This window comes from Pleurodeles waltl, chromosome 1_1 (assembly GCF_031143425.1).
Source record: "Pleurodeles waltl isolate 20211129_DDA chromosome 1_1, aPleWal1.hap1.20221129, whole genome shotgun sequence".
In the NCBI taxonomy this organism is placed as follows: Eukaryota; Metazoa; Chordata; class Amphibia; order Caudata; family Salamandridae; genus Pleurodeles; species Pleurodeles waltl.
In genome coordinates, this window is record NC_090436.1 from 989352761 (window position 1) to 989496939 (window position 144179).

The following is a 144179-nucleotide window of genomic DNA, read 5'->3' on the forward strand; positions in this document are numbered from 1 at the left end:
ATAGCAGTCAAAGGGTTGCTGATCCTGTAGAAGGGGTAGTTGACATTCTGGCAAAGAATAAAGATAAAATGTTTGTTACAGCATCAAAATAGAGATGTTGTCTGAAATCTCCACTTTTTATATATACAGCCTCAGAGTATATATTGGTAAGGACTCCAATATAAAGTCTGCACCACTTTGCCCTTTCATGCTAGGCATTAGTAATGAGATATCATAGCAGCTTGGACCATCACTCAGGAGTGACGCTGTTACACAGGGTGTACAAACTTGGCAGTGTGGCTTATGCTGCAATTCAAAATGAGTGCAAAAGATTTACTCAGGACCTTGTTGTAAGATGCTCCAAAAAGACCAAAGCAGTGGTTTGAATTATAACAAACTGCTTGTTGTCAAATTTTCTAATATGAAGGAAGTACCTGTGCTCAATACACTTTATGAAGAGAACACTCCTCTGATCACAGTCTGGGATCATTTGTCAGTAGTCCACAAGCCCAACTGTATACTTGATTACAACAAATACCAGTATGGAGTGGATAGAAATGACCAGTTACTTCATCTATATAATACAAGTCACAAAACTCATACGCAGTATAAGATGTTGACTGCACACTAGCTCTAATTATAACACACAATGTAAGTGTTGTGTATCGGCAGACCGCCATAGGAAGACTCATCCTTCTTTGACTTTCAGTTGGTCATTATTGAAAATCCTACTGCTCTAGAAGCAATGCTCTCCATTTCATCGGTTCTAGAGGACTTTGCAAGACTAAAGCATCAGCACTTTGCCAAGAGCTGATGCAGAGTTTATGCTTGACAAGGAATGAGAGGGGGAGTCAACAATTCTTTTCCCAGTGCTCATCAAATTCTGGCTTGTGTTTTACTACTGGCTTCATTTTGTTCTACATAAAAGTAAAATTCTGGGAAACTCACTGAAGTGGGATATTGTATATACCCCCTTTGACTGATAAGCAGTCTTTCAAACTGCTACATCTAATTCGTAGCATCTTTCCATTAGTTCTCAACCACAGAGGTACCTCAATCCAAGATTGATTTTCTTGCTAAATTAGATTTGAGCCACTGTGCCTTTACTGACTCTAGTAAACAGAAATAATTTGGTCTTGCTTGTGGCCTGTTTGCTACCTTAATCCAAATGTGGCATAAATTCTTTCAACAATACTTCAAGTGCATTTGAGTCAATGTACTTCACATTACGTGGATGGGCCATCTGTCACTGTTTGACAGTGTAACCTGTCTGCTAAACCCTAAGTCCCCTACTCTTTCTAGAAGTGCTCTTTAGGGATCTTAGGAGATTCTAACCCCGCATGTGTACACCATTTTTTAAATGTAAAAATGTTCATACTGCCCAAGGAATGGGCAACAGGGTATCCTCAAACACCTGTCAACTGACTACTCTGCAGTAAAGTTAGCTGGAAGAAGCTAGGTGAGTCCCTTGAAGGTGCATCAAAAACAAGTCTTCCTGAGTCTAAGTAGACTGTCACAGGAAGGTGTTAGCTATGGGGCACCTGGAACCCACATAATATTAGTCAGGAATCCAAGAAAGATGGATATGAACAGAAAGTCACAGCTTACCATAGATATGTTTTCTTAGAGATCTTGTGTAGGGAGAAGGAATATGGTCAAGGTAGGAGTGACGCAGATCACTACACCCACCATGGTTCACATAGGCTGGCAGAATATATGGCAGCTGGCTGGCAGAATGTGTGTCTGTTGGCTGGTGGTATGTGTGTAATGGTTTGCAGGAGGTGTGTTTGTTTGTAAGTTGGCTAATGACTGTGTGTGTGGTGTTTTGATTGTTTTTTCAGTCCTGTGGGCATATGAATATGATAGGTCCTTGAATGGTGGCATGTTAATGTGAGTTTTGTGATGTATTGGTCCCGTAGCTGGCAGTGTGAACAGCTTTGTATGTGCACATAAAAGATCTGTGAATGAACATCAGAATGGTTAGTGTCTTGATGTGGCTTTAATGCTCACAAGCAGTAAGGTATGAGTTCAGTATTCAAATATTACAATTATCCTAGTAACAGAAAATTTTAATTTCTTCACTGAAATTCATACATCTTTCTAATAAGCCTGTTACATGTTTTCTCATATACTTGTGAATTCCAAATGTAATACCCATGAGATCTTAAAGTTACTTAAAATCTTGGTCAGCCGCCTCACACATTACTAAGGTCCAGGAAGCAGCACCTCTGGCAGCCCATCTACTGTGGAAAACACAGCAGAAATGTCCCTGATGCCTTTGTTTTATTTTCTGACGTCTACTGATAGTTTTTACATTATCGTCTAGGACAGGAAAAATAAAAGTAAGAGGGCATTTACGAGGTTTCTACGTTGATACCATGCCAGTATTAAATGCAAATGTTTTACAACAGGTATTTTCTCAACACCTGAGATGGATATGGCTCCAATTAAATGAAATTCAGTATCTCCTAGACTGCCTGCAAATGTCCATCTTTGTGATGAGTAAGGTGTTTTGGACCAGCTTCAGTCAGCTAAGAGGAAACAGTAATAATCCCTGACAATTTTGAAAACTGAACACCCAGGGAATCCAGGTGGTGTGACTTGCATGGATCCTACTACTTTTTCTTGCAAACCTCAAACTTTCAGACGTTTTCTTACGTTTCTGTGAGAACATGTTCTAGAAGTTGTTGGTTTCCACAAAATTCCTACCAACCAGTGTTTCCACACTTCTCCTGATAGAAACTTTACCTCACTTGTGTGGCTGCAGATGAAAACTGTGACTATATGAAGTCAATGTACATCAATGAGGTCTTTGAGTGGCCGCTGGTATGATCCACTGTTGTCTGAGGTACTATACCCAGCCACATAAGTGAAGTACATTTTTTTAACAGGGTGTCTGCGGGGTTCCAAAGAAATACTCTTGTTACACGTAAGAACAATATAAATGATTGATGGTGATTTAATCATTACCGAGTTAGATATAAGTATTTTCAATATTTATGGTCCTAACAATGAGGACTTATTTTGAATTTGGTGAACAGTGTGCTCCGTCACAAGTGGTCTACCAAACTCCTAGTTTGCTTCCTCTATTTAGATTCAGACTTAGGCAGACATCATGTTTTAGCTGCTGGATTATCCACCGGCTTTGCAAGTGGAAACCTTTGACTGATGTTTTGGCTAAAGTTGGACCACCGGCTAAAATACCTGAGACTATTCACCTACATTAGGTGAAAGTTTCAGACTTTTTGCCTGACTAGGACTGCCAGGAAAAGCCTAGCAGTCTCAAAAAAGGAAAACAAATAAATGACCCCCATAAATTAAAGCAATCTTTCGCCACTTTGGGAGTTTTTTTTTTTATAGCAGAAAACTCATCCTGGGAGGAATTTTAATAATGCTGGAGTAACCAAAGCAATTTTACTAACTACGCATTACTCTTGTGATGTTAAATTACCAAAGTTAAGTGATAAAGCCAGTTTCATTAATTAAGAGTAGTTTTGGGGAAACCTCCTACCACAGAAGTAAAGAAACAAGGAACTATGGGCCAGATGTATGAAGCAGTTGGTAACATGTTACCGTCTGGCAAAATAGGGATTGGGAGTCGCTATTAGAAGGTCTCCTAGGAACCCCTTGCGAATGGGGGTTCAAACACTTTTGAAGAGAAGGCAGATAGTCCCACAAACTTTTCAGTTATCTTTTTGTGATGCATCCCATTTTCCCTTAAGGAAAACGAGATGCATTAAAAAAAAAAATAAACACTGCTTTATTTAAAAACAATCAAAGACATGGTGGTCTTTTGCCCCCAGCAGGCCACCATCCATGTGACTGTGGTCATTCCCAAATAGGTTGCAAATTGCAACCTGACTCATGAATATTAATGAGGCAGGTTTTTTGTGACCCATTTGGGAATCACAAACAGTGTCAAACACACTGTACTAAATCCCAGTTCACGAATTCCTAATAGCGAATTGCAAAGATTTGTTAATAGGGAATTGCAAACTAACTTTTACATACATCTGTCCCTAACAGACAGTGACTGGCTTCTGGCCACTGCTGTTTGTTTATATTCTGTAGCATTTAGTGCTATTTTCTTGGGCTCGTTTTAGACACAACAGTGTATTTTGCGCTAAGAAAACTAGTGTTAAATGCTACATTACACTTCTCATACTGGTACACAAAATTTACAATAATTTTACTCAAATTATGAGTAATTACGCTACAGAGAATTATGCTCACCCTAACAAAAAATGTTGCTGTGCAAGAGTGTTTAATCTTGTGTGCACACAAAGACGTTTTAGTACCTTTGAAGGAGCTTTGGTTGCAATGGTGCCTCCAAAGGCACATAGATGTCCACCAGGAAGGTAGAGATCTCTAAATATGGCAGGCACATTAGGGAGCACATCCCTCTGCTGCCCTGGTGGAATTGAGTACAGCCATGCAAACTTAACATTGCCCCTTAATTTCTTGTTTGTGTAAAAGATAGCTTAACATTTGTTTGAGAATGTAAACAAATTTGAAATGCTTCGCAACAGGAAATGTAAAGTTAAATTTGTTCCAAATACAATCCAGAAGTTTTTCAAAGGGATCTTGTCTTACCAAGCAGTGAAAGATACATTGAGACTAAGTAATCCTGATGCTCAACTATTTCTTTTTTCATGCCCAAAGACATATTGCATCTTTTCTAGTAAATATTTACTAGCTAATTTATTATATTCTGATATTGACTCTGTTCTAATTTTGAACATGCTCAATTTATTTCTGATTTCACTTAGTCTCCAGCTAGTAACAGCTATTTAGATATTTTGTAATTATCTTCTACAAGATGTTCAATTTATTTCTGAATTCAATTCCTTCACAGCTGAATTATTTAGCTTGAAAATGTTCATTCACAATACATGGGATGCCTACAAGGTTATTTCTAGGGACTTTATTTTTTATTACACTTCTAAGAAAAAGAAGACTTCAACAGAAAAAAATGAAGTTTTTTTTAGATAGCATTCAACCTCTGGAGCAAGAATACTATTCTTTCCGAACCTCTCTAGAATCTTTTTAAAGCAAATACGAACTTTTATAAATTTGAAATTGAGAAAGCTAGCAAGTTCAATTTCTCTAGAAAGGTAAAATACCAGAGGAGCAGACATAGTATTGGTAAATTCTTAGCAAATTATATTAAACTTCAAAAAAGAAAAGTTTTTTATTAATTCAAATATTGACGGAGATGATACTATTAAAGTTGCTCTATTAGACATTGCTCTTTGTTGAACTCTTTATGAGAATTTCTATCCCTCTTAGCTTTTTCCCTCTGCTTAGGTTCTTGGGAATATTGTATTACTATATTTAGAAATATGTTAGCTTCCTTCAATTTACTAGGTTTGGAGCATGGTTTGTCTTTGAAGAGATATCTAGAGTTATACCTGCTTGGAAAACAGGCAGTGCTCCTAGACCAGACAGGTTTTAGTCAGATTCATATGCACCATTCTCTTACACTTTGGGGCCCAAATGAATAAGGGTCTTATTATGATGTTGGTGGTTCAACTGTCGGACTGCCAATACAAAGGTCCCCACTGCTGTATTATGATGTTTCCCCCAGGCTGGCTGGCGGGAACACTGCAGCAGCATTGGCCTTGGCTCTCAGAAAGAGCCAAGGCCAATGCCATCATAAAGACGGTGCCCCCAGCACCCTCAGAATGTGCACTGTGTACCATGGCAGACAGTGCAGATTCTGAGGGTGCTGACAGGGGGGCCCATGCCATGTGCAGTGCAGGGGCTCCCCTGCAGCACATCCCTGCCTTTCTGCCGGCCTTTCTTTGGCGAGGTCCCAGCCATGGAAAGGCCGGCAGAAAGGCAAGTCATAATCAGCATGGTAGTGACGAACTTGGCACCGCCGTGGCTGACCACAACTTGCACCATTGCCAACCCATCAAGATCTCTGATCCTGGCTGTGGCAGCTGTTTGCTGGTGGTCCAACCACCAACATCATAATGTTGAGGTCGGACCACCAAGGTTTCGGCTGTCTGACCGCCACCATGGATACGGCAGTTCATGGACCACCGTATTCAGAATAAAACCCTAAATTTATGAACTATTTTTGAGATTCTGCACATGATTTAATCCTTGATGGCATAATATGTCTTAATTATAAAAAAGGAAAACCTCCACATAAATAAAAAATATATAGTCTATCCATCTTATAACTAATGATTGTAAAAGTGTTTCCAAAAATCTTGCTATGTTCCTTTATTCCATTTTGGTAAAATTAATTAAAAAAACAACAATTGTGTGATTAAAGGAAGATTATTATCTGATACTTCAAGAAAAGTTTGGATATCACTAGTAGAGTGCTCATATTAATTCACTTTTTCAAACTGTCTAGCTAGATACTGTACAAGCTTTCAATCACCTTGAGAGAGTTTTTATGTTAGGGGCCTTAGTATGGCATGGTTGTGTTCCCATTTTAGGAAATTACGCCATCAATGGATTGTTTTCCCAGAGTTCATATGTGTTTTTAGTAATGTTCAGTACCTCTTGCCTATTAAATAAAGAGTCAGACAAAGTTGCCTATTATCTAGTCTTGTTTCTGTTTTATGACTAAACCCATTTTTGTCTAGGTTTCATCAAAACACCCATATTAAGGGTTTCAGTTTTAGAAATGATGGGGTAAGTTTTTCTGCTTATGCAGATGATATTCCTGTGTATATTGTTTACCTGAAAATACACTGCCATTCTTCTTACTTTGTACTTAGATCATTTATATGTTGCCTTATGATATAAACTGAATACTAATAAATCAAAAATATTCCCTCTAAACAAATATGTTTTAAAGGATAAGTGTAAGGAGTATGTATAACTGAGCTTAGTTTGAAATAAAAATGAAATAATTGGGAATTTGATTTGCTAACTTTGTGAGGCCTACAGTTAATTGCAACTTAGAATATGTTTCACAAGAATTGGAATCTCGTATAAATAATTGGTCTCATCAATATATTTTCAAGTTTTTTCAATTGAAATGTTTTAAAATGATGATTTTGAGTATTTGCTTATACTTTTTTATCAATGTTATGTATTAACTTTCCTAAAAGATATTTTGTTCTTTAAATAAAATAATGTTCGAGAGGGTTGGAATATTATTTTCTAAACTACAACTCTATCAATTACAGGACAACATTAAATGTCCAGATTTTATTACACATCTTGCTGCCCTTTCTTTGAGACAGGCATGACAGTAGTTAAATAGCTCTGATGAGGCACATGCACCATATTAAGTAAAAGTAGAGAGTACCTTTGTGTCATCATTTACTTCTAGAGAATTTGGGCTATTGCTACTGATGCCCTGGATTTATTCTGTTTCTACTTTATCATGTATGCGTAGGATCCTCAATAAAGTATTAATACTTTATCTGAAACATAGATTACTTTACTTATCTTATTTGGTACAGCAAAGGTATCATTATTACTAAAAGAGTTGTTTTCTGGAGACCTTGGTGCGACACTAGCTTACCCTTATTGATAGCTGGTTCTTGTTTCAAGAGAGACAAGAAAAATACCTAGCTCCCAATTGACTGTACAAACAATATGGCACAGTTTTCATAGCATTTTAAATATTTTTATAACCCCACCAAGAGCTTCTCCTATTTATTATATATTCAATCAGTAAACAGAAATAGAGGTAACTGTACGGTTAGGAAAACACCAAAATTAAATTTCTAATCAGTATATGGTGAAATATTTGGATACAAATTGCTCGACTTTCTAATGCAGATAATATTTCACTTTACTTTTTATGTAAAATATTATTGATTGCACCTGAGTCACTACATAAAATGAATATTTCTGTCTTTGATTTATGCTAGCCTTGCTCTTCTCAAATTGTAAATCTAGAACACATGATTTTATACTAGGCGTTGACCCAGGAATTGTGGGATTTGGGTTGGGATAAATCAATCTTATTTTGGTTCCGTCTTTCAGTAATCTGATATTGTGCCGGTGGTCTGCTTGGTCATTGATCAGGCTTCTCTTGGTGCAAATGTTACTTCATGGCTTAACTAATGTTTTTCTGAGATGTGGCGCTTTACACTGAAAACAAGAATTAGCGTGTTAAAAACTCCGCTTCACCACAATGTTGACAGTAGAAAAAGATATTGTATTTGCTTCTTTTTTTGCTTTGGATGTCTTTGTAATGCAACACACCTTACAATGTAGTGTCTTTAAATCGGCTACCTGTGTAATGTTGTTCTGCCTTTGATAGGACGTATATACATGTGTACTGTATGCCCCACAACATCTTCTGAAGTCATCGCCCAAAGGCATGGTGGCACTACATAAAATACAACATAGTACACTTTTTTGTATTGGTTATGCAAAGACTAGAATACTGCATGTTTGATGTCTTGACGTGATCGGGTCTTGAAGAATAGATAGAATGGATAACGTCAGATGCAGTGCCTTAGCAAGGGTGCTTAGGGCCCTAAAGCAAGCAAATAATATGGGGCCCAACACTGTGTTTGGTAGTAAAAAACATTTAACACTGGGATGCTTCCGGCACCTCAGGTTCCCGGTTCCGGTGCCACTAAAGCTGCTGCACTATTGATACTTATGCCCCAGTCAGATGATGAGAGACGGTCACCAAAGTAGCATAGTTACTGTCATGTTGTGGGAGTAGACTATGAATATGTTTGAATATGGTTACATTGACTGGTGTGGGGCCACTATGGAAACACGGGCAGGGCTTAATTTGAGCCAGTAGTTTCCCGTGCGGGGCACCAGCACTTTATTTTTGCGTGCCGGCACTTATTTTGCCACATTAGGCATTTAGGGGCATATTTATACTCTGTTTGCACTGAATTAGCATCATTTTTTTTTACTCTAATTCGGTGCAAAACTAACTCCATATTTATACTTTGCTGCTAGACCCGTCTAGCACCAAGGCCCTGATTTGACACAAAAGTGACGCAAACGTACAAAATATTGCCCCTTATTTATACTTTTTGCTGCAAAACTGCACTAACTCAGTTTTGCACCAAAAGGTTTAGCACCGGCTTGCACCATTTCTGTGCACCAGCCGGGCACCATATTTATGGAATGGTGCAAGCAGGTGCAAAGGGTAGGCTAGAGTAAAAAAAATATGACTTTAGTCTGGTGGGGCTGGAGGTATAGAAGAACAGGGTTTAGCACCAAAAAATGACTTAAGGCAGGTTAAAGTAAAAAAAAAAAAGACTCTAACCAGATTAGCGTCATTTTATGGTGCAAAAACCTACCATGCCACATGACTCCTACCTTAGAAAACGCAGGAGTCATGCCCACCATCCCAATGGCCAGCACAGAGGACAAGGGTCCCCAGGGCGTGGCCATTGCACCCTGTGTCATGTATGGGGGCCCATTTCAGGGCCCCCTGTGGCACTTTCAAAAATAAAATAAAATCTTACCTGTACTTACCTGGGATGAGGTCCTCCATCCTCCACAGTCCCTCTGGTGTGGTTGGGGGTGCCCCTGGAGCCTGGGGAGGGCACCTGTGGGCTAATTCCATGGTGTTCCACCATGGAAATAGGCCCACAGGTCCCCTAATGCCTGCCCTGACCCAGGCTTTAAAAATGGGGCAAAGCAAGCTTTGCACAATTTTTTGACCCGTCCTCCCTCCCTTGCACCATTTTTGCACGGAAGTATAAATATGGCGTTAAGGCAACAGAGTCATTTTGTGCACGGGAACACCTACCTTGCATCTCATTAAGGCAAGGTAGGTTTCCACTTCCAAAAATTGACTTTAACTCCATAAATTTGGCGCTAGACGGATCTAGCACCAAAGTATAAATATGGAGTTAGTTTTGCACCAAATTAGAGTGAAAAGAAAAGACGCTAATTCAGTGCAAACAGAGTATAAATATGCCCCTTAGCATAAAAAATTACGCTAATCTGGTTAGAGTCATTTATTTTACCTCTATCCTGCATAACGTCCCTTTTTTGCGCTAGCCTACCCTTTGCACCGGCTTGCACCATTCCATAAATATGGTGCCCAGCTGGTGCTAAAAAAATGGTGCAAGCCGGTGCAAAACGTTTTGGTGCAAAACTGCGTTAGTGCAGTGTATCACCAAAAAGTATAAATAAGGCCCTTACTGCGAGCAAAAGACACATATGGGAGAAGTGGGGGGAAGAGAAAAATGAAAAAGCGTCAGAAAGGGGGAAAGCAGAAAGCAGCAGAAGTGCCCTGAAGGGGTAGGGAGTGACTGTGAATGGATTAAAGAGGCCTAAAATGGTTCGCACATTTAAATGCAGCAGCCGCTTGTTTCAAAAGAGAGCTTTTGGCACTGGCACATTTTTATTTACAAATGAAGTACTGCAAGTTAGGTATGGAATGAACATGAAAACATCACTGTCTCTATCAATAATTGTCACTTTGGCCTCTTTAGCAACTTTCGTACCAATTGTTTCACAGGTGACACAAATGCAGGACGAGTTCTTCTAGTCCACCACTTATTTTAATCTAATGCCTGCTATCCTCGTTATCCACATACACAAGGCCCTCTGAAAGTAAGCCTAACCCTCGGATTGTCAAATACTTTCGTTGGGTGTCACCGCGTCTTTGTTAGCCAAACGAACCGTCCTGGTTGGCTCCTTTTACATTGGCCTCGGAAAAGTGTTGTCTGTTCGCAGAGGAAGTCGTACTGGGCACCCTCCTGCGGATAGATGTGTATGTCTTTCTGGAATTCACTAAAGTTTTCCAGACTGCACCTTAGAAGTTCCGCCATTCACAAAATGTGGGACATAGAAGTAGAAAGGTTTTGTGAATTCATGTCTATCCTTCCGTGAAAATATTTGAATTACTTGCAAGCATTGTTCAATTAAGCATGGAGAAAAACGTGCACCTTTGTGCAATGGCATTATTTATTTATTCCACGGGAAAAATATTTTCGCCAAACAGAAGCCCTTTTACTGGAACAGATTTCTGACCTTTTCCAGGGTGGGAGAAGATTAAAATTGCTTTGAGAATCCTCCACAAATCTCTCATTTGTGTGTGTTTACACTTTTGACCCTTTGAGTCGGATTTATGCATCGCCAAATTACGCAATTAAAAGGTAATAGTTTAGACGAGTGAAAGGTTTTATAGCTGCAAACTCTCTTTTTGTGAATACTATTCAGTTGTGCATTTTGTCTTTTGCACAAATGCCTTTATAAATTGGGCCGACTGAGTCCTGTTATGGGCCAAGAAAAAAGAAAACCTCACGTCAGCTGAGTTTGGTTGCAACAATAGTACATTTTAATGTTACAAGGGTCAGGAATTTTCGATGCAAAATATCATATCAAAACGTAAATTAAAATACATAAATTTTCATCTGGGGGGGTGTAACTGAAATTGCTAACACGAAGTGTCACGTAAGATAATGCTCATGAGGAAACAGATGTTTCTTACCAAACTACAACTAGTTGATCATTTGTAAATTGAGATCAACAACATATTTTCATATCCCATATTTTGTATTTGAAACGCATAGATAGAAACTTAAAATGTGGTGCTTGACTCACAGTTAACGTTTAAACCATATCCGGAATGGCTGTAGTAGAAAACTACAGCTATTTACAGCACATAATGATCATAAGGTCCATCCATTCGGCGTTTTTTGTTAATTTTTTACCAGATTAAAACTCAACCACAAATACCCCTTCAACATATTGAAGTTTCCAAAACTGAGGCCCTCTACATACACTGTACACAGATACAATGGATTGTGAGTAATAAATGCGTTTTTATTACTTAAATATTATTTTTTTCATATATAAAATGGTACAGTAAACCACACATTTGACTACCTCTGGAGACCAATGGGTTCTGTCTGCTGACCTGAAGTCTGTAACTGGTGCACGTAATGAACCTTCACATTAACTCTGTTTCCATTCCCCTGCCCTTGTGCTCCGCCTAATCAGCTTCTCAAGAAGTTAACTAGGCAGACCTAATACCGACCTGCTATGAGTGTTATTAAAATTAAATAGGGTTATTTAAGATCCAGCTTCTCATGCTTCATTATAGTATTCTTGGACCGCATACTCATCATACCCATGGTAACCTTTATAGTTATATTCGTCTTCATATGGGTGATATGGTGCATAATTGTCCCCGCGGGTGATCACGTGATCGTACTCATTTCCGTGCTCATAGTCAGGAGTTGAACTGTCCGTCTCATGCTCACCCTGATTTCCATGGACTGTGTTTCCTTCAGTTTCTGTTTGGCTGGGAGTGGTATTGATGACGTCTACATTGACGTTTTCAGCAGTGACTGGGGCTTCAGTAGCCATATTCTCAGGACCCTCGCTCCCCCCTGCGGTGGTGGCCTCTGGTTGTAAAACTATATTCACCTCGCTCGGAGTGGTGGCCTCTTCTACCCCAATATTCCCATTGTTCGCATCACTGGTAGGAGTGGTATATTGCTCTCCAATGGTTTCATTATTCCCCTCACTTGCAGGAGTGGTTTGAGCCGCGCCAATAAGTCCTTGATCAGTCTCGTCACTGGTGGAGTTGGCATGTGCTTCCACTCCTTCTATTTCGTTGGTGCTGTTTGTGCCAGTCTCAGTACCATTCAGGCTCTCTTCCTCATTTTCAATTTCCCCATTGGTGTCTGTTGCATTCTGGTTCTCACCATTTTCCTCAACCTCCTCTGTTTCTTCTCCTTCTTCACCTTCTTCTTCTTCTCCTTCATCCTCATCTTCCTCTTCTTCGGTGACTTCATTTTCTTTGACCTGTGTCAAGATTAGTAAGAATTGACATTTGTAAAATAATTAGATGAGATCGTGATATTTAAAAACAATTTTCGATTTTGTTTATTGACATAATGCTCTTTCATGATGTGTACTTCATCCCTGATGGTTGGCCTCTGTATTTCAAAGAAATGTGAACATTCCTGTAACTCCTGGATTCCAGCCAATGAGAAGCCTGGAAAGATAATTACATTCTGATTTCCTTCTTTCCAGTCAAGTTGTCTCTAAGAAGGAAATCTGTATAACTAAACGTTAACACAATATTCACTACATTCTCTTTCTTCATTATGGCCTGAATATAAGAAAAGTGGCGCTGTGTCCAATGCCACTTTTCTTGCACCCCGACTGCCACCATTTGTGCGCCGTATTCAATATACGGCACACCATGGCCCAGGTAGAGGGAATAGCGTCAACATTTTTGACGCCATTTATGTACTGTGCAGGATTAGCGCCAACATTTTGGTGCTAATCCTCGAGAGTACATGGGGGCCCATTGAAAACAATGGTATGCCCTCTTTTAAAGCTTGCTCTGTCCAGATATTAAAAATAGCCACTAAAAATGGTGCAGTGGAATGTTAGATTACACCACGCCATTGTTGCGGTCAGGGGAATGCCTCTCTTGCATACATTGGGCCTGGTGTAGGCATAACGTGGCGCAAGGGGTTACAAAGTAGCGCAGTGCAGGCATTGTGCCACTTTGTAAATATGGCGCTGCAAATTTGTCCTCGTTAGGCCACATTAAGGTCATAAAAGAGATGCTAATGTGGCACAAGGAGGCGCTAGGCCTTCTTCAATCTGGGCCTATATGTTTTATTTCGACTTCATTGAGTTTGAAATCATCACTCTCTTTCAGGCAATCAGAGATGGCTTTTAGAATGCTTTTAATAGAGAGCTCTGCCTTTAAGGGTCTCTGGAGAATAAGTTGAGCAGAAAATGCTAGAGCCACCTTTAACATAAACTGATGTTCAGGTTATCTATTAAGTGGAGGAATATATGCTTGGATTCATGAATTGTGCCCAAGCAACTACAAAATAGCATGTGCAGTGGGACATTTCAGGCAGATCCTCCAGGAGTGGGCGGATTGGGGAAATGGGGATTGTTCCCATATACCGTGGTTGTGAGGTTCACGAGGTCTTTGTCACAAAGCATGTTAGCATTGCTGTCACTCTGGAGGTGTGTTCTATGAAAGGAAGAGTGGAAGAGTGGGGCGATTTGGTGGCTTGCCTCGAACGTCTATACTGAGTGTATACCCAAGGCATGATAATTTAGGCATCATTGTTATCTCTGAGAGGAATCTTGTGTCTGTAATATTTTATTTTTATTTTTTGCAAAACTACCATAGAAATACAAGTTCTAAAAAATATATATCCTTCAGGAGGAGGTGGCGCTTAACGATATATGCCTGATAATGTAATAGCAATGGCCAGCAAAGGGCACACTCAGTTCTCATCCATTCACCATTCCATTTACCTTGACCGTTTCATCACTGCAGCCAGAATCTCGTACAGACTCCTTGTCATTTTTCTCTCAATGCAATCATTTAGCGAGACCAGAGAAGATCATCTCATGCTTTGTGGGCGTGGACTATGGGATCTCTGGGGTAGTCTTCCTTACACCTCAGCTCTTTCATTATTACTGGAAACCCTTTGTCCCATCTATTTACACCTGTGGCTGAACTCGTGCATCTCTTAATAGGCAAATATTTCATCTACAAAGGTCATCCAAATGATTTCGAGCTTGAAGAGAAACATAATATGATGCTTTATAATATGTAATTTTAACTTACTTTTGGTACTTCCTTTTTGTTGTTTGTTGTCTCCTGTTTCACAACGTGCCTTATTGGTGCTTGTTCACCACCAGTGTTGGTGTTTGTTGTTTCCTGTTTCACACCTTGCCTTATTGGTGCCTGTCCACCACCATTTCCTTGAGAGCCTCCAAAGTCAGGGGAAACAGCAGGCTAAAAAAACATATTACAAAAACACAAGTCAATGTGTGTAGCCTTTTAGCAGCATCTAATTTCTTAATGTAGCCTCATGGTTTAATGCAGGTCTTAAGCTGCTGAAACACAAAGTAAGAGAATATAAGCTATGTGGAGGAAACATAAACAACCAGAAAAAGTCCGAGTATACGAGCTATAAAAATGGGACCTTTACAGCTAAAAGGATTTTTGGAACCAGAGAAATTGCTAGTAATTCAAAGTAGGCAAGGATCTTGTTCTGTTTGATAGACTATAGCTTCTGCATCTTAGTGCTACATACGCATGGTGCACACTGCAGAACCTTTCAATCTTTACCTTAACGGTAAAATGCAAAAGAATATTTTCAGAGTTTGAGGTTACTAACTTGTTCTTTTAAGCCACTGATCAGTCAACGACTCCTTCTTTTGCTGGTTATCACTCCCAATGTCCCTAAGTCTGTGATAGAGATGATACTTAGCTCATTTAAACGAACTAACATCCCTGAGGTCCGTCTCATGAATGGAATTTGATAAACTTTGCCCTAGATGTATCCCCTTGGACTAAGGTCATACTCTGCGACCAACTCTAAACACTGCACTGTGTTGGTGTATGCTTTTAAATAGGCTGGATGCAGTATATCGGCAGAAATACACTGGAAATTGACTGTAAAAACCTACAGTTGATTAAGATAGGGTATTACTCCTCACATGATTAAAAGAAAACCTTTGAAATTCACTTAAAAATATAGGTAAATGTACACCAAATGTAACGCAATGACGTTGTCCTTGAAGTAATAGATGCACTTATCAGTACCACAGAAAATCTCACAGACTAGATTCCATGTTACATTAATAAACAATATGAATGAGGTGACTATACATTTAGCAATATTTATTGATTAGAGTATTTTCTATTATTTAATTATTTTGTGATTTTTAGCGTTGTTACTTATATGGTATATTAGTATGAATACTTTAAGCTCATAAGCATTACTTTTGATTTGCGACTTATGGGTTGTATGGCTGTTTTTTGAACCATAACTGGTAAATCTCAATATTTTTAGGTTTGTTTTTAAAGCAAAACTTCAAAATATATATATATAGTGTGTATAAATATATGTGTGTGTGTGTGTGTCTGCTCGCTCTGAAGACCGTAAATTGTGGTGCCTACTCCAGTGTGGGGACCTGAAACATTAAAGCAGCAACTTCTTCCATTTTCAGCAAGAAAGTTATGTGCACTTTCATCAAATGATGAAAATTATGAAGTTTATTGGCAATGTAGTCAACACGTTTCGACATGCAGGGTGTCTTGATCATGAGTCATGACTTGTGAACAAGACACTCTGAGTTGAGTGTATTGCCAATAAAGTTCATTATTTTCACGATCTGCTGAAAGTGTATATATATATATCTATATATATATATATATATATATATATATATATATATATATATATAGCACTGCAAATCCATGGAATGGTGCTGGGCACCTGAACAAGATGAATGCAGACCAAAAGGAGCTCTGTCATGCCCATGCAAACACTTTTAACATCCAATCAGCAATGACCAACAAGCATTTGCAATGCAACGGGTCTCACATTTCTCAGAGTTAGAGCTATTAACAGTTGTAAACTCCCAACCAGACTTCTCTTGCCTCATTAAATGGAAAAAAAGAAGGTGATCACGCTGCTACAGTTCACTTGTAGAGAAATCTATGGGCAAAAGTGCAATTATCTACGCAACCGGCAAAAGTGCAATTAACTATGTAACAGAGTCGATGTCATGAAAAGCGGTCGACTTCTGCCAAGCATGCGCCACCGTCAACATTTTACTTAACCACAAACTGCTCAAAGACCAGTGCTTAATTTGTAAATAAAAACGTGCCGGTGCTCAAAGCCCTCCTCTGAAAGACATGGCTGCTGCAATTAAATGTGGGGACACGGACTATTGAGGAAGCGTAATCCTGGAGCCACCTCGGGCCTCTTCAATCGATTTAAATCCACCCCTGCCGCTTCAGCTCACTTTTGCAGCTTTCTGCTTTCTCCATTGTGACGCTTTTTTGTTTTTCTCTTCCTCCGTCTTTCCCATGTGTGCCTTTTTCTCGCAGCAAATGCTTGGGGCAGAAGCATAAGCGTTGGCCCTCAAAAAGAAGTGTCGGTGCTCGGCACCGGAAACAGCAAGCACAAATGAAGCACTGTCACAGACAGGTTGAAAATTATACATGTAGAACAAATCAGGTGATGAATTATTTCTTTAAAAAATGTGTGTTGGGTTTTAGCGTTTCTTATCTAGTTGGTTTCATACATCTCGAAGCCTTTCTTTATTTTCAGGAATTATCAGGAGACAAAACATCCATGACAATATCCGTATTACCACAACACACATTGAAATTATAGCAGGAGTTGTCTGCTGAATGTAATCCATCAATCTATCCGTGCTTGGGCAAAGTAACATTAAAGTATAAAGCTATTTGTTAAAATATAATTGGACTTTTCCCCTCCGTTTCTTTTTCTGGTCTCTGTTTTGCACGCGACACGGTTTGCTATGCTGATGGCTTTGCAAAGAAAAAAAACACGGAATCATGCTGAACTGTAACCTGCAATACTAGTTTGTGTTCCAAGATGCCTGCAGAAACGTGACTCAGCAATTTCATGAGAAAATCAGTCACCTGTGTTAGTGACTTCGAGCGCAACACGAGTGGCGTTGCCTCATTTCTGTCATGTTTTTATTAGATCTGGCATCAAGATAGCTCTAGCCATCTCACCAACCTCCTGTAACCAAAAAAACAACAAAGACTAAACAAGCGAGATAGCGCTTCAAAAATAGATAAAAAGTAGTCCACAAACCAGGCGAGCCACACATGTTTACAGTACTTGGTCGCTGCGCTTGAGGAGGGCTAACCACTGGAAAAGGCATGACGTATGCGTGCCTTCCACTAATGAAAGCAAGCTGATTTTAACAGGCAAGCCCACGAACCAATGAAAGACACTAACGTGACGTGGACGGGGCTCCGAGCCCTTTTCTAACCCCTACAGCATCTCGCTAGCGATACGCATGCGCAACCGCATGCGACGCAGGCTCAACCCTAAAAAAGAGGACAGGTCACACGTACATGAACAATACCTTATGTTCAATCATTTATTTTGCCGCAAAAAAAACCCTACATGTTGTTGTTTTTGTTAAGAGGCCATCACTATTACAGTGTCTTCAAACACCATGTAATGTGTCTTACTCCAGCATGATAAAGATTACAAAATAATATTTACATTTATTTTCTTTTGCTATTGGTCTACATACTTTTATGTAAAATTATGGATATAGTATTGGTGTAAGTCATGTGAGATGGTGTTTGAAGACATTGTAATAATAATAATGGCCTCTTACTGTGAACAAGGCACTCCGAACACTGAGGTTAAAAACATCTGAGAAATTCACTTTTTACCCATTCTATACTTTTTTGACATTTATGGCCCACAAACTCATCTTCCCCTGTCTTCAGCTACTGAAGGGGAAGAGGGATAATGAGGGAACCAGACTGTTCCATGTCCAAAATGAAAAACAAATAGCCTCCTGCCACCCACCCTCGCCTCTTACCATACTCTCTCAATAGCTGTATTCCCTGTTTCCAGGAGGCTCTGACAGCTCTTTGCGAACCTAGCCATAGCAGATCGGAATTCCTTTATTATATAGCAACAGTAGGTAACAGCTTTTGTTAACCACTGTTTCTATGTCATAGCAGTGAGTTACTGAATTTGAATCCAGTTAATTATTCTACTTGAGCTTTAAAAGAGCCATACATAACACATGTATATTACACAGCGAAGCAGGATCCAAGAAAAAGAGGAGTCCCAAAATGTTGATTTCCCATGTTAATTGCCATATGAACATTTAGGAAGCAATACTGAAAAAGTGGCTGAACAGAATGACACAACTCAGAGATCAGCTATATACGCTGGGCAATAAAGATGAGGAAAAAGTAGACTTTGTCATAACCAGTTCTTAAGGCATTTGTTGTTTTTAAAATTCAGCATGTGGTGGAGCCACTACCTTCTCCTTGTAGCAACACAGGCCCTTTTTGAGGTTCTTTAGTTGTTAGGTAATGTTGAGGGAGCCGCCCGGACTTTACTGTGCCTGTGTTGCGATGTTTCGTGTACCCAACCGTGCAATACTATTTATTATAGAAAGACTACTTAGATGTGATGTTTTTTATTCTTGTACCATGTAGATGTTTTTATACATATTTATAATTGTATGCTGTCATTTGTCATGTGCTTTTATGGTCAACTTTACTCGGAAAGCAGTTCTGGAGAAATTTATGTTTAAAGAGATGCTCAGGCGGCGGTAATGAAAGGGTTTAAAACATCATTTATCTGTACTGTTGGATTTCAAATATAATGAGATTGGCCACTTTACATGGGGTCCATCAATCCTGATTGGCTGGCCACAACATGAACATTATGTTGGAACAGCCATTACACGACTCATGCACATGGTCCCTGCATCCTCAAAATTAATTAAAAAAAATATATAAAACATGCCATGGTGAACAGACCCTCATCCCAAGGGGCATGTTGGGGGCCCGGAGGGCCCCTTATTTGGCTGGCCATAACATGTTGTGGCAGTCATTTCAAGATCCAGGGACATAGTCCCTATTAACTTGCAGATAGTGAAAGCCTATTTAAGTGGGTGGAAAAAAAGAGCAAATATAAAAGATGACAACAGATTTTTAATCAGAAATGATTTGCTAGTGTTTCCATGCTAATTTTAGGAATTGGGATGTGTTCCAATGTAATTTTGCAGTGATACATCGAGTATTTTGATTTGAGGGACCATATTTGAGAGAAAACTGCTTGCTGTATCAGTTTGGACAACACTGTCCATTGTGGGTCAAGGTCAAAACTTTCCAGATACTTGGTCCATGATTTACATGAGAATTTTTTTCAAGGCTCAACTCGTGCTCAAGCTCTTAGATGCGGAACTGACCACTGGCTCACCTCGGCTCTCCATGTTAATTTATTGACTCATTTAATTATAAATCACATTTCACAAAGGGTATGATTCTATTTTCCACAAAGATTGTAGAAAATCTAAATTTGAAGGTAGCATGGAAAATCTTATCTATTTAAAACTATATAGTTTCTAGAGAGTGAGCCCACAATTTCTAATTAATTAAAAAAAAACAGGTATGGGTGCAAATACTTTATTTTAAATGCTATTCTGGGCAGCATTCCATAGCACTTAATGTGCTCACGGTTTTACTGCAGACATGGACCAAGCCTCCACAAACAAGTTTTGCCTTTGTCCCAACATACATGTTTCCACAGTGTCTGCAGAATATCTCCAGCAAGCAAGCTGCATACATAGCTCTTTGTTTGTGGTAAAAACCTATTTTGTTCTGAATAGACACTACAATCTATTGTGTTTCAAATCAAGGGTTTGTAATGGCCACTGCGGTGAGGAAGAACCACTTCTGAAAGAAAAGTTGATGAGTCTTAAAACCACTCTAAATATAGCACAGGACATGACATGTTACACTTTTACCACACAACCAGTGAAATAGACGAGTACATCTGTCTGGGAAGTCAGGAGTCCAGACATCCTCTTCTGTCCAATATTTTTAAAGCTGGTCTGGATTACCTCCAGAGACATTAAAATGCCAAGCTTTTGTTTCTTAGAATGCTAATTATAACTTGTTTTTATCATATTTCAAATACCTCCATGAGATACAAGTGTTGGCCTTTATTCATCCGACCTGAACAAAAAAGCAGATTGCATTACTAGCATCCTGCACACAAGGGCCTCATTACAAATGCTGCATATAATTATAAAATGTGCAACTTCAGTCATCCCACAAGTCGAAGTTATGAGTTATGTGGATTGTACCACACCTGGTAAACACTATGGGTTAATATTTACTAAGGGCCTCATTACGAGTCTGGCGGTCTGAGGATCGCCAGACTATTGGTGACGGTTGGACCGTCTCACTCCAGATGGTTCGACTGCCACATTACAACCCTGGGGACCGCTGTCACTGCCAGGAACATGGTTCCTGACGGGTAGATGGCGGTCTGAGTTGTGCTCAGTTATGGAAGCGCTGAACTCAACACTGCCATGCTGATTAAAACTCAACTTTTTGCCAGCCTTTCCATGGCAATCACCTCGCCTGCCAAAGCTGCAGTGAGGGAGGCAGCCATCATAACAGCTTCCTCCCCCTCCCTCGTCGTATTGCGAAGTTCCCACAAGGCTGGCCAATGGGAACATTGTATTGCAATGTTTTACGATGTTCCTGTTGGTCAGACTGCTGGAACAATGTTAAAGTATTGGTCTTGGCTCCCTTAATGTGGTGGTTGGACTGACCTGGAGTGCAGTAGTCCGACCATCACCACTGGGCTGGTGGTCTCAAGACCGTCAGCCTCGTAATGAGAACCCAAGTTTGGAGTGCATCAAAATTCCTACTCCTCTTTAACTTTAACCCAGACATAGTAACCTACTCAGTGGCTTTGTAACAGGAATCTGACCATTTGAGGTCACTTTATACATTGAAATATGTCTGTATTTCACATACCCTGTACTAGTACTGGATATACACATGTGACAATCATGTTGTAGGACCCCTTGACTAACCTGGGACCATGGCACCTACGATATCATCTTCCACTGCAGCAAAACTATGTGACGTTGTGTACTGCCTGTAGGGGACAGATCAGGATTGTCACTTTTCCATGAAATGGATTACCACATCTAGGCCAGCGTACTCCAAAGGACAGCAAGTAAGTACACACATAAGGTAGGTAATACATGTTTTGCCACTTAACATTACAGCATATGCTTGCATTTACTCACATCACACTGTAACTCACTATGGGCCAGATGTATGCATTTTTGCAGACCTAAAAGGCCAGATTGGGCTGTCTGCGACTGCAAAAATGCATTTTGGTATGTATGAATTCCAATTTGCCATTTGGCAACCCGTTACCGAATCGCAATTTAGAACTGCGACTACAAACAGATTCGGTATTAGCAAGGGGCATGTCAAAGGCGTCCCTATCTAATACCGAATCGCAGTGGTATGCAGGAATGTTTTGTGACCGAAATGCGGTCATAAAATATTCACATTTTACCACCTACTTCGAGTAGGTGGTAACCCTTTCGCAAACAGAAAGGGATTCCCAAGGGACCCCTTTCAGAATGAATGTGAAAATGTTTTTTAAGAGCAGTCAGTGGTCCCATGGGCCACTGCCTACTCTTAAAAAATGAAAAGAAGACTTTTCAATTTTTTTTAAACACAGTTAAAAAAAAGATTGCTTTATTTAAAAGCAATCACAGACATCCCTGTGATTTTGACATTTCCTAATGGGTTGCAAATTGCGACCTACCTCATAAATATGAATGAAGTAGGTTGATTTGCGAGCCATTGGGAAATAATAAATGAATCTCCTGGCGTTTCATACTTTCAGATAGCTATTATCTAATTGCGATTCATGGAAAATTGCAATTAAGGAATCACTGTTCAAAACAAATGATGCATCTGGCCCTATGTCACAGATACTCAGGTCTCTACATACAATGAATAGACTATGCCTACTGTAATGTTACACATAGCCGTACTGCATACGTTACATCCAGGACCAATGTAAGAGTGTACAAGGTACTATTCCTCCATTTTACAGTCTTTTACATTGTTCCCCACACAACAGCCTATTTGCGTCAGTCAGAACTGACACATCGCCTCTGATTATTGACACATTGCTGAAGTTGCGTTGGTTGTAAGGCCAACTTCAGCAATGCAGAAAAACAATGTGAGGCAGTCCAACAATTTTAAAGTCAAAGCATATATTATATTTCACTATAACGGCGTAGATATATGCTTTGACTTTCAAATTGTTGGAGTGCCTCACATTGTTTTTCAACAATTTGTGGTTTTCTTTGTGAAACTTTTAAGGGATGGGTGTTTTCTCTTGTGAGGGCACCTCATTGGTTTATTTTGGCTGGTTCTTGTCCTGAGTGCCTTTTTCGCCCCTTAGTAATACACCCCATTAGTGATCAACTTCAGCAATGCACCACTTTTGGGTCTGATGCATTGCAGCAGAGTTCCCTAGGATGCCTCGGAATTTCTGTTGCAATCTTGAGATCTTACGCCATGGTGCCTCGTATTGTAAGTACAACACATCCATGGTGTCATTACCTGTCTTGCCACAGCACAGGAATTTTTGACATATCCTTTCTACAACATAATAATATGTTAATCCTTGTAAATGAGTCCTGTAGTTTGTTGACATGTTTATTTAAATGTCTGAAATAAATAGTACTAATATTACTTAAGTGTAATAAATATGACCTCTACTCCATTGTATGAACTCACATTAATTTTTGTTGGCTTAGTGTTTGAAGAGTACATTTTGCCCCCTTTTCTAATTTATACCATTTCCCCAATGTTTATCGGATTGGAGTTAGAATATTCAGGCGCATATTTATGAAAAATGGGGCACAACTGCAGTTGTGCGTCATTTTACTTAACGCCGTCTAACGCTATTCCCTAACGCGATCCATGCGTCATATTTATAAAATGCCGCATGAGGGAGCTGAGGAATGGCTAGCGGCTAAAAAAAAGAAAGATGCTAGGCAGTGAGGGATGGCACTAGGGGAAATGGTGATAGTGAGTCAGAAATGATGTTAGGCTGGTTAGCGGCAAAATATCTGCTGCTAGTCAGCCTAGCATTATTTTTGGACGCATAAGCAGCCAAAAAAGACTCCTGCCTAAGTTTAGACAGGTGTCATTACCCCTACCCCAATGCCCACCACAGGGGACCAGTGTCCCCTAGGCAAGACCAAAATACCCAGTGCCAGCCAGGGGGCCCTATGTAAGGGCCCCCCAATGGCACACCACACACATACATAAACACCTACCTGACACTTACCTGAGATGGGCTCCCTCCTCCTGTAATGTCCCTGTGGTGTGGGAGGTGGTGTTGCTGGGGGTTGGGGTGGGCATCTTTGTGCCCATTCCATAGTGTTTATCTATGGAAATTGGTCTTCCTGCACTTTAATGCCTGGTCTGAGAGGCATTAAATAATGACGCTGAATAGGCTTAGCGTAGCGTCATAATTTAGGTCCACCTCCTACTTGCATGTCGTTTTTGAGTCAGGAGTTAAATATGACGCTGGGGGCTAGCGTAATTTTTAGGAAGGGAACGCCTACCTTGCATCTCATTGATGAAAGGTGAGTTGGCACATCCTAAAAATGGCGCTAACTCCAATATTTTGACACTAGACTGGTCTAGCAGCAAAATATAAATATGGAGTTAAGTTAGCGTCGCTTTAGCGCCAAAATAAATGGTGCTAAGGTGACGCTAAGTCCGACACTGCCAACATATGTGCTTCCCCCAAAGTTAGTTGGGCTGAAGTTCGACCAATTAATTTCTCCCATTAAAGACAACTGTATCCCAATGTTTGTTGGGCTGGAGATTGCAAAGAATGGAGCCTAGTCGCAAATTGCTTTTAGTAGTATGTTTAGTGGTACCACTATAGTACTACTAAGGTACTACCAGATGCTATTCACAAACCTATGTGTGAATGTACTGTATCTGCCTCTTTGTTGGTCTCTGACTTTCCTATCATTTATGTAAAGAGATCTCTGCTCCGGCTGTGGAGCTGCCCACACACATAGATGTATGATTTTGAAGTAAATGTATGAAGGACAAAGCACAGTGGCTGTAAAAAGAGGGATAGTTGCTACTAGGAGTATTAGGTTAAATAAAAAGGGGCTAAATGAAGGTTGGGGAAAGGAGTTTAGTAAGGGACCTGCACCCACCTGCAAATATGTAAGACTCTTCTTTTTTCCAAACTTCACCACTAAAGTTATTGCAGCCAGAAGGGACCCAAAACTTTTCTAAATGTGCTCCAGCTCACAGCCAAACTAAGTTCAGCACCACCAATGGCCACTCACAGGTACTGCAACACCCTCTCATAGAAAATAATGCAAGTATGGACTTACTTTAAAATGCCATGGGGAATAATGGTACAATAAATAAACATATTAAAACTTTTTAAAACTATAAATACATTTATTTTAATGTAACAAAAATCCAAAGTAAATAAAGTAATTAATATATTTTTCAAATTCAATATGCTTATCAATTTAAGAGTAAATATATTTAAAATCAAATACATTCAATTAATTAAAACAATTATATACATCATTTGTAGTTACTTTTATTTCATCTTGAATAAATATAGACGTATTAACATTTAGAAAATAGTGCTGTAGCATTTTTAAAAAAAATATTCTACATTTAAAAAACATATACGTACAATGTGAATGGTAAATAGCTAAAAGTACTAAAACTACTTGATATTGTAAGAGCAAACTTACAGATTTAGATGTACACATAAGGAAGTTTTCTTTTGTGAATAGTCCACGTAATCTGAGATAACAGGATATTCACAGAGATAACTAACTCATGAGTAAATCTACACATATTAAATTACTTTTACACTTTAAAGTAACTTTACTATTGGATTTTCACAATTTACGAATGTAAAGTTATTAGACGTGTAAACGTACATGCCCCTACCCATGAAATATTTGGTGAAGTCACTCAACACACCAAAAAGGACCATAGAGTTAATGCTTGTAGTGACTTTACAACACTATTTGACATTCTGTACACTTGACAGAAACCTCCACAATCGGCGTGGAGATCTCCTATGGTAAGGTATAGGAAAATTAATAAACATTGACTAAAGTTTTCAAAAATGCCTGCATGTTAACTTTTAATGTTAAATCATTATATATATATAAAACAAAAGTAGAATATTTAAAATGTCCCTTCACTATTAAGTACATTTTGAATTGAATTTCTTGGAAAAACTGAAGTATAATAAATTAAAAGAAAATGTAATTGTTTAAGATTAAAAAAAATAAACCTGCCCAAAATAAAAAGTTATATGTATATATTATGCTTTAACAGTTATTAAAACTTATGTATGAAATATATTTAAATCAATTATTGTTTAATAAAATAAGTTATATTTGGGTATTATAAATAACATTAAGATTAATAATTTACATTTAATGTGATTGGGTATAATTAAAATAATGTTATACATATTTTTTAATAACTAATAATAGTTAAGTTATTTTACCATTGGGGTTCTATTTTAAATCCATACTGCCATTAAGTTTATGGCAGGGTGTTGCAGTACCAGTTAATGGCCATGGGTGGTGCAGGACTCACTCCAGCTATGAGCTAGAGTATATTAAGGACTGTTTTGGGTCCTTAAATGTATTAACTTTAGAAGTGCAGCTTGAGAATAGGAAAGGGTGTTCTCTTTTGTGGATGAGTACATGCCCATTGCTAGACCCCCAGCCCTCCCTTAACTCCTCCTTACTCTTCCTAGCATCGTTCTTGTTTAGTTATCAATATCCCCCATTTTCCAGGCACTCCACACTTGCTCCCACATTGACTTGTAAGAAATATACCTATGTGTGCAGAGATCTCTGCAGCTGGGGGAGAAATCTCCTCATATGAAAGATAGGAGAGGCAAAGGCGTTGACCTCTGCATGTAGGTTATTGAAAGCATTTTGATATATATTAATAGGGCTACTGTAGTATGGCTAAAGTACTACAAAATGCAGTTTGTGATTAGGTCCCAATGTATGCACTTTCCCCATGTGTGTTGGACTAGATTTAGACCGTTCCTCTTACTAAATCTGTTTACATGTTTTATATATATATATATCAACAACATTCATGAAATACTTCACAAACGACCGCACTTCGGGATCTCTTATTTCACCAAATTCATTTATTCAGGCTCTGTTAACTTCGTTTACAGCTCAACAATCACCCGCCCAACGCGTTTCGGTCTGAGAGACCTTGATCACGGGCATTTCCGGTAGGGGGTTTCTGTTTCCACATTTATATCTACAGATAACAACTCATTAAGACTCAACATATTTCTAAATGCACTTTGAAACTACTTCTCTCTGCTTGTTAAGTTTAATAACTGCAGTCTGCACAACTAAAACTCACCCATAATTTCCAAATAAGTTAAATTATTAACTAGTGCACTATAAACTTATAATGCTGCATTATGGGAGTTGTAGTTACCGCAAAATAAAACCAATTTAACCAATATGTTGATACACCTCATAAATGTGCGTACGTGACATACTGTCCGTGTCTCCTCCCATAATAAAAAAACTTAAATATTAACCAAACTGAATATTAGCTGCAAGTGCTACATAATAGAAAATAGAAAAAACGTGTTTTATGATTATTTGCAATGGCTGCCATGTAAAATTATAAATGTACAAATAACTCCTCATCCTGATTCATCCCCAGAGGGGTCAAGGTTCGAATCTCCAAGATGTGCTTGGACTCCAATTGTCGTAGTCTCTTTTCTCATATATATATATGTAACTTTTTTAAATATTCATTTAACATTTATGTTACATTTCACTAATATTAATTACAACTAAATATATATACTTGCCAATATAATGTAGATATTTTTGAGTATTCAATATCTATGTGTTGTCCAAAAAGCACTGCACACACACAAACTCTAATTTTTCTAACAAGTTGAATCTTCACAGGAAAAATGAAATGTACAAGATAGCCAATAGAAATACTTAGTAAATAAAAACACTTTGAAAGCTGATCCATAAGGTGCACACTGCTGCCAGGATGGATGAAATTCAGAATGGCGGGGCCTCTGTGCACAATATTATGAGGGAATCCTTAAAAATTCCTATATCTCACAGATATCCCATGAATTTGGAATCAATGTAGGCCCCCTGAGGGTTTGATGACCCCCACCCTGACGGTATGGGGGCCCTTCTGCTCTGCAGCCACTTTAGGGATCTTTGTAATGACCTGTGTTCCACCACCCTATACTTATTGTCTTTTCATCTCATTCTTGCAGGTTCTTTTTCAACTCTGCTCACTACCTTTGTCATGATTTTCTCATCCTCTTCCTCCTTCTTTCTCCATTTTCTGTCTTCCTTTACTTTCTCTCTTTTGCTCCGGATAAAAGTCTGATGATGATAAGTAAGCCCTAGTCCCCAACAATAAGTGCCAGACCCATCAACTGTGACTGCCGGCTCAAATTAAGCTTTGCAGCTGCCCCATCATGCATCAAAACTACTCAACATTTGCAAACACTTAGAAAAATAGAAAATATCTTTCCGATCGAACAGGCATTAGGGCACCACAACACAAAAAACAAATTAGTGCCCCTCAAATTGAGGCTTCTTGTCCGACGGTTGTAAGATGCACTTTGAGCCGCTATGATTTGCCCAAATCGAGATGACCAGCTAATGGAGTGAATGGTGAAACTTGCTCTCTGTTTTTTTATGTTTGTGGACTCTTTCAGAGCACATCTCTATTTAGTGACAGTTTTAGACAAAACCAGCTGAAAATGTAATATGTTTTATTGTACAAACCTGGCCAAAGGTCATTCGAGTATTGTACAAAGCAAATACTATACTAAAAAATGTTTGGCAAAGGGAGATTAAGGGCCTCATTATGAGTTTGGCAGGCCGACAGTTAGCCAGCCAGACACGTGGGGAGGTAACTGCAACATAGCTGGAGGTCCTTCCTGGGCCCAATTACAATGTTTTCACCTGGCTGACCGGCGCAAACCTCTGAAGTAGGAGGTTTTCACTGGTCAGCCCGATGGAAACAGTTTGGTGGCGTTCGCCTCAGCTCCTCAGGGTGCCCCACCACCTTTGGAATACATACTGTCTGCCATAGCAGTGCGCATTCCAAGGGTGTTGGGTAGGGGAGCACCCAGCATTGCCTTTTTGCCAGCCTTTTCATGGCAGGAACTCTGCCATGAATAGGCTGGAGGAAAAGGAAGTTGTGATTGGCACAGCAGTGCTGAACTCAGCACCACCGTGGCTGACCACAACCTCAACTGCTACCAACCCGTCGGGATCTGTGATCCTGGTGGTGGTGGTGGCGGTCTCCTGGCAGTCCGACCTCCAAGGTTTGGATTGGATTGCGGCGGTCCAACTATCACCGCGTGTCTCGCAGTGTCATGACTGCCAAACCCGTAATGAGGCCCTAGGTTTTTTGCCCATGTTCACAGTTTGCTGGACCGAGTCCAGGATTTGAACCCTGACTCCCAAAACCCAAGGTAAACAGCTCTGGCCACTAAATTACATCTCCTGCATTCCTTACATCAACAAATGTCTGGTTAACTGATTCTTTTCAGTTGAAAGTAGGTAACTGTTGGCAATTTACTGACAGCCATATTACACATCCACAATTAAAAGGCCATTTCGAACTATACCTGAGTAGACCGAAACACCAAAGCTCCTCAAAAGGCACTCTTGCTTATACGAGTGCTGGCTGTGGTATCCAAAATGTATTGTGTATTACTTCCCAGAAGCTTCTTTGTAATTGTACCTTCTACTTCCATTCTAAGGACAATGAATGCCTGTCAGTCACACAGGCGGTGATTGCTAATGGAGGAATCTACCTGGACAAACTGTTCCTCTGTTGCCTATTCATATTATAATTTTTGGGTCATGGGGTGCTGGGATTCCCATGCTCCATCCAAAGGATGTCCAGACCCTATTCTTCAGCAGAGGTGGAGATATGCAGACTGGTATTTATGAACAGAAGGACTTCTGTTTTTTTAAATGAAGATCACTGCTTCAGTTCATTATAAAACCGTGGGGCAGATTTATGGAAAGTGGCGCTGCACTAAGTGCAGCGCCACTTTCCCTGCACCCCTTAGCTCCCCCCTACCGCCACCATCTGTGAGCCATACTTAAAATACGGCACACCATGGTGCAGGGTAGGGGGCAATAGCGTAATTGTTCATGACGTTATTGATGTACTCTGCAAGAGTAGAGCCAAAATATTGGAAGCCCCCTTTTAAAGCCTGCTCTGAGCAGGCGTTAAAAGTGCCGCACAAAATTATGCATTTTTTTGGACCCCCTAACAGGGGAAGTCCCCCTTTGCAAACATTATGCCTGGCGCACGCATTACACCTTTTTGTAAATATGGCGCTAGGATTTTGGCTTCATTGGACCACATTAGCATCAAAGTAAATGTCACTAATGTGGCGCATGGTGGCGCTAGTGGCTTATAAATATGCCCCCTTGTGTGTAGGGGGAGGTCCTAGGACTCAAAGAATGACAATACATTAAACGTGACAATACAGGGGAATTTACAAGAATGCACGCATAAATTGTTCAGCTATTTTCAGGGCTCCAGGCAAAATAGAATTTTGCCTCTGGAAACACTCTAAATACAATAAAATAGTCAGGGCCCAATTCACAAAGAAAAACATTTACCTGAAGTCCAAGTTTAGATCTGAAGCCTATGGGCCCAATTAACAAACTATAAACAGAGATCTAAGGTAAACTTAGATCTGCGTTTACCTTTGTGAATTGGGCCCTTAGACTTCAGGTCTAAACTTAGACTTCAGGTATAAGTTTACTTTTATACATTGGTCCCTCATTATTCAGGCCTATTGTAGTAAAAGAGTGCCACCAGTAGGGGGTCCCAAAGGCCTTACCACAACTTAGGAAAGTGTGAAGATGTAAAATGGAGACCATTTTTATCTTTTAATGCTTTCTTTATTTAAATATGAAGTATGAAGCTTTAGTAGAACTACTCAAGATGATGCTGAGAACACCATAGATATCACCAAGAAGAGCTGAAGCATTGTACCACAGATAGGGGTGATGAACAAACTGTATAGATACACATTCTAGAGAGACCCCTACACACCTCACTACTGAATAACTTATATCCAGTCGTGTAACACACAATACATCTGAACGGTTGACTCCGAACTGTCCTTCACACATGCTCTACTAACCCAAACATACAGTATAGTGTAACAAAATTTGTATTTTTAACATTTTGTGGGCATGAAAGTCCATATTGGCTGACATGTAGCCCATTGGCACTTACCTAAATTGAGAAAAATATAAATAAGAAAGTTGTGTATTGAAATTAACCAACAGTCAGAAATGTTCAAAAAACTGTGATGTGTGTCAGTGAGAAGCTACCTACCTCCTCAGAGCTATCCTCATTTTCTTCTGAAGAGTCAGGTCTGGCCTAAACAAAATATAACAAAATATGAAATGATTATGTTTGCTGAGTAAGCATCTGTAAACGAACAAAGACAATGTGAAAAACATGAGACCTGGATGTTAGTGAAAAAGAACAACTTTGAAGGAAGAGTCAGGTGTACAAACATGGAAGGGCATCAGATGCATGTTAAGATAAAAAATAGCAAGCACCACTTTTAATTACACTCTGTTGAATGCCATGATTGCTAGTCAATCTCGGTTTGCTTCTTCATGCTCTATCATTCTGATGTTGTTAGTGTGCTGTGAGAACTGCTCATATCATTAAATGAGAAAAAAGGGCAATCATTGATACAGGACATTCACAAAAGGGACTATCAGGTAGGGTGGACAATTTCTAATTCTGACCCCTCCCCCAACACATATACTGCCACTCAAACACCTTGCACAATATGTGTTGTGATCAGCAGCAGGTTAGTATAAAATCCGCACACAGCTTGGACAGAAACCTTGTTTGTGTTAGAATCTGGGTATAGGACCAACCTAAGAATGAAAGGATTTGGGGTGGAAATCATGGAAAGCAGCATTCAATGTAAAGGAAGCTCTACTTTTGCCATCAGATCATCACCTATTTGTCTTTCGAGTTCTGGAACAATAGATTACTGCTCTGTCTTTGTGGAGTTGGGGATGTCAAAGACAGGCAGAAATCACATTCACCATGGTGAGAAGCCACAGAGAGCAACTTCAGAGGCGAAACGAAGGCAATTTCATCTGCACCTGTCTATGCACTGGCTGAGTTTAAGACACAGCACTTTGCTCCTGAATAAATAGGTAAGCCTACTCATCTACAATTATCCAAACAACTGTTCTTTCTCTCTCAATTCACCCTCCACTGGAAACCTTAATTCTGATACTATACATCACCTTTTCACACATATATTTTCCACACAAAACTGAGGGTATCTTTAGACTGCTCCAATGCACATTATCAGAAACAATGGATCTCACTGGCATCATATTATTTCTGAATTAGCAAAATATCAAACGCAACAATAGCTGTATTACTATGTTTAAATAATTAATCCCGGAAGCAGCAATAGCGCTAACAAATTTCCGAATTAGTACTAGTAATAATATGGCCATCACTCAAAGTCATTAGTTTTGTGATTTTGTATAGCATATTACCACAGTATACATGACTACACAAAGGAAAATATTAAGTGCACTTTGGCCCATGTAAAGAAGGAACAACTAAATCGAAGTAGTTGCAGTTTACACGTTTGCAACAAAGAAGAAAGTTAGGAAAAATATGTCCCATAGACAACAACCATCTGTGCTAATTAATTCCAAGGATTAAGGTAAATCAGTGCTTATTCCTGAATTAGGCATTTGGTAGGTTTGTTTGCATATTTCATGTCGGCAACCAATTAATAGAGGGCCAACGTAGAAGGGTGGAGCATATGCCTTACTTTAAAATGGATGTGCATGGCCATAGTACGTAATGTCATCGTACCTTGCTACGTAGTCTTCGCTATAGGACAAATACTCAAAAAACATACCCATGAACACCACCAAAAAATGTGATAAAAAATAAAAATCTCACTAAGGGCCCCAATGAGTATTTCTTAAGAATAAACAAAAAACTATAGGAACCGATTACCTCACTAAGGGCCAGATGTATCAAGGTTTTTTGCATTCGCAAACGGTGCGAATGCCCGTTTGCGAATGCAAAAAGCCAGTTCAGAATGTATGAAAGACATTCTGAACGCAATTTTAAGGAATCGCTAAAATAGCGATTCCTTAAAATTGCGACCCTGTTTAGAGAGTCGCAAATTGCGACTCTCTAAATAAGAAATCGCAAATAAGGATTCCTTATTTGTGATTTCTTAGCACATGTATGAAGCCATTCCTAAATGTGATTTGGGCATTTAGGAATCGCTATTTACCACCAGGTAGAACCTAGTGGTAACCACGTGCAAAATGTAAAAAATAATTTTAAATGCATTTTTAAAATGTACATGTAAAGCACACATGCCCTTTTGGCATATGTGCACCTTACATGTCCCAAAAAATAATTTTGGGATGCAGCAGAGGGGGCCTTAGGCCCCCAGCACCCTGGGGTTTTGCATTTCTGGTTGCAATTGGGGCCGGTATCGCAATTTGCGATTCGGTAATATCATTTGCGATTTTTAAGAAATCGCTATTACCGATTCGCAAATGTGATACATGCCATTTTGCGACTCAGAAATAGCGATTTCTTAAAAATCGCTATTTCCGAATCGCAAAAGGCCTCCATGATACATCTGGCCTAAATCACAAGTGCAAATATACTAATTGATTCTTTAGTCAAATAACTCATCCCTGAGTAAACATGGAAGTCGGAGAGCCGTCAATAGGTTAAAAATGATGCAAAGGCCCGAGGACTGGTGTTTTTCAACATCACTGGATATTCATAATAGTATCCTGGCGGCTGGAATCACAATAGATGCTTCATTGAAGCAGCTGCTAGCAGGAGCAGCGCGAATCAGCCAATATTTCGGCACCTCCACCAGTGTCCCAATGAGGACTCGGAAGCAAGCTTCCTCCCGACACTGACTGGGGTCAAAATGAGGCTTAGAACGTGTGCGTTCCACAGGGGAAAAGAAAAAGATAGTCCACAGATTTCCCATTTATGAATAAACTTAGCTGAAGGATCACCTGGGTTCTTACCGTGACATTGCATTCTCCATGCATTTTAATATCCTCAGGTGTGACTGACCTGGTCGTAGGTAGGGCACTGCTTGTCATATTAAATGAAATGTTTCTTTTAATCTTTTTGGACCCACCCATAATTGCTAGTGTAAAATCACTTGTCTTTGAGCTAACATCTGCTATAGGTACCACTTATAAATCTCTGTTTCCATAGTGTATTCCTAATCGCAATCTCTGGTTCCTATGTTCTATTACATATACTATATTTATCAGAAGCCATCAACTGTTATATTGTTTGAGGTGACTTTAATCTACATGCAGACAATCCATCTGAAAATTTTTGGATTTTTCTCTTGAATAACTGCACAGCCCTTAATCCTAAACAATTTGTTGCACTATGCTTGCGAAAGGCCATACTCTAGAGTTTATCTATGACCTTTGTCTACTTATTCCAGATTGTATTACATGCCAACTGACTTGGGCAGATCATGCCACCATCTTTTTTCACTATCAAATTATCATAAAAACCTTGGCTACACACAGAGGTCACTACTAAGCACAGGAGGCCTGCGTCCATAATGGATCTGATCAAGATTGCAGACTTGTGACATAACCAAAGCTCTGTCACTTTACTATTTCAGAATTTAAGGTATCAGTCACTTCCTTGAATAACTATCTTGTAACATCCTTATATCTCCATTATAATTCAACAGTTCACCAGTAACAATGTCTCAGACACTGTTTCTATCTCCCAGAACTGGTTGTTCAGGCCCTATCCAAAAGAACAGAATTAATATTATGTGCCAAAAACAAAAGGAAAAAACGAGTGCAAACCTGGCCCAATGACCTAAATCTGCACAGATTGAAAACTCAACTTCCAACCAATCCCAGGATATTCAAATTTACCCTAGACACCAAATTCACCCACAAGAACACATCACCAAGAAAACCAGGATCTCACTACTAAAGAAAGTGAAACAATTCCTCCCATAATTTGACTTTAGAAATGCTGTTAAAGCCCTGACACTCTTGCATTTGAATTGTGGCTACATCCACCTCCGTGGTCTTCCAGGCTCCAATCAAACCACTATGAAGGGTATCCTCCACATCTAATCAAGGGCCTGAAGAAAAATTGCAACATTACCATTACCCTGATCGAATTCCACTGGCTTCCGTTGCCAGCTCACACCTACTTCAAAACCAGGTGTATCATCGTCAACTCAACCACAACCAGCACTGGTCCGTATCTGCTGGAAGCTTCCCACCTTTAGTGGCTCTTCATACATTCACAGCTGAGATAACTTAATACTCTAGAAATAGCAGTGGACAAAGAAAACAAAAACAAGACAACAGGCCTTATTCATTTATGCACCCAAAGTCTCAAACAAGATTCTTGCATCCGTCAGGACTGCCCCAACCCTTCTCTAATTTTGGAAAGAGTTGCAGACACTACTTAATGAAGAACACTTTATCACGAGGAAGTAACAGACCTTCTCCACTTTCAGAGCCCAACAGGTCTTCAAAAAATGTACCAAGTACAGTTTTTCCTTTACATTATATTGCACCACATAGCTTACATTTACTTGGGTATCATCAATGTAAATAAGTAGACTGTTCCGAAAATGTGAATAAACTATGTAGATGCAATCAATAAATAAGTTAAACAGCAATGGGAAACACCACAAAAACATGGTCTGAAGTAGGATGCAAAAGTTGGGAGGGAGATCTGAAATGATGGGTGAGATAGAAAGCCAGAGAGCCATGCCAGGGTGATTTGTTTTATCCCTATATAGGACTACTTGATCAGTAGACTGAAGTGGCTCATGATGTCAAAAGAGGCAGAGCTCTTAAGGCCCCCCTGCAAAGTACCTATAGGGGGCCCCTTCCCACATGGACCCAGTCAGAGGCCTGCTACCTGTTAACTGTGTACTGTGCTGAGGGGGGCCCCTGGAGCTCGGGCCCCCCTGCACCACAGGGGATGTGGGGGCCTTTGTTACACCACTGCCACAGAGAGGTCTAATAGAATAACAGCAGTTGGAATGGGAGCATCTTCATAACAACTCAGGTCATCAAGAAGCTGTTTGTTGTAATGTTGGCATGTTCCAAAGTGTGCCTTATTTATTAATTGTTAGAAATGAGGTCTTTGGTTGGCAGTCAGGTTACCCCCTGCCCAAGCAAGGACCCTCACTCTAGTCTGGGTAATGGAGAATCACACTCAGTTAACCCCCACTCACTCCCTGGTTAGCTTGGCATGAGCAGGCAGGCTTAACTTCAGAAGCAATGTGTGAAGTATTTGTACCAACACACACAGTATTACAGTGAAAGTACCACAAAATTGACACCATACCAGTTTAGAGAAATAGGTCATATTTATCTAAATCAAGCAAGACCAAAACGACAAAAATCCAACGTACACAAGTCAAGATATGATTTTTTTTTTCTTAGGGGTCATTTTAACCCTGGCGGTCGGAGACCGCCAGGGCTAAAGTGGCGTCCATACCACCAACAGGCTGGCGGTACGGAAACCCCCATTTCGCACCGCCGGGGCTGGCGGATTCCCGCCGTTTTAGCCCCGGCGGTGATAATCCACCAGGGCAGCGCTGCAAGCAGCGTTGCCCTGGGGATTATGACTCCCCTACCGCCAGCCTGTTTCTGGTGGTTTGCACCACCAGGAAGAGGATGGCGGTAAGGGGAGTCCTGGGGCCCCCTAACAGGGCCCCGAGCAGCTTTTCACTGTCTGCATAGCAGACGGTGAAAAGCGCGACGGGTGCTACTGCACCCGTCGCACGGCCGCAACACCGCCGGCTCCATTGGGAGCCGGCTCCTATGTTGCGGCCGCATCCCCGCTGGGCCGGCGGGCGTAAACTAGGTTTGCGCCCGCCGGCCCAGCGGGGATGTTGTAATGGGGACCGCAGGAGTGTGGCCGAATTGGTGGCCGCACGGCGGTTACACCGCCTCCCGCCAAGCTTGTAATGACCCCCTTAATCCTTAGAAAACAGTGAGAATGCTGTTGTGTACCTGTTTAGCATAAAATATAAAGCCACACGGGCGAGCGTGCACCAGAAAAATGGTTGCAATGTGTCAATCCCTGTAGGAGGCTGGACTGGCTTGTAGTGAGTACCAAGGGGTACTTGCACCTTGCACCAGGCCCAGTTATCCCTTATTAGTGTATAGGGTGTCTAGCAGCTTAGGCTGATAGATAATGGTAGCTTAGCAGAGCAGCTTAGGCTGAACTAGGAGACGTGTGAAGCTACTACAGTACCACTTAGTGTCATCTGCACAATATCATAAGAAAACACAATACACAGTTATACTAAAAATAAAGGTACTTTATTTTTATGAAAATATGCCAAAGTATCTTAGAGTGTACCCTCAGTGAGAGGATAGGAAATATACACAAGATATATATACACAATAGCAAAAATATGCAGTATAGTCTTAGAAAACAGTGCAAACAATGTATAGTTACAATAGGATGCAATGGGGAAACATTGTAGAGGGTCGCTGGGACTATTAGAAAATAGTGAGAGTTAGCAAAATAACCCTCCCCAAGACCCTGAAAAGTGAGTGCAAAGTGCACCAAAGTTCCCCTAAGGACAAAATAGTCGTGTTAGAGGGAAAATGCAAGGAAAACACAAATCAGCAATGCAACAACGATGGATTCCTGTCTGAGGGTACCTGTGGAACAAGGGGACCAAGTCCAAAAGTCACAAGCAGCTCGGAGATGGGCAGATGCCCAAGAAATGCCAGCGGTTGGTGCAAAGCAGCTCTTACTAAGCTGAAGAACTGTGAATACTGCAGGAACGACAAGGGCTAGAGACTTCTCCTTTGGAGGATGGATCCCCCACGCCTTGGAGAGTCGTGCAGAAGTGTTCTGCCGCCGGATGGACGCCAACAAGCCTTGCTACACGCAAATCATGCGTTTGGCGTTTTTGGACGCTGCTGGGGCCCAGGAGGGACCAGGAGGTCGCAAATTGGACCTGCAGAGAGAGGAGACGTCGAGCAAGACAAGGAGCCCTCACTGAAGCAGGTAGCACCCGGAAAAGTGCCAGAAACAGGCACTACGAGGATGCGTGAAACGGTGCTCGCCGAAGTTGCACAAAGGAGTCCCACGTCGCCGGAGACCAACTTAGAAAGTCGTGCAATGCAGGTTAGAGTGCCGTGGACCCAGGCTTGGCTGTGCACGAAGGATTTCCGCCGGAAGTGCACAGGGGCCGGAGTAGCTTGCAAAGTCGGGGTTCCCAGCAATGCAGCCCAGCGAGGTGAGGCAAGGACTTACCTCCACCAAACTTGGGCTGAAGAGTCACTGGACTGTGGGGGTCACTTGGACGGTGTCGCTGGATTCGAGGGACCTCGCTCGTCGTGCTGAGAGGAGACCCAAGGGACCGGTAATGCAGCTTTTTGGTGCCTGCGGTTGCAGGGGGAAGATTCCGTCGACCCACGGGAGATTTCTTCGGAGCTTCTGGTGCAGAGAGGAGGCAGACTACCCCCACAGCATGCACAAGCAGGAAAACAGTCGAGAAGGCGGCAGGATCAGCGTTACAGAGTTGCAGTAGTCGTCTTTGCTACTATGTTGCAGGTTTGCAGGCTTCCAGCGCGGTCAGCGGTCGATTCCTTATCAGAAGGTGAAGAGGGAGATGCAGAGGAACTCGGCTGAGCTCATGCATTCGTTATCTAAAGTTTCCCCAGAGACAGAGACCCTAAATAGCCAGAAAAGAGGGTTTGGCTACCTAGGAGAGAGGAAAGGCTACTAACACCTGAAGGAGCCTATCACAAGGAGTCTCTGACGTCACCTGGTGGCACTGGCCACTCAGAGCAGTCCAGTGTGCCAGCAGCACCTCTGTTTCCAAGATGGCAGAGGTCTGGAGCACACTGGAGGAGCTCTGGACACCTCCCAGGGGAGGTGCAGGTCAGGGGAGTGGTCACTCCCCTTTCCTTTGTCCAGTTTCGCGCCAGAGCAGGGGCTAAGGGGTCCCTGAACCGGTGTAGACTGGCTTATGCAGAATTGGGCACATCTGTGCCCAACAAAGCATTTCCAGAGGCTGGGGGAGGCTACTCCTCCCCTGCCTTCACACCATTTTCCAAAGGGAGAGGGTGTCACACCCTCTCTCAGAGGAAGTTCTTTGTTCTGCCATCCTGGGCCAGGCCTGGCTGGACCCCAGGAGGGCAGCTGCCTGTCTGAGGGGTTGGCAGCAGCAGCAGCTGCAGAGAAACCCCAGGAAGGGCAGTCTGGCAGTACCAGGGTCTGTGCTACAGACCACTGGGATCATGGAATTGTACCAACAATGCCAGGATGGCATAGAGGGGGCAATTCCATGATCGTAGACATGTTACATGGCCATATTCGGAGTTACCATGGTGAAGCTACATATAGGTAGTGACCTATATGTAGTGCACGCGTGTAATGGTGTCCCCGCACTCACAAAGTTCAGTGAATTGGCTCTGAACAATGTGGGGGCACCTTGGCTAGTGCCAGGGTGCCCTCACACTAAGTAACTTTGCACCTAACCTTTACCAGGTAAAGGTTAGACATATAGGTGACTTATAAGTTACTTAAGTGCAGTGTAAAATGGCTGTGAAATAACGTGGACGTTATTTCACTCAGGCTGCAGTGGCAGGCCTGTGTAAGAATTGTCAGAGCTCCCTATGGGTGGCAAAAGAAATGCTGCAGCCCATAGGGATCTCCTGGAACCCCAATACCCTGGGTACCTCAGTACCATATACTAGGGAATTATAAGGGTGTTCCAGTAAGCCAATGTAAATTGGTAAAAATGGTCACTAGCCTGTCAGTGACAATTTGGAAAGAAATGAGAGAGCATAACCACTGAGGTTCTGATTAGCAGAGCCTCAGTGAGACAGTTAGTCACTACACAGGTAACACATTCAGGCACACTTATGAGCACTGGGGCCCTGGGTTACCAGGGTCCCAGTGACACATACAACTAAAACAACATATATACAGTGAAAGATGGGGGTAACATGCCAGGCAAGATGGTACTTTCCTACACAACCCCCCCCCAAACGAAGGACAATAAGACTAGCCATTACCTGATGAGTCTTCATTGTCTAAGTGGAAATATCTGGAGAGTCCATCTGCATTGGAGTGGCTACTCCCAGGTCTATGTTCCACTGTATAGTCCATTCCCTGTAGGGATATGGACCACCTCAACAATTTAGGATTTTCACCTTTCATTTGTTTTAGCCAAAGTAGAGGTTTGTGGTCTGTCTGAACAATGAAGTGAGTGCCAAACAGGTATGGCCTCAACTTCTTCAGAGCCCAGACCACAGCAAAGGCCTCCCTCTCAATGGCAGACCAACGCTTTTCTCTAGGGGTCAACCTTCTACTAATAAAAGCAACAGGTTGATCCTGGCCCTCAGAATTAAGTTGTGATAGGACTGCCCCTACTCCTAATTCAGATGCATCAGTTTGGACATAGAATTTTTTAGAGTAACAAGGGCTTTTCAGGACAGGTGCAGAGCACATGGCCTGCTTCAGCTCCTCAAAAGCTTTCTGACAGTTTGCTGTCCATAATACCTTTTTAGGCATTTTCTTGGATGTGAGGTCATTAAGAGGGGCTGCAATGGAGCCATAGTTCTAAATGAACCTCCTGTAATACCCAGTGAGGCCTAGGAAGGCTCTCACCTGAGTCTGAGTGGTAGGGGGAACCCAATCAATAATAGTTTGGATTTTCCCCTGAAGTAGTGCAATCTGTTCCCCACCAACAAGGTGTCCCAGATAAACCACCTTACCCTGCCCTATCTGGCACTTTGAAGCCTTGATAGTGAGGCCTGCCTTTTGCAGAGCCTCCAAAACTTTCCAAAGGTGGACCAGGTGATCATCCCAGCTGGAGCTAAAGACAGCTATATCATCCAAATATGCTGCACTGAAAGCTTCCAGCCCTTGCAGGACTGTGTTCACCAACCTCTGAAAAGTGGCAGGTGCATTTTTCAAACCAAAAGGCATTACAGTAAACTGGTAATGTCCTCCAATGGTAGAAAATGCAGTCTTAGGTTTAGCATCTTCTGACAATTTGATCTGCCAATACCCTGCAGTCAAATCAAAAGTGCTTAGATACTTGGCAGATGCCAGTGTATCTATTAGCTCATCTGCCCTGGGTATAGGGTGAGCATCAGTTTTGGTTACCAAGTTGAGACCTCTATAGTCTACACAAAACCTCATTTCCTTCTTTCCATCTTTAGAATTGGGTTTTGGTACCAGTACCACAGGAGAAGCCCATGGACTGTCAGAGTGCTCAACCACTCCTAGTTCCAACATTTTCTGAACTTCTTGCTTTATGCAGTCCCTGACATGGTCAGGCTGCCTATAGATCTTACTTTTGACAGGTAAACTGTCTCCAGTATCTATAGTGTGCTCACACCAAGAAGTGGTGCCTGGCACAATGGAGAAGAGTTCTGAAAATTGTCCTAGGAGATTTATGCAATTATCTTTCTGCTCAGCAGTAAGACAATCAGCCAAAACTACACCTTCCACAAGAGCATCTTGTTCTGTGGAAGAGAAGAGATCAGGTAGAGGATCACTGTCTTCTTCCTGTCCCTCATCTGTTGCCATGAGCAGGGTGAGATCAGCCCTGTCATAGTAGGGTTTCAGGCGGTTGACATGGAGCACCCTAAGGGGACTCCTGGCAGTGCCTAAGTCAACCAAGTAGGTGACTTCACCCTTCTTTTCAACAATTGTGTGGGGTCCAATCCATTTATTTTGGAGTGCTCTTGGGGCCACAGGCTCCAAGACCCACACTTTCTGCCCTGGTTGGTACTGAACCAAAACAGCCTTCTGATCATGCCATTGCTTCTGGAGCTCTTGGCTGGCCTGAAGGTTTTTACTGGCCTTTTTCATGTACTCAGCCATCCTTGATCTGAGGCCAAGTACATAATCCACAATATCCTGCTTAGGAGCTTTTAAAGGTTGTTCCCAACCCTCCTTTACAAGTGTGAGTGGACCCCTAACAGGGTGTCCAAAAAGAAGTTCAAAGGGGCTGAAGCCCACTCCTTTCTGGGGTACCTCCCTGTAGGCAAAAAGGAGGCATGGTAGAAGGATATCCCATCTCCTGCGGAGTTTTTCAGGGAGTCCCATAATCATGCCTTTGAGAGTTTTATTAAATCTCTCCACCAGTCCATTTGTTTGTGGATGATAGGGTGTTGTGAACTTGTACGTTACACCACACTCCTTCCACATGGCCTTTAAATATGCAGACATGAAATTGCTTCCTCTGTCTGATACTACTTCCTTTGGGAAGCCCACCCTGGAAAATATTCCCAGGAGGGCCTTTGCCACTGCAGGAGCTGTAGTGGTCCTTAAAGGAATAGCTTCAGGATATCTTGTGGCATGGTCCACTACCACCAAGATAAACCTATTGCCTGAAGCAGTAGGAGGGTCAAGGGGGCCAACTATGTCAACCCCTACCCTTTCAAAGGGAACCCCAACCACAGGCAGTGGGATAAGGGGTGCCTTTGGAGTGCCACCTGTCTTGCCACTGGCTTGACAGGTTTCACAGGACTTACAAAATTCTTTTGTGTCCTCAGACATCCTAGGCCAATGAAACAATGGTACCAATCTGTCCCAAGTTTTCATTTGACCCAGGTGCCCAGCTAAGGGAATGTCATGTGCCAGTGTTAGGAGGAACTTTCTGTACTCCTGAGGAATCACTAATCTCCTGGCAGCTCCAGGTTTAGGATCCCTATGCTCAGTGTACAAGAGGTTGTCCTCCCAGTAAACTCTGTGAGAGTCACTGACATCCCCATTAGCCTGTTTGACAGCTTGCTGTCTGAGACCCTCTAATGTGGGACAGGTTTGCTGTGCCACACTCAGCTCCTCCCTGGCAGGCCCCCCTTCACCCAAAAGCTCAGCAGTGTCTGCTTCCAGCTCCTCTGGTGTAGGTTCTGCACAGGGAGGGAATTCTTCTTCCTCAGAAGTTGAATCCACTGTAGAGGGAGGGATAGTAGGAAGTGGTTTGCTTCTACTAGCCCTAGCTTTAGGGAGCACTTGGTCCATTGTTCCAGGATCCAAGCTTCCCTGTCCTTTTTGCTTTTTGGCCTGAGCCCTTGTCAAAGCAAAAATATGCCCTGGAATGCCCAGCATTGCTGCATGGGCCTCCAACTCCACATCTGACCAAGCTGATGTCTCCAAATCATTCCCTAATAGACAGTCTACAGGTAAATCTGAAGCTACCACAACTTTCTTTGGACCAGTTACCCCCCCCCCATTTGAGATTTACAACAGCCATGGGGTGGCTTTGTGTTATGTTGTGAGCATCGGTTACTTGGTACTAGTGTCCAAGTATGTGTTGTTCAGGGTGCACCAGTTTCTCAATCACCATTGTGACACTGGCACCTGTGTCCCTGTAGGCCTGGACCTCAACACCATTTATTAGGGTTAGTTGCTTGTACTTCTCCAAGTTATGGGGGCAAGCAACCAAAGTGGCTAAGTCAATAGCCCCTTCAGAGACTAAAGTAGCCTCTGTGGTCTCCCTAATCAGACCAACCCCAACTAAATTACCAAAAGTGAGCCCAGCTACTCCCTTGGATTGGCTATTAGTAGGTTTGCTCCCACCACCACTGCTATTAGTAGGGACACTAGGTGTAGCATTAGGGGTTGTAGTGGTAGGAGCTGTGCTGCCTTTCTTTGGACAACTGGGATCTGTTGTCCAATGGCCTTTTATTTTACATAAATAGCACCATGGTTTCTTTTCCTTGTTCTGATTAAAGGAGGATTTGGACCCACCACCCCCACCAGAGTGTTTTTGTGGGCCTGATGAAGACTCATTTTTAGATTTGTCCCCACCCTTGTCAGAAGACTTACCATCCTTCTTTTTGTTGCCATCTTTGTCACCCCCTGTATGAACTTTTCTGTTCACTCTTGTTCTGACCCATTTGTCTGCCTTCTTTCCCAATTCTTGGGGAGAGGTCAGATCAGAGTCCACCAAGTACTGGTGCAACAAATCAGACACACAATTATTAAGAATATGCTCTCTCAGGATCAAGTTATACAGGCTGTCATAATCAGTAACTTTACTGCCATGTAACCACCCCTCCAAGGCCTTCACTGCCTGGTCAATGAAATCAACCCAGTCTTGTGAAGACTCCTTTTTGGTATCTCTGAACTTTATCCTGTACTGTTCAGTGGTTAAGCCATAACCATCCAGGAGTGCATTCTTAAGAACTTGGAAATTGTTAGCATCATTTTCTTTTACAGTAAGGAGCCTATCCCTACCTTTTCCAGTAAATGATAGCCATAGGATAGCAGCCCACTGCTTTTGAGGGACATCCTGTACAGCACAGGCCCTCTCAAGTGCAGCAAACCACTTGTTAATGTCATCCCCCTCCTTATAAGGGGGAACTATCTTGTGCAGATTCCTGGAATCATGCTCTTTTGCAGGATGACTATGGGGAATACTGCTGCTGCCACCATGGGTATCTAAACCCATCTTCTGTCTTTCCCTCTCTATTTCTAAAGACTGTCTATCCAAATCCAGCTGTTGCTTCTTGAGCTTCAGTCTGGTTTGCTCCACTCTCAATCTATTGAGCTCCCTTTCTAACAATCTGTCATCAGGGTGGGTGGGAGGGACATTTCTAGATACAGAGGTATGATGGGAATGAACAGAAGGAGACCTGTCCCTTACAAAGGGCACCCTAACAGCTTGGCTACCAGCATAATGTGAGAGCACATCATCAGTATGATGTGATTCAACCTCTGTACCAACTATGCTAGACTGTCTAGTAATGGGCAGGCTGAGAAGTTTCTTTCCTGAACCTTTTCCTGGGGGAGTCCCTGGATCAGATTGAGAACCATTAGCTACTTTTTCTACAGATTGGGCACTTATGGCCTTATCCTGTACTCTAAGCATATTAATTAACAGTTCTAAGGAAGGATTCTTCCCTACACTCAAACCTCTCTCTATGCAGAGACTCCTTGCTCCTTTCCAGCTAAGGTGATCATATGCAAGTTTGGACAGTTCAAATTTTTTTCCTGTGCCAGACATTTTTTAGAGAGAGTTAAAGTGATAGAAAAAGAGAAAAAAGTTTTCAGAACTTTTTGGAAAGACAGAAAAAAACTTTTTAAACTTTTAAGAACTTTTTGAAAGTTTAGGAGTACTTTTCAGCACTTAGAAAAGAGTGAAAAGAGGAAATGCAAAACTTTTTGGCTATGTGTATATACACTGACCTTGTTTTGTATATTTTTCTCTTATGAAAAGTACAATGACAAGAGTGGTAAGTAGTCTCAAGCACTTATCCCACCGCTGCACAACCAATGTAGGAGGCTGGACTGGCTTGTAGTGAGTACCAAGGGGTACTTGCACCTTGCACCAGGCCCAGTTATCCCTTATTAGTGTATAGGGTGTCTAGCAGCTTAGGCTGATAGATAATGGTAGCTTAGCAGAGCAGCTTAGGCTGAACTAGGAGACGTGTGAAGCTACTACAGTACCACTTAGTGTCATCTGCACAATATCATAAGAAAACACAATACACAGTTATACTAAAAATAAAGGTACTTTATTTTTATGACAATATGCCAAAGTATCTTAGAGTGTACCCTCAGTGAGAGGATAGGAAATATACACAAGATATATATACACAATAGCAAAAATATGCAGTATAGTCTTAGAAAACAGTGCAAACAATGTATAGTTACAATAGGATGCAATGGGGAAACATAGGGATAGGGGCAACACAAACCATATACTCCAGAAGTGGAATGCGAACCACGAATGGACCCCAAACCTATGTGACCTTGTAGAGGGTCGCTGGGACTATTAGAAAATAGTGAGAGTTAGCAAAATAACCCTCCCTAAGACCCTTAAAAGTGAGTGCAAAGTGCACCAAAGTTCCCCTAAGGACAAAATAGTCGTGTTAGAGGGAAAATGCAAGGAAAACACAAATCAGCAATGCAACAACAATGGATTCCTGTCTGAGGGTACCTGTGGAACAAGGGGACCAAGTCCAAAAGTCACAAGCAGCTCGGAGATGGGCAGATGCCCAAGAAATGCCAGCGGTTGGTGCAAAGAAGCTCTTACTAAGCTGAAGAACTGTGAATACTGCAGGAACAACAAGGGCTAGAGACTTCCCCTTTGGAGGATAGATCCCCCACGCCTTGGAGAGTCGTGCAGAAGTGTTTTCCCGCCGGATGGACGCCAACAAGCCTTGCTACACGCAAATCGTGCGTTTGGCGTTTTTGGACGCTGCTGGGGCCCAGGAGGGACCAGGAGGTCGCAAATTGGACCTGCAGAGAGAGGGGACGTCGAGCAAGACAAGGAGCCCTCACTGAAGTAGGTAGCACCCGGAAAAGTGCCAGAAACAGGCACTACGAGGATGCGTGAAACGGTGCTCGCCGAAGTTGCACAAAGGAGTCCCACGTCGCCGGAGACCAACTTAGAAAGTCGTGCAATGCAGGTTAGAGTGCCGTGGACCCAGGGTTGGCTGTGCACGAAGGATTTCCGCCGGAAGTGCACAGGGGCCGGAGTAGCTTGCAAAGTCGCGGTTGCCAGCAATGCAGCCCAGCGAGGTGAGGCAAGGACTTACCTCCACCAAACTTGGGCTGAAGAGTCACTGGACTGTGGGAGTCACTTGGACGGTGTCGCTGGATTCGAGGGACCTCGCTCGTCGTGCTGAGAGGAGACCCAAGGGACCGGTAATGCAGCTTTTTGGTGCCTGCGGTTGCAGGGGGAAGATTCCGTCGACCCACGGGAGATTTCTTCGGAGCTTCTGGTGCAGAGAGGAGGCAGACTACCCCCACAGCATGCACAAGCAGGAAAACAGTCGAGAAGGCGGCAGGATCAGCGTTACAGAGTTGCAGTAGTCGTCTTTGCTACTATGTTGTAGGTTTGCAGGCTTCCAGCGCGGTCAGCGGTCGATTCCTTATCAGAAGGTGAAGAGGGAGATGCAGAGGAACTCGGCTGAGCTCATGCATTCGTTATCTAAAGTTTCCCCAGAGACAGAGACCCTAAATAGCCAGAAAAGAGGGTTTGGCTACCTAGGAGAGAGGAAAGGCTACTAACACCTGAAGGAGCCTATCACAAGGAGTCTCTGACGTCACCTGGTGGCACTGGCCACTCAGAGCAGTCCAGTGTGCCAGCAGCACCTCTGTTTCCAAGATGGCAGAGGTCTGGAGCACACTGGAGGAGCTCTGGACACCTCCCAGGGGAGGTGCAGGTCAGGGGAGTGGTCACTCCCCTTTCCTTTGTCCAGTTTCGCGCCAGAGCAGGGGCTAAGGGGTCCCTGAACCGGTGTAGACTGGCTTATGCAGAATTGGGCACATCTGTGCCCAACAAAGCATTTCCAGAGGCTGGGGGAGGCTACTCCTCCCCTGCCTTCACACCATTTTCCAAAGGGAGAGGGTGTCACACCCTCTCTCAGAGGAAGTTCTTTGTTCTGCCATCCTGGGCCAGGCCTGGCTGGACCCCAGGAGGGCAGCTGCCTGTCTGAGGGGTTGGCAGCAGCAGCAGCTGCAGAGAAACCCCAGGAAGGGCAGTCTGGCAGTACCAGGGTCTGTGCTACAGACCACTGGGATCATGGAATTGTACCAACAATGCCAGGATGGCATAGAGGGGGCAATTCCATGATCGTAGACATGTTACATTGCCATATTCGGAGTTACCATGGTGAAGCTACATATAGGTAGTGACCTATATGTAGTGCACGCGTGTAATGGTGTCCCCGCACTCACAAAGTTCAGTGAATTGGCTCTGAACAATGTGGGGGCACCTTGGCTAGTGCCAGGGTGCCCTCACACTAAGTAACTTTGCACCTAACCTTTACCAGGTAAAGGTTAGACATATAGGTGACTTATAAGTTACTTAAGTGCAGTGTAAAATGGCTGTGAAATAACGTGGACGTTATTTCACTCAGGCTGCAGTGGCAGGCCTGTGTAAGAATTGTCAGAGCTCCCTATGGGTGGCAAAAGAAATGCTGCAGCCCATAGGGATCTCCTGGAACCCCAATACCCTGGGTACCTCAGTACCATATACTAGGGAATTATAAGGGTGTTCCAGTAAGCCAATGTAAATTGGTAAAAATGGTCACTAGCCTGTCAGTGACAATTTGGAAAGAAATGAGAGAGCATAACCACTGAGGTTCTGATTAGCAGAGCCTCAGTGAGACAGTTAGTCACTACACAGGTAACACATTCAGGCACACTTATGAGCACTGGGGCCCTGGGTTACCAGGGTCCCAGTGACACATACAACTAAAACAACATATATACAGTGAAAGATGGGGGTAACATGCCAGGCAAGATGGTACTTTCCTACAATCCCTTACTCGCAAGTGAAGCCGTGCGTCGTTTCCTTCTCCGGTCGGGTCGGCAATGCGTAGTTTTTCTCCCCGCAAAAGAGCGATGTGTCGATTTCTGGATGGGGCACCTCGGATACATGCAGGGTTGGGTTCACTTTGACGCCCAGTGACGATGCATGCAAAATCCGGTCGCACAGTATCAGAAAACCACGCTGAGTGGGGATTGTGTCGTTATCAACCTCCATAAGCGTGTTTTGTGCATTGTTTCTCCAGCTGCGATGCGTCAATCTCCCAGCCAAAATGCAGGTGGAGCGTCAAAAATTTCCCCGAATGGCGTTCTGTGTAGATTTTCAGTTCTTGTCTGCCAACTCTACCTTTCAAGCGCACAGGGACTGGATAGGGCACCACTTGGCAGGTCAGGAGTCTCAGCAGGGAGTCCAGGTGCTGGCAGGGGAAGTCTTTGATGGCCCTGAGACTTCAACAACAGGAGGCAAGCTCAGTTCAAGCCCTTGGAGATTCTTCTCAAGCAGGAATGCACAACAAAGTCCAGTCTTTGTCCCGTTTCACAGGCAGAAGCAGCAACTGCAGGAACGCCCAACAAAGCACAGTCACAGGCAGGGGCAACACTTCTCCTCAGCTCTTCAGCTCTTCACCTTGGCAGATGTTCCTCTTGAATCCAGAAGTGATCTAATTTTCAGGGGTTTTGGGTTCATTATTTATACCCCTTTCTACCTTTGAAGCAGGCAAACTTCAAAGGAAAGTCTCTCTTATTTGTAAGATCCTGCCTTGCCCAGGCCAGGCCCCATAGACACACCAGGGGATTGGAGACTGCATTGTGTGAGGACAGGCACAGCACTTTCAATTGTGAGTGACTACTCCTCTCCTCCCTCCGAGCACAGATGGCTCATCAGGATATGCAGGCTACACCCCAGCTCACTTTGTGTTGCTGTCTAGAGGAGAGGTGCCAACAGCCCAACTGTCTAACTGACCCAGACAGCAGTGGCGTAGCGTGGAGGGTGCAGGGGGGGCCTGCCGCACCGGGCGCAACATCTGGGGGGGCGCAAATTACTTGCCTTGCCCCGCACTCGCAGCTCTTAGGGGGCGCAAATTACTTGCCTTGCCCCGGGTGCTGACAACCCACGCTACGCCACTGCCAGACAGGAAATCCACAAACAGGCAAAGTCACAGAATGGTTTAAGCAAGAAAGTGTCTACTTTTTAAAGTGCCATTTTCAAATGCACAATCTAAAAACAACCCTTACCAAAAGATGTATTTTTAAATTGTGTGTTTGGTGACCCCAATCCCCATATTTCAATCTACTCCCAAAGGGAATCTCACTTTAATAATATTTAAAGGCAGTCCCCATGTTAACCTATGAGAGAGATAGGCCTTGCACAGTGAAAGCCTAATTTGGCAGTATTTCACTGTTAGGACATATAGAACACATTAGTATATGTCCTACCTTAAACATACACTGCACCCTGCCCATGGCGCTACCTAGGGACTACCTTAGGGTTGCCTTACATGTAGGAAAAGGGAAAGCTTAGGCCTGGTAAGTTGGTACATTTGCGAAGTCGAATTGGCAGTTAAAAACTGCACACACCAACATTGCAGTGTCAGGTCTGAGCCATCATTACAGGCCTATTTATGTGGGTGGAACAACCAGTGCTGTGGGCCCACTACCAGCATTTGATGTACAGGCTCTGGGCACCTCTAGCGCACTTTACTAGGGACTTACTAGTAAATCAAATATGCCAATCATGGTTAAGCCAATTACACATACGTTTTACATAGGAACACTTGCACTTTAGCACTGGTTAGCAGTGGTAAATTGCCTAGAGTATCAAAAACAGCAAAAACAGTGTACTGTACAAATTAACAAGCTGGGAAGCAGAGTCAAAAAGTTAGGGCAGACCACGCCAAGGATGCCAAGTCTAATATTAATGAACTTGCATTATTAGATTTGCATGTGCAGATGAATCGAATGGCAGGCGAGGATCTCAACTGACTGAGTCTGTTGTTGGAAGAATCGGAGCCGGCCAGTGGCTGCTGGTCATGGGCGGTCTTCGACTCTATTAAAGCCTGTTCTTCTACATGCCTCATATATGCTGCTCACTACTACAAATTGGTGATGAATTGTACCTTTTCTCACCACCCACCAACACCTTGGCACTTTAGGAACTTTGTCCTTTGCTGATCTAGTAGCCCGCCATACTTTGGGATTGGGCGGCATTGTCACCCTCGGGTGTTCCCAGTAGCTTGTCAGCAGATCTTTAGTGGTTTTCTGAGAATTTGGGGCATATTGTCAAACAATCTTTGAGCCCCTGCGCATCCCTGGCTTAGCGACTGTTGCTCTCCTCACGCTGCAAACAGGGGCTCATTATGTCATTGTTGCCAGGATACAACATGCCTGCTTGCTGTGATGACTCTGCACTGTGTTGCAAGGATACATCACTTCCACTTCATTCTTCTATACAAGTTGAGCTTGTTTCAGTACGCCATAGGGTGTGATATCACACATAGCAGCCATCTTGGATTAGGTTGTGATTATCAATATTTCTTATCATTCACACTGAGATCACTGCTGATTGTAAACAGTTATGGTTACAAGTCAGTGGAACAAACTGATGATCTACTTCAAACTTTATTATCTTTGGACATTACAATTTCTTCTACACTTGCTGGTCAAGGTCAGTCAAAATAACAATAGAGGATAAACTATTGATACCATTCGTATTTCTAAACATCGATTTATTGTTTGATGCAATCTGCACTCTGATATTTCTCTATCTATGATCAGCATCCTACTATCAGCAATTTTAATTGTAAATCATGACTATAGCACAACAAACTACACAGCCTCCTTCTTTCTTAGTGCAATCTGGTAAACTGGTCATGAAGTAGGCTCCTTGGTTTCACTTATTTGAAAACCACTTAGTTACAGGCATTTAAACCCTGGAGAGAAAGTTTGCATTTTAATTTGGTAGTTTGGGTAAAAATGCTCAACAAATATTTGACAATCTTCCACCCATTTCAGCACCTTGCAGTCAGACAGGAGATGACCACTTGAATATATATGTAGAAGCAGTCGAAAGGTTACATTAACAATTTGCACAGAAACCCAATGTCATGCTTGAGACACATAATTTTTTTAACACAAACAAAATTATGTTTCTGCTCTCAGAATTTTGGCTGTCATCAGCGAGTTTGGTCCAAATATAGACCTGGACATTCATGATCAATTTGTTTTCAATTGTGTTTAAAAAAATAATCAAGAACGATTACTCAGCTGTTGCAACCCTACTCTTATTGAACTCTTAGACTTGGATAAAATCATAAAGAGATCTTTAATTTCATCATAAGTTTTAAATCCAGGAGCCACAGTTAATATAGTCACAGCATCTACGGTACTGCGGTATCAGCGATACAAGAAATTGACTCTGTGTGCTAAACACCAATAGAAAGTATCAGGCACAGAAAGGCAACTTGAGGAAAACTCTAGCAAATTGCTCCAGATGTGGTTCCAAGACTCATTTGAGCAATGTTTCAGGGTGCCAAGCAGTAGGCAAATGCTGTCTTGTTTGCAAAACGTCAGGACATTTTCAAATTGTGTGCAGGAGCAGTAAAACTCCTGTTCGCATTAGCAATGTAGATCTGGAGGTCAATTCTCGTTTTGAGTCTATAGATAACAGAGTTGTAACCACTGAATGTAATACGGTTAGCACAAAGGTGAAAGGTTCCACTGGTGATGCTTTGATTGATAACATTTCATTACAGGTTATGGCAGATTCTGGCTCTCTGACCACCATTCTCTTTGACACTACTTTCTATGACAGATGGGTTAATAACAAATCACTGGCTCCACCTGAAATTTGCTCAAAAGCCTTCGGAAAGGACATAGACATGTTGGTACATTTGGAGCCAATGTGCAATGTATGGGAAAGGAGACAAACATCAAAGTTTGTGTTGCCATTAGTGGTAAATATGTCATTGGATGGTAAGATCTAGCAAGAATGGGATTATACCTCATACCTGGGTCTCGAGCTCTTGTAGTTGTTGGAGTAATGCCGGTGAACCTGGTGTGTGGTTTTGAGGAACTGGTTGAGGCCATTCTATTCAAATACAAGGAAGTGTCCCAGGAACAAGTAGGGACTATCGAAGGTTTTGTCCATCACAATAAGTTAAAAGCACAAGCTCAAACATTTGTTCACAAAGTATGACAAGTCCCGTTGAGTGTCAGGGAAGAACTTGAGAATGCTCTCAAGGACGTAGGTGCACAAAGAATCATAGAACCTATTGAGTCATCTCAATGGGTGGCCAGATAGTTGTTGCACATAAGAAATCCAGAGAAATCAGCTTGTGTGCAGATTTGCACACTTTAAATGCCAGCATTCTAGCAGTTTGCCATCCCTTGGCCAAAATACAGGAACTCTTAGCCAACTTAGGTAAGGCAAAATGGTTTTCTATCATTGATTTGAGGTCGGCCTTCCATCAGATTGCATTTGATAAGGAATCTGAAGTGCTGGTGACTTTTGGCACACCTTTCGGTCGTTACAGATACCTGAGGCTACTGTTTGGGTTGATGTCAGCTTCCACAAATTGATGGACATTCATTTTGCCGACCTCAAAGGGGTACACGCCTACCAAGTTAACATTTGGTATTTGCAGAGTCCTTGGAAGAACACAATCTCACACTTGCAAAGGTATTATCTATTTTATTTTAAGAGATAGAGGCATGACTGTCAGGAGAGATAAATACAAATTTGAAACCAACAAATTAGATTATCTAGGACATAATGTATCTGAGGCAGGGATCAAACTGAACTTCTCATTGATTAAGGCCATAAAGGAAGCAAGTTTCCTTGTTGATCGTGATGCTTTACATTCCTTGTTAGGCCTTGCTGAGTACAATGCTTGATTTGTAGCTGGGTATGCAGTAGCAGTAGAACCTCTAAGATCTTGTCTAATGAAAGGTCTGAAGTTCTATTGCTCTGAGGTGATGCAGGGCGCTTTTGACAAGGTAAAGGATTTAATTGTTGAAGCACCAGCTGTTTGTATATTTCGAGAAGATTGCACTTCTGTGATTACGGTGGATGCCAGTCTCTGTGGTCTGTTTTAAGTCAAAAAGAGGTGGGTAAAGAACAAACTGTTGCACTCGCTTTCAGGAATTTTGAAAAACAGTATAGTATGATCAAAAGTGAGGCCCTTGCATGCATCTGGGCAGTTCAGAACTTTAAAATGTATGTCTGGTGCAAAAGTTTGAGTTACAGACAGACAACAAACCCTTGCTTTATATTTTTAAAGGAGGCATCCATAACAGAGTTTCTGCAAGACTAAGTAGGTTGGTGTCAAAATTGCATGAATATACCTTTGATATCAGTCATGTGGCAGGTGGTAAAAACTTCTGAGTAGATTGTCTGTTTCGAATGCCCGTGCCAGATACGGATGATGGTCTGGATTTTGATGATATTGAATGTGTTGCTTTAGGTAATACCATGCAAGAATGAGACTCTGCACTTAGTGTGAGTGATTACCTGCATGCATGTCACCAAGTTGAAACTCTCGTACAAGTTAGAGAATACATAATAAAAGGTTGATCTGAGGTTAGATGTTTACAAGGTGATTTAAAAACCTGGGCTCAGGTTGCAAGCAAGCTTTCATTGGTCAATGGTCTAGTTTTAAGAGGAGAGCTGCATGCCCCTCCTGTCAAAATATGCAATTTCATCATTTCCAAAGCACATCAAGGGCATTTGAGCATGACCAAGACTTGCAAGTGTATCAAGCAGCATTACTGGTTGCCTGCCTTAGATGCTCAGGTTAAACAATTGATTGATAAATACCCGGAATGCTTACTTTCAGATACACATCTGAAGCTCAACAGAACACCATTATGTCATGTTCCCTTCCCTGGTGCAGCTTACGAAAAGGTAGGCCTTGATTTTTCCTACCCTATGTCACCTTACAGGAGAAATTAGATAAGCCATTCTCCTTGTCGATTATGTTTCTTTTTCAAGCTCACCCTCTACAAAAGCTGCAATCAAAGTCTTGGAGCAGGTGTTCTCCATAGAAGTTCCATCAAATCCTTAGTCTCAGACAGTGGCTCCCACTTCGAGTCTGAACAAATGTATAACTTTCTAACAAAACATGATGTTAAACATTTACATGTTGCTTTTTATTCATCTAATGGCTTAGTGGAGAGGGGCAACAAAGTGGTAAAAGAGGGCATACAACCTGCCTTACCTGCAGGCATGGACGTGAAACTTTTCCTAACACAAAAAGTGTGGGAATACAATACTACACCACATTGCACCACTGGAGTCACACCATTTCTCTTGTTGAGAGGGAGAAAGGATCATTCACCTTTATGTCCTCAATGGTTGAGGGATCAACTTGACATTACATCAAGTCAAGGTGATCAATGGAGACACATCCTTGAAGCAGCAAGTTACCATACGTGTAGTTGAGAATCTAGAGACATTGACACAGACTTTTGATTATTTTCACAGTTGTGATATGTCTTTGAAGGTTGGAGATTATGTATGATCAAGAAAGCCACTATGTTAAAAAAGAGAGTCTGTCTTCTCCTCTCCTACAAGGTTATGTTGAGTTGGTAAAGGGTCAGTTTTACTGAAAAACAGAGGTTGGCGGAATAAAAGAAAGTTGGTGAAACTCATGCAGGAACAAACAGGTGTCATTATTAAAAGGAAAAGTGCTAATGTGGGTTTAGATTGGGCACAATGGGTACAATTTAACAGAGAGACCAAGGAAAGTGGACAAGTTCTACAAACTGCAAGGGACTCAAGGGACTCTATGGGAAGTGAATCTGCAAGTTACTCTACTGGACATAAGTGGTGCCTTGAGACTATTGCTAACCAAAATAGTAATGATTGTAATGCCACATCAGAGCTTACTAGGACACGGGCAGTTAAGAAATCTTGAAAATTTGATGAGTTTGTAAAGTATTGAATTGCACATTCGCTTATGCTCTGTAAGGTACTTATTTTCTCAAGGTTCTTATGTTCTCATATATATATATATATATGAAAAACACACCCTCTGTGATTCAGGAGCACCAGGACGCCTCCATACCAAAAATGCTGATTTATTGACAGCAAAACAAAACGTTTTGGGAGCTGTTTTGTTTTGCTGTCAATAAATCAGCGTTTTGTGTATGGAGGCGTCCTGGTGCTCCTGAATCACAGAGAGTGTGTTTTTCTTATATTGGACGTCTCGGGGCCCGACCAGGACCGCTGTGTTGCAGCGGCCGCACTCCGGGATAAATTTTGGGGAGTGATATATATATATATGTATATACATATATATATATATATTTTTGTTTTTCATGATATGTTTTTAGTTTTATTCTCTTTGTTTTATTTTTTTTGTGTGGGGGGTGTTGTAATGCTGGCATCCCCCCCCCAGTGTGCATTGATTATTATTGAACTTGCGTTACTGAACTTACCCATGATGCCTCACAAAACCGTTGCCTGCCAACAAAACTGATATTCTGCAGATTTTTTGGCAATTCAGTTGAATGTTAACCACAAGCCTGTGCAGAGACTTTTACATGTCCATGACATCAATTCCCAACGCAGCCTACACACATCTTCTGATTACTATGAAACATACATGATTAAATACAAGTATTTTTTCTGATACGCTTAAAGATTTTGAATAGTGGAAACAAGATTGTGTCCTGGCAGTAGATGTGCTTACCTTGACTACTTGCTTTACTGGTGGACGTGCATATGTATGTTTGGAAAAATAGTAGTGCTGCCTAGGCCTGTATACCTAAATAAATAACAAAAACATATTATTGAGTTGCTTAAGCATTACATAGAATTAAGATAGTGAAAATATGCAAGCAAGTAGAGCAAATTTGTTTTTAAATGTAAGGTGTGGTACCTTAAACATATTTTACAGGTTGCAGACCATAACAAATACTTGCCCAGGAAAACATTCACAAACTTTCTTACACACACCTTGACACAATGTATTTCTATAACTCACTCTATATTACCTGGCTCCTCTTCTCTTGCCCAATGTTCTCCCCTCGTGGGGATATATAGTGCCTTATATGTGCAGGAGTAATGCTCAACTGTAGCAAAGAGCCCTTTTCTCCAAAGTGTATCTAATTATTGCTTACCCTTCTTTCATCAGATTCATCAGAGTCACTGCCTCTTCCTCTGTTGAAGCGCCTCGCCTATGTGTGAGAAAATATTAGACTGTTGGCACAATATATTTTTAAAGCATTGCACAAGACATCTTGCTGGGCAGGTCATAATGAGAGTGATTGTGACAAGTAATTTTATTCATGGTAGGACTGTAACAGAAAAATAATCTCAGCACCAAATTATAAATTACCCCAATTAGCGAATCACATAGCTAAAAAGGGTGGCCCACATTTGCAAATGAGGGCAATTTTAAACATATGAAGATATGCTCTGTAAGTGTTTTGCAAGGTATGGGAAACAATATTCAATTGTGCTTGCTACAGGCAATGTAAAAAATTGGCCCACCAGACATTAAACAGCCCTAGAATCAGCTACAAACAAGCCTATGCATTGATCTCTGAGACCAGCAATTCAGGTACTGCCACAATGCCTTTTAGGCCAATCCATCTCTTAATATATTTTGGTGAGAAAAGATAAACCAGTCGCAGCTTCCTCTCAATGCAGAAGAATCTGTTTCTGCCTCTCTGTTTATCAGTTCACCTCTCTCAACATCTGTCAGACTTGCATGCTCTGAGTCACAAAAATGCTTGCAAATTTTCAAACACATGGTTTGGCTATAGTTTATTTGCCTCACAGTTGTTGGTATTTGTTAGAAATGGGGTTTCTGGTTGGCTAGGGTATGCACCTCAGCCAGGCAGAACTTACCCACTCTAGTCAGGGCAAGGGAGTTACACGTCCAAGATAACCCCTGCTCACCCCCTTGGTAGCTTGGCACGAGCAGTCAGGCTTAACCCGGAGGCAATGCGTAAAGCGTTTGCACAACACACACATACATGTGACGCAATATCCCCACCACAAAGGAAACACAACACCAGATTATATGAAAATATACTCTATTGTACACAACGTAATTATCAGACCAACATCACATAATAGTACTATCCTGCTACCTTAGCAGTTGTCAGAACGTTACACATTAGTTACTCTGCAAACTAGCAGTAGTCCCACATAACACACAGGTTACTCAGTATTCTGCAACATAAGCAGTAGTCAGGAAACACGTAATCACATTAGAACACTTGTCATAAGAATATCATAAAACGCCCATAGTAGGAACATTAGAAAACCTATGGCAAGTTAGGGAAACATATTAGCAAGTCAAGCCCATAAAAGGAACATGTGCACACATATGTAAAAGCATCATAGAACAGGTAGGCAATATATCATAATAGCAAAGTCTGTAGAAAGAACTTTAGATTAGGAACATATTGGTCCATTTAAAAGTATCTGTCTTGATGGGGAGGCACTTCCAGTGCCTAAAACAACTAATGGGGCCCCCGGCGCTCCTCTGCGCAAAAACAGGGGCCTCCCTCAACAAGGCAGACCGAGAGGGGCGGCACGCACCCTCTCTGAATTTTTGACGGGCCCCTTCTGGGACCCGTGATCACTTGGGGGCCCCCCGGGCCTCCACCGGCCCTCTCCAAGGGGGGGCCCAAGTCAGGGAAATCCTTTAAAGGGGGAGGGGGGCGCCTCGCGCTCCCTCCTGGCAAAGATGTAAAAGATCGTTGCAGGGGTCAGGGGCCACAGCACCCTGCCCCTGGGAACAACTAAACAAGAAGGAGCACAGGGCTGGTGGGCCCAGCTACAGGCCAGCACAAGGGGTGCAGATGGTGGCAGTTCCTCCTAGTGACCAGGCAGGTCACAGGTCAGCACAGCAGCAGCAGTCCATGGCGGTTTCCTGGTGAGTCCATTCATCAGCGTTCTGTGTCCAGTTTCAAGTTCCAAGAATGTTCAAATTGTGGGGAAAATTCCCCTGTACTTATGGTCCATTTTTACAGTGTTTTACAATGATAGGGAGAGGAGGTTCCAGCCAGTTATAACTGGTTCTGGGAGTGCCCCCTCTCTCCTTTCAGCACAGGCTCCAAATATCAGTGGGGGGTTAACGACCCTATTGTGTAGGTGTAGGTGTGCCCTGCCTCTCCCTTCTCTCAGCCCAGGGAGACTATTCAGTATGCAGATGCACCTTGGTGACTCCTCCACCCTCCCTGTGCACAGGCTGTCTGAAAAGTATGCACAAAGCCCCAACTGTCACTCTGCCCAGACGTGGATTGGAGTCAAGCTGCAAAACACCAGAATTATAAGCACAGATAAATGCGCACTTTCTAGAAGTGGCATTTCTGTGATAGTAAAAAAAAATACACCCACACCAGTAAGCAGTATTTATTATCACCATCACAACCATACCAAACACGCCTACGCTACCCCTCATAAATCAGACAATACCCCTTACACATAAGGCAGGGCATTTCTAATGCAATCCTATGAGAAGGCAGCACTCACAGCAGTGAGACACCAAGTTAGGCTGTTTGTCACTACTAGGACAGGCCATGCAATATGGCACATGTCCTGCCTTTCTACATACATGGCACCCTGCCCATAGGGCTAGCTAGGGCGTACTTTAGGGGTGACTTACATGTAGTAAAAGGGGAGTTCTGGGCCTGGCAAGTAAATTTAGATGCCAGGTCCCTGTGGCAGAAAACTGCGCAGCAGGCCTGAGACAGGTTTGAAAGTCTACTTCAGTGGGTGGCGCAAGCAGCGCTGCAGGCTCACTAGTAGTACTTAATTTACAGTCCCTGGGTATAGAGATACCACTGTACAAGGGACTTATAGGTAAATTAAATATGCCAATTAGGTATAAGCCAATCATACCAACTTTAGATGGGAGAGCACCTGCACTTTAGCACTGGTCAGCAGTGATAAAGTGCTCAGAGTCCTAGAGCCAACAGCGAAAGGTCAGAAAAACCAGGAGGAAGGAGGCAAAAAGACTAGGGATGACCATGCGTATGGCCAAAAGTCCAACAGTACTCATAACAGTTTCATAAATTCAAATCATTTCCAGTTTAGATATGCATAGTTGCACAATGCAAACATTACTGTTCTTACGTCCTCACTACAAGAGGCACTGTGCTTTTGGACAAAATGTATCGGATCCAGTTACATCTGTCTGTGCTGGCTCAGAATTTATGGGATCCAATAAATAACTCTCAATTATGAGTTTGTCCCCCATAATGGGGACTAACATCCCCATATATATGTGGATAGTGACAAGGACAAGTGGATTTAAGTGCATTAGTCCCTAGAACTGTCAGGTATTTTGCCTCCAATATATTTTGGCAGATTTGACCTGCCGAAATTCAACTAGTAGGGGTAAACAGCTGAAGTGCAGCCTCAGCATCCAAGCTTCTAATTGTGATATGTGTGGTAATAGACATTAATGAAGGTTTAAAAATTAACCAAGCCACTTATAAAAAGGGCCTAAATTAATGAAAAATGTTATTGATTTGTTTTTCTTATTTGAGTCTTGGGCAAAATCAGATTTAGCTGCCTGTTGGCCAGACCTATTTTTTCCACTTTGCATATAGTGGGCTTTGATTCGGCCCCTTGATCATGATTGGATTTCTTTGTTGTCTATCACCTTTCCCTTCTCCGAATTCAATGGCTTTCTTCACTATTCATGTGTATGTCCCACACAAAAGCATTTCTTCAGAGTGTTCTGATTGTTTGAATCTCATCCTTCCACTGAAGACCCTGCTTGCATTCAGGGAAATTAATTTTCTTCTTTATAAGCACTGTTTTCCCCAAAACTTTTCCTCACCCTCTTCTCGTTCTCTGTGTGCGTCCCCTACCCAGTCTTTCCCTTTTTTAAGGACTCCCCTCCTTTTACATTCTCTTCTCATCCCCCTCACCCTCCTTCTTGATGCAGGCCACCTGCCATGCTCCGAATAAGCAGCTGCAAAGTAGTGCCAGGCCATTGGCAAACTTACCTATGCTTCATGAACCTGTTTTTATAGTTTTTAAATATTATGGGACAGATTTATGGAAAGTGGCGCTGCACTCGCACCCCTTAGTGCCCCCCTACGCCACCATGTGTGCGCTGCATTTAAAAATATGGTGCACCATGGCGCAGGGTAGGGGGCAATAGCACACTTTTTCATTTTTCATGACGCTATTGATATACTCTGCAGTACTAGGGCCAAAATATTGCCACTGCTCCTGTAGAGCACAGAGGGCCCATTCTAAATAATGAAAACCCCCTTTTAACACATGCTCTGAGAGGGTGTTAAAAGTGCCGTACAAAATGACACAAGGAAATCTGTTAGATTTTCTTTCGCCCTTTTTCCACCCCCCCCGAAGGGGGGAATGCCCCCTTTGCATACATTATACCTGGGGCAGTGCATACATTGTGCCACTTTGTAAGTGATGCCTCTAGGATTTTGGCCTCGTTGGGCCACATTAGCTTGAAAAAAATGATGCTAATGTGGCACAAGGTGGCACTAGGGGCTTATAAATATCCCTCTAAGCTCACAGATCTAACAAGGGTATCCATGACAGTAGATTAATAAGTTAAAAGTTGTGCGCTGGTGTCACAATGCATGTACAGGCATAACTAATGACACATTCGTCACTATGTGCAGGGCATCACTGTGCATGAGTGCTCATGTGGCATGTTGCCAGCGGCCATCTTGGATTTTTGTTGTTAAAATATCAAATGACAAATTTGCAACTAAATGCATTTGTATGTGTCTTCGTGAACGTGTATAAAAAAACAATTTTCAAGGCATGTAGCTCGGTGTTTTAGAGCTGTCATCGATTGGCTTTGACAGTGCTTGCTGTCATGATTTCCTCCAGGTAAATCTGGAGGTATTTCTGCATTGGAAAAGGGAACTGTGGTGGAATTTCTGTCAGACTCAGCATTTCAAATAATGAACAAACATCATTTACATTCGTTTTAACAAACTCAGACTAAAACTTTAGAAGTCACCTGTTATTGTTCTTCTCATCTCCTTTAGATGAGATGAAGGAGCAGGGTTAAGAACATTTTTACCAGCGCTGTACAATTTGTATTAGTTTTGGACTGACATTTGCAACGATTCATTAGCACAAAATGTTGGTGGAGTCCTTCTAAGGGTTGGGTTTCTGCTCTTACGGCAAAGCACAAGTTAGCTCTGCATCCTCAGAGCGCTTTATTAAGTAAATCGGTGCAATGCTTTTTACCACATGGTGCCATTTTGTGCCACCTAAATGCCCACCAAAGCCTAAGTAAAAACTCCTGTCATTTTTGCCCTCGTCATTTAATGCAAATGTTGTTCTATCCAAGTTCATCAGTAGAAGTGTCAGTGAAAATGTTCTTGCCACAGTAAAAAGAAATTGCTGGGAACCTGCTTAGTTTATATGATATGGGCTCAGTGACCCAAGTGCTAAATTATTATTACCAGACAGCAATATGTCTAGACGTGATTTTGATTTTCATACGATGTTATGACTTGTAAATTCTGCAAATTTAAAATATGTCCTGGCGCTATATGTCCTAGAGCTAATATGCCTGAAACTACGAAAAGAGGCAGCATAAGTTTAAGTAGCAAAGAGCCATGTCCTCAAACCTTTTCGGAAATGATGTTGCTGATCAAAGGACCTGAAGTGCGCAGGAATCTGATTCCAGTGCAGCGTGTTAGAAACAACAAAGGAGTGTCTTCCTGAGCAAAATAATAGAACTTGGAGACAGCCAGCAAACAAGCACTGGCAGATCAAGTAGTATACATGATTATATAAATCAATGGATGGTGATCAAGGCAAAAAACATAAACACCCAGGTACAAGCTGTAAAAAGGTGCGATGACATATGGAAAGGTTTCATAGCAGGACCATTATACCTAGATATCAGAAGGATTTGAAGACTTAATTTGTATCTAAGAAAGACGAATGAAAACAAAATAAATGAAAAGCAATGTAGGCAAAACGCCTATCAATTAGGGTCAAGAATGCTTCATAATAATTGACACTTTTGCTCAGATGATTGCAAGACATTAAAAGCCTAATTACAAGCCCCCTTTGTTGGTTAAGAGGATCATCACACCCAATAAAATACGACATTGATATGTTTGGAATTTATCAGATACAAATGTATCTTCTGAATTTGCTGCAGATATCAGGAAAATTGTATTTCCTGCATGTGCTGAATGTCCGTTTTAGATTCCAACAGGTAAGACCTCACAGAATGTAATAGAAGGTGCAGGCTGTGTTCCTCATAGTGATTACAGGGTGCATTATACAGCGCAGCACTTATAATTACGATGATCCCTGAGCAAACAGGTGGTAGTGTTTACGTAGGGATTGCAGTATAACTGGCCACTTGTAATCAGGACCTATGAATAGTGTCTCGCACATTGGCAACAAGTGCTGCAAGAGACGCGCATCCCTGGTTGTAATAGTCATGATTTGGCAAACTGTTAAATAATGAATTTAAAATTATTTCCTTGCATAGGTACACATAACAAAAGTATGTGGTATAATATTATACAAACTGCTTTACTTACTGAGAAAGCCCCAACTGCACCAATAAAGAGGATCAGAACAATGATATTCCTCATGTTGCCAAGTTTCCTGAAAACAATGAAAAAGTCAGAGTTCAGTTTTGTCTGTTTATAATAAGAATGATGTACCTTCGTTTTCAACTAAAATTGATTAGATAGGTTAGTAGTTTCGGTCAAGCATGTATCTTTAACTTTCAAATCATTTCTTGTAACACCTCTATGGCTAAAGGTGATTTAAAAATCAATGCTTCTTATGGCAGTTCAGTGTTCAGCGTGGAATCATGTTATGGGAGTAGATATTGCATTTTTGTATCGCACACTGAACATTGCAACCTTTTAGAAGCACATATGGATAATAAGATAAATATGAATGAATGTTGGCACACATTTAAAGCTGATTGTTGTAACATTTGCACCCACGTACAATTCAAGGGGTAAGATGTGTGGTATTCTGTGTGCTAATACTTTATCAGTTGTACTGCAACCAGCTACTTACTTGTGGTATTTACATTGTAGCAAAGTGGTACCTGCACAATGTTCAAAGTCTGTTTGAATGTAAAAAATGGCTAGTACTTTGTGCACTATTATTTTTGAGTTTTAAAAAACTGTTCAGTATAATGTTAAATACAAAATGTTACCCATAAATGTTATCAGCAAAATAGATGTATAAATGGTAATTACATTAATATATTAAAACTATCTATAGAAATGTTCCCCTAAACATGCTAAGGTACAAAATATAATGAATAACATGTTAATCAAAAGGGTAACAATCTAACATTTTAAAGATGCTCATATAAAAGGGTAATAATCTAACATTTGACAGATGCTCATATAAACCAAGTATACTGAAATGGGAGGATGGGCTAACATAAGTGCTCAAAATTAAAGCAATACAAATTTTTAAAAAACATATATTTTCAAATTAGCTGATTAAATAAATATATTAAGGAAATGCATTATCAGAATGTCAACATTCATGTAGATTACTGTATTACATAATGTAAGAGCCCAGGAATAAAACTTTAGGAGACATTATAATTCTTCTTCAAGGAAAAACTTGCTAATGATTTTTACTAACAGTACATGTATTACAAGATTTGGAAAAAAGGCAATAATGTGGAAAATAATAAATTTCATTTAATTACTAAAATTAAAGAAAAAACAAATGCTCCATCAAGTCTAGGATTACAACATGCACCGTTTCACAATGCTCTGGATGATGAAATATTAGCATCTATCCAATTAAAAGTAATTTCCCTAAAAACATTCACTAAAAACTAATATGTAGCGTTCCTGCTCCTAGCTAACCCATACCTGTCCTCTAACAAACTACACAAAAATATATTTAAAAATGAAAAATAAATATTTGTGTTAAACATGTTATTCATGATTAACCAAACCTTAAAATAGAATTGGTAACAGAAGGGCATGAGAAAAGAATATGCATGAGACTATCCTCAGATAATGAGCATGTCCACACCTATCACTCCTAGCAATTTTCATTTTATGCTGTATACTAGGTGTCAATAATATCCTATTGTGTAACAAAGAGTGTTTGAGGAGTGTTGACAGCACAAAATGTTGATTGAATGTTAGTCCAAATACTATTCTGAATCTGATACAAGTACTAATTATTCAATTCATTATCTCATAGTAATTCTTGTTTCATTTTATGAGTGTTATTCGTTTCCAACCATTTATATATAGTAGAAGCTTTATTGCAGTGTATTGATTCAAAGTTACTAAATTAGTGTCTACCCTATCCAAATGAATATCCAATACCAAAAGGGGAACCTTAAGTGCTTAAGATAACTATGGAAATCCCAAAGATGACTACATGAGCAAACACCATCAGCTTTACCAATCTGATCACTGTCCGTTCTACCATTCACTTTTTATGGCTGTGGATGTAATTGTAATTGAAATTTTGCAAAATTACTTCTTCTTTTTTACAGGATTGATTGACAAAGCAGAGCAGTGTACCATAGCTAAAGTGACATATTCTTCTTTTTAGTATCTAAAAGTTCAGTTTTTCTTCTCTAGCTCCACTTTATAGTAAATTTTGCATACCCATGCCCCTCCATAAGACTTAGAGCTTTCATTGTATTCCATAAAACATTTTTGAGTGCTATTAAATTCGACAAAATCAATAAGTGTTGCACATATAAACTATTATAAAAGCTGGATCCTGTAGTAACAACCTGTTTAGGGTCTGCAATTTGTAAGCTCCACAGCAATTACAGCATGTTTGGTAGCTCTTAATGGTTCTTGGTTCAATTGCTGTAGCCACACAACTAGCAAGAACCCAAGGTATTATTGTGTGTACTTTGAGATTATATGAGCAAATGATCATTGACAAAATATATTCTCATGAAACAAAAGATAGACCTTATGTGCGTCAGATGCCAAACATGTTTGTTTCTGTAAGACATTCACTGCAAGGGCCACAGCAGAAGCAGTTTTCACTTCTGTGATTTTTGTATATCTTTCTAAATGTAATTGAAAATGTACATCACACAAACCTGACCCTGAGAGATCTGTGGAATAGAGTTTCATGCACTCATGACCAAAACATTTGATACTCACAGTATTCTTTGGGGTGTGTTGTAAAAATAGAGAAACATTAAAGTAGACTAAGAGACATAATGGACCAAAAATGTACAAATATTTGAAAAGTAAAAAGACAACATTGATATGTACCTCATATCCACAAAAACTGCTTGTAAAGTTGAGCAAGAACTATGTTTTAAAGTGAGAAATGCATGCAAATTAAATGAAGACTGCTGATCAAGTGTGTTATTTTTTAAAATAGAGGCCCTTGGTTCGGTGCAGCAAAGTACCGATTATTTCCATAGTTCGATGTTAGTGCTCAAAATTGATAAACTTCCTCTAGTCATCTGTGTCGAGGGTTGTAGAAAAGAATGCCAAAATCTTGTCTTGTGCAGATTTCCTCGAGATGCCCATAAGGAGAAACTGCGACTCTGCTTGGGGCAAGAGGAGAGCTGTCAAGCATAAATGAAAAATATGTTGGGGCACAAGTGTATGCAGAGGTGAGATGCGCAGGTGGCCAGAAGTCCAAATGCCTTACTGATCAAAAGACATATAAAAATGAGAGGCAGGTGGCAATGGCACAGAAATGGTGCAAGTAGCACTGGCCAAGCCAATGGACCATTGGGTCTTCCTTTAATGTGTTAGCACATGTACAAAGCATGGGTCTGATTCACAAAGATACATTTACAGTTTTGTATAAGTTTATGATTTTTTTTGGAATTTACAAAGCAAATTTATGAGTATGTTTATGAAACTAGATGTTTTATGTGCCAAGTCTCTGCCACAAGTACGGAGACTCATCAGTCGTGAAGATAGAACTCATACATTTCTTTTGTTAATTGCAAAAAATCATAAACTCACAAAAAAGTGTAAGTTATTGTGAATCCGGCCCCATGTCTGCATGCTTTTCTTAGCATGTCTGAGAAGCACATTAAAACCTGGCCAATTGGTTTTGCCAAGGCAAATTGGCTGCATGTGTAGTGATAGATATTGTTAGTATGAATAATGTTGCTACTTTGCATTATAAAGGTTCTTTGACTCCTTCAGGCCAAATTATTTATGAGCTCATACTGACACATTACTTTTTATTTCAGTGGTCTATTCCTGCGTGAAAACTAATTAGCAGATGTATTGAATTTGTGCCTGTTGTTAGGCCAGTTTTTCTGTAGTTTTACACAGCATGAAATTGGACTGAACATTAGTGTGCTTTACAAGAGCACCAGACATTGCACATTATTAGCTATGGGGAGATTAAACAGTTCACCCAGAATCACAGGACGTTGATCCGAGATTACGATTAAAACCTAGTTCCCCAGTTGAATGGTTAGCTGTGCTAACGGTGTTAATATTGGATCATTCGATGACGATGTGCACGACAAGACATTTTTATATGTGAACGATAAATTTTCATACATGAATAAAGTTGCATTACCGCTGTTAAATTCCCCTGTCATGAACTCTCCGTCAACCCCCAGCACGTAGGTAAGTGGTCAGGCAGGCTGTGTGGCCAAGGCCCGACAGTTTATGACTGACAGGTCATAGGTGCGGTAAGATTTAGCCAACAACCAAACACAGAAACAGAGAAATTAGATCAGATCCCACAGATAGGCAGCAACAATAGTCCCTGGAGGTTGACCCCAATAAAGCATGCATGGCCAGATGGACGTGTGCATTCCCAAAACACCATGCCATTAGATGCCACATGTAGTTAGGTATACTTAGTCAATCAGGGCACAGAACACTCAGTGACCACGCACCCCTCAGGCTGGAGATCTGGACACATACTTGTTGGCCCACATTGTGTCCATGCCAGTTCGAGGCCCACCTGCATTCCGTATCTGGAATTGTATTTACAACTCCTTGACAACTGTACGAATTTCTAACCTAGGAGGGAATGTTTTTATGACTTTATTGCACCCAGAGAAATGTATAAAACATGTATCAATTCAATGTACTAACCAAGAGAAAGTTCTCAAACCCCGGTTCAGTAACTGCTCTCCCGGCTGTAATGTTTAATTAAACAAACCATTTGCTGTTTTACCAGATGTCTCTTGTCTATAGTTTTTTAAGGTTTACAAGGAAAAATCTCAATCGAGCAACAACTATTTGCCCACATCTTATCTGCATGAGTTGAAGGTTTTGTGCACTACATGTGAAACATTGACAAAGGGGAGCCCAGTGACATCTCTACCTCATTTTGAAGATGCATGTTTCCAACTAGAGTAGTGTACTTTGTCAATCTAAAACCTGAGAAGACTTGTCTTTCATGCATGTTGTTTGTTTTTAACTAATGGCATCATCGTGACGGCTCACTGCAGAAAATAAAAGGAAAGCAATCCAAAGGATGAATAAGCAGATTATTCCAACATATGTATTAGCAATATGATGGAGTGCTTCAGAGTAGATGAAACTTTAAAAGTGGTCAAGGGAGGCAGGTTGTTTATCCATGGTAAAGGCAAACAGCTACCTTCCAACAAGCACAGGTCAAAAATGCGTTAAGAGTATTTAGCAAGCATAGGTCGGAGACCGGGCTGTCTAACCCAAGATGGCAGCCTGAGGAAGAAAAAGTCTGAAAAACTGTGACAAAGAAAAAAGGAAGGTTTGAAAAGAGCGTGAAAGACCGAGGTAAATGGGCAGTGTGTGTGTGGTGGTGGATGAAAGAGACATGCGGTACATTCAATAGAATGTGGCCTTTGTATCCAGCAAACCAGAAACTCATTAGCACCGGTTGTGGACACCTGGGCTCAACTTTGGTCACCAGCACTTATTCTTTCACAATTAATCACTGGGGGTGGTATGTATAGCATGAAATGTGGGTTGGAGAATTCATACAGTCTTTGGGAATGACTTGGCACACTGTTAACAATGTTTGGGTTAGATGAGTCAATGGCTGTAGATAAACATAAACCGAGTCCAGTAAAACAGACATGCCTGTAAGGAAAAATATAGATTTTTTTTTAACTTCTTCCTGTGTTTCTGCACAAATGTGTGTAGCTGTGTTGGAATGAATTATTGCTAAACACATCCCAAACCCCCAGGTCAGTGGTTCCCTCCAGGTCAGCGCAAGTGCAGCAGCACCGCTGGCACTGGGAAGCAGCCCTGCAAGTATAGCACTGTTGCAGGTCATATGAGTGCCCTCACTATGGGTTCCGGAGTCTGTCTCTCATGTGTATGACCTCCAAAAGCGTCCCACTATACCACAAACCTGGCCAACACACAGCTACACTGACCCATAGGAGTGGCCCTTCTCATACTTCTGACTTGTCCTGTAGGTTAGTCTCACCTTGGTTCATGGGTACATTTCGTGACCAGTTCACTTATTTTCATCTGTCCCTTAAATTTGTCAGACATTGTCGGAAACTGATGTGAATTTACGTAATCTTCTGTTGGCACTTTTCTCTTATTTAAATCTTTTTACATAATAAATAAATAAATTTCATTGACCTGTTCAAAATTCACCCTCGACTTTCAATATCTTGAATGTAAATGGCATGGAGCAGAAGTGGGTAAGCCATTTTACAAATGCTGCATGAGCTTATCCTCACCCTTTTATGTAAAAGTCATCTTTAGAGAACACAGTAAGCAACTGAGGACAAGAGATGGAGTCTACCAGCTGATGAAAAAAAAAGATTGATTTTACACAAACCTATTGGAGTGATTCCTGTACGAGTTTATTGCACTGATAATCTGAAGGGTTTCAGCGGCTATGATGGTGGATTACTGATTATTCATTAACTGATCTCTTGAATGTCTGCAAGTTGTGTGTTTTTGATGTGAACGTATGTGTATTTCTGATGGTGTGTGTGCTGGAGGGTTCTCAATTAGTGAATTTGGAAGTTTGGCACGTTTGAAGGGTGGCTTGCTGAGCAGTGCCGTTCTGTAGGATTAGGTCAGTGAATTGCTGTGATGGTACGTTGTCTCAATCAAGCGTAATAGTAGCCAAGTCTCATGCTGTTTTTTTCTCTCAAGGGAATGCTTACAATGTGTTCCCTAAATTCTTGCCCTTGCCTCCCCTTGCTTTCCACAGTCTCCCAACCTACCACTGCAATCCCACCACACACATAAGCCTATTGCATATACTAACCACATGCGCATATCAAAACAGCATAAAATAGGAAATATGATAATTCCCCACTCCTTGGTGTATTACTCTTAACTGATGCAAGCCCTAATAAATTCGGTGGAATTATTTACTAACATTTTGCACAGGTGATCAAGCAGCACAAACTCCAAAGGCACTACCCATAAATGTCCAGCGTCGACGCAGACATTAATAAATCTAGACTTACATGTTTAGTATTAATAACAAACTGAAAGCCTACATTAAATATTTCAAAGGATCAATATACCGATTTAATATTTCCAATGTATTAAAATCCAGTACACCACATAGAAGAAATAGATCTATCAATGGGCACTTGGAAAAGCTTTTTCGGATTCATCTTTTTTACTGTAGAGTAGAAGACCTAGAAAGAGCAGTGGTGAAATAAGACAAAAATAGAACGCATTAAGGTGAAATATGTACTAAGAGGACAAGCCAGGATAAATGCATTCTTAAGAGGGTCCCAGATCTCACTGAATGCCCTATGTTCACATGAACCCACGCCAAAGACACGCAGAAATAAGTCTTACAGATGGGAGCATTCACACAGAAAAAACAAAACTTTGAAGATAATGCATTTAAGCCGAAAGTATATATCCTACATAGATGAACAAAATAATGTTAAGGAAGTACCTTACAAAAAAAGTCAGATGGGCAGACTGCTTTGTCAAAAACACGTTTTTGGGCGTTTGAAATACTAAAAGTAAATCGTAGTCTAACCAGGATAAAGAATTTGGGGCCTCATTTACACAAAACTGGCGCATCCCTCATGATGAGCCAGTTTGCTTGCACCACCCTGTGCCCCCCTAATGGCACCACGATAGCACTGTATTTACAATAGAGTGCACTGTGGTCCTCGTTAGCACAGCAGTGTCAGAACTTCTGACGCAGTTGTGGCGCTTTGGTGGACTAGCGTAAAAACGTTTGACACTAGTCCACCAAAGCGTGGGGAGGCCCATAGAACAAAGCACAGCATCACTTTAAGACCTGCCCTGAGCAAGCATTAAAAAATGACACTAGAATGATGCAGTGAAAACTTGTAAATTTAAATTTTACTGAGCCATTCCTAGGGCCTCATTGCGGGAGAACACCTCCCTTGCATACATTATACCTGCTGCAGGTGTAATGTGGCCCAAGGGTTTACAAACTGGGGCAGTGATCCCATTGCACCAGCATGTAAATATGGCCCCGGGGGGGGGTGACTGTTCTGCACAGATGTAGCGAGGGAAAAAAGTACCCTATAACAACTCAAGGGGCTTGTAAATTACTATTTATAGAGATCTGGCCCCCTCACTGCATGTGGGCCTGTAAATCCCTGATTTGACATTCATTGTTGGGCTGTCATTTCACGTTTTCCTGTAATTGTTCTTCATGCAAATTTCACCAGGTCATTCCTTCCTACATTTCATGGGAAAAGCTAGTTGGAATGTGATAAAAAGAAAGTTTAATATTTGAAATATGTTTCTAAGGCAGGAGCAAACTGACCAAAGTGTGGTAGGCCTTGATGCCTCTGTGATGCCTCTGGAGTTCTTTGAGAGAAAATTGTTCAGAGAGCACCACCGGCAAAGCCCATAATTCCACTGAGACCGAGCCTGTCTCTTGAGCCATGGTGTGATGGTGAGATAGCTAATCCAGGGTTTTTGCCCTCTTGAGAGTGGTTTGGATAGTAAGTGTTTTGCTGAGAGACAATTTTGAATGAGGCATTTTCCATTCACTGACTTTTCTGTGCAAGAAATATCCTCATGGAGCAAAGATACTTGTGATACTGGCAAAACGTATTTCTTGTACAGGTGTAACTCTCCAAAATATATGCATATATTGCAGAGAAGAAATTTTGCACTCACTGGTGGCCTATGCCTTTAACAGTATCATTGATAAGAGAAGAGTCGTTCCACCCCACTTTTCAATGCACTTTCTTGTGTAATATTTGGCCGGAGACCAGACAAGTGTCACTTGTATCAGGTCTTCTGGTATTGGCCAATGAAGATGTTATTGCTATTGCCAGTTGATCACTTACATTGATGTGGAGACTTAGATTGGGAAGGGATTAGCTCAGCCTGACATTGGCCTGGAACTACATGTATCATCCAAAGAGAACTGCAGTCATACTACAGTTTGGTTTAGTCTGATTTCGTTTAGATTTATTTGGGTTGAAAGAGGCACTAGTTTAAAGGGAAGAGTATTCTGCTTCTAGTCATTTCTCTTTAATGCGTCACTTATGCTTCAGAGAAGAGATCTGAATATAAACATCTGCTGATTGATCTTGACTCCACAGAAAAGAACGAGGATGCACAGAAAAAGGGTGAATATACTTAGATAAAATTGGAGTCTAAACTGGTTAAATGGACCCTCAGATCCCTCAAGTGAAAGGAAGAGAATCTAGCAGCATGCAAAAACAAAGCCTCAAAAACATACACTGCAGGAACGTAGACGCAAAGTAGTGGATTGCAAGAGTATCACCATACCTAAATATCTCCTTAGAAAAAAATGAAAATGCATCATACGTTTAGGCACTGTATGCTATGATTGAGTTAAAATAACCTATCCTGTTTTATTTGGCTGTGCATGGTGCTAGATTTAGGACCTTAAAGATCTTAACATATTGAAGGAACATATTTATGTCTGGTCAACATTTTGGCACTTAGGTTACAGTTCAAAGTTCACAATTTTTTTCCTGGTTCTCAAATTTTCATTGCCAAATGACTTGCCATAAGTGTGAGTGTTAGTGTTCAAATGGTCACCTCATTTGATTAAAGGGGTATATTTACGAGCCCCTAGCACCACCGAAGTGTCACTTTTCGTGATGACGCGGAGGTGCTATGCCCTGTGCAGTATTTATAAGGCAGCGTTAAGCCACTTTTTGTGACTTAACACCACCTTGTAATTACAACCCCTTCACAAGCAGCCCTTTGCATGGAAGGGGCGTGCAATGGGTGTTGCTGTGGGTGTGCCACAGCAACACCCATTGTATTTTGACGCTGTGTTAGATTTACGAGTTTTCATAAACCTGAGGCAGCGCCAAAATCTAACGCCACCCCAGGGTTGGCATTAGCAAGGCGCAACAAGGAGGAATACTTTTATTCCTCCTTGTTTTTTGCTTTTTCTATGTGTGCTGCATTCTGCAGCACGCATAGAAAGAGCAAACTGCCAAACATGAATTGTTTATGTGTGGGAAGGTGTCCCTTCCTGTACATAAACAATCATTTGAAAATGACGCTTTGGCACTTCTGTGTGTGCTGCAGCTATTAGTGATTGTTTATGTGCAGGAAGGGACACTTTCCCGCACATAAACAATCACACCCCTCAATGCAGACATCCTTGGACGATAGTGCAAGGATGCCTGCGTTGGCGCTGGCAGCTAAATTTAGCGCCAGTGCAGGGGAAAACACATGGGTGCACCATATTCAATTAAATATGGCGCATCCCTGTGTTGTGAAAATGATGGAGTGCGACGCTGCAAATTTTGGAGCAGTGTCGCGCTCCATCATTTTCCTATAAATATGGGCCTAAATGATTAAGTCTAGTTGAAACTGAACGTGTTTAGAACTATCTTTTATCTTCCATTCTGGGCATTTATTTAGTGTATGAAACAAGCTGTAATTGGTCAAAGTGAGACACACCCTACTCACATCACTCCTTGCTAAACCTATTCAGCTTGACAACCATCTTCATAACCCTTTCCCTTTAGATGTACTTCTACTCCAAGACACCTGTGTTAGAAATAGGGTCTTTGGTTGACAGTCAGGTTACCCCTGTTCAAGCAAGGACCCTCACTCTAGTAAGGGTAAAGGAGAATCACCCTCAGCTAACCCCTGCTTACCCCCTTGGTAGCTTGGCAGAGTAGAAGGCTTAACTTCAGAGTGTTAGGTGTAAAGTATTTGTACCACCACACACAGTAACTTAATGAAAACTCTACAAAATGACACAACACCAGTTTAGAAAAATAGGAAATATTTCTCTAAACAAAACAAGACCAACACGACAACAATCCGACATACACAATTCAAGTTATGAATTTTTAAAGATTAAACTAAAAAATAGCGCTTAGAAACACTAAATACTTCGATGAGGTGTTAACACGGTGTCTTGACGGAGTCGTTCCAAACAAGCCAAAACCAGCGGCGCCGGACACGGAGTCGCGTAGACCCCCAAGTACAGTACCTTTGGTGAAGAGTGAAAACAAGCCGATGTGTGAAGTCGGGGATCGCGGCGTCTGTGCGAAATGTAGAATCCGCGCAATTCGAGCGGCGTCGGTCATGACGTGGTGCGGCAACTTCCACGGAGTCGCGGACTTCATCAGGGCTGCAGTGGCATCAGGCCTGCGAAGGTCGTCACGTGCCAGCGAAGATCACGGAGTCGGTTGCAGGCGGCGTCACCGGATTTGGCAGTGCCATCGGTCCGAAGTCGTACGAAGTCGATTTCCTTGGATTTCCACCCACAATCCTTTCAAGGGCCCAGGGACTGGTTAGGGCACCACTTGTCAGAGCAGGAGTCTCTCCAGAGACTCCAGGTGCTGGCAGAGAGAAGTCTTTGCTGTCCCTGAGACTTTAAAGCACAGTCACAGGCAGGGCAGCACTTCTCCTCAGCTCTTCAGCTCTTCTCCAGGCAGAGGTTCCTCTTGATGTCCAGAAGTGATCTAAAGTCTGTGGTTTGGGTACCCTTCTTATACCCAATTTCTCCTTTGAAGTAGGCCTACTTCAAAGTAAAGTCTCTTTTGAATGTGAAATCCTGCTTTTCCCAGGCCAGGCTCCAGACACTCACCAGGGGGTCAGAGATGGCATTGTGTGAGGACAGGCACAGCCCTTTCAGGTGTAAGTGACCAATCCTCCCTGCCCTCCTAGCCCACATGGCTTATCAGGAAATGCAGACTACACCCCAGCTCCCTTTGTGTCACTGTCTAGTGTGAGGTGCAACCAGCCCAACTGTCAAACTGACCTAGACCGGGAATCCACAAACAGGCAGAGTTACAGAAATGGTGTAAGCAAGAAAATGCTCACTTTCTAAAAGTGACATTTTCAAACACACAATCTTAAAATCAACTTTACTAAAAGATGTATTTTTTAAATTGTGAGCTCAGAGACCCCAAACTCCACATGTCCATCCGCTCCCAAAGGGAATCTACACTTTAATCATACTTAAAGGTAGCCCCCATGTTAACCTATGAGAGCGATAGGCCTTGCTACAGTGAAAAACTAATTTAGCAATATTTCACTGTCAGGACATATAAAACACATTACTCTATGTCCTACCTTAACCATCCACTGCACCTTGCCCTTGGGGCTAACTAGGGCCTACTTTCGGGGTGCCTTACATGTAAGAAAGGGGAAGGTTGAGGCCTGGCAAGTGGGTACACTTGCCAAGTCGAATTTACAGTTAAAACTGCACAGTCAGACACTGCAGTGGCAGGTCAGAGACATGATTACAGAGCTCCTCATGTGGGTCGCACGACCAGTGCTGCAGGCCCACTAGTAGCATTTGATTTACAGGCCCTGGCACCTCTCGTGCACTTTACTAGGGACTCACTAATAAATCAAATATGCCAATCATGGATAAACCAATCAACAGTCCAATTTACACAGAGAGCATATGCACTTTAACACTGGTTAGCAGTGATAAAGTGCTCAGAGTTCAAAAACCAACAGCAACAGATCAGAAAAAATAGGAGGCAGGAGGCAAAAAGATTGGGGATGACCCTGCATAAACTAAAAAGTCCAACAACCTGTCTCTATTGTGCCTTTGTATCCTACAAGCTAGGTGTAGGCCTGTGCGAGGAGCTCTGCTCAACTGGCAAAGCAAACTGAGTTTTTGGAGCGTGGAGTTATCCCAAAAACTCCGCTAGCCCCGCCAGCGGAGCAGATCTCACCTGGTGCGCTTTGCAGCCCAGTATGGACTGCACAGCACAAGCGCAGACAGTCTGTACTTGCACTGTGCAGCCCATAACTGGGCTGCAGCATGCACCAAAGCACAGAGGGAGGCAGCTGCTGTGGTGCCAATTTGTTGCCTTTGGAAGACGAGAAGAGGAGAACCCCCGTAACTCCTTGTCTCTTAAACTTTTTTGTCTCTGTTTGTACAAGGACTGAAACATCAGTTTTCACTGACTATACCTTAGCCTGAATTCATGCCAGGGCTGCAGGCAGTAAAAGATGCCATTTCAGGACTCTTGCGGACCGACCTGTCCCATGTGCATTGCACACAGGGCAGGGCAGTACACAACATGCCTGGCAGCTTTCACTGCCTATGTCCCTGGCCTGAATTCAGGCCAGGTTTGTAGGCTGAAAAAAAAGCTACAGTTTCAGGCCTCTTGTGCTCTGGCCTGCCCCCTGTGCAGTACACACAGGACAGGCCACTGCACAAGAGGCCTGTAATGGTAGCTTTCACTGCCTATATCCCTCCTGAATGTGGCCGATTTTTGAAGTGCTAAGCAGGGTTGGGCCTGGCCGACCAGGTCCTTCGCTGCTTAGCACTTCTGAGATGGGCTCATTCAGGAGAACTCTGTGGGTCACAGAACTCTGCCTCTGTGGATTTCTACTGAGTCTTTTTTCAACTCTGTGGAATTCCAAGGAGCTGGACTCCGTTTACTCAGCCCAGGCCTAGCTAAGTGCGCATTTTTGGAAAGTTTGTGAAAATGGACTGCCACTTTTCTTACCTGTTAATAAGCACTTTATCAGGTGAACCCCTTTCTTCACACAAAGCATTTGATCTAATATATTGTAAATACATACTACCCATTGCACCCCTCTTAGGTTCTCCCTTTATATATATATATTGTATATGGATCTTTCCAATAGCCAGATCTATACCACTGCCTACATTAATCAAATTTTTGCACTAGAATGAATCGTATGGTGTCAACACATTCTGTTTAGGGTGTCCTAAAATAGCTAAAGCGCTTTGCAAATGGTATATGATGATGGCATGTTGTGACAGGAGAAAATCCTCACAAGGATGGAACAAATGCATCTAAGGAAGGCAGGATTGAAAATTGTGGAACATCTTCTGATTAAGAGCAAGAGCTATGCCTTCCAATGTTTGAAACAATAACAACATTCATAAGGTGAACTCTAATAATACGTATTTTCCTTGAGATCTGAAAATTAGATTTGCACACACGTCTTCTCAGTTGTTGGGTAAATAATGTGGACCATTATAAAAATACCATAATAATTATTTATTTATGGTTATTTAGTTGACCAATTAATGCTGTACATAGCAATAGTACTACAGTACATAAAGACCTGGAGGCATTTAACTTCAGGTAGGCTCTTGAGGGTGTTTGAAGATGAACAATAGCTGAGAATACAGACATTTATCATAATATTACATACTTTACCCCTTATACATGTTTACAAATTTATAGTGACAGGGCTATATTGGTAACATTGCTAGATAAGATGATTGCTGTAAAAGGAGGTGTTTCTAGCAAGCACCTTTGAAAAGAATCAGCACAGGCCTTAGGCAAACTTGAGCCAGGAGAGTGGCCAAGTTTAGTGGAACAATTAAATGATGGAAATGAAATCTTGATGATATATAGGGAAGCTTGGATGATGCTAGGATGTTTTTGTTGGATAAGCATGGATTTTGAAATGAAAAGTCCTAACGTGGTTGTGCACGTGGTAGTATGGGGAGTGTTGGATTTCTAGTTGACAGAGGTATGTATCCAGTCCAAGTAGGGACCACAGTCATAGTCAGGGTAAGTCAGATGCACACTAGCCCTGAACGGAATGAACAGAGTCTGGCTTTTTGGAATTCCACTGAGTTGAAAAACAAACTGTGGAATTCCTCATAGCTGGAGTTCAATGCCCCGTGGACACCCATCTCAGAAGCGCTAAGCAGGGTCGGGCCTTGTCAGCCCGTGCAGCTTTATTTTTTATGCAAACCATGTATTTTGTGTAACAACAACGTTTCCATTGTTTTCTATGGAGTAACACTATATTTAAAAATTCATAACTTTACTTGTGTATATTGGATTTTGTCTTATTTGATTTAGATAAATATTGGCTATTTTTCTAAACTTGTGTGATGTCTATTTTGTAGTGTTTTTGCTGTTTTACTGTGTGTGTTGGTACAAATACTTTACACATTTCTTTGGAGATAAGTCTGACTGCTTGTTCCACGCTACCAAGGGGGTCAGCAGGGGTTATCTTAGGGGTGTATCTCCCTTGCCCTGACTAGAGTGAGGGTCTCTGCTTGGACAGAGTGCAAACTGACTGCCAACCAGAGACACCATTTCTAATAGTAGCCCTGTAAACATGTCTCAGGCCTGCCACTGCAGTGTCTGTGTGTGCAGTTTTAAATTGCCAGTTCGACCTGGAAAGTGTACCCACTTGCCAGGCCCAAACCTTCCCTTTTGCTACATATACGTCACCCCTAAGGTAGGCCCCAGGTAGCCCTAGGGGCAAGGTGCAGTGTATTTCAAGGGTACGACATGTCCCATTATTAAAATACTGCCAAAATCAGTTTTCCCTTATGCAAGGCCTATCTCTCCCATAGGTTAACATAGGGATTGCCTTTAAGTATATTTTGAATGCAGTTTTCTATTGGGAGCAGATAGAGATGTGGAGTTTGGGGTATCTGGGTTCACAATGTAAAAATACATCTATTGGTAAAGTTGTTTTTTAGATTGTCTGTTTGAAAATGGCACTCTTAGAAAGTCGGCATTTTCTTACTTAACCATTCTGTTCCTTTGCTTTACTGTTGAATACAGATCTGGCTCAGACTGACAGTTGGGCTGTGTGTGAATTCACTCTAGACAGTGACATAAAGGGAGCTGAGGTGTGTCCTGCATATCCCGAGGAGTCTTCCTGAGCTAGGGTGAGAGGGAGGAGCTGACATCTGCATTTGAAGGGGTTGTGCCTGCCCTTACACAATACAGTCTCCAACCCCCTAGATTGTGTCTGGGGCAGGGCAAGGAAGAGGCAGGGTCGTGTGCACTACACACGCTTTCCTTTGAAGTTTGCCTGCTTTAAAGGTAGAAATGAGTATAAGTACTGGGCTGCTGACCTCACAACTTGAGATTACTTCTGTATCAAGAGGAATCTCTGCCAAGGAGAAGAGCTTGATGCTTGAGGAGGAACTTCCACTCTGCCTGTTGCTTTGCTGTGCTGGCCTTCTGCTGCTGCTTCTGCCTGAAGAGTGAAAGGACTGGACGTGACTTTCAGAAAATCTGCTTGTGAAGTTTCTCCAAGGGCTTGGACTGAGCTTGCCCCCTGTTCTGAAGTCTCAGGGACATCAAAGACTTCATCTGCCAATGCCTGGGCTCTTCTGCTGAGAGTCCTGACTTGTAAGTGGAGCCAAATCCAGTCCATGGGACCTTAGAAGTGAAAGATAATGACCTGTGAGGGAAAATCCACGTACAGCTGTGTGTGCATAAGAAAACTCGACGCAGCACTTGTCTCGTGGCTGAAAATTCAATGTACCACCTGCCTCGTGGCTGGAAAATTTACGCAGTGCCTGTTCTCAGCACGGACTTTTCGCACAGCGGGTCAGAATTTGTCACGCATCGAACCTGGACGTCAACATCTTCAACATCATCGCATGGACCTGAGGCTGATTGTCTGGAAATCGACTCATCCCTTCCATGTGAGGAAAGAAACTACGCATCGCTTACCCGGCAGAAGAGAAAATCAACGCATGGCTTAACTTGCGAGTAAGGAATCAATGCATCACTTGTTTTTCCAATGCACGCTTGCCTGTGTGGCTTTATTTTTGAGGCATATGAGGTACTTTGTACTAAAACAACACATCCATTGATTTCCATGGCTTAAGACTCTTTTTACTTTAAAAATTCTTATATTTGCTTGTGTATGTTGCCTTTTTGTCATTTTTTGGTCTTGTTTGATTCAGATAAATATTGAATATTTGTCTAAACTGGTGTGGAATCCTTTTGTGGTGTTTTCACTGTGTTACTCTGTGTGTTTGTACACATTCTTTACACATTGCCTCTGAGATAAGCCTGACTGCTTGTGCCAAGCTATCAAGGGGGTGAGCAGAGTTTATTTGAGCTGTGTATCTCCCTTACCCTGACTAAAGTGAGTAAACCCAGAACTGGAATTAGCCCAAAGTTGACCTCCACTACAATGTTAAGAGCTGGTGGGTGGAGATTGCCAGAATCCAACATGATTGCATCAGTGAAAATGAAGGCAACATAGTAATCTACTTTAATAAAAATAAATTCTAGTTTGTCGTGTGCTCAATAGATATTGTAACTGCCATATGTGGGCCAACGGATGCAAAGTGGGTTCTTCTATTATGTACAAAACGTACTTCTGTCTTAAGGTTCAATATCTGGTTTTAGATCTGATGACAATACAATCACCATCTGGGACAATGAGAAGACCTTCAAAAGAATATGGATTCTTTTTTCTATAGCAGTCACATTAGAGTCACTACGTTTAAGGGTGTAATGCAATCAGTATTTTATTACCTTCATGACTGTATGCACCTCTAATGTTTGCTTCTTTATTCACCTGTCTTTGAGAGTCTCATCTTTACAAATGTATGTGCTAAGGAGGTTTGTTAATTCAATAATGACACTTTAAATCAGAATGTATTATGTTATGTTCAGTACCTTAGGGATAATATTTTAGGACATACTGGTGGTTCTCCTGTCCCAATCCTTTGTGTGTTGTTATCAAATTTACTGAGTTTGCATTAAAGCTATTATTGCACTGTTTATGAATGCTCAATAACATTTTTAAATGGAAAACACCCTCAGGCATCCCATAACTTATATTCTCAAGGCCCCTCATTTGACCAGGGGCACTGCCAATGACATGTAATACATACAATACAACTGTGTTTCAAAAGGAAGTAATTTAAAATCCCCATTAACTACTTTAAATAATTTCACACACTCGGGTGAGAGCTCAACTGACTAAATCGAAAGCTTTTTTGTCTTTTAGAATAAATCACTCTTCAAAATTTGTTACCTCTATTTCAGTTGTTCACATTTGGTTAATTTGAACATTTTGATGTTCTTTTTTCCATTAGCTCTCTAAGATTATTTTTCCATGATGCTTGCTAGTGCTGTCAAAGGCTTGGTGAGATCCTGAACAGATACATTTTACCTCAACTCTACACCTCAATGTATTTTGAAATGAGTATCTTTTTTAATCAGTCATGGCAATGGTCTCTCATGTCATCCTAATTTAGCACATTTCAAAGGAAAGCTAATGCTCCTGAATAATTTTCTCATTCTAAGAACCTTTTAGCAGATCTGACAATTTGAAACTTCTGTGGGCGAATGTCAGGAAGACATTTGGCCTTATTTAGGGGTTAGCGGTCAGAGTATTGTCTGTTGAGATGGCAAAGATTATGCCTTTGCCATTCCAAGGCTACTCTGCCCACTAAATTTAGAGATAACTGCAAGCCTGCAGTAATTTCTTTACATTTAAATTAACCAGCCTTATATTATGCTATGTTATGTTACGAAATGTATAGAGCACACATACACCCAAGAGTTTTCCTGGTGCTGTGCCAACCAGTAGGGAGAGGACTCAGACCAATCAAAAGCTTGCTTAAACAGCCAATCCTTCAAAAACTTCCTGAACCCAAAGATGTTAGGTTACAATCTGATCTAGGATAGGAGAAAGTTCCATAAGATGGGAACCAGGACAGAGAAGCTCCTGCCACTTGCTTTCTGTGGCTTGAATGTAGGGATTCTCAACTAATTGACAAAAGAGAATCTGCAATGCTTATAATTCTGCTTACTACAAAGGCTACAGCCTGGTCATGAATAGATTTGTAAACATTACAAGCCATTTAAAAAAAAGCTCTCTGTTTGACAGGAAGCCAGTGATGCTTCATTAAGGCAGCGGATGGATTTACGCATATCTATGAAATTTGCAGATTATCTTCGCTGCTGTATTTTGAATAGTTTGTAATTTATGTAAAGTAGTTGCAGGGATACCCAAATACAGGACGTGTGCATAGTCCAAGAGGCACATAATTACCTCTGCAATCGCTTATTTCAAAGTCTCTGGTAACAAAAAAGGAGCAAACTTTCTAATGGATTTCAACAGGCCAAAGCACTTTTCTGTGACTGCTTTGATCTGGGGGTTAATTGATAGTTTATTGTCTACCGTGACACCCAGGCTCTCAACAGAGGCTGCTGGGACATGAGGGACACCGAGCTTTAAGAGTGAGTAGGCGTTTGCCCAGAGATCTGTCCTGTGATTGAGAATAACCAGCTCTGTCTTATCTGAGTTAAGCTTGAAGGAGTGAAGGGCTCATCCAGTTCCAAATAACCTTCTAGGTAGATTGGAATTCCAGATGAGACTGAGCCTCAAGCCAGACGCTGAACTGAGAGTCATCAGCATTGCTGTGGAATCTACAACCATGATTAGGAAGACTAAGATCAAGTGGGCTGATATCAGTATTAAACACCAAAGGATATAATGCTGAATCCAACGGGACCCCACACATGACATGGGTCGTAGAGGCACTCCCTGGGTGCAGCCTCCTAGAAAGGAGGATATCCAACTGAGAGCCCAACTAAACCTTCAGACAAATTAATTGTGTGGTTGACAGTTTCAAAGACGGCTGATTAATCGGGGAGAACTAGCATGGAACTTGTCCCAAATCCAACTCCCATAATAGATCATCAAGAACAGAAAGCATCACTGCTTCTGTACATTGGACTGGCTGGATACCAACCTGCAATGGATGAATAAGGTTGGATGAATAAAGGAATCTGCTTAGCTCCTCAGAATCAAAACATTTTAAAATTGTGGCTGCATGGGGAGAAGTAAAATGGGGCAATAATTTCTCAGCAGCTCAGGCTCATCATCCAGCCACTGAAGCAAGGGAAGTATCAGAGCAGTTTTAAATCTGTCAGTGACAATGCCCTGAGCGAGTGATTTATTCAGAAAGTCTGACAGAATGTTGGCAGTTGTGACAGACGGAGTTCGCATAATGGTAAGGGGCCAGAGATCCAGCAGGGAGACTGATTTCACCATATGCATGAAAGAAATCAGGGTATCATGCTGGGGCAAGGGAAACTACACCAAGGAGTGAGAATTAATTGCACCACAGTCCACATTCTCCCCAGGTTGTTGTGGCAGGGAAGTGTTTTGAATGATGTCCTTTAATTGATTTAATTTTCTCACTAAAAGAAATGCTAAGTGAGTCACACAGAGTTTGGGAGGGTTCGATCTCCCAGGTTACTCACCTGGAACAAGTGAGTTTGGTCAATATCCTAAAAGTTTCCTTTTGTAAATTTGCTAAGTTTAAGTGGTTAGAATAAAAAGAGGATTTAGTGGAGAGGAACGAGTTTCTATACTTCATCAAACCCTCAGTGAAAGTATGGTGTATGGCTGCCATCAGTTTTGAATGTCATATACCAAATTTCTGACTGTAGGTTTTTGGTCAAAAACAAATAAAGACTGGCAGTGAGGGACAATAAAAAAAAAACACCTCCCACTTTGAGAGTTTGTTTTTGAAAAAAACAATAATGACCCCTGTCACCCTGGAAGGTTTCTTCCAGGGTGGGGAGTCATTATTGTTTTAAACCTGTTCCTCACTTCCTGTATTTTTTTTTGGTGGTGATGACAGGGAGTAAAAAAGCATTACACCATCCACCTTAAATAGGATGGACAGTTTAATGCCCTTACTACATCTGGTGGAGAATGTATTTTGTTGGCAGACACTCAGATGCTCTGTCGATGGAATACTAGAGGTCAGCCTCTAAATGAAGCAGATGGACTTAGAGTTTGGCAGGTTGGGCACTCTGTTGCGTTGGCGAAGGAGTACCTTGTCTTCCAAACATGAGTAGCCCTGTGAACATGTTTCAGACCTGCCACTGCAGTGTCTGTGGTGGCAGTTTTAAACTGCCATTTTAACCTGGAAGTACACCCATTTGTCAGGCCAAAACCTTCCCTTTTACTACATGTAAGAAATACTTAATGTAGGACCAAGGCACCCTGTGGGTAGGGTGTAGTGTATTTAAAAGGTAGGACATGTATTGGTGTGGTTTACATGTCCTGATACTGAAATACTGCTAACCTTGGTTTTCGCTATTGCAAGGCCTACCTCTCCATAGGGTAACACAGGGGTTGCCTTAAAATATCTTTTAAGTGTCATTTCCCATTGGGAGCAAAAAAGTTATAGAGTTTGGGGACTCTGAACTCACAATTTAAAAATACATGTTTTGGGGAAGTTGTTTTTTAAATTGTGAGTTTGAAAATGCCACTTTTGGAAAGTGGGCATTTTCTTGCTTAACCATTCTGTGCCTCTGCCTGTCTGTAGCATACATGTCTGGATCAGGTTAAAAGTTGGGCTGTTTGTGAATTTACTATAGACAGTCACAAAAAGATTGCTGAAGTGTGCCCTGCATATCCTGATGGGTCTTCCTTAGCTAGAGTCGTGGGAGCAGCTGACAATTGCACCTGAATAGGGCTGTGCCTGTCCTTACACAAAGCAGTCTCTAACCTCTTGGAGGGTGACTGGGGCCAGGGTCTTGTACACTACAAAGACTTTTCTTTGAAGTTTGCTTACTTCAAAGGTAGAAATGGGTATAAGTACTGGACCTCTAACCCTACAAAGTTAGAATACTTCTGGACTGAGGACATTCTGCCAGGAAGAAGGGCTGGATGTCGTAGGAGGGACTGCTACTCTGCCTGTTGCTTTGCTGCGCTGGCCTGCTGCTTCTGTCCTGGTAGTGAAAGAACTGGACTTTGCTTTCTGCATCCTAATTTCCAAGACACTCCAAGGGCTTGAACCGAGCTTGCCTCCTGTTAAGAAGTTTCAGGGACATCAAAGACTTCCCCTGCCAGTGACTGGGCTCTTCTGCTGAGAGTCATGACTTGCCAAGAGGTGCCAACTCCAGTCCCTGGGCCCTTGGAAGTGTAAGCTGGTGACCTGAAGGAGAAAATCCATGCATAGATGCACTGCAGCAGAATAATTGATGCAGCGCCTGTCTCGCAGCTGCAGAATTGATGCAGTGTTTGTTTCTCCGCAGCTCTATCAACACAGCGCGTCTGTATTTTCCACGCATTGTCCCCGGGGTCAATTTCTCATTGACACCGCACCACAGTAAGGAAACGAGGCTGTGTGTCCAGAAACCAATGAATCGCCTTTCCTACGAGGAAAGAATCAATGTATCACCTCCCCTGCTAGTAGGGAACTGACGCATAGCCTCTCCTGTGAGGAAAGAATTGACACATCACCTCCCCTGCGCAGTAAGGAACCAGCACATCACTTTGCTTTTCATCACCTCACATCCCCGATGGCCTGCATTGTCTTTCCTTTTGATGCAGTCCAGGTACTTTGTGCTCACAACCATTGATTCCTATGGATTAAGACTCACTGCAACCTTTAGAAAGTGATATCTTTACTACTGTATGTTGGATTTTTGTCATTTTGGTATTGTTTTATTCAGATAAATATTGGCTATTGTTCTAAACTGGAATGTTCTCCTTTTGTAGCGATTTCACTGTGTTTGTGTGTGTGTGTGCACGCGTATTGGTGTGTGTGTGGGTGTGTGTGTGTGTGTACAACTACTTTACACATTGCCTCTGAGATAAGCCTAACTGCTTATGCCATGCTACCAAGGGGGTGAGCAGGGGTTACCTTAGCTGTGTGGCTCCCTTACCCTGACTAGAGTTTGGGTCCCTACTTGGACAGGATGCAATCCAATGTCAAGCAGTGATCCCATTTCTAACAGGATACAAGTGCAGCCCAATACCACTACCCAGACATTTTCGACCCCCTTTTTAAGTCTGAGGAGAGCATGTAATGCCTCCCTCAGCAAGGCCATATTCTACCCCTTCCTTCTGCCATCTCTCTATTCCTGTCTTTAAACCCCTGCCCCACTGAACCAGTTCCCATGCTCTCACCTGCTTAGAGAAGATCGTAACTGAGTGAGTTAAATCGAGCCATACTATTTTAGTCATTCAGTTGGTTATTTTCTCATTTTGATTTTCACTGGTGAAAGTATACTAAAAATATATTTTCATGAAGACAATGCAAGGGTTTATAGTGAGGAAAATGAGGATGCCAAAAGAATATGCCAAGGCTCCTGATTGTGAGAAAATATCCAGTTAAGGATAGCTGGAGTGTTCTGTCAATTGGTGGCTGCCTAGACAACTTGCAAGGCTCTGAAGCCTGCCCAAACAATTTTGTAATGTGGTAATGTCTTATTTTGCCATAAAATAAATCACATTTAAAAAATGAAACGAAGGACTGTGATTCTTCATTTCAGAAACACTGAGCACAATTGAATGTGCCATTTTTTTTAAATAGCCAAGCGCGATTGTCTATTGCTCAGGTTGTTACAGGCTTTATTGCCCTCTGCACAGGGTATTTATCTGCTATTAATTGCCTCCCCTGCAATCATAGTCCAGATCTGAAGTTGAGCTTGGAAAATGCATAACACCAGCAGGCAATAACGCTGTTATTATCAAATCCTCAGTATATGCCTTAGCACAGGATTTATCCTTTCCAACTCTCTCTGTTTACTTCAAGTCATTATCACTGACCTTATACTGAAGACGTACAACAGTATTAAGTGACAAATTGTAAGCAATCTTATTGACTGAGACTATCTTAGCATTAAACACAGGATGCTAATGGAATTCAATCTTGTGTGCTCATGCTCTGATGGTAATTGACCAATGAGCGGCAAAGTATGTAATATAGTCTGTAATAAGAATGTGTTATTAAATTGGACCCTGTAGCAATCATACCAGCGTCATAGCAAAGATCACATGGGCCCGGGAGCAAAGCAAGGAAAATGGCCGCTTTGACAACTGTTGGGGTAGTAAAGCACAGCCATTGTCATGATTCTATGGGCTCCACAAGGCTCTGGGCCGCGGTGCTACTGCACCTGCGGTAGCTATGCCTGCTAATGCATACCTCAATTGCTTGGTTCGCCAATACACCCGACTCATTTGTAAGAGTGACATTAATGTCCCACCTGTTCGGCTTGTCTATGACCCCTTTGCTTCACTCTCGGATTAAGACTGCTTAAATCTACCATGCTGAGTGGCTGAGTGGGTGCGCCTTTTCATCATGGGCATGAATACTGGAGTGACGTCCACATCGCTGCCCATATCTGGCCGCTTGCCCTGACCTTCGGTGGCTTTACCTGTAGACAGAGTGAACCTCAAGGGAGCATCAACTTCCCAGACAGCTGTAGAAGGGGAGATGCCTATCTGAATGGGGCTGAGAGAGATTTGCCTTGGAACCTTTCACAAGTCACTTGAATTACTTTTACTGAGACTAAAAGCAGGCTATAGAAAAGAGGACACCTAATAGGGATGGCTTCCCAAAGCAGCTATAGTTCCCACACAGGAGCCTAGTAAAAAGCGCTTCAAGAGCAGCGTTTGCCCGGGCGTCACTTTCAACATGGTTTCTTTAACTGAAATAAGTGCGCTCTCTGAAACATACATTTTCCGATGCCTCACAAATCACAGTGTGAAAGGTATGCATCGAAGCAGCATTTAGAGTACACTGTGACCTGCTATAACGTTAACACCATGCAAATATGGGATGATGATAATGAAGGGACGGGGCAGTGTACTTCTCGAAATAGACACATCGCCTAAAAAATATAACAACTTTCGACAGATCATGTGAATTGTATTCAATGTTCGATCATGACTTGTCATATTTAGCGAGAGCCATCGATCATGTTAGGGTATCTGGATGGGCCACAGTATTGGATTTTGTAAATTCAGAAATTAAACACTTTCAGCGCACTACAGATTAAGCAAAATGCTAAAATTGAACAGCAGTAAAATCAAAATACTTCCCTGCTCTCGTTTAGAATTAAAAGGATATATATCTTGATACAAAATAATGACAGCCATGAACAACATGAATAAAACGTGCGTGGGTACCTGTCTGCAGCTCGACTCCTGACAGTGTGGGTTGGTAGCCTCGGAATGAAGAGGCACAGATTTCTTCCTTCTGCGACATTCCTTTCAGTCCCTTCCTCTGTGCAATATAAACTCTACTTTGTTCGGCTCCAGCCAATCAGAACGCTCTCGGGATGATGTCACTGTGTGGACTCCGACCACCAAACCATGAAACCTAAACACTTTCCCTGGCCACAGGGTTTACCTAAGGTATATTTGTGCTGCCAACAAGTGTGTTTCCTTACTTCTAATTGAAGGCATGGGCTTGGTTGAAAGGCTCGGTTACTGGACCTTGTTTCAAGTGAACAAAAACCTCAAATCAGGAACATCCTTGTATATGTTTCCCAGAACCAGCTAGAATTAAAATCTAACTTTTTTGCTGTTGTTAAGCTTCTAAGTGTTTGCTTTATGGTTATCTATAGAAGGAGCTGCACAGTACTTTGCTCACGCCCTGTCATCTATGCATTATATGACAATTGGCGACTCAGCCTTCATGTGTAATAGGTATGTAGGAATCATGAATGTAAAACTTTAAAAATGTATCACTTTGTTTCCATAATACTCTTCATTCTTCATTTAAAAACAACGCAAAGTACATGGGAATTCAAGGTTTATAAGTCACTGCCGTTTTACATTAGCTATCTTGCACAGAATAAACGTAGCCCTGAACCCTTGCGGGACCTAGGTATCTCTAGAACATATCGTTAGAATAGCAGGTGCACAATAGAGGTCCCCGAGTTGAGAGGGGCACAATGAACCCTAAATGTGGGTGCCTTTTCCAACCCAATCGGAAGATACCGTGGGCCTTTCCCCTTGCTTACAATAGGGCTCACCTCACACTTGCTCGCCAAATGTACCCTTGGTTCCCACACATACTGCATTGCACAAAGTAAGCAAATATTTATCATCCCATAACCCCTGTACTGCTTCACATTTTATGTGTTTCTTTTGTTGATACTAGAAACCATATTTCAAACAGAAGCTTTTGTATAATCCCATTTACTAGTAAGGAGGCACACCTTATGATGTGCTCTATTTTAATTCGCTGTCGTATAAACATATTTAACTAAATAACCCCAAACTGATTAGCTCAAGTGGACAGGATTGGCGGTTCACTATTCTGTAAGACGTAGCTAATGTGTTCATGTGTCTCTGTTCTTAAAAGTGTTGAGAGAGACCATCTCGAATTGTTAATTATCTTCTTAACTTTCAAAATCTTGAATATACCACAAACCGAGACACAGTTTCCCATCCGTTTTCAGCACTTTGAGCCAGCGGTTTCAAAGTACTTTGCATTCGCAAACGGTGTGTATCGCAAAAATCGACCATTTGTGAACGTGAAATAGCCTTATACAGTGTTTGAAAGACATTTGCAGTGCATTTTTAAGTAATAGCTAAAATAGAGATTCCCTAAAATTTTGACTCTATTTTGCGAATCACAAATTCGACTCGCAAATAAGGAATCGCAAATTAAATGTATGAAGCAGTCGCAAATTGAGAATACTTATAAAACGGGGATTTTGCATGTGCAATTTACCACCACCTGATATCAGGTGATAATCAGGTGCAACCTATATAAAGAGGCCCAGAATGCATCAGCCCTCTTCAATAATGGCTGCACTCTACGTCAGGGCGAGGAGGATGTGGATCCTTGCAGGTTTGAAGAGATGGGGGAGGAGACAGGAGCACATTTTCAGAGTTTGCATAACTCTCTTTGATCAGACAGAGGAGGAGATATTTGAGTATAGGTTGAACTCTGCCATGATACTCGACCTAATAGCAGATTTACAACCTCAACTGCAACCAGACACACACAGAACCAATGCCATACCCACGCATGTGCAGGTATTATACTCCCTGCACCTCTTAACTTCAGGGAGCTATCAGGGGGGTCATAGCAGCAGCTGGAGGTGTGTCTCAAAGTGCACTCTCACACTTATTTAATGCATTCCTTAATGCATTGTTATCAAAATTAAATCTGTACATCAAATTCCCCAACACCCACAGGACTTGCAGATAACTAAATTACATTTCTACCAGGTAGCCCAATTTTTACATGTCATTGGCTGCATTGATGGGACACGTGGTAATATGTCCACCATTTGAAACTGAGTATATTCACAGGAATAGAAAAAATAGCCATTCAATTAACATACAGGTCATTTGCAATGCCTCCCATATCATAACTGATTTAGTGGCCAGATACCCTGGTAGCACACATGATTCATACATCTCTAGACATAGTGGAATCTACACAAGACTTCTTGCTGGACAGTTTGGAGAAGGATACCTACTTGGTAATGTCACAGAGAACAATGCAGCATATCGTATAGGTGATGTCACAGATAATAATAACTCATTTTACACTCGTGTCATTGTAGGAGACAGTGCATATGCAGTGCAGTCCTTCACCCTAACACCATACCTGAATCCAGCCATACCAAGGGAACAGCGATACAATGCAGCACATAGGAGGACCCGAAATTTGATTGAGAGGACCTTTGGACTGCTGAAGAGTCACTTCCGGGGCTTGCATAAAAGTGGGGCGACAAATGCAAAAAGAACAAGTGATGGACGGAATGCTGAACAATGTCAAACATTCACCCCCAGTACACAGATGTACAGAGATTTGGGCCTAAATCTATAGTTTTGTTTGCTAACCATGCCATTCCAGTTTCAACTCAGCCATATGCATATCAGTTTTGATCCTGTTCCCCGTGCATAAAAGTGGGGGCGCACTACAATACAGTCTGGAAACCTCCTGCAAGATTGTGGCCACGTACTATGTTGCATAACATCGCTATGACAAGAGGCATACCGGTGAAATCCACAGATACGGACTCAGATGAGGATGACAACCCCTTGCCACCCCTTCACTCAGCAGACCGAACCAGAGCAGCAGACGGCAGGCAAAGCCGTGTTGAAATTACGCGCAACTATTTCTGATGTAAGTAACTACAACACTACATTTTGTTCGATTTTTAGCTACATGTATCACGTTTATTGTCTTAACTTCAGTCAATTATGAGGGCATATGACATAGGTATTCCAAAAACACAATCAGTATACAATTGCAATGTCATACTATTAGCATCATAGTATCAATGCATTGGCACAAGATATGCAAGGACCTGAACATGTCCACATTACTTTAGACGTCCACACAGTCTGCTAGAATGTTCAGTGAGCTCAGCCTCACCTCTTGTTGAAGGTTCTGAGACAGTACTATGTCTGGAACTGCAATGCCTAGGATCCATTGCAGGGGCTGTGACACTACTGAGGCTAAAGAGCTCCTCACTATCCCCACCACCCAGCTCGCTGATTGCAGCCCTCTGGGCTGCCTGCATTGTCTCCAATGTATTGGTGACTTGCACCAATCCTCTTGCTGTGTCCCCACTGCAATGTGCCATTTCAACCTGCATGCTCAAAGCACGTTGTGACAGCAAAACAGTTGCATTAGTGAGGCGATTAACAGATCTGCTGAACCCATCCAACCTAACCATCAATTGGTGATGGCACCTACTGGGGTGACATGGTCCTGCTGCATTACAGTGCAGAGTTCTTTAATTGCATTTGTCACCTCCCTTAGGTGTTCTACTGTAGCTTGCTGTCCTTCTTGCAGCTTGCACATGTTGCGATTGATAGAGACCAACTGCCTGTGCATTGATTTCATGTGCTTACATTGTAGGAGCTGCACCTTTAACATGGATGCCTCCAGACCACCAAACAGAGATGGACCTTCACATTGCTCTGTGCTCTGTCTGACTTCTTCACTACGCCTCCTGAGGGGAGTATACTGTCGCCGGAACAGGGACTGATGTCTGCTAGTGCGTCTACCATCAGATGGTGGTGTTTGGACATCTTCTTGCAACTCAACAGATTCCTGAGTAAATTCAGGGAGGGGTTCCACTCTTGCCCTGCGTCTGAGTGGTGCTGGTATAATGGACTGAATGATGTCAGTATCAAACTGTGGCTGGCTTTCCTCGTTCGTTGCCCCCTGTTTCAGTTTCTGGTGCAGCAGGTGCAGGAACATCTGCAACAACAATGTGCAGCATGTGAGTAACGTATAGTTTATCCATGTCTCATTTCACATTTTTAGTAAATATTTTCCCTGCCATGGTGTATCTAATTGTCTGTTGTGTTGTCTCTCAGTTTGGTTTTGCACAATACTGCCATTTATTTAGCAGGTGCACTTTTAAGATATGGACTTCTACTCCCACAAGGCATTGTTGTGTAGAATGTAAAATGTGGCATGGCCTATTTTTCACAGTGTATGGTGACATTGCAATTTTCTATGGGACATTTGTACATGCACATATGGTGATTCATATCATTTCTGCCCTTACATTTTTTTGGTGCCCGGTATTCCTAAGGTGTCTATGTTACTGCTTCAGGCTGTAGTGCTGACTCCACCATGTCCTCCCAGCGGGTGGTCGGTGTCTGGGTGGATGGTCCACCGCCAGTGCTCCTTGCTTTCTTTAGAATGCTTGCTACCCTCTCCTTGGCACATGACCATAAGTTGTACCAGCGCTTGCGTATCTCATCAAGTTAACGCTGCCCAACATCCACCGCATTTATTTCAGTCTGGACGTTAGTCCACAATTTACTCTTCTCACTTTTCAATACATGTAGTGAGTGTTTGCCAAATAACTGGTCATGGTTCCTTACTACCTCTTCTGTAAGTACCTCCAATTCCTGCTCAATGAATTTAAGTTTTCTCTTTCTCCCTCCTGTGTCCTTGCCATTTCCATCAGTAGCCATTGTGTTCTCCTGGTCCTGGCTGACTCTCCTGAGTGCCTCCCTGGTGCTGTGCTGGTATCTGTCTGCTACTGTGGCTGAGGCTTCTGGAAACAGCATGCACTGACTCACTTCCTGGTTGTGAAGTCATCAAGCTGCTCCAGAGTACAAAAGTTGCAATTCGCAAATTCCAAATACCGGTTCACTATTTTACCGAATCACCATTTGGTACTCACTATTTGCATTTGTGAATTGTTGGTAATCGCAAAAAAATCTGCGATTGCCTTCTTACATCACATTTTGCGAATCCCAAGTAGCGATTCAGTAAAAAACGCTATTTGGGATTCACAAATGTGGACCTTTATACATCTGATCCTTAGTCCTCTGGGTTTGATCTGATGGAACTTTAGGTGTTATCTGAATGTGTGAAAAAATCTTTATTATCTGTCACATTTCCACTTCTTGAAATCTAGCTACTTGTCAGAACCTCACCCACCAGTGAATATTTTTGCAAACAACTTTTATCAGGAACTTTGTTTCTGAAAAGATAGAATTTAATTTCGAGTTTTCATTTAAATGGCAACTTTCATGAATTTTCCAAAGATTGTTAATCTTAAGAAAACTCAAAACTGTATGGAGGAAGACCATAAAATGTTTGCCGCTCCCAACCAATGTGTTCTGCTGACCTGGAAACAAGGCATAACCATTCAGTATTTCCTATATTACACTTTAAGCTCATCCCAGTGATGGAAAAGGAGGAAACTAGCTCTACTAGAAGTTCTGCCAATCTCTTTGAATGTTTCAGTTGCCCGTTTTTGTTACTGGTGGAGTAGAAAACTGCTGAAATGCATGAAATATAAGTTGCGGTTCACCACCTTCACACATTGAGCCCTGAAGTTGTTCTAATATGTGAAAACGTTTTTACTGAAGATTAATTAATATAATGTAGAAAGTTTAAAGAAAAAAAGAACATAACCACATTTTAAATCAGTGCAGAGAACTTCACACCTCTCTTCATGCTTAATAGAGGTCTGTCGAGGTGAATTGCATATAGATGTGGCTGTGGCAATTGAAATCATTGTTCTCTGGCTCCTTCACACTGTCACCTGGATCTAAATACTGTCTGTGGCTGGCTAGGACAGGGGAAGGATATAGATAGTGGGGGACGTGGCACTAAGCACTCTGATATATCTTCAATGGTGCTGTTCAAAAAAATTATGCTTTGTCAACATATGTGAAAAGCCTGGCACTTACAGTGGCATTTCAAGTTCGGGTTTGTGAACAGCAATGTTAAACCAGGGGCCTTAGGAGAGAGAAACCATGCAATTTGTTTTCGTAGTTACAAAAAAATCACCAGTTGTGATGGAAAGGTTTGTTGTACAACAATATCATGTTTTTCCTATCGACTGGCCATAATATCATTTCATGGTATTGACTACCAACACAGTATCAAGATACGTAGTGTGGAGTTATGGATAGTAAATGTATGCCTTCCTGTATATTCTTACCTTGATGTTACTCTGGAAGTGCATATCATATATACAATATTTTGGCATCTCGCTATCGCACCACAATATTGTGAAACACAACTTGTAAGGTGGTACATCAAAAGAGTGAGGTGGCTTAGATCAGTGCATGAGTGAACCTTAGCACAACCTATTCTTAAATGCTCTTGTTCAACGTTTCTTGCACACCATCTATTTTAAACCATCCAGAATTCACTCATACTATAAGTGAATGACTATCTCTTGTGCTGTGCGACTGTAAGGAAACAGGATTTTTGCAACTTTCCTACCACTTTTTGCCCCCATTTGGACTTCTATCTGCAGCTTTTTTTACTTTGAGAGTGCACTGAGGCCTGCCAATCAGACTTCAGTGCCAGTGTTTGATTTATTCCAAAAGATATGTTGAATTGCTGACTGGCAAGTACTGACTTACTTATAAGTCCCTAGTATATGGTACACAGGGTACTTAGGACATGTAAGGAAGGGTGTCCACCCAGGGCTGCAGCACTGAGGCCCATATTTATACTTTTTGACGCAAAACTGCGATATCGCAGTTTTGCGTCAAAAAAATTTACGCCGTCTAACGCCATTTGGATGCGCCATTCGGGCGTCAAATTTATACTTTGACGTACGGCGGCGCAACCAACAGGTGGGAGTCATTATTTCGTGACGCAAACAGCGTTGGTCTGTCGTAAGGGAAACCCACGTAAAAGGGACGCAAATCACTGTGGGTCGATTTACGACAGCGCAATCGTGAAAACGCCGTTTTTTTTCACGCTATTGCGTGACATTTTTGCGCGAAAACTGCACTTACAGGAGAGGAGACCCAAAATGGATCCCAGATGCCCCAACAGACCCCAGGAGGATGAGAGCAGACCAGGACCCAGCCAGGAGGAAGCATACAGGAACCAGGACATGTTAAAGAAAAAAAGAAAGTGTCGCTTCAGTGCAGAGGAGCAGGAAATCCTGGTGAAAGAGGTGACGGAACACCAGCACCAACTTTTCATATCCTCAAAATTGCCACTCAGTAGGAGAGAGGCCATCTGGAAAGAAATTGTGGACAAGATAAACAGTGTGGCTGAAGAACGCCGGACAGTCACCGAGTGTAAGAAACGCTGGCATGACGGTAAACGTAGGACCAAAGAGAAAATGGCCAGGAACAGGAAGGCAGCAATGCAGACTGGAGGGGGGAGTCCAGCACAACAGGAGGCCCTGGACCACATGGAGGAGATGGTCGCAGCCGTCATCCCGGAGGAGATCGTCACAGGGATACAAGGACTGGACAGCGCAGACTACCACGACACTACGCACATGCAGGGTAAGTCGCATGGGGAATTACAATGCAATAATGGGGACTGTAAGCAGGGGGGGGATACCTACTACACAATGCATGTAACTTAGCACATATATGAAGTGGCATGGGGAAAGGGGCACGGCAGGGGGGAATGCCCAGTACTGACCATAGCCAGGGCACGACAAAATACTGCCACCACTACAGTCCCACGGGGCCATCCTGTAATTACAACAAGAGAGCCAAGGGAAACCAGTGACAGGTGGGAAGGACACTACCCTGAATCCACATCCAGGCACTTGTTTTGCACAAACTATTCCCCATCAAATAGGTCCCTACCTGTAATGCAGTAGCAAATACAACAACTGCAACTTAACTGCCACCACAGTTGACAATAACACCTCTCATCTCTGGGCAGCTATAGTACCAAATGGCAGGAACCCCACCCTGGAACATACATTCCTAAATTAGGGGGTGAGGATGACATCTGCAACTACTCCTAGAAATAAGACAAAGGTACCAGTACACTTAAATGCCGAATGTCCATAACTGACACATACATAAGCCTAAGTAAACAGCAATAGGAGCCACACAGCACTAACGACACACACATGCTGCATACGTCAGGGTCCCTCACGTGCCTGCCTAACAATGCTACATCACAAATGTCATACTGCTCAGACAACAACATTGACGAGGGGACACAGGCAACTGGTCAATGAAACACATCTGCACAGTCTAACCAAAAAATAGGACATTCATACGCTAAACAGGCCAATCCAGTAAGACACACATGAGACCCCATCAGATACAAACATCAACAATGTTTACATCCATACCACATCCTAACATTGACATACATAGGTCATGCCACCTAACATGTACAGATCATGCAATGTGAATAAAAAGTGTATGGTGCAGGGCCTGTGAGGCAAGTGTGCTGGCAGGGCAGTCACAACACCCACAGTCAGTCAAAGTGTAGCGTGGCAAGTGAAACGTATACTTTGCGCAATAGCCTCAGGCTGGAGGCCTTTGTGCATCTTACCCTGAATGTACTTATACTCATTTGCTCACATCTAAGTGCCTCAGAGCACTTTGCACTAAATGAATCTCATTGCCCTTCCTATCAGTTAATGTAGCAAATAGTCAGTCCTAAGGTGTTGGCAATTAGTCAAATCACCCTGTTTTGCCTACTTCTGCACTGGAGTTTGCCAGAACATATTCACTCTGTGGCCCAGTCAAGGATACCGTCTGGTTCGTTGATGATAGATGTGGTAGGGGTTAAGGTTTGCCATTCCTGCGTAGGGAAACTTTGTCATCACAATGACATATGTCTTTTAAATTCACTTCCTCGTCCCAAGACACGCATGGGGGAGTTTACAAACAGAAAATCACATCTAGATGCTGCCTGCCTTGCTGCTGATGCACAACCAGATCCCAGCCCATTCCTCTGATATGAGGGATGATGTCTCCCCTGTGATTCAGACAGCCAAGCTCCAAACTTAACATGCAGTGCTATATATAGAACAAGCAGAGGGAGAGTAGAAACTGTTAGGCACCATGATAGCTGTGTACCAATGTATTACTCTCCTGCGGACTATTTCAGTTCTAACTGTGTGTATTGTTTTGGTTATTGGGGCTCACACCTAAATTCCTACAAGTCAGTTGTACAATGAAACTTCATATCAAACAAATCCTGTCTGTGTCATTTGTGTATGGGAACATACCAGAAAAGATAGAAATGTGTAGGACCTGAGTGACCACCACTTCCCTGAGAAGTCCCAAAGATGTCATGGGCTTGGACTTCTAAACATTCCTCTGTTGTGGGAGACCAGAGGCACTGCTAGTCTGTCTGAGCTAAATAGAATATCTGGGTGACCGAGTTATTTACAAGTGGGTCAAACTTAGTCCCCCACACCATTAGCTATCCTGCTGCCTAGAAAGCCAAGAATCACATGTAGGATAATGAGAGCCCACCCAAACAAATGTCCCTCCATAACAATAGTGAAACACCGAGGGAGGAGTAGGACAAAAAAATGCATATTCCGAAATAATTACAAATCAACACCTAGAGATGACCTGGCAGGCATGTCTGATAGCTCCATATCATATATGTGACACACAGGTGGGCCATAGGCCTACAACAATGCCCTATGACAGACAGCAGATACCAAGACAAAATCAGAGTACAAAGTTAAGGCATCCAAAGGCTTGTATCTTAGTGCTAAATGATCTCAACACAGACACACTAATTGTACCCTGTTTCTTTGCAGAGGAACACGGATCTCCTGCCGATATGCCTGTCCATGAGTTCCCTGATGACATGGATGACGAGAACATCAACCTCACACAAGAGACCATTGACATGGTCCTCGAAAGCCTCCAAACCCCCCCTTCAGTAACAAGGAGGAGCCAAGAAGAAGCAGCCACCACAGTAGAACCACCCGCCACCCCAATTGTAAGACCTGCCAGCTCCAACACAGCTGAGGACTCTGACGACACTGGCACCAGCTTCGAAAGAACAGTCGTTGGGGTCCAGCGGGAGCTGGCCAAGGAGGTGCGGGTGGGGATGCAAACTATGGCAGCCAGCCTTGAGGGGGTGCGTTCGTGCATGCTGTCAACTGCTGATCAGGCAGCTGCAATGCAAGCCAGAACATCGCTGTTGGAGGAACTTTTAGTAACACAGAAGGCAATCTGCACAGCTGTCATCCAGTTGACCAAACAACTCCAACAGCAAGCCAGTCAGCGTGTGCACGAATGCAACATCGAACCCCTCAGGGCAGACCTGGCTGCCTACCATCGGGATGTGGCTGCCATTCTGAAAAACCAGCACGCTCTCCTTGCTGCAGTACTGCCCTTCATAACTGGACAGGGATCAGCCCCCGGGATGTCTGCCTCCATGTCTTCTGACACTGAGGTGTGTGTTGCCCCTTCAAAACCAACAACAACAAGGACACACCAGGCAACACACACATCAGAAGAAGAAGACATGGAACAGATAACATTCACTCGCAAGAGTACCCGGAAGCCCTAGTCCCTGCACCATGCCCTACTCTGACCAAGGTCCTACGTTTTGACACATGCCAGCCTCACTCCAACTACCCTCAATGACTGTTCGGCAATCTACTGTTTAACTTGTCCACATTGGCTGTAAATGTTTCTCTCCTACCATTTGGCAATTCCTGTTCCTCTGCACCGTCTGTGACATCACCCCAGCATGTCAGGAGCATCATCCACACCCTGTAAATAGGATCACCATTTAAGAATGCACCAGAACGGACTCACCTAACATTGTTAATGGACTTTTTGCACTACTCCACCTAAAAATAAATATCACTTGCACACCTATTGTGTCTCTGTGTCATTTCACACTTCAACTGTGCAGTACATAACTCCAAAGTGGCTGTGTGGCAACCATGTTGATTCTCTATACTACTGTCCTGATTTCATGTATACTGAAACATCTGTGCAGTGGCCAGGATTGCATCATAGCTTTACTAGACTGAGGAAAATAACTGATGTAGGGACTAAGCACACACAATCATGCTGTGTTGGACAGAATGAGGCCCCATCCATAGCTATTCTAGACAACTAATGGTGGATGAGAAATGTAGGCACCTTGCAATACTAAAACAATACATTATGCTGTAAAATGAAAGGAATGATAACCAAATTACACTGCATCAATCACCCTTACAGCGTATACTACCATGAAGGAAAGTCATGCTCAAGCAGTACACACATGATGTAGGTCAGCAATGACAGCAACAAGACAAGAGTGTGAACAAATACTCATCTACAAAGCTCTCCCTGAACTTCACAATGCTGTCCGACCTATCTATTTACCTACAAAATCAACTCTGGAAGCACTCTTTGTGAAGTAGGATACATACCAACCCCAAATCTTGATGATCTATGCACACTACCAATGGTGGCTCTCCCACATGGTGGATACTTACCAAGTTAGCACACGGGTAGCTGGCATGTTAAACCTCAATAGCCTGGGGATAGTGAGCATAGGACACAAATGTCATACTAAAACTTTCTGCTACACTGATGTCAAGGCCATGAAAAGGTAGCACCTAACGCATCAGGTAAAGGGTTAACAAATTTTTTATTTCCAATAAGTAAGAAAAGAGGCAACTAAGGGAAAGATAAACCTACACTAATCTAACCTGACTACTACTAACCCACAACTGTCCCTAACTAACCTAAGCTAAACTTACTCTACACATGTAACGAAACAATCTAAACATCAACCCCCCACCCACCATTATGAGACAAGACACATGCAGGACAACACTTACTAACCTACACACATACTACACTATCCTAAACAAACATATATTTTTTGGTATTTTTTTTGTTTTTATAGTTTTTTTTTTTTTTTTAAACAGGAATCCCAACATTTCCCCCCACCCACCCACCCACACAAAAAGATAAGATATAAAGAAGAAGGACCCCCCACCCTCTTACCTAACACTAACTAAGCTAATTACCTACACTTATCCTATAACTAACCCCCCAAACCCAACTAACAGTATGAAATAGGAAAGAGGTGAGAGGGGAGGGGTAAAAGTTCTGGAGGGCAAAATGTCTACTGATTTGGCCTCCGTACTGTTCGCCGGATGGAGCGCACCTTCTTCTTCACCTCAGCCATGTCCTCCGTCAGGGTGTCAACTTTTGCAATCAACCTGTCCAATTTCCTTGACAATGCGTGGAAGTCCGCTGGGTTGATCGGAGGGTCAGTGCAGGTCTGGGTGCCGGTGGAGGTGGATTGTGTTGGTGGAGTGGTGTGGGCACGGGACTGCCCTGCTCCCACCACACGGCTGGGTCCAGGTCTGGATGAGGATGCCTGGTCCGTTGCTGGGTCCACTTGGCCAGACCTGGTGGATGTAGTGGCGGGGGTTGTTGGGGGCACCGTTGGGGGAGCCTGTGATGTGGCATACCACGCCCCGGAGGCCCGTTCCGAATTGTATCTGCGGGCCATCCTCCGATACCCACACTGCACCTGCAGGATGTGGCTGTACCTCATTGCCCGGCGCTCAAACTGGTTGCGAGCTGCGGCACTCAGGTTTGCAGCTGTGAAGGGAAAAGGCAAATATTGAGCATAGAATTTACAGTGGGTTGAATACCACAATGGGTAATTTGTCCATTACTAGCAATGTATTGGTTGCAGCAATTGTTACAACATATTTCACGGGAAGGCTCAGAGGAAGTACATGTGAATCATGCATACTGAAGGGCATATCACATATAGCATATCCATGTCTCTACATGATGGATGACATCACCCTAAACTACTCCTACAATTCATACCTAAGCCATTATACATTATGGCACCAGCTCGTCCGCATACTGACTTCACTACATATGTCATTCTATGTGATAAGAATCACACTCCTCACTCAATGGCATTTCGAAATAGTTGTGTGCTAAGATTGAACCCCTGGCCATGAATCATATGTCGACACTATGGGCCAGATGTAGGAATTGATGGGAAATCAACTAGCAAATTGCAAAGCTGAACGGTGTCTCTGACACCGTCTGCGAGTCACTATGGGGTCCCTAAATCCCACCTCATGAACATCAATGATGTGGGTTCCAACTTGCACCACCTTAGCAACTATGGGCACTCACGGGGATGGAGGCCTGCTGGGAACAGCAGAACTCCATAGACGTGACTGCTTTTAAATGAAGCAAGTTATTTTTCACCAAGTGTAGGCCCTTTATCTGAAAGGAAAATGAGCTGCGATTTGTTTAAATTCACAACAATTGATTGTTCGTAATTTACACAATAATTATTGCTCCCCTAGACCACTGGCTGTTTTGTGCAGGAGTATTTTGGTCCACTCACAAAGGTGAAGGTTCACAATGAGGACCCCTTCCAGTCAGCAAGTTGGTTAGCATCCACTTCAAGTGGATGATAACAGCTACTCACTTTGCAACCACGTACTCGTTAGCAAATGGGATTGCCTAACACTGTGATTTGCAAGTAGGGCTGGTAAACTCCTTTATTTTTTTACTTTAGAAAAGCATTTTGCGAATATGTACATGACCACCAAAAACATTTCGGATTAGGAAACAGACGTTTGCAACTCACTAACATCAAATTATGCTATTTGCAATGTGGAGACATTTTGCTACATCTGGACCTAGGTACAAACTCAAGTCACAAAAGGTGTTAAGTACGTGTAACATACTGTTTGCTACAGTCCTAGGTACCCTGTTTCACAGTAACATCCCAGTCTTTGTGGGTGGTGTGGGAAGAACAAACAACAATCCCATGATCAATGCACAACCAGGAGTGTACAGAAAGTTCAACAAGCATGTGCCTTCACACACAACACCTATGAAGGGCTAGCAACACGTTGGAGTCAGCCCAACCTTGTCACATCCCAGGTCCACACATGTCAAAATGATATGACTTAGCCAAACATAACATACTATTAGTGAGGCATGTTTTACAACACACACAGAGGAGGTAGAACACCCATTCACATGATTCAACAGAACACCTAGGCCATTGCACTCAAGTCACACACACTTCGAGGTCACCTTGTGGAAGTACATGCCCCCGGAAGATCCGACCTACAGTGTACACAGTCCATCCTCAACTAGGAAGAAGCACTTGTCATCGAAGCCATGTGCCTAAGCTATCTGGGAGACTGTCAGTCTGATATGCTGACTCAGTTAATGGCAAGTTCCTGACCAAGTCTAACATTGACCAGTGTATTCAAAATGAGTCATGCTATTCCCAATTGTCGCACTAATTGAATGACCTACTGCCCCTCAATCTGAGAGATGACTAGGTATTGCTTTACCGAAACATTATTCCAATTTGATATCACACCAAAACAACAAAGCCAATGAACGGCCAGCACATCATATCATGAATTGTCCTGAACACACAGTAATCCATCATGCTTCATTTCCAAGCAATGTAAATAGCACTTAGGCAACACTCACTGTAGGTATCGGGGTCGTCAAAATGGGCTACCTCACCAACGGTGTACGGGGCTGGTCCACCTGTAAAGCATGAAAGGAAGATTATACTCAGACTGGGTGAACAGACAAACAATTTCTGTTACAATGACAGTGTGTGAATATTACATGGTAATGATACACTTTCACACATGCTCATCCTGCCTGGCTGACTTTGTATTCTAGATTATCATTGGATGAGTCTCCTGCTCCAGTGACACACCCTACTACACTCATGCAGTGGCCAGGACAGTCATGTGTCGTCCAAGTTACTCCTCCATTAGTAGGCCCGAACAATCATGTGATCCATACATCTCAGCATGTGCATCCCAGAGAGAAACATTCCACAACTGGTTCCATGAGGACTGCATGACCACTCACAATCAAACAGGCTATGTGGACAGGTTCAACACACAGCAACCAGACACACATGTGACATATGTGTGGACAACATGACTAACTTCATGTGACGTGAAGGCAACACACAGGTGTTGCATCATCATGTGTTTGCAATTTTCGGTCTAGCTATGGCGTCTACATATGTAGGTATGTTGTTTCTACATGACGTACTCACTGGCCATTATGACCAGTAGAGTACAAATAGAGCAGTTCACGTGTTGCTTTTCAGACACAAATGCAACAGTACATTCCATGCAGCTACAGCCATCTGGTATGTGTTGCAAAAATGAGGCATCGGCCTGGTAGCATAGGTCTTCATACACACCCGGCAACAAATACACATTTGGACACATATGTATACCTTTGTAGCGCAGCATTTGCATCATTTTGTGACGCAGAGAGGGGGCTACTTAGCAAAATACAAATAGATGTTGCATTTTACTGCTGTTATTGGGTGTACATGTGTAGCAAAAATGGGGATTTATGTGTATGCCCATGGGCCTAGGTTTCCCTAGTATAACACGCAGTCAGCTACTTATTTTGCAGATTGGCTACCAATCATCACATGTTCACGCACACATTCCTATTATTCCCATGTAATTGATTATTACTCACCAACATAGCCACCAATCCGGAGTCCCAGGTGGTCCAGCAGGTCCTGTTCCCTGCTGATCAGATCTGCCCAGCGGTGCTTGAGTTGATGGATATTCCTCGGACTCCCGTAGACCCGGACCAGGTGATGGCGCACCTTCTCCCAACGGATTTTCCTCGCCTCCGTGTGATACCCCTGTATCACACGGCCCCCAGCCTCCAGCATCAGTGGGAGGAAATGGCTTACGAGCCATATGAAGCCCCCCAATTCGTCCTCACCCATCCTGGACAGGCGAGGCCTACCTGACATGATGCGAGGTGTAAAAAAGTACCAAAGAAAAATAAAGAAAAAGTGGGAAATGGGGAAAGGTAGAGGTGTGAAAGAAAAAGAAGAAGGAGAAAAATAGCCCAACTAACCCCCCAAACTATGCTACCCACAACAGACTCCCACAGACAATACAAACTATCACAGGTATAGACAAAACAACACTAAACAGACTGAGACAATGTTTGACAACAATAAAAGATTGACACAAAGACAAAATACAAGGCACACAGGACACTAAAGCAGTAAAACACAGGACAACACCTTTCACACAACCACACAGTCTAGATAACTCTGAGACTGCAAAGTGAAAGTGAAAGTCAACTCCCAGTACAGATTTGGTAAACAGGATATCCTATTACATCACTTCCTGCATAAAATGGCCGCCGTTTTTATTTTCGCGTAATGCGTCATATTTTCACGCATACACAGATGTGCGTCATATTTTTTTGACGCATTACAGTGCACATGATGCGGAGTGTAAAAATATGCTATGAATATTAATATTTCAAATTGTACATGAGATGACCAACATATTGTGCATGTAGCGTCAATTTCACCACGCATACATCATGGGCGTCGTTTTTTTTACACGTACAGTGGTGCACATGATGCGGAGTCAAAAAATATGATATGAATATTAATAATTAATACTGTACATGAGATGACCAACATATTGTCCATGTAGCGTCATTTTTACCACGCATACATCATGGGCGTCATTTTTTTTACACGTACAGTGGTGCACATGATGCGGAGTGAAAAAAAATGGTATGAATATTAATAATTAATACTGTACATGAAATGACCAACATATTGTCCATGTAGCGTCATTTTTACCACGCATACATCATGGGCGTCATTTTTTTTACACGTACAGTGGTGCACATGATGCGGAGTGAAAAAAAATGGTATGAATATTAATAATTAATACTGTACATGAAATGACCAACATATTGTCCATGTAGCGTCATTTTGACCACGCATACATCATGGGCGTCATTTTTTTTACACGTACAGTGGTGCACATGATGCGGAGTGAAAAAAAATGGTATGAATATTAATAATTAATACTGTACATGAAATGAGCAATATATTGTGCATATAGCGTCATTTTGACCACGCATACATCATGTGCGTGGTTTTTATTACACGTACAGTAGTGCACATGATGCAGAGTCAAAAATATTGTGGATGTAAATAATAATTTGAAGGTGAAATATCAAGACACTTTTGGATACATTTGTATCTGACTCTGCATTGTGTGCACTCATGTACATGAACAAATTATGACGGCCATGCTGTATACGTAGAATATGGAGCAAATTTATCCAAATGTCTTCATGTGTTTAGCTTTGGAAAGGTGATTTGTCATGGTAAAACGGTGCGATGTGAGACACATTTGTGTTTGTATATGACAAATGTCCGTACTTTTATGTATAGACGGCCTTCACACTGTGATGTTTGGGATACGTTAACTAATGTATTGACCATATTTGACAACATATTTGGTGTAATTGCTGATGGCTATTTTGAAATGAGGTTTTTGATACCATTATGTATTCCGTCTCCAAAATGTCCCCACCTTTATGATGGGGATGCTTTTATCTGTAGTCCTAACAGGGAGTGGGAGAGTCACTTTCAGTTTTTATGGGGCTGACCATGTCCCATTATGATTTTGTGTTTCATATTTGTGTAGGACTTGTGACATGGAGGCCACACATGTGCCTTATGCATGTGTTTAGTTCACAAGTACATGATTCCTGTATGTTTTGGGGGTGGTAGAGGTGGAGTTAGGCCCCCAGCACCCTAGGATTTGACCATCCAGAATAGCTACTGTATCCATGGAGTATTTTTATCATATCCTGGCAAACCTGCAGCAGCGGGCGAATGTAAGGCCATATGGTATGAATGACTGTTGACCATTCATTCATCTCATTAGCCCATTTGACGTTCGCAGTATTGATGATTTGGAGCTAAGTTGCATACCATTTTCATATGACTAAGGGGGTCATTCTGACCGCGGCGGGCGGCGGTCGCCGCCCGCCAAGCGGTTCCCGCCGAAAGACCGCAGCGGTCATTCTGGCTTTCCCACTGGGCTGGCGGGCAACCGCCAAAAGTCCGCCCGCCAGCCCAGCGGGAAACACCCTTCCCACGAGGACGCCGGCTCAGAATGGAGCCGGCGGAGTGGGAAGGTGCGACGGGTGCAGTTGCACCCGTCGCGAATTTCTGTGTCTGCAAAGCAGACACTGAAATTCTTTGTGGGGCCCTCTTACGGGGGCCCCTGCAGTGCCCATGCCATTGGCATGGGCACTGCAGGGGCCCCCAGGGGCCCCGCGGCACCCCCTACCGCCATCCTGTTCCTGGCGGAAGACCCGCCAGGAAGAGGATGGCGGTAGGGGGTGTCAGAATCCCCATGGCGGCGGAGCGCGCTCCGCCGCCATGGCGGATTCTCAAGGGCAGCGGGAAGTCAGTTTCTGGCCGCGGCTGAACCGCCGCAGTCAGAATGCCCATCGGTGCACCGCCAGCCTGTTGGCGGTGCTACCGCCGACCTCCGCCATGGCGGTAATTACCGCCAGGGTCAGAATGACCCCCTAAGTTTGCAAGACTCTCAGCGTTCACGATGTGATAATGCGAAGATTGTTTTGCTTGTCTGTGTCCCTTTCTGCATAAACTGGTTTAGTGTCATGTTACAATCTTCCTGCTAGGTTCAAACTGGGACACAACTGTGATGGTCTACTTTCAAATATTAGGTTGGTTGTATGACATATGTGTACATGTGTGTGGGAATGTGGATCCAGTATGACCTGTCTGTGTGTATGTTGTCACTGTAACTTCAAGGTCTCCTCCTGAGTTAGTGGCAGCTGATGTTGTTGCAATTGTGTATTGCTCACATCATACACTTGAGAGAAGCCATTGATGACATGTTCACGTACACATGGATGGTCCCACCCTGTCTCTGAACACGTGTGATGTGACTTTCAAATGATCTCAAATTTTGGGCTGGATGAGAGACTGTTTCAGTTGTTTGGATCCGGCATGTCTAATTGTCACATTTGTACTCTTGTTGGGCTCTGTGTATGGTAATGTAACATGTCACATCCTACCCTCTGTGCATACAGTTGTGATGTTTATTTTTGGTGTGATGAATTTTAATGGCATTCTTGATCAATGAGACGACATTCATCTTCAGCTATTTCAAACTAAAGGTGGTCAGAAATGAATAGGCCAAAGCATGATGTGGTGTTTGTGATCTGTGTTTATTTACAAGTGTGGAATACAAGTGATTATAATGACTTAAGTAAAAAAATTGTTCACAAGCTGTTGGCGCCTACGCACTCCTGCTGCGGTGTTAGGTTGTTCCCCCTCCTGTTGCAGGCCAGCATCCTCCTCATCATCATCCTCAGGCATGTCTGGGTCCGGGTCAAGGAGGGGAATGTTCCTTTGTACACAAATATTGTGTAATATGGCACAAGTGAGTATGATTTTGCATACCATCTCTGGGGAGTATAGTAGGCTTCCGCCAGTGATGTCAAGGCAGCGGAACCTTGACTTTAGGATCCCAAAGGTCCTCTCCACAATGCTGCGTGTCCACTTGTGGGCGTCATTGTATGCCCGCTCAGCAGCAGTATTTGGGTTCCCATATGGTGTCATTATCCAATGCTGGATGCCATACCCCTGATCAGCTGAAAGAGAAACACAGAATGGTATCAATTAGATGTAGGAGGCACTGTTGTACGTATCTTTGATGGCAGTAGTTGTGTTGTGTTGTCTGTGACTATTTTGTGTACTAATGTGACAACCTATGGTTGTTGGTGGAAACTTTGGCATTGTTTTTTTTCCTTGGCTGAGCAAGTGTTTGTTGTCTAACTGTTTGTCAGCAGGATGTATTGGTTTCTCAAGTACAGTGTGCCCTCCCTTGCATTGTGACTTGTGACACAGGTGTCCGTGTGTCCTCACTGGGGGTGTGATGATAGTTCCATGCAGAGTTGAAACATGAAAGGGTATTAGAAACGTCCATATGAACATAGCCAGGCCATCCCATCCCTTAAAAGTTATGCATTGTATTAGTGTACAGGTTATTGTGAGACTTCCAATTTGCAAGGTGACATTTAGGCAACCACAGTCATGAATGTCTTCACACTAAGCTGTGGACTAAATTCAAATGTGTGAGAGGTTCAATGGTGACTTGTGACACATGGCTAGTGATGTGAGTACCTCAGTGTGTCCCTGTCTAGGTGTTGCTATTGTGGTGTATGTGTTGTTTATCCTAGAGGGTTTCTGTGCAGTGAGTATATAAGTAGATTTTTGTCCTTACCAACAAGTAGTCCATTGCCATACCGTCCATCCTGGAAGTGTTGGTTGATGGTGCAGTGACGGAAGATGAATGCGTCATGTACACTCCCAGGATATTTAGCCACAATGTTGCTGATCAGTCCTTGGTGATCGACTATGGCCTGCACGTTGATGGAATGTGTGTGCTTCCTGTTGCGGTAGAGGTGTTCACTCGCAGCAGGTGGCACAAGGCGTACGTGTGTGCAGTCAATTGCACCAAGGACGTGCGGAAAGCCACTGATGGCGTAGAACCCCTGTTTTGTTTCCTGCTGCTTCTGCAGTGTGTTAGGGAAGCAGATGTGGCGGGGTGTCAGTCCAATGATGGCATCCAGTACTTTAGGCAGGAATGCGGAGAAAGATGGTTGTGAGATTCCACCAACCAGGGCACCAGTTGTCTGAAAGGAGCCACTTGCCAGCAGGTGAAGTACGGCAAGCAGCTTTGTTTCTGTTGGGATAGTGCGTGGAGTCACTAAAGTGGGGGCCAATTGCTGTTCAATATTTGTCAGCAGCTGCTGAATGGCCTGCCAGTTCAACCGGTACCTCTGGATGATGTCTCGTTCCCTGAGGCCATGCAGGGTTGTTCTTGGGCGGAATATCCTCTCCTGCCTTCTGCGCTGTCTTTGGGGTCCCTGCTGTTGTTGTTGTGGCTGCTGTTGTTGCTGCAGGGCTCTGCGTCTACGTGCACGTTGAAGAAAAAGCACCTCCATGTCTCCCTGTTGCTGCTCTGCTGCTCTGCTGCTCTGTTGTTTGTTCTGTGTGTTCTGATTAAGTACAGGTGTGTTTGCCCCATTTTAACGCCTGCCCTGACCCAGGCGTTAAAATTTCACGCTATTCGTGCTTTGCGCCATTTTTTTGCGCCGCCTGCCGCGCGGGAGTGATTTTTGCCCTGGAGCATAAATACCACGCACCGCTATGTGCGTCTGTTTTTAGACGGGAACGCCTTCCTTGCATCTCATTAACGCAAGGAAGGCGTTCACGCCAAAAAATGACGCTATTTGCCCATACTTTGGCGCTAGACGCGTCTAACGCCAAAGTATAAATATGGCGTTAGTTTTGCGCCGAATTTGCGTCGAAAAAAACGACGCAAATTCGGCGCAAACGAAGTATAAATACGGGCCTGAATGTGCTGCCCTGTATGTAACAAAGTGCAAACATGGCTCCCAGCCTATCCCTGCAGACTGGAAAGTCAAGGTCACCATGCAAGTTCGACTTTCCCATTGCCCTTAATGACAACGCCCCCAAGTCCATTGTTAATAAATATAAGTCCAACCTAAAGAAAGGCCTATAAAGACCTATGGTAGGGAGCTGGATATTATTAAACAAGGCATATGGTTTCAGATATGTCTTGGCAGTAAAACCCCTAAAGTTGTGTTTTGCTGAGGAAAGTTAGTAGCCGCATTGGCTAACATGGGTTCAATTGCTGGAATCCTAGCTTAGCTAACTTCTGAATCGGGCTACCTAACTGGGCACTGTAAGGTATCAATTTAATTGTTGCATTAATTGTGACCTGATGGGCAAGTCAAAATTATTTTCACTTTTAAAGTTAAGCAAGTTTTACATAGGTGCCATCTGTGACCCAGCTGGTCTAGTGGCCAATGGCCTCACACAGCACCATGGAACAGCTCCATGGACATTAAATCTGAGGAAGCCCAAACCAACAATGTATTAGCCACTTCTGAGAAATTGCCGCTGACTGCAGCTAGTCACCCTAAGAGACAAATCCAAGATAGCAAAGAGTTGCACCTGTTTCTGCTGGACTCAGTGGTCCTGTCTGATCCTGGATTTGTCTCCTAAGAGGAACACTAGCCAATACTAAAAGATTGCTCCCTGACCGCTGTGCAGGGAGAGCCGAAGCGCAGTTGCAGCTGGCCTTTTACTGTCTCGAAGAGTACTTTGTAGCACCCAAAGTTCCATTGCTGAAGTCGCCCCACCTCATTTGTGGACCGATGAGTCACCTGCAACTCACCTCCATCGCCGCACATCACCAGGAGCATATTTGACCCTCTTTTCATCCTGCATCCCCAGCATCAGGACCACTCCATTATACTGTCTTTCAGTCATTTCCTAAAGGATGGAACTTGACTGCAAAAGGCTCTGGTGACCTGGTACGGTTCATCGTATTTTTAATGGCCTCCAAGACATCTGCCAATGCAGAATTGGTCACCCAGGTCAGGTTGGAGTTGTCAACAAACTCTTTCAAACTTTTCAAAAGATTACAAACTTTTTGTTGAGCAATGCTTGCTTGTAGTTGCATTAAATGTTTTTAGATGCTTTAAAGATTCATATCTGCGGAACCCTCTCATCAATTGTGATGTTCAATTACTCTAAAAATTCATAAAAATTATGCTCTATTTGTATCAATTGTTGTTGCGCCCCCTGCTTGTTGTGTGGCTATTTTATTTAGTTGTTTGGTGCTGTTAAATGCTTTACACTAAGTTACTTTGTCTAGCCTTGTTGGGAGCCACAAATACCCAGCGTTGAGCCTAAAGTGATGCAAACAAACCTGACTAGACCCAGAAAGGGTTTTGCGAATGTATTCCACAATAACGAAACCAGGCTATGTCATACAATACGCCCAAATCCCAACACTGACCAACTAAGTAATTAGTGGCATATTTATACTCTGTTTGCACTGAATTAGCGTCATCTTTTTTTACTCTAATTCGGTGCAAAACTAACTCCATATTTATACTTTGGCGGTAGACCCATCTAGTACCAAATTTATGGAGTTAAAGTCATTTTTTGGATGTGGAAACCTACCTTGCCTTAATGAGATGCAAGGTAGGTGTTCCCATGCAAACAATTACTCTATGGCCTTAGCGAGGAAGGAGGGGTCAAAAAATGGTCCAAAGCTTGTTTTGCCCCATTTTTTAATGTCTGGGTCAAGGCAGGCGTTAGGGGACCTGTGGGCCTCTTTCCATGGTAGAACACCATGGATTTAACCCACAGGTGCCCTCCCCAGGCCCCAGGGACACCCCCACCCACACCAGAGGGACAGTGGAGGATGGGAGACCCCATCCCACATAAGTACAGGTAAGTACAGGTAAGTACTTCATTTTATTTTTTAAAGTGGCATAGGGGGCCCTGAAATGGGCTCTTATACATGGCACAGGGTGCAATGGCCATGCCCAGGGGACCCTGGTCTCCTGTGTTGGCCATTGGGGTGGTGGGCATGACTTCTGTCTTTTCTAAGGCATGAGTCATGTGATATGAATGGTTTTGCGTCAGAAAATGACTCCAGGCAGGTTAGAGTTATTTGTTTTACTCTAACCTGCCCAACATCAATTTTTTGGTGCAAAACCTCCTTCTCCCATACCGCCAGCCCCACCCGACTAACGTCATTTGTTTTACACTACCCTACCCTTTGCACCGGCTTGCACCATTCCATAAATATGGTGCCCGGCTAGTGTACAGAAATGGTGCAAGCCAGGGCTAAACATTTTGGGGTAAATCTGCGTTAGTGCAGTTTTGCACCAAAAAGTATAAATCAGGGCCTTAGACCATTTGAAATCATGCTGAAAGTGTATCACATGTTTGGTCTCTATAGAACACCTCACATTTTTTCTTTTCCTTTCTGACTCTCTTTGAATGGTGACCCCTTCCCGGACTGTGGTGTCCTTTAGAATTTAACAAGTAGACCATGAAAAAGTTTGTCTTTAGTTTTTCAAAGCAGTTCTTGGCAGTGTTTTAGTGTTGAACAGGAAATTGTTATAGGAATTGCCTGCCTTTATGCTGAGTGTGGTTTGTGGCATAGGTGAACATAGTTATTATCCTAAAACCCACGCATGAGATTAGAGTAGGGGGGAATTTCTGAATGGTGATCAAAATGGGCAGTTGTTGGTCAAATAGTTACTTTTGCTTTTTGCTGAGTTGATCCACGCTTTTTCAGGAGAGAATCTTGTGCAATGTAAATGGAATTAATTCCTGTCAAACGTCTTTGCATTCTGAATTAATCTTAACCAAACAAAAGCGAATATAAGTGTATTTGTCCTTCAGCACATCTGAGCTTTTGGGGAATGTTTATGATTAATCACTGAGTTTATAATAGTGTTGACAGTCATGACTTAGAAGTCACAGTCAAAGTAACCGAAATATGAAAAAGTAAAGCAAAGATTCCTGCAGAATGCACTTCCAGCCACACAAATTACCAATACAAGGATACATTAATCCATATACGTAAAACTGATTAGTGCAATTGTATCACCTGAAAAATCATCAGGAATATTGAAAAGTGAATGTACACAGTCCATTCACGACAAAGGACTAAAGATAGCAGATTCTGTCCTCTATTATTGGGCAGCAAACATGACAGTAATGAATGACTGGCTCTCTGAATCTAGAGAAGACCCTGCTTTTTTGCGAGGAAAATAGAATTATTTGAGGAGTCCAACCCCAGAAACCTGATGAATGACTTCCCCATATCTGCTTTTCTTTCGTGGTGTCTCAAGTGACACTCTAATGGTTAGAGCAGCAGACCCTGATGCAGAGATCTGGTCTGGGACCAGGGTTCAAGTCCAGCCTCAGCAGGTCTTGGGCTCAATTCCTTTGGACCAGATAATTCTTATCTCTGTACCTAATCTAATTAATGAGTCCCACTCTGTAACTCTGGGCAATAGCTTACTTAATCTCCACAATGGCCCTGACAGTGCTTGGATGCCTGGCTTCCTCCTAGGGGTGCCCAGGAGTGGCCACCTCACAGGGAAAAGCCAGGAGGGGTTCCATAGCAGTATGCGTGCAGTGTCTTGAGACCCTAATGGGTGAGTAGTGTGCTATACAAGTGCGAAGTTTACAGTTTACACTTGGTTGCTGGCAGCAGGCTATTTGATGGGTTGTGTTGGAAGTTAAATTGCTGCATAGGACACCCTTATGACAGGGTAAGTAGCTGGTGCACTCAGCAAGTCTTCTGGTTTTAAACAATAGCACCCTGTTGGACTCTCGAAGCTAGGAGATGTCTGGGAAGAGAGCCACATGGATTCATTTTAGGCCCTCTCAAGGGAATTGGACTTGCACAAAACACAGTTTTTTAGATATCTCCAATTGGAACATGCCTTAGAACAATATTGTGTGGTCATCATTGTCTTCAATAAATATAACCCCCTTCAAGCCAAAACAATGCTCCACCAAGACACCAAGCTTTCTTTAATGAAATGGAGGAGGAGAGGTCTCAGAGGGAATTCATTCTTTCAATGATACCCCATTTCTCAAGACCTTAAAAGCTAATCTGAAAACTTTGTTAAAGAACATCGCTCTGCCACCTATTAACCTCAAATCAGTTTGCATTATTCTTTTCTTAGCTGAATATCCATCTCATGTGGAGCTGCTACCTTATCTCTGAATGATGTGTAGTCAGCATATTTTACTCTCTTTCATTATGGGCCTCCCCACTTAACCAGGCAGCATGATTAACAAACTGTGTCGAATGTCTTTGTATCAGCTGTTGAACTCTTCCTATGCCTCTTGCTCTCCTCATTTTTGTGCCTTGAAAATAGACTTTTCTGGTGTGTACACATAAAGAATAAATAAATGCCAATACAAATATTCCACTCGCTATTGATCAATTCTCCAGAACACTATGAAGTTTGCAGTGTAAAATGGAGGCAGATGTAGGCCCGCTGGAGGAGTCAAGGATAGCCCCGTGAACTGGATATTTTGGCCTGCATCTGACTGACCCAATTTAAATATCTAAAGGGGCCTAGTATAGCCCAAGGGGATTATTGCAGACGAGTAAGATCTATGTCTATTTTGTGACAGCAATATTTTCACATGCTTTGAAACTAACCACTAATCCTAACATACTGGTGAAAAATGAGTTCCATCTTCGGATGGACGCTGGACAACCCCATCAATCTTACACATCATTTAGTGATGCTTGAAATCACATTGAAGGTGGGGGAAATGTAAAGCACAATATATTAGTGGGGTTGTGTCTCTTCTTATCCAAATAAGATATTGTCTGCTGTAGGCAGGTCCATGAAGTACCACCTCCTGAAGCCTGGGTGAAGGGAATAGACCATTTCTCTAAAATTGAAGGTGTGATCTACATGGTAAGAGGATGTCCAGCAAAACATCCCAAAATATGGGGATTAATGACCTTATCCAAGGTAGGGTATAACGTACACACCTTGACAGGAGGCAGGGAGATGAAGACTGCCTCATAGTTTCTGATAACTTGCAAACACGACCGTTATCTATAGCTGATCTATGTGTGACTGTTGCAACTTTACAGTGATGTTGTTTAACAAAATCAGTTGTAAGATTGAAAACAATTATTCACAATATCATAGGCTAATAGGACTTATTCTCCACATTATGTTTCCATTTTCTCACGGATTTAGACAAAGACAAAGAGAGATTACGTGCCCTAGTGCATTAAGAGAACTGAAAATTGTAGCTGTATGTTAATGATCTGTATGACCTCTGAGTGGCACTAACATATATTCCTGACATGTGCTTCAGAGTAGATCTTTTCATGAAATTACAATGATACACTGCCGGGGGGATGGAGGCAAAGATATGCCTAAGTTCTTTTTGAATCTTAATTATTTTGAAAATGTTAATAACATATTAGTGAAATGTAAAAATGATTAGGAAAAAATAATTTTCAACAGTTTTCAAAACATTAGCTTCCTTGTGGTGGGCCTGATAAGCAGTGCTCAATATGAATTGGTGTCATGCGGTGCTTAGCAATGGCACTTAATTCTCTACACAGGTTCTTATGACAGTTTACCATATGATGGCACTGTTTGTCTCAGTTTGAAGTTGTTAAAAATTGGGTTTCTGTTTGGCAGCAGTATGCACCCTATCCAAGAAGGAACGACAATCCTGGTCAGGGTAAGTCGCAACCCTGCCCGAGGTTAACCTGTGCTCACTCTCTGATAGCTTAGCTTTCTGTCCTGGCTCAAGACTCGTTCCAGGAGGGTATGCAGACCTTTGTGTGGGGACAGTACATAGCCTATTTAAGTGTAATTGCCTAGCTCTCCTCTCCTATCCTACCAAGCCAAGGATGACCAATCAGGATGTGGATGGCCCATCACATCACAAATAAGCTCCCTTTCTCTAGAGGGAATGCACAATGTCTGACTGTCACTCACCCAAATATGTATTCAGGGACAGGCAGCAGGCACAATTCTGCTAAAGTAAGAAAATGTCAACTTTCTAAAAGTGTCATTTTTAGAACTGCAGTTGTCGAGGTGATGCAGGTGTTTCTCCCAACTGGATCTATAGCCAGCAATGTCATCTGGGTAGGCTGCACAAAAGGCCTCTGTACCAGCCAGGATCCTATTAACCACCAACCTTTGGAAGGTAGCAGGAGCATGTATCCATCCAAAAGGCATCAACCAAAACAGGAAGTGGCCTTCTGGGGTTGAAAATTCTGGCCTCTCTTTAGCTCCCTCAGTCAGGGCGATCTGCCAGTAACCTGATGTCTAATGAAAGGTACTGAGAAATTTGGCAGTGCCCAGCCTGTCAATGAGAAGAAAAATAAGCATTAAGTTTCTCACCCTCTAGGGCCGAACAGTATATAAAGATGGAACCTATTGCAGGATAAATGAAAACAATGTACCAGAGATAACTTATTAATAACTATCATAAGAGAACATGTCCATCTATTACTTAAACTTTTTGTATCTAACAGTGTTTGTATATAATAAACGAGGAATCATTATTGTGTAGGAAAAAAGCTAGCTGACATATGCATAGACAAAGAAAGCTTTTACTTTTGTCTAGAATTTAGGCAAAACAATACAAAATCATTACATAAAGATGTGTGTGCAAGCATATGAAATTTCAATCTAACATGTAATACAACCACATGGATGGGTATAAAGCACAAGCCTTGCTGGATATGAAATGTACAAAAAGTGATGGACAAGTCCGTTATTCAGGATTACAGAACTGTCACAAGGTAAGCCGCCTAAAAGGAGGATCAGCTCTTAGAGTAAGTCATCATTTGTCTCTGCCAAGTTGGAGCAATGATCTTTGGCAAAGTTGAAACTTGGTTTTGTTATTCTTGTGAGGTGAATCTTCTGAAGTAGAATGGTCAACAAGTCTTGGCCTTGCGATTCTCGGCCTGTTCAAGACAGTGCTTTAAAAGCTAAATTAAAGTGCACTGGTCAAAAAATGGTCATGTAGACCCAGGTCTTGGTGGAGTATCAAGTTACATGTGGTACATTGTCGCTAATTTCAATTGCACATATGTAACCCCATCGTGCAGTGTCATTCTCTAATTGCAAGACATCTTTTTGCAATTTACAAGAGTGTGCAAGTGTAATGTTAAAAGTAAAAATAAATAATAAAGTGAGGCAAAGACATGCCTATGTGCATAGGGGCTAATTGCCATGTTTGCCATTCACTAGAAAGGTCATTAATTATTCACAAGGGTGCTTTCTGAGGTAAGTTATGCTGGAAGGTGCTTGGGAGAACTAGCGGAGTTAACACACTATGGGGGTCATTCTGACCTCGGCGGTAAAAGCCGCTTACCGCCGGTCAGAAGACCGCCACAATACCGCCGCGGGCGCGGTCAGCCGCCACGGTCATTCTGACCCACAACTGCCAAACCTCCAAAAATCCGACCTCCATTGCAGTCCGCCACATCAGCGGCCAGCGATAAACTGGAAATGACCAAACCTCCACCGCCACGCCAACAGAAATACGCCCATGCCATTACGATCCACAAATCCACGCGGCGGTCTTTCAAACGCGGTAGTCTATTGGCAGTACACACCGCCGCGGTCAAAATACACACACCATTACAAAACACTACCACATTGGACAATTTGAAATACACACACCTGATACACATACAAACAACACTCCCACACATCCAATACAATATAAAACACACACCCACATCACCCACAAACCCCTACAACCAAAAATCAGAGACGAAGGAGAGAGAGACACATCAGAGAATAGAGAGCCAGACACACAGAGGCACACTACAACATCACACACACCACATAGTAGCACAAAGCACCACACACCAACACCACATACACCACCCCACACCTCATCCACACCACCCCATGGCACCACAAAGACACCCACGCTTTACGGACCAAGAACTCAGGGTGATGGTGGAGGAAATCATAAGAGTGGAACCCCAGCTCTTCGGCTCACAGGTTCAGCACACCACCATAGCAAGGAAGGCGGAGCTATGGCAGCGGATCGTGGACAGGGTCAACGCGGTGGGACAGCATCCCAGAAATAGGGACGACATCCGCAAACGATGGAACGACCTACGGGGGAAGGTGCGCTCGATGGTGTCGCGACACAACATCGCGGTGCAGAAGACTGGCGGAGGACCCCCACCCACCCCACCAGAATTCACAGCATGGGAGCAAGAAGTATTAAACATCCTGCATCCTGAGGGCCTCGCTGGAGTACCCGGAGGAATGGACTCTGGTAAGTCCTATCTCATATACTTCATCCCCCCACCCCACCAGCATGCCAACTCACACCCCCACCCTCACCCCCAACCCACCATCACACATCATCCCTGAGAATGTTTCCCTAGCACAACCCACCCAACCCCTCACCAACCCTTGCATGCCACCACAAACATTGGACACCCATTACCTAAGTATGACCACTGCACATACCCATCCCCCCCACAAACCACCCTCACAACACCACCCACAAGGGAATGCCTGCACTGGGGGACAAGGGCACCCATAAATCGCACGCTTATTCACACACAGAAACAATAACCATACTCTCTCACCCCATGCAGGACCCGAACGCCAACACACCGGTCAGGAGGGTTCTCAAATGTCCATCCCACCCCCGGAACAGGCCCCCAGTGAGGACAGCAGCTCGGTCGACCTGGAACCTGATGACCAGCCCGGACCATCGGGGACCTCTGGGCAGTGGGTTCCCCAAACACAGACACAGGCCACAGCAGACCCAAACCCCCCTGGGAACAACAGCACAGCTCCCACCCAGCGGGCCCATGCCTCTGTCTCTAGGACAAGTCAAGCAGCGGTGTGTCTGCCACTACAGGGCACCCAGGCCAACCCAACACCCCAACAACAACAGGGACCTGGGGGCAGTGGGAGTGGGCACACCGTCCAGGGGACAGAGGCCCAGGCAAACAGGGCAACTCGGAGGGCTGCCGTGCGACAGGGGGGGGAGGAGAGGCCCAGGGAACCCACTCTCCAAGAGGCCCTCACTACCATCATGGGAGCATACCACCACTCCCAAGAGACGATGGCGACGGTACTGGCCAGGTTCACCGAGATACAGGCACAGCAGGAAGAACGCTACATGGGGTTCAGCAACCAACTCACCACCATTGCTACCGCCATGGGGAGCATGGTCCAGGCCCTCAACAGGATAGAAGACACGTTGCAGGACCATGTGGCACCACACAGGGCCACTGTCACTAGCCAGGAACAGCCTACCACCTCCGCCGGCGCTAGTGGACAGGAGGCCCACACACAACGACAGGCCACAAGAACCCCACCTCCTGCTGAAGAACAACCACCCCGCAAGAGGAGCCTAAGACCCCCAAAAAAACCAGAGTAGCATGCCAAGACCACCGCCAGCATGAGATACCCCCAGAAGTCATCCCACTGTCCCACCTTGCCACCCTGTCCAAACTCAAACAGCCCCTGCTCCATCCTTCCACAGGCATATAGACAATAGACCTGTCAGACTGAGAACTGGACTCTGCCATGGACATCACTCCACCCCCACCCATCACCGTTTTCATATAATGTACCATTATCTAAGCACACAAAATAAAACTATTATTGCACAGGAAACTGTTTGGAGTCATGCTGTATTCTCAAAAAATCGTACAACACATAACAGTTCACAATATGTGATGTCAGTTAGTGATGACAACATACCAATGTCAATACGCTGTAGTACATGGCCAAACCAAGCAGAAGTCGGGCTATGAGTCATTAAGCACTGAGAAGGGAAGGGAAAAAGAATATGTTATTTAAAAGAGCTGGGGGGAAATACATAAAGTTGAGATGCATGAGGCTCTAAGTAAATGGGAAATGGCGTGGCTGAACCTTACCTGTGTGCTACTGAAAATACTGTTGTATGACAGCTTCCCTGTTGTCTGTTTCCTCACCGTCATCTTCCTCCTCTTCACTCTCCACAGGCTCCACGGCTTCTACGACACCACCATCTGGACCATCCTCCTGCAGGAAAGGCACCTGGCGTCGCAAAGCCAGGTTGTGAAGCATACAGCAGGCCACGATGATGTGGCACACCTTCTTTGGTGAGTACATTAGGGATCCACCTGTCATATGCAGGCACCTAAACCTGGCCTTCAGGAGGCCGAAGGTCCTTTCTATGACCCTCCTAGTACGCCCATGGGCCTCATTGTACCGTTCCTCTGCCCTGGTCCTGGGATTCCTCACTGGGGTCAATAGCCACGGCAGGTTGGGGTAACCAGTGTCACCTATTAGCCACACACGCTGTCTCTGTAGCTGTTCCATCACATAGGGGACGCTGCTATTACGCATAACATACGCGTCATGCACTGACCCAGGGAACATGGCATTAACATGGGAGATGTACTGGTCTGCCAAACAGACAACCTGCACATTCATAGAATGGTAACTTTTCCTATTTCTGTACACCTGTTCATCGTCATTTGGGGGTACTAATGCCACATGGGTCCCATCAATGGCACCAATGATGTTGGGGATATGTCCAAGGGCATAGAAATCACCCTTCACTGTGGGCAAATCAGCCTCTTCTGGGAATATGATGTAGCTCCTCATGAGTTTCATCAGGGCAGACAACACTCTGGACAGAATCTTTGAAAACATAGGCTGAGACATTCCAGATGACATGGCCACTGTTGTCTGGAATGAGCCACTTGCAAAAAAATGGAGGACTGATAGAACCTGCACTAGAGGGTGAATTCCTGTGGGTTGGCGGATGGGTGACATCAGGTCTGGCTCCAGCTGGGCACACAGTTCATGTATAGTGGCTCGGTCAAGTCGGTATCGGAGTATTATATGGCGTTCTTCCATTGTCGACAGGTCAACCAGTGGCCGGTACACGGGAGGATTCCTTCTTCTCCTCGCAAGTCCCTGCGGACGGTGCCTAGGAAGGACAACATGGAGCACTGAGTCAATCAACTCACAGGTACGTACAACACAGCTTGCACAGTACACGAAAATGTATTGACTGCTATGTTTGTATGTGTGCAAATGCAAGGCCTAGGCCTGTGTGACGCAGTAGAATTTAAGCCATGTGGGCCCTTGAAATGGCGGCTGCCTGACCTCTAAACTGGGACAATGGGATGTGAGGTCAATGCGCTGGCGTGGCACACCGTGGCGGTAGGCGGTCGAAGACCGCTGTACGAAGTCGCATTGGTTAACATTGAACCCTATGGGATTCAGGAGCCAATGACGATGTGCGCCGGCGGTCGCGGTACGCACCGCTGCGGTACGCACCGCCGCGGGCGTGACCGCCATTTTCTATCTGCTTAATCACTCGAGACCTGATCATCCACAGGAGAGGACCTATACTGCAAGTGCTGCTGTGAACTCGGTCTGGAAGTGACAATGGCTGCTGCGACTGGGGAAAGGGCCCCTGCCTTCACGTCTGAAGAGTTGGAGAAACTTGTGGACGGGGTCCTCCCCCAGTATGCGCTACTCTACGGTCCTCCAGACCAACAGGTGAGTACACTGAGTGCACATTGAATGGGTAATGCCTGTGTGGAGTGGGGTGGCTGTCAGTTGGTGGGGTGGGGAGAAAATGAGGAATGCAACGCACGACTGATGAGAGCATGGGCCACATGGCAAGGGTGGGGAGGGGGGGCATGTACTCCAAACATGCAGATATTTGACGTTTTCTTTTTCCCACCCTGTACATGTCAAACAGGTGAGCGCCCATCAGAAAATCGATATTTGGCGTGCCATCGCCAAGGAAGTCCGGGCCCTGGGGGTCTACACCAGACGGGGCACCCACTGTCGGAAGAGGTGGGAGGACATCCGCCGCGGAACCCGAAAGACCGCTGAGTCACTGCTGGGGATGGCCTCCCGACCTAGGAGGGGTGCCAGTCGTACCCTGACCCCCCTGATGTCCCGGATCCTGGCGGTGGCCTACCCTGATTTGGATGGGCGCTTGAGGACATCACAGCAGACACAAGGGGGTGAGTATCAGCACATTCTCCTATCTATACGCGCAGTGGAGGCGTCTGGGTGGGGGAGGAGGGCTGTGGGTGACACTAGGCCAGGGCGCTTTCTGTAGTGTAGTCCCCTCCCTTAGACATGGCCCTGTGCCCCCGCCCACCACCTCTGTAGTGTGCCAAGTGCAGCTATCCATGGTCCAACATCACCCATGAGTGCGTCTGTTGTCCCTAGACCTGTTGGCCTAGTCAGAAGTACAGAGTAGTGTACCCCAAGTTCGCAGCTTAGTGCATGAGGCACCTGTGTCTGTCCTCTCCGCCAAGGCTATTGACAAGGCATGCACTCAACTTTGTTTTATTTCTCCCCCCACCCTTATTCTTTGTTTCTTGTGCATTAGCATCATCAGGCGGAGGAGAATTGGCGTCGGAGCACGAGGGAGCTGCAGTTCACCAGGCCCCGGTGGGCACTGACACAGACACCGAGGGCACCAGTGATCCGGAGGGCGAGGGGAGCACCACAACGGGGGCCGGTGGAGACACCAGCGACACGGACATGTCCTCGTTTGGGAGCTCCCTAGCGGGGGCGGCAACATCTGTGCCCCCCGCAACAACAGGTACAGCCGCCACCCAGCGCACCAGCACCGCCCTCCCAGCAGCCCCTCAGTCTTCGCTCCGTGCCCGTTCGCCCAGGAAGGCGCGCGTCTCCTTCGCCCCAGGCACCTCAGCCCCTGCCTCTGTTACCCCTGCTGCCCTCAGTGCGGAGCTCATTGACCTCGTGAGGACGCTCATTGTTGGGCAGACTACCCTTTTGAATGCCATCCAGGGGGTGCAAAGGGAGGTGCAACAGAGCAATGCCTACCTGGAGGGCATTCATTCGGGTCAGGCTGCCCATCAACGAGCGTTCACTTCTCTGGCCTCAGCACTGACGGCAGCCATTGTCCCTGTCTCCAGTCTCCCTCTTCTAACTGCCTCCAGCCTTTCTCTGTCTCCTGTTCCTCAGCCTATCCCATCCACACCATCTGACCAGCCTGCACACACCTCAACACCCAAGGCCAGCTCATCCAAACATAAGCACCACCGAACACACAAGCATTCACCCAAGCAACACCCAGTTGCAGACATACCAACAGTCACTACCACCTCTGTGTCCCCCTCCTCCTCGTCTCCCTCCTCCCTCCCTGTGACGTCTACACTCACACCTGCATGCACACCAACATCAGCCAGTTCTTCCATCACCAGCACACCCTCCAAAACAGTCCTCACACGTGCAGTCACCACCCCCACTGCCATGTACACGTCCCCTGTGTCCTCTCCCACTGTGTCTGTCACCCCCTCTTCCAAGACACATAAACGCAGGCAGACACCCAAACAGCAGCCAACCACCTCACGACAGCCTACGTCTCAGTCACCTGCACCCAAGGACAGCACACCTGACTCTCCTACGACCACATCCTCTTCCTCCACTTCTATCTCCACTACTCCTACCCTTTACCCTGGTCCAAAGAAATATTACCTCACAAATGTTGACCTCTTTCCCTCCCCTGACCCACCCCCTCCATCTGGGAAAAGTCCCAAAGGCACCTCAGCCACCACCAGCCCAGCTTCCAAGGTACAAGTGGTGCATGGAATATGGAGTCCACCCTTTGGCGGCAGTGACACTTCACTGAGCAGCAAGGGGACTGGCAGCCCCCCCCCCCCAGGCAAGAGGACCCGGAAAGTGAAGGGCCGCCGTGAGCGGACTGAGACGGCTGCCCCCAAGGAGGTGACTCCGGCCACTTCACCTGCCACAACAGCCAGGGGAGGCAAGGGCCCGAAAGCCCCATCTAAGGAGCGGAAGGGCAGCAGGGCGGAGAGGCCAGCCAGCAGGTGCGCGGAGCAGGAGGGCCCCACACGCCCCATCTCGGCTGCAAAGGGCCCAGGACTCCGTCTCCGAAGGGGCCTGACACTGCACGTTCGGAGGGCGAGTGAGCAGGTTGTCCAGGCCAGGTCTGACTCCCTACACTGACTGGAAGAGCACCGCTGAAGAGGCCCCCGCCGTGCAGAAGAGCACCGCTGAACAGGGCCCCGCCGTGAAGACAAGCACCGCTGAACAGGGCCCCGCCGTGCAGAAGAGCACCGCTGAACAGGGCCCCGCCGTGCAGAAGAGCACCGCTGAACAGGGCCCCGCCGTGCAGAAGAGCACTGCTGAACAGGGCCCCGCCGTGAAGACAAGCACCGCTGAACAGGGCCCCGCCGTGCAGAAGAGCACCGCTGAACAGGGCCCCGCCGTGAAGACAAGCACCGCTGAAGAGGGCCCCGCCGTGAAGACAAGCACCGCTGAACAGGGCCCCACCGTGCAGAAGAGCACCGCTGAAGAGGGCCCCGCCGTGCAGAAGAGCACCGCTGAAGAGGGCCCCGCCGTGAAGACAAGCACCGCTGAACAGGGCCCCGCCGTGCAGAAGAGCACCGCTGAAGAGGGCCCCGCCGTGCAGAAGAGCACCGCTGAAGAGGGCCCCGCCGTGAAGACAAGCACCGCTGAACAGGGCCCCGCCGTGCAGAAGAGCACCGCTGAACAGGGCCCCGCCGTCTCAAGCACCGCTCCGCTGGGCCCTGTAGTCTCAAGCACCGCTCCGCTGGGCCCTTCCTGTCAAGCACCGCTCCGCTGGGCCCCGCCGTCTCAAGCACCGCTCCGCTGGGCCCTGTAGTCTCAAGCACCGCTCCGCTGGGCCATGTAGTCTCAAGCACCGCTCCGCTGGGCCCCGCCGTCTCAAGCACCGCTCCGCTGGGCCCTTCCTGTCAAGCACCGCTCCGCTGGGCCCCGCCGTCTCAAGCACCGCTCCGCTGGGCCCTTCCTGTCAAGCACCGCTCCGCTGGGCACCGCCGTCTCAAGCACCGCTCCGCTGGGCCCTTCCTGTCAAGCACCGCTCCGCTGGGCCCCGCCGTCTCAAGCACCGCTCCGCTGGGCCCTTCCTGTCAAGCACCGCTCCGCTGGGCCCCGCCGTCTCAAGCACCGCTCCGCTGGGCCCCACCGTCTCAAGCACCGCTCCGCTGGGCCCTTCCTGTCAAGCACCGCTCCGCTGGGCCCTGTAGTCTCAAGAACAGCTCCGCTGGGCCCTTCCTGTCAAGCACCGCTCCGCTGGGCCCCGCCGTCTCAAGCACCGCTCCGCTGGGCCCTTCCTGTCAAGCACCGCTCCGCTGGGCCCCGCCGTCTCAAGCACCGCTCCGCTGGGCCCTTCCTGTCAAGCACCGCTCCGCTGGGCACCGCCGTCTCAAGCACCGCTCCGCTGGGCCCTTCCTGTCAAGCACCGCTCCGCTGGGCCCCGCCGTCTCAAGCACCGCTCCGCTGGGCCCTTCCTGTCAAGCACTGCTCCGCTGGGCCCCGCCGTCTCAAGCACCGCTCCGCTGGGCCCTTCCTGTCAGGCACCGCTCCGCTGGGCCCCGCCGTCTCAAGCACCGCTCCGCTGGGCCCCGCCGTCTCAAGCACCGCTCCGCTGGGCCCTTCCTGTCAGGCACTGTTCAGGGTTCACTGTGCCCACCATGCATCCTCCTTGTCCAGTGGGGACATTTATCCACCTGATGGACTGTGGCTTTGCACACCCCAGGATGGCAGAGTGGGCAACCCACCCACTGTAGAGACTTGAGAGACTGTGGCTTTGCACTCCCCAGGATGGCAGAGTGGGCAACCCACCCACTGTAGAGACTTGGGAGACTGTGGCTTTGCACTCCCCAGGATGTTACAGTGGGCAACCCACCCACTGTAGAGACTTGAGAGACTGTGGCTTTGCACTCCCCAGGATGGCAGAGTGGGCAACCCACCCACTGTAGAGACTTGAGAGACTGTGGCTTTGCACTCCCCAGGATGGCACAGTGGGCATGGTGGCCCCTTCGTGGATCTGGCGTCGTGGACTCATGTGGCTGTGGTGCCCCCCCCTTCCCTTCCCCCTGAGGTGCCTGTAGTTTTGTCACCAGATGCCCCTGCAGTGTTCTCTCCAAAGGACTCAGGTCTCCTGTGTGGGCTTTGCCCTTCTTTCGCTACACTTTGGCCCACGGACATGATGGATTCGTAAGATGTGCAGGACTACTTGCTTCAGTTATCCACTGCTGTGTAAATAATTTGTTTATCCGAAGAAAGTTTTGATGGTTGAAAAATACTTTTCTGAGACTATTTTGTTCATAAATATTTATTCTCAATTTGGTTATGTGATTGTATTTTTTACGGGTGTTTGGGTGGTGTCACTGTGACTTGTTGCTCTGCATTGGTGTGTACATCTTGGGGGGAGTGGGGGTCGCATATGTGTGTGCCCGTAACCTTTCCTCCTCCCCACCTCCCGTGTGTCGTAGGTGCAGTACTCACCGTTGACGTCTGCGGCGGAGTTCGTACTCGTGGTAGATGAGCAGGTAGACGAGAGCAGGTATGATGTTCAATTCGGGTTCCATGCTGTCCTCCGTCCTCGTGGAGTGCGTAGAGGTGAGCGTTTTCCCGTTCGTAGTCTGTTTCCGCCGTGTTTTTATCGGCGGTGCTCCCGCCCCGGAAAAGGTGGCGGATTGGTGAGTTGTGATAGGGTGGGCGGTACATTGTCTGCCGCCTGCCTGTTGGCGGTGACCGCCGCCCTGTTTGTTTGTCCCGCCGTGGCGGTCGGAGTGTTAAAGTGGCGGTCTGTGTTGGCGGTTCCCGCCAGGGTCAGAATTCCATTTTTCGGACCGCCAGCCTGTTGGTGGGTTGGCCGCCGCTTTGTCACCGACCGCCAGGGTCAGAATCACCCCCTATATCTAATAGAGGAAAGCAAACCGACAAAGTAAGGACCACAAAAGCACTAGTAATTCTGAAATTATCCATGCAGAGTGAAAGAAACTTGCTGGTATCAAGCAAAAGCTGTCACCCTCAGCAGTGGCTCAGGAGAATGAAGCAATGGGAAGTGTCCGCACCACATAGCATATACAGGCTCACACTAGGACAGAAAGATTTATTGTAAGTGTGAAACATCCAGATGCTGAGCTTATGTTTTAATAAGTGCCCATAATTTGACATGCTCATTTAAGCCTTGTGTATGGGATTTCTCAATGCATTAAGACTATATTTGGAGTAGTAGGGATTCTATTGTTCCACCTCTCATGTCCAAGTTGGCCACAAAGAGTATTGACCATTTGATATCATTCTCAGAGTGATGTGTATCTTCAAAATGTTCTACTAGTGGGGCTCCAGTTTTACAGTGAATCCTGGACTTCTGTTTCAGAATTCTGGTCTTTACCCATTGTCTGATATAGCATTTATTGCAAGGGCACCGTATGCAGTAAACAACATTTTTTGTGTTACTGTTAGAAAATGAGTTCCCTCTATGTTTAATTTTATTGGTGGTGACCTCTTTGGAATTGGAGGTGAAGTTACAGGCTGTGCACTGTCCACATTTGTGGTTATCAATAACTGAAGGAAGTTTCAATAGCTCAGTTAAAACTTTGGGTTCTGATTTGCGAGCTGCCATACCCAAGTGTTGTTGTAGGTTTTTAACCCCCTCTTCAATGAAAATAAGGGGTTGTGGACCTGAAATGTTGCCAAAAGCTTTACATTGTTTTTGATGATTTTTTAAATCTTATTGGCAATAGTCGAGAAGGTCAGTAAACATGTTAATGAGACAGTATTGTCTCTGGTTTTGGGTGCCAGGAGATTCTCTGTTGGAGTACACCATGTCCTTTTCAAAGAATTCTTCACGTTTTTTTTAGGTTTTTTTAGGGTTTTTTTTACGTAGCCATGGTTAATAAGTTTGCTGCATAGAAATTCGCCATACCAAAAGTAATCTTCTGTGTAACCGCAAGAATTGTCTATTCGGAAGATTATCTTTGAGCAATTAAGGATGGCTGCTTTTGTACTGAAGGAGAGTGTTTCTACCAGTGGGCTTAGGTTGGAGTATGTCTGGCCTTTTTCTCTTGTCATCCACAGATCTAGGAAACTGAGTCTAACTTTGCTTTTAGAAATTTCAAAGTTAAGGTCAGGGACCTATTGTTTAGCCAATTATGAACATTTAGGAGAGTATCTTTGGGGCCCTGCCAGATCAAGAAGATGTCATCTATGTATTGGTGCCAGGATTTGATGTTGGCGATGTATAGATTGTTGGCACCGTAAAATCCATTTGTAATCAAAGTAAGCCATAAAAATATTGGCTAGCTCAGACGTGAAGGCACGACCCATCTCTACTCCTTTTACTTGGAGGCATATATTGTTCTTGAATGCAAACAAAATAATTTTTCTTCAAGCATAAAGTGGCAAGTTTGAGGATTGATTAGCAAATTAGTGCGAATTGAGGCCAACTGGAGCCTCTTGTACAAGGCATCATCTTGTGGTAAATTGGTATACAGAGTCTGAATGTCCATTGATACTAGTATCTCATTATCATTATCAAAAGCCATACCCTCATACTTCGTGATGAAGTCCTTGGACACTCTGATATCGATTTAGTATCACGTGCTGTGAGTTTGAGGAAATAGTCAATGTATTGGATGATGGACTTAAGTAGTGATTCATACCCTTAGATTATCAGATGTCCTGGGGAATTTTGAAAATTGTTATATACCTTAGGTAGTACGTACATTACTGACATTCTTGGATGTTTCTTATTTAGGAAATCAAGTTCCTTAGTGGTCATCCAACTGTTGGTATGGGTCTCTTCAGTGATAGACATTATCTGATGTTTGAGTTCTGAGGTAGCGTATGGGATGAGAAGGTGGTAGCGCTCCTTGTTGCTTAGCTGTCAGAGAACCTTGCTGTCATATTGTTCAGTATCCACCGCAATTCCCTCACCTTTGTCTGCAGTTTTCACTATGATATTAGAGTTTTGCGATAAGGATTTTAAAGCTTCTGTTTCTTCATATGGAAGATTTTTTGGTAAAAAAAAGTGTGTTTGTGATGTAGCTTATTTATTTCATGAAGGATGGTTTCTTCCAAGGCTATTATATGGGGGCATCTCTGTAGCAGGAGGACAAAAATAAGATTTGTTTTTTAAGCCACTTGTACTCTCTTCGCTAGGACAATCCTTATTAGAAGAGTAGACTTGTAGGCATATCTTCCTAAGAAAATGTAAGAGCTCTATTTTAGACTGAATAGGGTCTTTGGTTGTTCATGGGACATATGGCAAACCTTTGCTATGGAGGAATGTCTCAGCTTCCATGAGAATGTATGGGGATTGCAAACAGGAATTTCCTTCTGGGTTATCATCTGTAGACTTTCCCGCAGATTTGTAATTCCCCAGGATGTTTAGCTCTTCCCCTGCCTCTGAGCCCTCCTCTCTTACCTCAACTTCTGGCTAAAAACGTGCCTATTATTTATGTTAGGAGAGTTGTTTGCTATTAAAACAACCTTTTCATGCCCCTAAACTAGAAATCTGAAGAGGTTTTAGAAAGGTTATGGCTTTAAAAAAGTCTTCCTTTAGATAAGAATATGTGACTTCTATTTTAAAGTTTATTGATGTGTTTTGCCACCTTGGTGACCCTGAAATCAGTGATCTGTTTATTAACTTCGTCTAAGAATTCTTTGTGTTGCTGATAATTCCGTCACCTAAAATCTCTACAAGTTCTTTAATCTCTTTGAGCTCTTGCTCACTTCTTTTAAGTGTAGTTTCTATCAAAATGGCTAACCAGGAACATTTGGTCCTTACCCCACTAAACTGAGTTAGATAATTCTTATCATCTGTAAAAAACACATTTGTCGCTTGTAGGCCCCATGCTATGGTATCATTTTTGAGATGTTCAAGTAAGACTTGTGCTTGCAAGTGGGTTATAATTTGTTTCTTTTCTAGTCTTTTTAATTTGGCAATGATGTCTAGCTTAGTGTTGGTAACAGACACATTACTATCATTCAGGAGGGAGGAGTTGTCCAATAATCTGGATATTAGTTCTTCTGTTTAGCTAAATGTACATGGTTCTGACATGCTATAGGTTTAGTATGAAAATGTAATGTGCTCTTATGTACTTGGTGCTGTCAATGAACTACAGAACAGAGAGATGTCTTGTGCTGCTGCATTGGCAGTTATTTCTTATTTTGAAGAGAACTTTCTGGTTAAGCTAAAACCAGAAGGCAAAAGACCCTACACCCAAAAGAGTACTATCTAGTGCAGAGAAAATAAGGGTTGAGCCTGTATCACGCTCTAGAGCCTAGGCTACCCTGAACAACATATAAAGGAGGAAAAGCTCTCACAGAATAAATGAAAACTATTTATATCAAAAATAACTTATTATCAGTTATTGGAAGTGAAGCTATCCATCTATTACTTAATTACACCTGTGAATGGCTCTTGCTATTGTCGACAACAGAGACTTGGTGGAATATACTCGGCAGGACCTGCTTTGAAGACACCAGCTGACACTTGACAGTACTCATGCTGGCTCCTGTGTTTTACAAAGCCTCCACCAGTTGCCCATTAATGGTGATCCACTGTCTAAACTTTGAAGTATTTGCAGGCATGCAGGATTTTGGCACCATTTCTTCATACCCCAGGGAAACTAGGGTCACCTCTGTCTGTCCCTCCAAGCTAACTTCGTCTCCAAGCCCTACAATGCACAACCTAAATGTCTGCCCACCTGCCCACCTGTGAGGTGTCCCTCTTGGGACATTTGAAGTTGTCCTTGGAGTGCCGGTATCTGTAGCACTCTATGCATTGGGGTACAAACCTCCCTGTCCTATGGTCAAAGAACCCCTTCTTCTTAGGGTCTCTAGGCAACTCCATATTTTTAAGTTTTTCTCCCCCCTCTATCTTCTGGTGGAAATCCTTACCACCTTTGTGGGAACCCCATCCCCAGATATCTTCTTTGACACTCTGGTCTTAGCCCAGAGGTTCACCTCCTCAGCTCCTGTCCAATACGTGCGATTTCAACTCAGGAAAAAAGATACTGAGCATGTGCTCTCTCAGAATTCAATGGCACAACCAATTTAAAATACTATTCTACTTGCACCTCACCCTACCACTAAATGCTTTAATGGACTAATCAACAAAATTCATCCATGGTTGAATGGGGAGCATCTGGCTGTATTTTTCAGGAGTAACTCCAAATTTGGTAATTAAAATGGCCTTCATATGTGTACTTTGTTTGGTCCCCGATCTCTGATGTTAGAATTGTGTCCCTCCCGAGGGTTGGCATGTATTTCCACAGGCCACTCCCCAGTGACCCTCAGGAACCTTGTGAACCTTCAGTGCAAACTCATAAGCAGAAAACCATCATTCAGTGTCATCTTTCACCACATAACTGAGCACCAAATGCTAGGGTATATAACCGCTTTTTTCTCCATCAGGTACTGCATGTATGCTTATACCATCACTGCTAGAATCTGCCTGCCCGGCTTTGATATTCAGCTCTTTCAGACTCAATTTGTGAGCCAATTAAAGTTTATTCTCTGCTAAAGCTCTCTCTGCCTCAGCCTTTTTGGCCTCTCTTTTAGCCTTTTTCTCGTCAGCCTCCATCTTCAATATCACCATCTGCAGCTTCAATTCTCTCTCCTTTCTCCTCTCATCAGCTCTTCTGGGGATAGGCCTCATGAGGAGAGACTGCTTCCTGCTCTCACAGGGAGTTCAAATTCAGGGATTTGACTTTCAGCCACTGCAGGTAGTTCATCAGAAAAGCTTAGCTTAAGCTCCCCCAATCCATCATTTTTTCGACAGAGCAGACTTTTGACCAGGTCCTTAGTTCCTTTTGAAATTCCACTTTCTTGGTGGCACTCTTAGGAGGAACCCCATCTCCTTGCAAAAGTCTTTAAGCTGAGCCACTGGGTGGGTTTCCTAATTGGTGAGCTCAAATTCAATGATTCCAGTTGTACAACGGGCAGCCAGAGACATGATTTTGAGGAAAAAATAAAAAATGCCAGTCCGGGAGAATTAAATTTTGAAATGGACATGGATGTGGAATGCCAGCGTACACCAAGTTACCATATGGCACTGCACAAACATAAGTCCTATCCTCACAGCTGATCGCCAGTCTTAGAAATTGGGTTTCTGATTATCAGAGGTATGCACCCTATCAAAGCAGGAAACACAATGCTAGTTAGGGTAAGTCACAACCACACCCTAAGTTAACCTGTGCTCACCCTCTGGTAGTATGGCACAGAGCTGTCTGGCTTTACTTAAGAGGAAGTTTGTAAAGTATTTGTGCAACACTTCATACAGTAAAACAGCCAAAACAACACACAAGCATATTCCACATCTAGCTAGAAACATATATCTTAACATTTTACAAATAAAACAATATAAAAACAACAAAAATCCAATAAGTTGAACTTGAGTTATGAATTTCTAAAGAATAAACTGTAGAAAAGTGCTTAGAAGCAAAAAGCGTAAACCAGGGATATCTAGTAGCGCTGGATCAGTAAGTCAAGAGCTTTGGCCGACCGCGGTGGAGCACAGACTAGATACAGGGACCCACTCAGGCCCATTGAAGAAAAAAACTTTGATCCTGGTTGTGTCATCCTTGAGTAAGATGGAGGGTGCAGCCAAGGCGGTGCGCCAGTTCTGATCCTGCAGCAGACAAAGATGCATTGGTTTTTCTCCAAGCAGAGTCAGTGATGCAGCAGTTCTGAAGGCGATGAGATGGTTCCAAATGAAATGCGTTGTTTCTGCTAGGGACTGATAAGTAAATTAAGCAGGCAAATTGGGGTTAAGCAAATGTTACCATGTTTTAGGAGAGGGAGCACAGGCACTTTAGTGCTGGTTCGGAGCAGTAAAGTGCACAGAGACCTAAGGCCAGAAAAACGAGGTCAGAAAAGTGGAAGAGCTAGGCAAACAAGTTGGGGGGAAGAACACACTAAGGCTGTCAGGATTAACAGATGTGAACATATTTGCAGCATGTTTAACAATAAATATACACAAAAAATGAACAATACTATCATGTCCAGGCCAAAACGTTGCACATGGACAGAGCTTGATGGTTAGTATTTGCATTGGTAATAGCATGTGGCAGCACTTGCAGCAACAGTGGTGCAATCCGATATGGCCCCCGGGGCCCTGGCACTTATATATTTACAAATTAAGCACTGCAGGTAAGGTAATTTAAACTATTAGAGACAAGATTTGAGGTCTGTCTTTTGATTGGATTTAAGAAAGAGTTTTGTTTGCTAAGTATGTTTTTTTAATAGGGCTGTTGCAAAGTCATTTGTATGGTAGAAGTTCAAAGGAAAACAGAGGCTTTATTCCCTCTAACTATGCTTCTGAAGCACGTAAATGTAAATACTAATGGGGGCATATCAAAGAGTTTCCATGCTATTCCTTCTCTCTTCCTTCGATGTATTGACTAACCCCACAGAACACTGATTTGGTGTGTGTATCAAATAACAAGCACATAGCAAAGTAGCTAGCAAGTGCACCTTCAATTCTGATGATGTTTCTAAATTTGATTACAGCCCCATTGGAATGACAAGATCCACTTGTACAAGCCTTTTCTTTGAATTACTACATTTATCGATCATGTGGCGGTGTTTATTGTCACTCATATGCCACATTTGACAAGTCATTACTGTGGTTCTCTGGTAATTTAGACCAGATAAACCTTCTATTTTACTCAAGTAGTTTAATACTCAACACCAACTTAACAACATTTTCAAGTGATGCTTATTTTAATATAAATAAATGCAGTTTTGTCAGCTCTTTGCAAAACTGTTAAATTATTGCATGCACCAAAGCAGTGTTCTGTTTTGTTCTGTTGTATTTACAGCATGGACAAGTTTGTCCAAAATGGCTAAATCATGAGACCAGTCACTCACTACCTGGTAGTGAATGGGATACCTACACAGCAAACTTTGGTTTAAGGTACCATTGCAATGAGGCCTTATTTATTCTGGCAGATTACTAAAATCAGGTCCCCTAACACCTGCCTTGACCCAGGCGTTAAAAAATGGGGCAAAGCAAGCTTTGCACCATTTTTTGACCCCTCCTACCTCCCATGCACCATTTTTGCACGAGAGATTAAATATGGCGTTTAGGCGATAGAGTCATTTTTAATACAGGGACGCCTACTTTGCATCTCATTGACGCAAAGTAGGTTTCCATGCCCCAAAAATGACTTTAACTCTATAAATATGGTGCTAGATGGCCCTAGCACCAAAGTATAAATATGGAGTTAGTTTTGCACTGAAAAAAGATGCTAATTTTATTATGCCAGAGTAATTGGTGCAATTTTACATAACAAAATCTACATAAAAATAGCAAGATGAAACCATCTCTCCATGTTGCATACTTTCTGGAAGAAATTTCAACTTGAGATGTATTGTTCCAGTAATTTGTGAACGTGGCCTTCATGTCAGGTAGATTTTTTACCCGAATCTACCGTTCAGGTAACTTTTGAGTGTAAAGCTACTAATCTAACCTCGAGTGGCAGTGTTCTGAATTTGAGTGGCAGTTCTTTTAGCATGGATGGTCAACAAACATTTCAGATAGATTTTATTTACCCGAGGGGACCGTTTGGGTAGTGCAAAAATTCCAATCAGAATGTGAGCAACCGGAAATCAAACAAAGTTACATTTTTTTGTTGTATTTTTACCCAAACAGTCAATTGTGGTAGTAATTTCAGTGTGAGATGCATTTTTTGTAATTATGCATAAATTCACATAATATTTTGTTCATTTTGCAGATTTACAATACCCAAAGTTCAGGCCTCGTGGAAGGTCAGTGCTGGAGCTTTTTGCTGGCAGGAATCGTGGGCGGCCAAGTCTCAGCATGAGCGAGCCTTTTTGCGGTTGTCAAGATCCCAAAACTTTGGGATTCCTCCTTTTCTTGGCTTAAGAGTGCACTCTGATGCCAGCCAAGGATCCAGGACCTGGGGAGGCACCTCTAGTGAATCAAGAAATCATTCTAGCAAAGTCCAGAAGAGCTCAAGCAGGTCAACTTGAATGTTCACTTTCAGCAGGTCAGCTAGGCAGTTGCAGGGATGCCTATGGAGTTTGTTGTGTCCCTGTAGCTCAGAAGAGGAGGCCTGTTGGCTGGCCCTTGGAGTCACTCTGGTAGTCCTGGGTTCAAGGAGCAGGTCTAGGTTTCCTTCTTCAGGCAGCAGGGCAGTCGGTCTTCTGAGACTTCCACAGGTCGAAAGCAATCTGAAGAGTGGTGAAAAGGGGACAATATTTATACCTGGTGCTAGCCTGTGAAGTGAGGGCAACTTCTAGACCACCCCCTCATCTGGCTTTCAAAAATTATTTCCTTCCCATGCCCAGGGGTGCTTGCGGTGGCAATAGGCTGGTGTCAAGTTCCTTTGAGTGTGTATGGAGGTAGCCCTTTTGGAATGTAACTGGGACAGGGAACAGCCCCGTCCCTTCTGGCAGGATGGCCCATCCTGCCAACAACTAGTCCCCCTTTAGGTCTATCTGGGAAGAATACACAAAGGCCAAATGCCACATTTTCACAGACATGACCCAAAACACAAGTAGCAGGCAACAAAGGTCCAGACAAGAAAATTACAACTTTCTAAAAGTGGCATTTTCAGAATTGCAACTTAGAATCTGCATTTACCATCAAAGGGGATTTAAATTACAATTCATTTGAGTGCAAACCTAATTTTCCTATCTACTCCCAAACTTAAGTTATCACTTATTAATTAGAATAAGGTAACCCACTGTTATCTTATGTGATATAGGCCTTGCAATAGTGAAAAACAACTTTATTTTATTACTCCCAGGACCTATAAAACTTACACCCCATACAGTGCTTTTTAAATACAAGGCATCCTTACTTATGAGAATTTATGGCCTACCTTAGACGTCACAAATGTATTAAAAATGAAGATTTAGTCCTGGTAAAGGTTTAATTTGCCATGTCAAAATATTAGTTTAAAACTACACTATGGGCTACAGTGGCAGCCCTGGGACATGTTTTAAAAGGCTGCCGAAATAGATGCTGAAGGCCCACTAGTAGCATTTAACTTACAAGACCTGGGTACATGGAATACCATATACCAGGGACACGCAAGTAAATTGCATTTGCAAATTAGGTGTAGACCAACTGTACCATATTTTAGAGAGAATAAAAAAGCAATTTAGCACTGGTTAGCAGTGGTAATGTGCACAGAGTACTAAACCCAACAAACCAAATTCAGCAATACAGGAAGGGTGAAGGCAAAAGGTTTGGGGGACTACTACCCCAAGTGTGTTAGGTGTAACAAGCTATCTATTTAGAATTAGCACAGTCCAGCTATGAACAGCTGTAGGCACAACTATAGGTTTCAGAACATCTGTGTGGAGAATGATGGATCGTTTCCTAATCATTTTCAGAGTACCAATATATTCGGATACAACAGTACTGATAAGAGATGATATAGTCAGTCCACTATCAATAAATACCTGAATCGCTTAGGCAAAGTCTTGGGTTAAGGAGGTTATCCCATCTCCACTTACCAATATTGGCTGCTCCAGAGATCAACTATGTTGTTTGAAATCACAATCTCTATGTTATTCACATTTAACTTGAGGTGGTTGTTTCCCATTAAGCACCAAATGAATCTCATGATTTTATGAAATTTCAACTACAAATCCATAGTGTTATGTAGTGGATAGGAAGCTGGGAGTCATCAGCACAACTGTACACTCTACATTCCCTAGATATTAGTTCTTTAATTACCAGAAACATTAAAAAGATGGGGAGATAGGGACAATCCTGTGGCACTCCACATATTATGGGAGCAGATGAAGGAGAGGTTTCACAAAGTTCAAGTCATCTTTCTTAAGCTCTACTTCCTCTAGGCGGACCACAAAAATCTTGTGGTCGACCACATCTTGAAGGAAAAATTTCACCCAGTTCAAGGCTCTGCTTCCTTTAAAGGGATGACAAGAATTTTATGGTCAACGGTACAAGAGACAGCAGATAGGACCAATAGAAACTATGCTGAGATCTGTCCATTGTTCCTATGAAGCCTGAAATCCTCCATTAAGGCCATGTTGATGTTGTGCTATGGCCAGGACGAAAGCCTGTTTGCTGTGGCATCAAGCATTCTGTCTTTTGTAAATCATCACAGAGTGCCTGGGCTACATGTGCTTCCAGTATTTTTGCTGAGTATGAAAGAAAAAATATGGGTGGAATCTTTTTTAATCTTCTGTTTGTCACCCAGCATTTTAGAAGCAGAATCATCCACATGTTTTTAAAGGTGTTAGGGACAGAGCCTTGTGTGATAGATTTGTTCAATAGTTTAAAAAACAGAGCTTCTATGGCTTTTCCTATATTCCTCATCAAAAGCTTCCAGTGTTTGCTGTATATTGGGATTACTATCACACACAGCTTAATGCTTAAAAAGTGGAGAACAGAGGGGGCTCCTTCTCTGAGACACTGGCAGGCCAAAATCCAATTAATTAAGATGTTTGAGGAGGCCCATGCTAAATGGGCAGGGCAGCTGTCTAGACTTCTAAATATTTGAGTACAGTATAGTTTGACTTAAGTAATCCTGACGGCTAGGGGTACTAGTTTTATGCTAAACTAAGAACATATAGTGTAGTCTTTTATACTGGCCAAAAAGTATAGAACTAAGGGACATATTTAAGTAAAGTGGCGCTCCACATAGTGCAGCGCCACTTTCCTTGAAACCCCCCCCCCCACCGCCACCATGTGTGCGCTGTATCTAAGATATGGCACTCCATGGTGCAGGGTAGTGGGCAATAGAGTCATGTTTATTGGCGCCGTTGATGTACTCTGCAGGAGTAGTGCCCAAATATTGGTGCTACTCCTGCAAAGTACATAGGGCCCCATTATGAATAATGGATGCCCACTTTTAATGCATCCTCTGAGCAGGCGTTAGAAGTGCAGTAAAAAATGACGCAAGGAAATCTGTAGATTCCCTTGCAACATTTTTTTGCCCCCCCAACGAGTGAAACGCCCCCTTTACATACATTATGCCAGGAGCAGGCATAATGTAGCGCGAAGGGTTACAAAGTCAAGCAATGTATGCATTGCTTTACTTTGTAAATGTGGCTCAAGGATTTTGGCGTCGTTGGGCCACATTAGCGTAAAACAAATTACGCTAATGTGGCGCAAGGCAGTGCTACGGGCTTTTAGATATGCCCATAACCGTGTACAGGAATCGATGCTGTGTTCCACAGTATCTATGTATGGAATGTATTATGTATGTCTATATTTTGGACTCAATTGTTTTTTGGGTATTTTTGTAAATTGCACTTAGAACTTTCTTGTGCAAAAATATGCAATTCTATGACATTCATTATATTATGCCTTTGTATGTAGTTTTACATTTGTATGAAAAGTGTATATTTGTTTCTTTCTTGTCAAGTTCTATAAAGTAATTGTTATGCACTGCTCAATTAAAAATAAATAAATAAAAATTCCCTCATGGGAGGAGGGCATAGATCCATGGGAGAACCTGATTTATTCTTTCCCATTGACTCATGGAGGCTACATTCATCCATACGACAAAGGAAGCAAGAGTGTGTAGGTTTTTGTCCTCCTGCTGAGTAGTCAGATCCAATTAGGTTTTAGTAGAGCTACCCATTAACAAAAAAGGACTTCAAGGTGTCACAAAAGTCTTAAGAAGGCGCCAAGGCGAAAGTCACTTATTTTAAAGATATTTTGTTTACTAGAGACCTCTGATATTTTGTTGGAGTACGAACTAGATTTAGCTTTAACAAATATCGTTTTACATTCTGCCTTCCCAGCTTTGAATTTCAGCTTATTTTCATTTTTTATAGTCTTTGTGCCAAATGCGTTCTAAACGACTTAGACTGAGCTGGGTACTTTTAACTCTGGAGGAGACCAAGGAGCTTGCTTAGAGCGGATTGTAGCTCTACGAGTTTTTAAATGAGCATGAGGATTAATAGGTGTCTGCAACCAGGCTGATTAACTCAGAATCAGTGTCTTCAGCCTGCTGGCTAAGCTCCAGTTCAGTGGGTTTTTACTGTACTACACAGAACATCTAAATTCACCACTTGCCACTTAATTGTAGTTTTATGTTCCACATGGCTTGGATATTTTTTTATTAAAAAGGGAAGATCAACTTAAATTAAGCAGTGGTCTCGCCATTAGCAAGAAGACACGCTAAGGTTAGTCACCCCTTCAACCCTATTTCTCGTCCCAAAACGTACCTCAGTGAGGTGTTTCACCTCTGCCCAGACCTACGTGTCCTAGCCAGACCCAATCAAACAGTTCCACTTAACCCCTGCCCTCTCTTCTCCCCTTCCTATTTTCCAAGTACCTTATACCAATATAAGAGCAAGGAGCCCAGAAAACGACCTTTTTTTTTTACATCCGCTCAGGAATTGAGCTGTTCCTGCCAGGTAAGCCCTGGGAGGCTGGGACTCTTGGGGTTGTTTTCAATCCCCTTTGTTTATTGCCCTGTCTTAACATGGTACTGGGCGCTTTGCTGGGGTTTGGGGGTCAGAGACCTGGAGGTGCGTGGGTTTGCTGGGCACACCTTGTTGCTCTCGGTCCTGCGGTTATGGTGTACCACTGTCGGCTAGGCCACTGCCTGGCATGCGCCCGCACCATGTGCTTGCTGGGCTTGCACGCAGTGTGTTGTGTGGAGCCTGGCTGTCTCCCTCCTGTGGAGATGGCTGGCGCCCACCCATGCCCACACAACTGACCTGTGTTGCTCTGCAAGCCCCGGGAAAGGGCTTTCCCACAGCCAGCTTTCCCTGTGTTCTGGGACCACGGTGTGCAGGTCTCGAGGTTCGGAACACTTCTCTGGAATCACTTCCAAGAGCATGTCTCTATCGGCATCTTCATGATCGAGTTACTTTCGTGTCCTCCTGTGGTGGGAGGTTGGCAGAGCCTTGCTTCTGGTGGTTATGGAAACAGGCTTCCCTGGTCTCCTAATTTTTTTTTTTGCCACGCTGTTTCCTCAGATTCCCGAGCCATGGGGTTTACTGGATTGGGTTTGCATGGGGCAGTTCACGATATATATTCTCTCTCTCAGCAGCTGGGAATATGTCTCTATGTCTCCTGTGAACGGCCTTATGTTACTTGTCTTTTTAAACAATAATATATATATATATATATAGAAGAAATTCTATATGTTGTTAATCTATCGTTTTTGCTCTGCATTAGGGATATGTTTTTCTTTTTGTGCTTTCCTGTCCTTGCCTGTTTTTTCCAGGATTTTGTGCAGGCTTCGGTCTGGTCTACCGGGGGTCCTTTTTATCCCTATATTCGGGTTGTTCTCTCTTTTTCAGTTTTTCTCATCATGGATCACAGAAAGAAATCAGCTAAGCGCCACATTGCTCCAACGATGCACCGGAGGGGCGGAAGTGTCCTTGGTCTTAGGAGGTAATTCCTGGCTCCTTCCATGGCCTGGGTCTTTCAGAGGATCAATTTCAACGACTTCTGACCTCGCTCTCTGATGCCTTTTTGAGGTCTAAAGTCTCTGGTGGTATGCGTTATTCGCCCTCTTCACCCACATCTTTGGTCTGTTCTTTTATGGTGTCCTCTCCTTCCTCTTCCTCTTCTTGGTCTTCTCCAGATTATGATGAGTATGTTGATTCTCCAGTGGTGGAGGTGATGCCTCGCTCCAAGTTTCTTCAAAAGGCATATCTTTTGGCACTTTTCTGCTATTTAGGAGGCAACATGGGTATCCCTATGGAAGATGAGTTTCCGGGGCCTAGTGCTGGTCTTTTCCAACAGTTTCATTTCATTCCCATCCTCCTACTTCACTGGCAGTTAACAAGGAGGTGTTGTATCTTCTTCTGAAGGAATGGAAGGACCTAGAGAAGGCAGACCTCCCTCTGTTTTTGACCAGCCTTTATCCTCTGGGTAAGGGTGACATTGAGTTCCCCTCTTCCTTGAAGATTGATCCCCTTCTTTCTTGTTTGGTAGGTCATCCATCCATTTTTATCTGAGGAACTTCCCATTACAGATTTTGCGGACCGTAGAGTGGAGGCCTCTTTGAAAAAATCATTTTTTGGCCTTAACCTGGTCCTTAGGGCTGCCATTTATGCGGTATATGCCTCTTAATCATTGGTCAAAGACTTCCATTCTCTGACTCTGCAGGTGAGAGCTGTCTGTTCATCCTTGTTTTCTCAGGTGGAGACTCATGCCAAGTTTCTGGCAGATGTATTTTGTGATGTGTTGAAAGTTTCTGCTTCTGCCATGGCCTCCTCTGTTTGGGCCAGCCAACATGTGTATCTAAATAATTGGAAGGTGGATTCAGCCCAGAAGTTGGGGTTGTTACATATGCCCTTCGCTGGCAGTCACCTTTTTGGTGATGATTTAAAACCTATGCTCCATAAGGCATTTAAAAACAAGAAGTATGCCCAATTGTTTCGGTCTCTCCCCAGGATTGAGCCGTTGAGGAAGGCTTCTTAACAGGGACGTTCTTGAAGTTTCTCTGGACATTTCCCCTCCAAGTCTAAGCAGTCTTCCTCTTTTCCTGCTTGTCCATACTCTAAGCCTCCACCTCCTCCATCCCTAAGTTGGGGAAGCGATTCTGACTGTTCTACCCTTCCGGTAGGAGGTCGTCTGGCTGCCTTTCTTCCGACCTGGAAAAGTCATATTTCAGGGGCTTGGGTTTTACATATAATTTCCGGAGGCTATTCTCTGAACTTCGAAAGCCTACCTCTTCCTTCAGGCACTGAGAAATCCCTTGCCGGCACCCCCAACCTGTCTATTCAGTTGCAGTAAATTTTGGATCTTGTCAGCAAACATGCAGTGATTCCTGTCCTAGAGGGACAGCAAGGGAAGGAGTTTTACTCACCGGTCTTTCTGCTTCCTAAACCTGGGGGAAAGGTTCGGCTCATTTTCAATCTCAATGACTGAACCAATTCCTGAGGAAGACTTGGTTCAAAATGGACACATTGCAGCACATTTTTTCTCGGCTTCGTCTAGGAGAATGGCTTGCCTCCTTGGACTTAATAGATGCATATTTTCACATTCCCATTTGCTTGTTTCCATCAAGAGCTTCTCCGAAATCTGTGTGAATGGAGTCCATTGGCAGTTCCGGGTCCTTCCCTTTGGTCTGGCCATCTCACCCAGGGTGTTCACCAAGGTCCTGGCCTCCCGAAGGCCTTCTTCACAGACTGGGGGTGATGATTCATCCCTATCTGGAAGATTGCCTCATGCACCATCCTCTTCTGTCCGTGCTCCAATCCCAGATTGTACTGGTGTGCGTGACTCTGGAGCACTTGGCCTCCTGGTGAATTGGAAAAAATCTCATCTGTTCCCATCACAGGATCTCCAGTTCATCAGGGCTCATTTCCAGACAGATGTGGGCCAAGTCAGTCGTCCTTGGGACCGAGCGCTGGTGCTGCACACGCTGCTCTGGTCTCTGGATAACAAGAGAGCAGTGATGGGTGCAAGTTGAATTTCACATGATATGTTGTCTTTGACTCTGCTTCATTTTTTATTCTGTTTCCTGGTTGGATTTGGTTGTCCTACTTCATGTTGTTGTTTTCTTTTCTTTCAGGCATCCTGTGTCTTTGTCGTCCCATGGGCTCGTCTCCTCCTGGGTCCTCTGTTTCGACATCTGCTCTCTCATTGGATCCCACATCTTTAGTCACTGGACTCTCTTATCCCAATGTTTCTCCGCCTTTGGAGCTTTCTCCAGTGGTGGCTCAATGCCTACATGTTGATCAGGGGCTTTCCTCTGGCTGTCTCTCCTCCAACAGTGATTACTACAAATGCTAGCAGTTGGGGATAGGGAGCCACTTTGGACTCTCTGTCGGTCCAGGGTAGATGGTCTCGTCAGGCTTTTTTTCAAATTGGAAGGAGCTGAGGGCAATCTATATGGCCCTGTTGCATTTTTCCCCTTTAATAAAAGGCAAGGGGGTGATCCTGCGGACGGACAGCACGATGGCAAAGTCCTACATCAACAGGCAGTCAGATGGGGTCCCGCTCCCTGGCCTCTCAGGCTTTTCAGGTGGGGTGTTGGGCAGAGTCTCACCTTCTCTCCTTGTCGGCAACATGTATTAGTGGGAAAGACAATGTACTGACCGACAGACTCAGCAGAGTTTTTTCTTCTTCCCTCAAAATTTGTCTGGATCCAGGTATTTTTGCTCAACCGTATCACAGGTTCGGCACTTCTCTGGTGGACCTGTTTGCTTCAACAGAGAATTCTTTTCTTCCCTGCTTTTCTTCAGGTCCCCAGAACGGGGGGAGATGCTCTGTCACTTCCCTGGCCTCCTGTTCTCCTGCATGCCTTCCCTCTGTTTCCTCTTCTGGCCAAACTCTTGGCCAGACCCCGGAGGGAGCTGGTGTGTCTCATTTTGGTGGCCCCATTTTGGCCTTGGATGGAGTGGTTTCCTCTGTTGCATTTGATGTTGATAGCACCAGTAGAGGTTCTACCATTCCACCCGTGCCCCGTCCAGACACCAATTCTTCCACCTGTCAATGGATGCATCTGACGGTTTGCCTCTTGGGAGGAGGGTTTTGAGTTTGCAAGGTCTCTCCTCTCCTACAGTGGCTTCCATTCAGCACTCTCATAAGGGGTCTACTAGGAAGGCTTATGCTCATCATTGATCCTATTTTGTACAGTGGTGTGCAAGTCACTCCTTGGATCCTGTCTCTTGTCCCACTGCAGGGGTTTTTCAATTTCTGCAGGATGGGTTTCAGAATGGTCTGGCAGTGGCCACTTTGAAAGTCCAGGGGCTGCTATTAGGGTCCTCTGTTCCCCGTTTGGTATGCTTGAAATGCTGCCTTTGGATTCCCACCTTTTTAAGGGTTTTTCTTTGTTGAAACCTCGGTTTTGTTACATGGTTCCTGCATGGGATATGCCTTTGGTTCTTTGGGCCCTTCAGTCTGCACCTTTTGAACCTCTGGATGATGTGGATTTGAAATTTCTTTCTTTGAAGGGGTTCTCCCAGGTGGTCTCCACCTTGACTCGTTGCTTGGGTGAACTTGCCTCTTTGTCTGTCAGGCACCCCTATTTGCACTAGTTTTCTACTAGGTTGGTTTTGCGTTTGGGTCACGATTTTGTTCCCAAGGTTGTTTCCTCCTTTCACCAGTGCCAGGATATCACTCTGCGTTCTTTTTTTTCAAAGCCTGGCACTCCTGAGAAGGTATTCCTCCACACATTACATGTGGTCATGGCTGTGTCTGTTTATCTCTCTTGCACTCAGGATTTGCGAAAGTGTGAGATTATTTTTGTGAACTTTTGTGTGTTCCGTCATGGACTAAAAGCCTCTACTCCTACTCTGAGTCATTGGATTCGCTCTTTGATTTCCCTGGCTTATGCCTCTCAACATGTCCCTCTGCCAGGGGATATCCCGGGGTGTTTTATGAGGTGCATCGGGGCTTACTGGGTGGAAGCTCACCGTGTTTCCATTCTGGACATTTGTTGAGTAGCCACTTGGGCCACTCCCTCTACTTTTGTGTCCCATTATGGGTTGGATGTCCTTGGTCCCGTGGCCTTCGGCTCTCAGGTGTTGGCTGCTATAATTCCCTCAATAACCTAGTTTTCTGTTTACTGCCCTTCTGGTGTGCATTAAAGATGTTCTGCATTATTCAGAAGTTTGAGGCTGTTTCTTTTTTGGATTCAGGTTGTTCTATTTTTGGCTTTGGTATATTCTCACTGAAGTAAGCTTTGGGATGAAAAATAGGGTTAATGAGGTAGTGAGTTAATTACTTACTTGTAATGATCATTACTCTGAATACCCTGTTTCTCGCACCAATACTTACGTCCTGCCCTCCCCTTTCCTTCCCGGTTTACAACTTGACTCCTGCTCAGTTCTTTTGCTTTGGGATGTTCAGGTCGTTGTCTGGGCTCCTTGCCCTTATATTGGTATAGGGTACTTGGAGAATAGGTAGGGGAAGTTGGAGGGGAGGGGTTAAGTGGAACTTTGTGATTGGATCTGGCCAGAACACGTGGGCTGGGGTAGAGGTGAAACACCTCACTGAAGTAAGTATTGGTACGAGAAACAGGGTATTTGAAGTAATGAGAATTACTGGTTAGTAATGAATTAATTAACTTAATATCTGAAGTCCAAACCAGATCCAGGGTATGACCTGTAAAATGAGTTGAGTCCAGTGTATGTTGTTCAGGAATGAATGATAACATGAACTGGAGGAACCGCTAGTCCTAAGAACCAGGTTTACAGTTAATTATCCAGTAAGTAAAATCCCCAGTCTAACAATTTGGAGTAACTGATCATGAGGGAACGAACCAATTCATAAAAAATACTTTGGAAAAGCCCATGCATTCGAGGTCTGGAGTTTGGATTGATCCTTGGGTTGTAATGACTTCTCGAGGTTGTTCATGGTGAGTGAGTGGTGACTGAAGCTTGCTGAGTTAGAGGATGTTCTGTAAATTCTTGCCCTGCCAAAACTGCTATACAGACATTCACCTGCCCTTTATGTGAGAATTTATATTACTAGGTTTTACCATTTTATTGAACATTTTGTATTGGGCGAACAGCAGCAGTTGTTCCTATTTCCAGTGATGCTTCACTTAGGTGTTGGTCATGTTTGAGTCACAACTCACAATCAGTCCTCAGAAGTATTGTGCTAGCATACTGGCCCGGTGATTTATGTTTGTTCGTTCCTTCTGCCCCACCGTTTCCAAATTTCACTATCTGCCACTGTTTATCAGACAATCAGATAGCACGTGTATTCATATTGCCTCACTTTAACCAAATGCAGACAGATTTGCTGAAGTTGAACTGAGGCCTCTCCCAAATAATCCACAGTGAGTGCAATAAATTCAAGTGAGCAATATTTTAGCATGCGGAGTTCATCAGGTTTAATTTAACTAATAACATTCCTAAAATGTCCCTGTTTCATTTTTAGAGTTACACCCTCTTCTCTGCATGCTTATTAATTATTATTGGATGCATCTCAAAGAAGAAGAGATTGGATGGAGTTTCAGCTAGCCAGAATTATTAAACAATTGAGTAAGAATGGCTTGCATCTTGCTATACTTTAATAGCTAAGCATCGCTAAGGGCTAATTCCTGTGTGATACTTTGAACGAGATTATACGATTCGCCCCTGTGAGTTTATCCAGATGATTGTATCTCCGCTTCTCAACTAGAAAGAGAAGATAGGAAAAAGTACATGTTCCACTAGCTATATCAGAATTCATGGCCTTTGTGTCCCTTCTCCCCATAACTACCCAACAATACAATGTAAAGTCAGGATTATTGAATCTATTGTGAATGGAGCTGCTGATAATTCTACTTCCGTTGGTTTAGCTGCCCTTGAAACTAAAGGCCATATTTAGAGTTAGCCAGCTGGGATATTCTATCAAAACATGGTGGATATCCCGTCCTCCGTATTACACATGTTGTGCACTTTTAATAAAGTGGAGGGACCTCTGCGGCGTTATTGGTGGATG

At 43.4% G+C, this 144179-nt stretch overlaps 1 protein-coding gene across 1 annotated transcript; it reads right to left on the reverse strand.

Moving 5' to 3' along the window:
- Nucleotides 1–11197: 11197 nt before the first annotated feature.
- Nucleotides 11198–86779, reverse strand: LOC138290855 (integrin-binding sialoprotein-like). The gene is made up of 7 exons (XM_069230275.1): nt 86702–86779; nt 62213–62279; nt 55811–55867; nt 55381–55455; nt 30713–30757; nt 14504–14674; nt 11198–12699 (listed from the first exon to the last, which is right to left on the reverse strand). The coding sequence occupies exons 2-7, from the start codon at nt 62264–62266 to the stop codon at nt 11977–11979; spliced, it is 1125 nt and encodes a 374-aa protein (XP_069086376.1). The 5' UTR covers nt 62267–62279; nt 86702–86779; the 3' UTR covers nt 11198–11976.
- Between the last annotated feature and the right edge of the window lie 57400 nt (nt 86780–144179).

Excerpts from the sequence above, each read along its gene's own strand:
- LOC138290855 (XM_069230275.1), bottom strand. The coding sequence starts at position 62,266 with ATGAGGAATATCATTGTTCTGATCCTCTTTATTGGTGCAGTTGGGGCT. Across the intron at positions 55,456-55,810 it reads ATGAATCTGATGAAAGAAGG|GTATACAGGCCTAGGCAGCA; the intron begins GTAAGCAATAAT and ends TTATTTATTTAG. Across the intron at positions 30,758-55,380 it reads CAGTAAAGCAAGTAGTCAAG|GCCAGACCTGACTCTTCAGA; the intron begins GTAAGCACATCT and ends TATTTTGTTTAG.